Raw genomic sequence first — 144,179 nt, forward strand, 5'->3', positions numbered from 1 at the left:
GCCATTAAATCGGATACAACGTATATGCTATTTCGATGAGCAAACTGGGATGGAAAACGTTATCTTTTAGATCAAACTTTAAACCAGTTTAAAACGAAAAGTTACCTAAATTGTGGGGCCTCGCACTATAATTAGGTCGAAACAAGAATTATCTTTTCCAAAATGTCCGAGTTTCGTAGTAACATTTACAGATTACCTAGCAACCCTGTAAAATGCTCCTTTTTAACGTGATGTTTATTTAATTACTTGCCTCAGTTGTCTCTGTAAATAATCGTGCTAGACTCACCAGTAAAAAGAGGCTTTAAGACAAAGTTTTTACGTGGTTTGGAACTGGCCCTGCAAATTGGCTTATGAAACTTTATGTAAGATAGCAGCTGTTAAGCAGAGCTACTTGCAGGTATCTTGATGACAGTTTCCTGACCATCGTGAATGTAACGTTTCGGATTTAATGACTTGCCAATTACATTTATTGCCCGACGCGATCATTATGGCTTTACCAAAAGCACTTTGATGTTTGCCAGCATCGACTTGTGGGATGTAATATCCTTTTACAACTAGTCTAAAGGAATGGCAGAAAACAGCAACGATTGGCTAGCGTCAAAATTCTTTACTTTTTGTAATTCTTACGGTTTAAAAAAAAACAGTAATTTCTCGAACTTTTGGTATGTTGTACAACCATTCTGGATTAAAATGAAGTTGACTAGTTCGCAGTACAGCAACAGAGGGCACTACCTGACTCGAAAAAATAGTTTTCCAATATATTTTAAACACGACACTCTTGCACTGTTATGAGATGTTGTGTTGGTTAGAGGAAGTATCTTCGCTAATTCTCATCCTGCTTCTCTTGTTTTGGTCAGAAAAAAGCATATGCTAGATTAATTGTAGAACCCAATCCATTACAATATTTATACAAAAAACTCTACCATGACAAAAAAGACCCTTTTAATTTCTTTCTATAGGTCACATTCTTAGTGGCGAGTGTATTACAAAGCTCGAACGTCGCAACGTGAAGAAAAAGTATTGAAACTAAAAGAAACAAGATCAAGAGAGGGGCGAAGGTTGCGCGCGAAAACAGGGGGAACAGCGCGCTCCAAGGCCAGTGAAAATAGCGATAACCTTACACGAAAACGGCAATAGTTGGTCTATATAAGCAATAAGCTTTGCAAAAAACGAGATAAATACTATATAACGTTAAATTGATCAGTTATAATTTTGCTTACGACTTAATTGTCAGAACTGCAAGAGTTAATGCGGCCAATATTATATATGCGAATGTCGTACACCTTCGGTAAATACATTTTTATTAAATTTGTTTATTCAGTGAATTTCGGTTCTAATTTTAAAAATACGATGGAATTTTAACAGATGGAAATTGGTAACGTCGATGTAGCACAGTTGTGGGTTGGTTAGAACAGGACGCCAGCGTTAGTGAGATATTAAAATAAACCAGCAGTCTTACCGAAACATTTGTAAAAGTATACTTGCGAAAGTTCGTATCCCGCAAACTGTAACAAAAGAATATAAAATACCTAAAGTATAGGAGTACATATCTGCCGTGAGATGTTAGAGGTAGAATTTAGTGGAATTTGTTCACATTTGCTAGATTTTATTCCCACAAAGAATCCCAACTTCTAGACGGCGACCAACCGATGCCGCTACGTCACTATTACGTCATCAGACGAACGTACTGTCACCACTACGACAAAGCTATCGCTACGGAACGCAAAATAGCAACAAAAAGAAATAAAACCGCCCAAAGAGCGGCACGCGTTGTAAACCGCCTTAAGGAGTGTTTTTTTCAACGTCAGCGCAAAAAGACAACGTCATCAAACGAAGATGACGTCATCAGTTGAGCGTGCCGCGACAGTTGACGGCGCCACAGAAGCAAGGGATCTTGACGTCCTCGAGGGGGAACTTGTAGTCGTAGGTGATCTCGTCCTGGGGTTTGATGACGTCCTTGGAATAGATGACGATCTTCTTCGCTCCATCCACAGTGATCACCTTCGCGTAGCAGCTCGGCTGGAAAAGGAAATAAAAGGGCGTGATACCTTAACTTAGCGATTTTGCTGGTTAGAGCTCGAAAATTTGAAGAAGCACCAGGAAATTCCGGTAAACTAAATACACGAGAAAAAACTGGGTCACCTATACCATGAATATTAAACACTTTTGTTTCTATTTTTTTACATTGCCAGAAAACAATATGAAGAAATTCACGCGGCACTAATAGGCATTTTTTGTCAGGTGAGGTACCGCTTATCAAAAGAATTTCTTAACATTAGATTATGGAATCGATTTTCTTTATAACCTATAAGGTTTGCTAATTCTTCACATTATTTGAACATAAAATGCAAAAAGTTACAGTTTACCAACCAATTTTGTCTAACAACTCTTATTTTGCATATCATAATGCAAAAACCCTGAAACCAGCATATGTTAAATCAATACTTTAAAATAAATTAGCCAGTCATAAAAATAAAAATTAATCAGTCAGTCATGAAAACGGAGAGGACAAATTTGCAATTCAAAAATTTTGAAATTTGTTTGTTTTTAACATTTTCTTAGTAAAATTGCTACAAAAATATCGGCTTAAATATACTGATAGCGATAAATTAGGAGAGGAATATCTGCCGATACTATTTGGAAACCGACATGTCGGTCTATCTCATAAAAAAAAGATCCCAACCAAAACAGCGTCATGGCTTCAGCGGCACCAGGAACGACCAGATAACAAACAAAACTAAACCAAGCAACAGGGGAGGGCGTGGACTCACGTTGCACGAGTGGTTCATGAAGCGCGCATAGTTGCCGCACTTGGTGGCGTCGATGATGTGGTCGGAGTCGATGCGGAAGAGGTAGGAGCTGCCGATGCCGCGCTTCGTGTAGACGACCTCGCGTCGGTCAGCAACGCTGGAACGCACCAGTTCGCCCACATACTCTATCACCATCTCGTCGGCGGCGACCGTCTCCTGGGCGAAGAGGCCCCAGCCGTGGATGCTGCTGCGCGCGAACTTCACGCTCTTTTTGCGGAACTGCGAGGTTAGAAGGTTGAGGGGGTTAGTCAATTGTGTCGCATAGAGCCGCTAGTCGCACACTTAGGGTGCTCCTATACCAATTTTGTAATGACTTTAGTCAGTGACTTGACTTAAGTCACTATTTTCAAATAACTTGACTTGAAGTCCCATGGATCCAATTTTAATTATCACGAGAAAAATATTTGACCACCACCCATCACATATTTTACCACCCAGGTTGGAAGGTTGAGGCTGTTAGTCAATTGTGCCGCAAAGAGTAACTAGTCCAGTTGTTCTTAAACTTTTATTACCGCGGACCTCTACACATTTTTTTGCTTTGCATGGACCGGGGTAGGCAAGAAATTTTATAGCTTACTTCCTAAATCGACGTCACGTTACAAATAGACGTCAGAACTCTGCTGTTTCCAGTCCAAAAAATGTGAAAGTGAAACAGAGGAGAAAAACATTCAGTGCAAAAACGTTTAATTTTTAAAATAAACTATTTACTTTGAATTGACTACTTTCCAAATATACACTAGTATTTCAACTAAGCCTTCATAAATTACCACCAACTAGTTTATGAAACCCCAATGGAACCCCTGTACTAGTCGCACACTTAGGGTTCTATACCTTGTATTTTATCCCGATAGCGATGTACCCGAGGCTGTGGGTCAAATGTACAGAGGTTTGAGTGCTATAGGTAATCGGTAAATTTTAAAAATTGTACAAGTACAAAGGCTACCTTTTCCAGGCTACGAAAAAAAAGTTTGACATTAGGGAGCTTAAATGTTAATTTACAATTTTCTAATAGTTCATCTTTCGAGGTGGAACACGCCGCTTTTGATCGCATACCACGTAATAAATATTAAAAATGTTTTTATGGGACCAGCACCTATAGAATCCTGCTGTCAGTATGACGATTACCGCCTCTACAACTTGGCATTGGCTACAGCTTTGATACGATAATAGCTGCTGTCGCTAGTTAGATCAAGTTTGCTTCTAATTGGTCAGGATATTCTAACAGAAGAAACGATGATGGCGAAAAGCACTCAGTCGCCGATCAATTCTTTACAAGTAATATGTTCGTGTTTAACGTTAAAACATGTTTTACGTTACAATTTAACTGTGATAAAATACCGCCAGTTTTAGCATACCATTGGGAAGTGAGGTGGATGGGTTTGTTTGCACCCAAGGGCCAAGGCGTATATAATTCAGTATTAATTTCGGTACAAAACGTAACAGCAAAAGGCGCATGCAATTGTAGCCAAGACGTATATAAATTCATTATTAGTTTCGGCACAAAACATAACAACAAACATAAAAATACTCACCATTAGCTGGTTGTACTTGAGTAGGTCGCTGACGTCAGAACCGAACTCTGACGCGATCCTGCGCATCATGTGACGTGCCTCACGTGACTTCTCGGTGGCAGCGAGGCCAGGAGTGGTGGACGACTCGATTCCCCTTCTGCTGCCCGGCTTTATCGCGTTGTCGGCCTGCCGGTACATCAAGCGCCGCTGGATCAGCTTGGACTTGTCGGTCAGCTTGTAGTAGCCTGGAAATCGAAAGGTTACTTTAATAGTATGTTTGTTTATTACACTGTTAGCCGGGCTGTGAAGCTAGCCTCTCTGAAAACGTCCTATACAGCTTTTCGCTTAGGGTTGATAAATAACATGCACAATAAAAGGTACAGTGAGTGAGCGACAAAACTTATTAGAAAGAGGTAATAGGTGGAAATTTGATTACCAGCGGGCGATTTCTAGGTCTTAATTTGCTAAATTGGCCATTTGTAAAAAAGCCTTTATTGACAACCCTTCTCTGTTTAAGCACAAAAATCAACATTCGATTGAAAGCCAATGTTCAAAGTAAAAGCTTAGATTCAAACAAAACCCTAATGCTCCGCTTTATGCTGGTTTGTGTAACGAACTATTGTTAATGCAACTGCCATGGTCATTTCGCGGCACAACTATCTATGAATATAATGGCTTAAGCTATTTATTTGCCAGAAAAACAGTTGTAGAAATGAATGTGGCAATATAGTTTAAACGTTAATTGTAAGTTGTAATCCAAAACGTGTTGTGCGATCCCCCTTGTAGGGATTTTCTGGTTAAGGCAGCCGAGGAGGCCATTAAGAATTTCCCATATTTTGTCATAACAGACTCTCGGTCAGTCGCTTAACGTCCAAAGATGCCGAAAACCTAAGTGTCACAAACAGCCTTCGCACCTTCCGATCTGGAGCAGCCGGTCTTGTGTTGCTTGGAAACAGCAGCATCCGACTTCTTCTTCCTCCTGTTCCTCGCCTTCTTCTCCCAGAACCAAGTGGGTTCGTCGGGGTCGGTGTCGGGGACCTGGGTGACGGGGTGGGGAACCCAGTGGGTCTCGTTCACCCACTGCGGGGCGCTCGTCTGGGTCAGCATGTCCTCGTACTCGGCACGCAGCAGCTTGAAATAGTATATAGGTACGTTACATTTTTAGTACTTGTACAAAGTTTTACAGCTATTCCGAAAGACCTACTTTAAGTTTCCACAAGAATTTTACTAAATAAGCAGTTATTTATTGAACAATTCAACGCTGGTAAAACGTGGTACTTTTTTTTAGTTGCCATTATAAGTCTAAACAGACGTGTTTTGATTCTTCTGATATCACCGAAAAAGGTTATCACGAAATAGAGCGGGTGGAAACACGAGTTGTTAAAAATCGCGAAGTACGCAGATCGTAACAACACACGATATGACTACAACTATTTAAGCGCGCTTAGAGATAATTGCGTTAATTGTTAAAATTTCGGCAACTACGACAGTACAACGTAATTTGTCCTCGATAAAAATACCAGTCTACAGGTTCGTTTCACCAGCAAACTCATTTGGCGAAAAACTGCCAAAAAGTCGGCGCCGCGTTGCTCACAATTCTATTTCACGCCATTTCGTTCATACACACACACTAACATGCGAGCCATATGAGAAAAAAAAATCGTCCACCCACCTTCATGTCCTCGAGGTCGAGTCCGGTGGCCCACATGAGGTAGAGGATCGACATCTCCTGGTGGTCGCTGCGACGACGGAAGCGAACCGCAGAAGCTTTGCGCTCTTCCGACCGCGCCGTTGGTTCGAGGCGTGCGCGCGACTTGGAGCGAGGTTTCTTGGTGTCCTTCGATTCGCGCCGCAGCTTGACGCGTTCCGCAGCGGACGCCTTTGTAGGAACGAAGAAAGAGGAAGTTTTATTATGTGATTTGGTAATTGGTTTTTATCAACGAGAAATTGTGCAAAGCAGCTTGTAATCTGGATGAGATGACGTGCGTATTTGACGACAGATTTTGTACAATAAGAAAGCAATTTAAAAAAGTTTACCGAAGACTGTGTTAGGCGTACGAGCTAGAAAACAGGATAAGTCGTAAGTTAGCCTAGAAGTCGTAAAAGCTTATTCAAATATTTTGTTATTATACTTTTAACTAAATTTTGTTTGTGGTAGAAGTGCATTCCAAATCAAATATAGGTGACACGTTATTTTAGAGTTTGTAAACTAAATGCCAAAAAAAGAAACACCAAAGTATCGCAACGAAGTTCAAAAACTGCCCAAAATTTAATTTTATGTGTTATCTATAACTAAAAATTAAACGATAGTTTTGCTATACAGGGTTCTGTTTAAATTTTTCGTTCCCTAAAACTCCTATCACAAAAAGGTGCAGTGTACTGACAAAATGAAGCCCAAAAAGAGCTTAGGACTGGTCGCCATACAGAAATTCCTGAAACTTAAAGGTAGCTTGGTGGTACATAACAAGAATAATTTTTAAGCATAAGGTAACTTTTCCAGGTGATTGCGCTAAAAGTAGCTTTGGTGTCAGAAATAATTTAGTTCCCTCAAGTATTTAACCTATTTTTTTTTATTAAATTCACGTTTCAAGATAAAAATTTCTGCGTTTAATCACAAATCATTGCTGAAATTCCGATAACAATTCGGTATCGAAGCGGCACTGATATCGGACGAACACTGACACTTCCACTTAGCATTGGGTATCCGCTCCGCTCCGATATTATGGGGCATCGCTACTACCAACGAAAATGTTCGACTTAAAAACCATGTCCTTAAACAAGTTTTCGCCAATCTGGTCCATTGTTATTGCTTTTATACTTACGGAGGAAATGTCGGCATTTGAGAAGTCCGACCAAGGTGTGACGTCGGTGTCAAACATCGAAGTCAAATGTGGATCTTTAGAAAAAAAAATCTTTTAAAACAGCCACTAAGAACAGTTTAGTTTTTGTTTGTGTTTTAAAGAAACGAACATATCAGGCGATATGTTATATAATTAAAAAAAAAAGATTATAAACAAATAATACTAGAATCAATAAAATTGGTAGAAATGAGTCTTACCTGGTGGCACCTGCGCTATCAGCGAAGAAGGTGGATAGCTGAAAATAAACAAAAGTTTTAGCTTCAAAGCACGCTTAAAATAAAAAAACGTGCAAGTTAAAAATGTTTAATAATGAAAGTAACATAAAACAAAACACATTTTTTAAGGTCAGTATTTTTTTAGAAGAAAACAAATAAAAGAAAAAAAATGTTTGTTTGGTGGCAATATAACAGAACCTTATGTCACTGTTCATAAAGCGACGTATAGATTTTTTTAACTGAAAGAAAGTAAATGTAAAAGAAGTGTAAAGGTGTAGTGGCGTATTCTTCCCATTGACCAAAAAGCAGGTTGGGAATGCCTGAAGTATATTGTTCTGTATTGTTCGAGCCCAGTCCTCAGGACAACCATTCTCCCAAAGGGAAACGGTGTCGCTACTTGGAGGTAGGGCTAGAGTTGAACTGCGCATCGGCAGAAGGTTAACATTTTTATCTTTTTGGACAAGTGTTAGTATTAGTATTTATACTGGCCAAAAAAACCCGGTTTTACCCGGGAAAAAATGCCAGGACACAAATCCCACAGTGATCCGGTTAAAGACCCCCGTCAGGTAAGTAGTTAAGCGACGTATAGACTTGTTCTCACCAATACGAATGCTCATCGGCGATACACTCAGCGTCGGACATTTGGACTTGCTTCCGGTCGTCGCTAGGCAACAGCCGGAAGTAGCAGTGTTCCTCGGCAATGTCCAACACGCGTTGGCGCTCTTGAGCAGTGAAGCGAGGTCGCAGCGGAATGGCAGGCTGAAATAAGAGAGATAAGCGATAACTGACAAGCAATCAGTCGGGCCCAAGTATAGGACTATACCTACATATAAGATTAGGTAACTTTTAGGTTATATACATAATGAGCAAATGGTTGATACCGGCCAGCACTGTTATTTTACTGCTTTAAACTATAAACCAGTGTCTATGAACCTAGGTTCGCCGGTTAGTTTAGTTGGGTCGCTGACTGCGGTAGTTTACACGGTTTAATTTATAGAGATCTGTTCTGAGCAAGATTTCTTTAAAATTTAAGAAGAAATCGCTTGTATATAAAATTCGAAATTATTTACGCTGTTTGGTTTAAATTTTGTTCGCTTGTTTAGAGTTCAGCGAAAAGAATTGGGCACCAAGGCTTCGTTGTTATGTTAATTTTTAACACATAAAGTAGTATACAGCTAGCTGCGGAAAAAAGTTTAAGAAACAACGGTTTATAAAAAGTTTTATTTATTCGTTGGCAATAAAATGCAATTTAGCTTAACAAATATTGAAAAAAATCAATGAATACCTCTTGCAAGTGCACGGACTTCACATCGTTCTTCCTCTGCTTCTTGTCCGTCTTGCGCGGCGAAGGCGACAAGGGCGGGAGCGGAGGTTGGGACTGCTTGATGGAGAGGAGTGCCTCCACCGCTTCCAGCTCTTCGCTACCGGACTTCCGGGAGTCCTCCGCCGATCCGGGAAGCCTCAAGCTTCCGGGAGTGGCGGGAACCGGCTGGCCGCTGTTGTTGAGAAGCTGGACGGCTTCCGACGCCGAGCTGGCCCGCCGGGGCACTAGGGGCGTGACGGGGGGAGAAAACACCCGGTCGCCACTGGCACCAAGATGGCCGCCGGGGGTCGGGGGGTGCGTCGGCTGCTCGCTGGACTCAGAACTTTCCGATAACCTGAGGCGAGAGGGAAAATGAAAGAAGATCTAGGCATCGTCAAAATCGCCAAAGAAGGAGATCTAGGCCAGTGTTTCTTAAACAGGTGAATGGTTCACCCCAGGTTGAATAAATTTTTTACAGGGGTGAACCAACCAAAAGGGGTTGATAAGGGTGAACCGTCAAAAATGAATGATGGATCTGCAGTAAATCGACCACTGAACTGTTGATTTTTTGGTGTTTTGGTTTTGCTAATTGTAATAGTGAAGTTGGTGTTCGCAGTGTATAACTACGAAAATATGGTGACTGTGTTTTATGCTTTTGCAGCTTTACATTTCTGGACTCCAGAAATTGTAGATTTGCAATGGTAAAACTTAGCTTAGTCTTAACAAAAATCGAGTCATTTTGTTCTGTTATATATAGACGAGTTTCAAGGGTGAATGAAATCTGGAGATAGATGCTAGGGGTGAACGAAACTAAAACAGTTTAAGAAGCACTGATCTAGGCTATCGTCAAAGTGTGGCAGTGAGCTTTTACGCGTGCAGTATCTTTTGATTTGTTAAGGACAATTTATAAAGAAGTCACGGCTAAGGGTCAGCGCACTAAGTAGCCTGCGTTTGAAGCATTTATTCAAGTAGTTATAACTGCCTATCTTTGAACCCTCGTACCTTGTTTACCGTGCGCAGCCAACCAGCGTGCTAAAGTTAAGTTTTCCATTAAAAGTATACAGAGTACAAATTTAAATTTTGTCAAAACCTGAAAATTATGCCATGCCTATACCAACAAGTAAAAAAAAGGTTAATCGACTATTCGATGTGCAAATGCATGGTATTTCTCATTCGGCTATCTAAATCAACTACGCGTATTAATTATATCTCGTGCGGGTAGATCTCGCAAAAAACGTGATAAAAATATAAAAAAAACGTTGCTATTTATACAGAATCAAGCTATTGAATAAAGCTGCGGTGTCAAATCCAACAGCTTACAACAGGGCCAATTAAGCCGTACCTCGTAGCTGACGAATGTCTCCTTTCTGGTGTCGACTTCATGTCGGTGAGCACCTCCAAGGCTGCTTTTTCCTTGTCGCTCATGGCAGAAATTTCGTCGTCCGACCTCAGACGACCAGAGACCTGCGTAAAACGTATGCTTCCAAATTAGCTCCGAGAAACTCATGAAATCCAAAATGGTTGACAAAAATAAGATATAACCCCAAGATAATCATGGTTAGTGTAAACTATTTAGTGTAAACCAAAACCTCATGACTTGGCTAACCAAAATTTTAAATAAAATTGCAATCACTATACTAAACGTATAAAAACGTTTGGTCAATCGTGTGGGAAAATATTCTTTTTTACGTTAACTATCAATTCTGTTCAGATAACTTGTAAAAGTGCAAAACAAACAACACAAGTAGCAAGTTGTAGTAAGAATATCAAAGCCGATACAAATAGTGACTATAAAATAAATAAAGATATACGAAACGTTCAAAATGAACTATAGGGTTCGATATTTTTACTACGTATTTACGACGAACCTTTATACTCAAAAACTTAGCAAGTTGTCTCATTTTAAAGACAAGGGCTTATCGCAATAAAAAATAGTAAATTAAATATCGAGTTGTCGACCCGCGTGACAACTGTATACCGGCGTTCTACTGCAAACATACCTCGGCAATTAAAGACAGGTTCCTCGTTTCCTCCTTTGACAAAGCCCTGTATCTCTTCTTTGGGTGGACGTGCTTTAAATTTTGTGGGGTTAGGTCGGCCCCAACAGGAGCAGACGGGGGTAGCAGCGGTGAGGTTAACTTGGGGGATAGCATGTCTGCCTTTGTAACACTGTCATAACAAAATAAATAGCGAATAAAATCGTTGCATTAGGTGCTAAAACATAATAACATAGTTTTTAAAAGATACATTTTTTTGTTGACAACGTATAATGTAATTAACTCACTTTTCATCACTCTTTGCTTCGCCCAGCAACAAGTTTTTATCCCCTTCCGATTTAATTCTTTTCTTTAGAGGTTGAACCAACTCGTCACTGTCTTTTTCCGATGGTCGTTTTACGGCACGCGATTGTTCGTCCGGTTTTTCAGACTTCGCCTGATCCTTCGTTGGTACGGCATCCTCCTGTAAAATTGAATGAAAAATCAAAAGAGGGGCCCCCAAATATTTTTAACGCACTGAAGACGGAATAAGCACTTGACGAAACGTATGCAAATAAAAAAATGAATCTTTTATCATTTATTTGGGACGCTCTTTTTCTACTGAAGATTATGAACAGATCCGTGTTTAGTGTTTCCAAAAATAAAAACATAAAAAATATCACTATCAAATAGTAATCTCGCATTGCTTACCCTATCTGTTTCTTCCAGATCTGAGTCTCGTTGAGCGTCGCTTTCATCATCTTCATCTTCAGATGCTTCCTCATCTTCATCCTCAGAGCTGGAAGAAGCCGATGAGCTGAACACGTCATCCACATCGAGCGGAACTGAAAATATTTCCATCATTTATACAAGATAACAAGGTATATAAACCTATTAAAATGGCACTAACTGAGTTGAATCAAACCCAGTATTAGGTCAGTGGTTTTCAACCGGGCTGCCATTTCTTATGTCCAAGTTTGCTGAGAGATATTTGAGAATATTTAAGAATCTGATTTGTGCTCACTCTTACAATTTTGGATACGATTAGAGTGGAATAAATCCATTTATAACTTCCTACGTTGTGTAGAGTTGGTGTGTTGCTCAAGTTCCGTTTTTCGTGACATTTAGTGATTTAGGTACGGAAAAATCTTGTAGGGGTGCCTCAATCTATTTATTATTTCTGAGGGGTGCGGCAAGACATAAAAAAGTTTGAGAACCACTGCACTAGGGCCTTACTGCTTATTTCCTGGTGGTTAACTGTTCACTAATCACTCACCTCTTGATTTCTTGTCTTCTTCATCTTCCGAAGAATCCACTTCACTTTCCTCATCATCCTCTCCTTCACTATCCAGGACTCTTCTCTTGCGTCCCCGCTGCTCAAACTCACCCTTCTTCTTCTTCAGTTTGCTCTCTGTAAAACGGATACAAGTCAATGTTAGAAAAAAGTTTACCAAATGTACTAGTTACACTATTCAACAGGATGGTTGGACTGTAAACTAATGCATCTAAGAAACACTTTCTTTCGGTATTACAGAACAGCATCATAGCAATCACATAAACGTCTCCTTAAACAAACCTAACAAAATAGAATATGTACATTTAAATGTTAGCTGTTGCAGTTAAATACCTTCAATCTTAGCTTTGTTCTTCTGCTCTATTTTCATCTTTTTATTTGCAAATGGAGGCGGAGACGGCGAACGCTTCTTAACACGGAATGACGGCATCTTGGAGATTGCTGAACGAAGGCCCAGGCCAATACGGAACCCGTCCATCTCAAGCGAACCTTTAGCCCAGTTTAGTGGATCAAAGGTGTTAAGCAGTGCTGGGAGTTTGCTGGAAGGCTTCTGCGACGGAGCTGTGGGCTTGGCTAGGTTCTCCTTATCTGCCTCGTCTTTCACTTCGGTCTTGACAGTTGGCTTTACAACAGCTGCAGCAGCAATTGTAGCCTTAGCCGTCTTTGCTTGACTTTGCGAGTCCCACCAAGATTCGTACACCTTGAATGCCATTGTTTCGATCACTTTCCGGTCCAGGTCGCGCTTAATTATATCCTTTAGCTCAGCTGAGATTCGGTTTAGCACACAATTGCTGATGAAGTTGTTCTGGTTATCTTCATTGTCAATGGAGGATTCTGAGGGTGGCATGAACCCAGCACCTGGCACTCCAGGATGCATGGACTGGCCTGCTTCAACCCATGGCCTGTTCCAGCCAGGGGGTGGGGGTGGCAGCAGTTTGGGATCAAATTGGTGGTTTGGTCCAGGAGGCCCACCTAAAAACACAAAATAGATTTTAACGTTGTAGTAGTGCAAAAATCCATCTAATTGTCTAAAAGCTTATTAAAGTTACGGTTCTAATTTAATAAGCTGATTATACCTGAACATCAGGCAGAAGTTACATTTCTTGTCTTCGAATGTAAAACTACTGATATATTAATTATGTTCGCGTCATGAGGTGTTATCTTATCACAGGCTAATGTTCTTTGGCCAAATCCAACACCTTGCTTACAAAGTTACAAGCAAATGCTTGTTACTCAGAATTTTTGCTTTGTTTATGTTTTTACCTTTTAACAACCATAAAATCTTTTGAACATGTTGTTAATAGCAAGGTACCTGCAGGAAGAAAGTTCGGATGATGGGGAAAGCCGTTGGAAACATGTGGTCTTTGATCAGGGTGAAAGCCAGGTCGGCCGTGACCCCACATCATCTGTTGGCCTGGCATTTGCATTCTATAAAATACAAACCAGACATAATTTATCCGGTTTTAGTCTGTTAGCAAAATCCTACAATATGAGCACCATAATCTGTATTTATATCTTTGGAAATAATGCACAGAGATGTTAATGCCCTTACAATGAGCACAACTAGTTATAAAATTACATTATTTGGTTTGAAGTTTAAACACCCACGAAATGTTTATTACCAACAATCAAATTAATTCACTTTTATACAATATATCAGGGGTCGGGAACCGATGGCTTTTTGTTAACGCCATATGGCTCTATTGATGGAAGAATTTTGCTTGTAAATAAATCTAAGCTATCATTTCTTAGCATGATCTGAATAAAACTGCATGAGGCCATGGTCGCTTTCCTAACTTTACATTTCATTTTTTATTACACATAGTAGCAAATTTTTGGCGCTTTACACGAATCTCTTATATATCCAAAACGCCCTATTCTTTTAACGGAACTCCGTAATCAAAGTTGTGCAAACTTAGCTAATTAGTTTTTGGTGCATATTATGTTACTGTCCTTTAAATGAGAACAAAATAAACTGCCTTCTCAATTTACTAGTTTTTGCCAACCTATAACTAAATGTTAAAAAGTATTATATGGAAAATACAACCAAGAATATTTGACTTTTATTTATGGCTCCCATAGCTAAAAAGATTCCTGGTCCCTGCTATATATAATGTTCAAAGACTTCTACCTGTGGTCAAATCCATTCCAGCCAACCTGCCCGAAATTCCAGCCTCGCTGATGAGGAGGGGGTGCAGGAAATCGAGGGGGAAAAGAGTCGGCCCTGAAAGGCTGGTGCATGCCGGCAGGGTTAATGCCGTTGGGGTCGCCAGGCATCATTCGCGGCGAACCAGCACCACTGTGACCTGACGAAATTTCCATGTCAAGGGACCCACTGGGAGACTTCTGCAGCAAAAATACACTTTTACCACTATTTTCCTTACATACAGCATAATGAGGAACATGATATCGCATACCATATGTGCTGTCAAATCAAGAGAATAAAAACATATCTGCTACATTCTGATGTTTTCCTTATATTTTCAAACATTTGCCTTTATTACTGTCAAATCAAAAACTATTATTGTCAGTGTACTTTGTACTGTATGGTGTTTATAAAAATGTTATCTATGCTTTTACACTGATATTGTCATAAGTTATTGCACAAACATTGGGAGAGGTAAATTATTTTTAATTATTTTTGTTATGAGATTCTATTTTTCCTTGCCACTCCTTGTCTGTATTAGTAAATAAACCTATATTGCGCTTTAACTAAATTGCATTGATTTAAAAACAATCCACAAATAAAAAGCAAGTTGACTAAATATGATGCTTGAAGTTACACATCGACTTTAAAAAAGAAAAATATTCACATCATCTTCCACGTCTTCTTGGTCTGATGGGACTGCTTCTGGCTCGGGTGGGGGTTCCCCTGTTATTTCCCTCAGCCTTTCATCTAGTGATAACTGAGGTGGATCTTGGTCAGATGACTGACGCTGGATTCGTTGGACAGGTTTCACAGGCACTGGAGCAGTATCTATTAAAGAAAGTATACAGAATCTTCAGTATGCCAATGAAGTTTATTTTCCATGGACATGCATTGGCACACTAAAAGTTGTTATAATACATAAAGATGTTTTATTGTATATATTGATATATATATCATAAAACATACATATTTATTGGCTGTAGGCAAATTTAATTTTAAATAGTTTGTAATAAAAAATTTTTCTAACCACCACATGATGGAAGTACTCACTAATTTTACTGAATTCAACAATACTTTACCAATTGCACTTCATTTTTTAAATCGTTCTAAAAAAATAAGAAAATTCATCTATGCACACATACATGATACAAAGCATTAAACCTATACATACATTATACAAGTATTAAACCAATGGTTCTCAAAGTGAGGTTTAGCTGACTCCTGGGGGTATATGTGAAGATGTTTCGAAGGGTTAGCGCAATATCTTCAAATCATTTACTGATCAATATACATGTGCTTTATCTTGATTGTTAGTGATAGTAAGTAAATTGACACAACCCTAGTAAGTATTGATTTGAATTTGAATGTATTTTTAATAATAATAGTTTTTTTTCTAGTTTTAAAATTTAAAGTTTGCCATAAAATGCACAAAACAAAAGGTATCTGACAGGTGATGGAGTTGTTACAAAAGTACCTGATTCTACATAATCAGTTGGAGCTGAGCTAGTTATAAGGTCAGGCCCATCAGTTTGTGAAGAATCTTCCAAGGTAAGGTCTCCAGGAGAATAAGGCTTTTCATCATGTGAAATACGGGAGGGTGACATCATCCTTCTCGGAGACATTGGACGGCCATGTGGAGATGGGTATCTTGGCCGGAGCAAGTCCTTGTCCATGTAATGTCTTTCCCCTCTGCGAACCGAAAAATTAAAGGTGAGACGAATCAGTGAATGTTATCAAAAAATCAGAACATCAAAAGCAGCAACTGATTAATTCCAACTTCCAAGGAATAGATTAAGGTTTGTTATGTTTTTAAAAAAAATCTTTGGAAAAGTTTACAGATATGGCATTATAGAACAAGTAGAATTTTAATCTACATTCATTTAGAATTTGAATCTAAATTGGAATGGAGAAGGAAAGAAATATAGAAATGCAAACTAATACAATTAATGTTCCTGCCACTGTTTACTGAACATACCTTGCATGGGGATGGGGATGAGTTCCCCTAGAAGAGGCAGGGCTTGGTGATCTGTTGCGGGACCACCTCTCCAATATTTCAGGTGGCAAATCGCTGTCTCTCTGTCTTCTTATTTCGGGGCTAATATGTCTAAACCCTTCCCTGTGGTAAATGGGGCTGTGTCTGTCCCTCCGCTGGGCGTCTAACAAGGGTGGTGGACTCGGGCCTCTCCTGTGTTTCTCCAACCGAGGGGGTGAATGACGACGATGAATAAAATGCTCCCGGCGGGAGTCAAACAATCTGTGCATTTCTGGGCTGCCGTGTCTACGAAGTGGTGGAGACATGCTCCTTCGTTGATGATTCGGGGCCCGGCGATGGAAGTCAGGGTGGTCTGGAGGAATTTCTTGGCGTCTTAAAAAGGCTGGACTTGGTGGTCTGCCTCTGAAGGGGCTATGATTTCGATGATGCCTGTGGTCAAAACCAGGACTGCGCCCTCTGCGGTGAGCTTCAAATGATGGGCTTCTTCTTCTATGGTGTTCAAAGTGTCTGTGGTCAAAGCGGTCAGGATGAAAGGGGTGATGTTCCCGGTAAATGGGACTGCGGCGAGGTGGACTTCCCTGGTGGTGGAATCGCCCAAATCTCAAAGCATCTGGATGTCTGTCAGGGCTTCGTACTCTGTGCATCTCAGGATGGCGTTCAAAATTGTGTTGTGGGGGAACTCTTTCGAAAGGGGGAGGAGGAAATTGTGCTCGCGGGGAAGGACTCCTGGAAAACCTTGTTGTCCGTGCATCAATGTCAGGTAACCCTGGAGGGGAAATTTCGCCCTGCTCCGATTCAGTGTTTGGATGTGTTACCGGTTTTGAAGAAAGGGTGTCAGTGGGTGCAGTTGAGTGATCACTTCCCTGCTCTTCACCAGAACACTCACCATCCTCGCGATCAACCAAAATTAATCTCTCAACATTGTGCTTGTCAGATGAATGTTTTCGCTGAAGGTCACTTGGGGGATGCCGATCATCTTTATCAGAAACAAACGATGCTTCACTGTATCGCCTTCTATGCCTGCTTTTGTCCTTACGTCGAGTGTCCTTTAGATTAAATTTTTGGTTTTGTTCAGATAACATGGTGTCGATTCTATTTTCTAAATCTTTTGACCACATGGGTTTGCCCACAACTTCAGGCTCTGAATTGTTGTCTGAATGATCATGGCGGTGCCCGTCACGCTTTTTTCTTTTCTTGTGCTTCTTTTTGTGTTTTTTGTGGTTATCAACAACTTCTTCTTTTGTCTTAAAGTCATTGGAATCTGCACTGTTTTTACTGCCCTCAAATAAAGTTGAACCGGGGAGTTCACCATCCGAAACATTAACAAGGACAGGTGAACCCTGTTCAGGAATCAAGTTGGCACTGCCTGGATGACTTCCATAGCCAGATTCTAATGATTGTGCATTGACTTGATTTCTTGCTGCAAACAAAGGTTGAGGTGGGATGCGTAGAGGAGGAACTTTCTGCAGTGGTTTTTGAAAACTGTCTAAATGATGTTCAGGATCCCTCGGCAAGAAGGCAGGATCTGGTTCCATAGAATCATGCGACACAAATTCCTTTTCCTAAACAAAATTTAGAAAATCATGTTTAATTTATACATTAAATATATACATATATACCATATGTTGAGAATCTTTTACAACATCATTAAGTTATCATTGTACTTCCAAGTTAAGTTACAAGTGTATGTTTAATGTATATTATACGGTTAAACTCCACAGAGTTACATCATTCACTAGGCTACTCAATAGAAACCTTATCTGGGTCATCTTCTGTGATACTGTTGGAATGGTGAAAATGACCAGGGTCGGGTTGTGGCATGGGAGGTTCATGTGGTGGCTGGAGGTCGGCTTTGGGGGTTTGAGGTCCAGAAGTTAAGGACTGTGAGTGGTCAATAGCCAGGTGATCAGTAATGCTATCTGTAGATTGACGTCTCCTGCACAAATTGATACTTACAGTTTAAAACATGCATATTTTAGCGTTTTAAGCAAAATATATTTTGTTCTTTTCAGATCTAATGGATTTATCTTAAATACCCAAAGGCTGAATCTCAACAATTTTGTTTATGATTACACACTTGTGGTAAAATACTACCAGCAAACACGAACAGAACAAGTGCATTACATTCGGTAAAAAATCCTACACATTTAATAGTCCATAAAACAATCATGGCTTGCCATACAAGAACAATGTAAACGTACCAACATGGAAAATAGATAGAAAACAAATGACTTCAATAGTATAATGGAGTTTAGCAGACAACATGCTAATTTGATAACTATAAAATACAAATTAAAAGCTAACTGTAATTTTTAATTATGATCATACCTTGGGTCATCCTGGGAAGATTTTCTTCTCTCGCTTCTCTCTGAAAGCCGTGGCACAGGTTTTTCCTGTGTGTGTCTTATAACATCGGGCATGGTTTCTGCTATTAGCTCTCCTTTCATAATTTTGTGATGTAAACGCTTTAGCAGATCACCTTGATAAATTAGGCAAATTATATATATATATATATATATAAGATATATATATTGCCTTTGGTTAGTTTATTACGGTTTAACTAGCAGAAGATTTGTATTTTCCAAATTGTGTAGCCATAACAACTTGTGTATGCAATGGTGTACAAAAGCAAGGTATAGTACAAAACAATAAATATTTTCCCCTAATTAAAATTTATCTATAATGAATTAAATAAAAATTATTTTTCCAAAATAAAATAACAATTTAGACCCAACAACTGTTTTGGACAATTGGTCCAAGACCACTACTAAGCAAATAACCTTTTGAATCTATTACTGCACTGATTTTGTTTCCCATAATTGATGTTTCATGTATACTTTCAATGCACTTGGTTGCAGATTTAATGGAGGAAAACACAACCTAAAAAAAAAGAATAAAAATACTTTTCAGTGGAATTATAAATACTTTACATGAATGCACAACAATCGCAAAAATGCATAACCAGTAGCAAAATCATATCCACTGCTATCTAAAGACAAGTTGCAAATAAATAAATCAATACCTTGGCCAGCCCCATGTGCTTGTTCGTTTTGGGGTGGTAGTAAACTCGCACCCGTTCTAATTTTCCAAACTTGCTACAAAGTTGCTCCATGAACTGTTTTGTCACATTGTCATTTAGTTTGGAAAAAGTTATCTCTCTCGGTGGAATAGCTCCAATATACCATTCATCGATCTATAAAAAATCTGTATTTTAAAAGCAACAAGACACAAAGCAAATAAATAGTATGTGTTTAGTATGTAGTAAAAATATGTTCAATTTAAAAAAAAAATTTATAAGTGAATATTTTTTTTGGTGAAAATAGTTAACATTACCAAAAGCATTTTTGATTTAAATGATGAACCGTGCAATAAATTTTGTTTCTATACAAAACAACTCTAAACGAACAAACGTGTATGTCTCACAGACTTTTTATATATATATTCAACATATCACACCAACCTTATATCTTGGAACAGGTAAATCTACTCGCTCTCTTCTTGACCACAGCCTGGAGGTTCGGGGCCGGGGATCCCTGACAACCAAAGGAGCTTGACCATGGTTCTAATAGACGTTAAAAGAGTTAGGAATGCAAGATGAAAATTTAACCATGGGTTTTATATCAGGGTCGTACAAACCTCGCTACTGTAGCTATCTCCATTGAAGCGTACCAACTTTTGCTGCCCCTTTTTTAGCTGTGGGTCTACCAGCAACTTAAAGTTACCCCTGTTAATTGGTTGACCATGATGGACAGGATGCTGGGGAACTTTTTGAATTCGGGGAGGGTGTTTCTCCATATTGTGTATGTTACAATAAGACAATTCGCCCTATTCTGCATATCATGTCAATGTCGTTGCAAAGAGAGATTATATTTACAATTATACAAAAACATCCCAAAGTGTTTAATTCTCAGTTGTTTCTAAACAATAATTTAATACTTTTTACTAAAACTTTTAAAACATTGTTAAACCAAATCCTACCACAGGTATCAAATCAACGGACAATATTTGGGTTAGGGGCGAGTTAGCGTATGCTGGATGGGTTAAGTGTTACTATATTCATTATTTAATTGCATAACCCACCCACCACCCAGACCCAAGCGCTAACCCGCACTCTAACCCGAAAAATGTGCATTGTGGTAGGATTCTAGACAAGCGCCTAAAACATATAGGAATTCAAATTGCCATCCCATACAGTTTTGCAGAAACTTGTACCCAAGCAAACCATCGTAGTAGAACAAGAACTTTGAGAAAATCTTTGTTATAAGTCAAATAATTTAGGCAACACGTCTAATTCTCCTGTAAACTCAATAAATTTTATATTTAAACGCGTAACTATATCTACAAAGCTTGCCTTTTTGCTGTGTGTACAATTATTACAGCGCCAGGCTACTACTGCTTTCCCATAATGCACCGCGGCAAAAGAAAAACGCAAATTTTACTCGTATGAAAATTTGTTTGTAAAAGTTAGCTAAGCGCGTTAAAAGTGTAACTTGAACAGTAATAATTGCACAAATGACTTTTAACAAGGTTGTATTTCTGATTTACGATAACTAAAATCGTGATCTGGTTTTCCTCTTAAAATCAAACTTACATCAGTTATTATATCGCAAAATATCACGCATCGCGGAAATTCACGCAAAGCGAAGGTTGGCTCAGAAATTTTTCTTTTTTCTCAAATATCGGAATCGTAAAAACAGTGTCTGACGAGCATAAGTCGCAGTAGTAGGAGGTTTAGGACTTGTTTGCGTTTATAACATGTTTCACGTGGTTAGCGGTGCCGTTAAAAACTATACCAGTATTTCCTGGAGTATGCGTTTACCCAAGAAAATGTCAACATTTTGGGAATTTTGCATTCACAAGTAGTTTAAAATACGATATTTCTTAAACCAGTGGTCTCCAACCTATGGGTCGCGACCCCAAGTGGGGTCGCCATAACTCTCTAACTCTCACCAAATTCCTGCTGTTTTAGTACGATTTATGTATTTCGTTTTCTTTACAATGAAGTCACACTTAAAACTTGACTGAGTGCACCTTCTACATAAAATTGATGTTTTAATCTCTTAAGAGCTGGTAAATCAGATAATGTAACATTTAATAAAAGTTAAGTTTCTTTGATTTAGCTGAGCGAATGTTGCACTTTTGCAATAAGGTTCATTGTGAGTTCATACTTTCAATAAGTTATAAAGGTTATAACAACATACTTTCAATAAGTTATAAAGGGCTGGTTTGTCAAAAAGTCCAATTTTGTTATAAACTCAGGCAACATGATTTGCAGATATAAAGAATAAGGCTTTTTATTCCTATTATAACTGTGAATGCAGCAAAACGCATTTCGTATTACTCATTTAAAATAAAAAACTCAAGAGGACTTTGATGCAATCTACGTACCCAACTCTGTCTAATTTTATTATCAAACAACTCATTCCGTTTCCAACCACGGCTTTGTGAAGCTGGATTCATTGCAATGAGAATATAATTAAAAAGGAAACATTGTACTTGCTTGGAAGTAGAGTAAGCAATGTGGTTATGCAAAGTGGAGCTGCATTTGCAGAAACCAGTGGATACTATACGCAGGCGCAACCATCGCACTAAATGTAATTCACTGTTGAACCAAACTGAAATTTTTGTGTTCGTTTGTTTGCTAAATTCAAATTCATATTTTAACTAAAATTCCCTAAAGGCAATCATTTTGGTGCACATGTGAGCCACAGTTCACTTGAATTGTATATAATTTACAAATATTTGCGTGTGTTACTTTGTTCCAATATTATTAAAAATATGTTTATTCATATCTCACACAAAATGGAGTCGCAATATAAATTCTCATTTTATTTTAATTGGGGTCGCTAATTACAAAAGGTTGGAGACCACTTTTTTAAACAAAGGAGTAACAAACCCTAGAATGAACTTGCAATCAAAGTAGCAGCCCTGCTAAAAAATTTTGGATCACATATTTAAAAAAAAAAATTGTATTACATATTTTAAACAAAATATAGAGTTGACCTTTCCGCTAAAAAAATACCATGTTAACCAGACTGTTTTCTCTATAGTATTTTTACTCACTTATGCAGAATTTTTTTATTTTTGCAAATCGTTAAATAACTTTCAAACATACTCAATTGCAACAATCTCGATGGATTTTAAAGTGCAAAGATTTTTGTCTAAAATTGCTAAACGATTTTGTGGTAAGTATTGCTTTAGATGGTTTGTGTTAATTTCATTAAATTGTTTATAAATTTTTCATCATAAATGTTTATTCCAATAGATTTGTATTGCAGGTAAAAATTATGATGTGCAGGAATTAAAAGCTATTTTCAATAAAGCTGTTGAAACAATTCCTGAAAAACAAAAGAAACTCAAGTTGAATTTAGAAAAGCACAGAGAAACACATTTTGATTTTTTTCATAAGTATGAATATATTTCTATATTTTAATATGTTCTTAGCAATAATTACTGTGTTATAGCAATAATTACTGTGTTATAGAAATGGTTACTCTTAAAATTTTGTTTATATATTCTAACAGATGTTTTCAGGAGCACAATGTCACTGCCACACTATCTTCTTCACCAAGTTCTACAATCCTGCACCGTACAAATTCATTTATTGGGGATGTGTTTGTACACCAATCATCTAGTGAAGTAGTGGTGTGTTTAATTAGTTGCACATTTTGTTTACTTGTTTATAATCCTAATATTTATACTTTTCAAGAGTGATTTGAAGAGCTATTTTGATGGTGAGCTTAACAATCTCAGTGTCACCGAAACTACAAGAAAGCTTTGCCAAATAGCAAACGCCAGTGATAAGGCAGCAATTGTTCATGCCGTGGCCAACGTATTGTACAGGTAGCACCATAAAAAATATGGAATTTGCCTATGTATGTAGGTTTAAGTCAGGGTTTCCCAAACTTTTTTTGACCACGGACCACTATTTGTAAATCTGTTTTTTCGCAGACCACAATACAAAGCAAGCATAAATAAAACCGAGTTTTATTTATTTACAAAACTAACAACGTCAATGAGACGTGTGCGATTGCTTCTTTATGCATAAATCATTGATTCTCGAAGTTATTTGTGAGAGGCAAACTCATAAGTAGGGCGATTATTTTTTGACCAAAAAAATGAAAAATTTTGACCTGAAAAATTGTCTGGACCTGTATTTTAGTCTGGACCCTGTATTTTGTCTTCATGTTGGTAAGAGCTGAAAATGCTCTTCTACACAAGAATATATTATTACGTCATAAACGAGAAATATGAGAATTTTTTTTAGTAAACAACTTTTTAACTATGTACAATGAAGGTGCAAGAAGTAAGATTTACGATACTGGATGGCAAAAGCTTTCGAAATCATTATGTTGTGTAGTTTATCTTTGAAAGGGTACTTAGTGCACAATGTATATGTGTGAAAATTTCTTGTCGTATCACCACGGACCACCTGTGCATTCGTCACGGACTACTGGTGGTCCGCGGCCCACAGTTTGGGAAACCCTGGTTTAAGTGACTTTTTAAAACATAGATCATTTTGTTTTAAACCTTTATTGTACTCACATTTACTTAAAATAAGGTGATATTTATTTCCACAGCTTCTTCTCTCGTCAAGTAGACTCAATTTTGGTAGGAAGCCTAAATTGTTGTGCTATACAAGAAGTCCATAATAGTATTTTCAAGGCTGGCTTAATCCTAAGAAGTCTGTTTGATCATTTTTCTTTATTCAATAAAAAGATTGAAGAACAATTGGTAAGTACAATTGATAATATTAAATATAATTCATTATAAATTAATGTAGGATAGGTATTGGTAAATTTTTAATGAAATATTATTTGACAACTATTTTGCCTTTAGGATACAAGCCTGCCAAAACCTTGTCACCTCATGTCAGCTTTATTTTCATGCTATATTGATTTGGGTCTTGTACTTGCAAAGCTGGACAACACGTTTGTGAATAAGCTTGTGGAGGTTGAAAGCATGTTTTTTGGTAAGTGTTTAACATTAAAATTTTATATGTTATAAACAAATATTTTCTACAGTGACCCTGGTTAGCGCCAGTCAAATAAAAAAAACAAATTTCTCATTTTTGATGAAATGCAAATTAAAGTAATAATACATTTTTATTTACGCTATTCAAAAATTATCTGATTGTTAAAACATTACCACTGGAAAAATATATTTAATTAGTTCTATAGGAAGTATAGTAGATTTGGAAGCAAGTTTTTTTTAAAAGTGCTCAAAAATATCACTGATGTGTTGTATATTTTTTATACATTTTATTTGGGAGACAAATGTTTTAAATAAGAGGTACTGTTTTTACTATACATACTTAATTATATGCAGGTTTAAACTCAATTTTTCGGAATGTATGTCCATTTTTTAATTACCAGGTGATTACCATGAATTGGTGCTGGACACATTGCTTCAGATTCAAGGCTTTAAAGCTGAGGGTGCATTTGAATTTTTAAAACCCCTTCTTGATAAGGTTTTGCTTCAGCAGAACTGGAACCAGCTTGAACTATCACCGTTAGTGTATCTCCAGTTATTGTTGGTAATTCGTTTGGTAAGTTGACCATTAACAGTTGCAGTTTGCAACATAACATTTTTTATACAATTAAAAGCTTGGTTTTTTTTGTGTTTTTTTTTCTAAAATTATTAAAAGTTAAAAAAAATTGAAATCATTATTATTAAGATTCAATCTTATATAACTTTACATTTCTATTTTTTATTAGATTAAAACTTGGTGGAATAAGCCAGGTACCGATTATCTGAAGCAATATGAAAGGGTTGCCCTGTTAATTCCAGCTCCTATTACATTTTATAAGTGGACAATGAGTCGGGCAGGTGGTGAAGACATTCTGGACACAACCCCTATTACCTGTAATTCAACTTCACAGTTTATCACAGATTTCTTAATTAAAGAATCTGATATTGAAACATTAGAGGACCTCACCGAAGTAGGTTTTAATTCTTATTAATGGCAAGTAGCCATTTAGAATTATATGGTAACTAGTTTTCTTTAATAATAGCTTTGCCATGCAAACAATGCAGAAGAGGGAGTAAATAAAAATTTCCATATGGATCATGATGTACTGCCAGAAAAATCGACAGGTTCTTGTCATAGTTAATATTTAATATAATATAAATTTGGTAAATTTTTCTGTGTGGATTATAAGCAGTATAATATTAAAGATTAAGCCTCACTGTAAGCTTCCCTATCAAATCAATTAACATAAAACGATAAATTCATAAGTTTGTATATATTTAACTAGGCTTGGTAACTTTATGTGTCACACTTGCAAACAACAACAAATTATAATCCTTGCAAATTGACTCCAGAACACCCTTTAATTTTTTTTTAAATATTTACATGTGTGGATATGGTTGAAGTCATAATGATATAGTTTGTCAAACCAATGAAACAGTTTTGTCCAACATTTAATCTGCACAACGTTCTATCCAAACTGGCAGATAACAAATAATTGGGTATTAGCTGTCTATTATCTGCTAAAAGAAAATTAACAGAAAAAATGTTAACTGAAAACTCGCAGTAGATGAGCTGAAAATTTGGCAGTAGCAGAAGAGTAGAAAACCAAGCAGTGGTCCACAACATCTTATTTTGTGTCACTTGACTGCTGTTAAATTTAATTACTGTCAAATGTTATTCTGTTTGTGTCCTATTACACTGGTTAATCAAATATAAGTGATAATCTAGGAACAGCAAACTTAAATAAATTATTAAGTTATTCTTTAAAACATTTCTTGTTAAACTATTAAATAAACTCAAAATCACAAATTTACACAAAACATGTTCACATTGTCTATAATTATTTTTTTTATTTAGATTCCTTATTTTTTGTTGACACAAATCCATCCAAGTTATTTGATGAAATAAGCGATGGAAACGAGAGTGATGAAAAAGAACATGTTCAAGAAGTAACTTCTGAATGTGATGAGCTAATCAATGGCAAGTTTCATTTGTAGGGTGTAAGATCATTTAACAAGACAACTGGATTAGTGTTACTGTAAAGCTGCAAAACTTATTTATTTTACCTCAGTATATGCAGCCTAATACCCAATATTTAAAAGGTTATTGCAACCTTTGAACTATGGTTGGTGGACTGGTAGATAGTATGTATGTCGCCATTGAAGTACACTAAACTATTTGAGTCCTGAATGTTGTGTTATATTATAAAATTCAACATACTTCGCAAGGCGTGTAAAATATTTTACCTTATCTTGTAAACCAATTCTTGTGTTTTGAAGATTATATAAAAGTTGGAGCATTTAACAAAATTAAGATTATTTTATCCTTATAAAGTTTTATTCACAGCTGCATAAAGATAAAAAAAACTTTGTACTTTTTACCATTGTTTGTTAGCTGATTTATAAAGTCTTACTAACCAATTGTTTTTAGAATATTCGGATGAGGAGATTTCCAATAACCAGCTGACAATACCTCAATCAACAAACTTCAGAAAGAGGGCAAGGTTTGAAAAAACAAATTTAAATTTATGTCCAGTTTTGGATGACATTATGGATTCACCTAAAGGTGAAAAGAAGAAAGCAAAACTGAACAAAAAACCTCACGCAAACTCTGAATCCTCCACAGGAGGTCACAGTAAGTTATAATACAATATTATGGTATGGATTTACTTTTTTGATATTTTTATCAATTGTTTTGTTTTACAGGTTATGAAACTCGTTCCAGACCCAACAAATTAAAACTAGAAAAATAAAATATTAATATGTCTGCTTTGTCTTCAAAATTATGAGTTTGTCAGCTATGCAGTGTAAATCTTCTTGAAAGAGTGTGTTTAGATTTAAGTAATACTTCTGGTTACTAATCCAGTGTTTCTCAACCTTTTTACATCAAAACAGCAGAATATTCTACTAATTCAGGTCGGACACAATTAAAAGGACTTAAAACATATACATATATATATTTCGCCAACAAAGGGAATGTCCGTATATCTGAATAACAAATGCAACAGTATAAGAGTTTGTTACATAAGTGGACACTTTAGGCCTGCCGAAATTGTGATGGTTCTTAAAACTAGCCTGATTTTAAGGATGTTGGGGCATTTTTATTTTGCCTTTTATTACATTGGATTACGTCAGCTGGCAGAGAAAACAATTGTTTTGTATTGCTGCAGCACACTGGTTTAAAAAAAACTAACAATTGTAATTTGCCATACAAATAAATGCAATCTAGCTCTAATTTGGCAGATATAATTAGTACTTGTCAAGAGTCCTGGAATAACTATCCTACTGTGGACTGTAGCAGGAAGATTATATAAATCAACTGAGCTGCATTTTGGGCATATTTCTAACTAACGTAACATTCTAACAGAAACAAGTTTTCAATCCTGCAGATTTTAGTAAGCCCCTCTTGTATAACCTGGTGTACTAAATTTCATTTTTTCTAAATAATTGGAACAACCTGATCATTTATACGCTCAGGTAGGTGTTATTCACCTATAGGTTAAAATAAGTCATAGTCAATTTTTATAAAACAATCTTGTGATTATAACAGTTTATTTATTAAGTAAAGCAATGGTATTATCCAAATTTCGAAGTAGTGGTTTTGGGTTAAAAGGAAACAGACCAGCAGAAAATAGTTTGGACACAGAAATTTTTAGTTCAATAAACAGTGACAAAATTGCAGCAACAGGATTTGTTTCCTTGTGCTTCTTTTCACATAATTCAAATAGCTTTTCCGTTGTTGTGTGCAGGTATTTGATATATCTTAAAAGATAAAACATGAATTGTGTTTCATCTGAGGTGAGCCAGTCCAGTATCACAGAACTGTCATATGCAAGTCTGACAAGTAGTTCAATAAAAACTTCATGGGGTGAGAAGAGATAACAGGTGTCCAGTTGAGGCCTAAACATTAAAATTAGTTTTGTATGAAACTTTTTTATCAAAATATGGAAATTTATTAGCATAGATCATATTTGCTTAAATACAGTTTATCAGACTTAAATCAAGAGCTGTTCTCTTACCTCGTAGACTGTTGGCAAATCGTTAGATGCAAGATCAGCATTTCAAACATGGCATCATCCTGCGCAAAATAAATGTCCAACAGTTGCTCACACAAGGCTTCCCTTTGTTTAGAAAACAAATGACGTATCAAAGTTTCCACCTTATTGATGACACAACAGCCTGCGTCTGAGCTAAAAACACATTGAAGCAAAACATTTATTAGCAGCATTGAATCTGGTTCACTCCAAGCATTTGACCCAATGCTCTTACTTCCAAAAGTATCCCCATATGGTACAGTGACATTTTCTTTAAGAAGCGCTTCACAAATTGCAGATGAAAGCTTTTTGCAGAAGTTAGATGTAGTTGTTGGGTGACAAGCTCTATGAACTTCTGGGAATGGTAGCAATGCTTTCAGCAATCGGAGATACTGACGTCTTGTTACTGTTCTAGAGCAATGTGTGCCAAAGCTACCAAGGACAGAGTGATTTGTTTCAAGAACAAGGTATTTCATAGTTGAATCTATTTTGTTGACTACCATCAAAAAATCAATGTATGACGCAAAACTTAATTCATTGTTCATTACTTCATCATGGAATTTGGCAAGCTCAAATAACAGCGTACTAATTGGGAAAACACTTTTATCAATAGGAAGTTCATTTTCTCCATTAAAAATCTCTTTCAGTAAAGTAGTAATAGTATCTACTTTAAAAAAATACTTTTCATTGATTAAGTAATCAACAAAGAGATAAACAATCTTTCTTTCCACAAATTCATCACTATTTAATTTTTTAAGTTTTAGTACCAAATTGGTAATTGTATAGTTAGCAGTTGTTCTTATGATGGTTGATTCACATGAAGCAAAGTACAGAAGACTGTTCCACAATGCAGATGATTGCAACATAGGTATCAGTTTATTGTTTGCAATACTTTCACAGACAGTTTGAATGACAGTCAAATGTGCCAGGCAAACAGAAGTAACATCCCACAAACCGGAGCTATTTTCTAAACTAGTAGCAGCAGCACAAAGTTTATCAGGAATTTTCTTTATTAAATCTTCTATGTCCAATAAAGTAGTAGACTTTCGTTTTGCAAGGCAGAACTGTTGTATTTGTTGTAAATCAATAAGTGAAAACATAGCAAAAGGCAGATAAGTGATTATTTATAACACAATAAAAGAGTTTTTAATTGTTGAATATACTACATAGGCTTCTGTGGTTGTTGGGTAAGAAGTAGTCCAAATCTCCTCTTGCACAAAATCCTTTGCCGTGAATATTTGTCGTCAGGCGAAAATCTTGCGGGGTGTGCGGATTGCGTTGGTGTTTTACCGTTAATCGGGTTTATCTTTTTCAAGGTGTAAATTCGCTTGCCGCTATCGTCGATATAATACTGCAGAAACATCTTACAAGCAAGAGTAAGGTACACTACTTGTGACCACAGCTATAATCTGTTAATGTAAAACAAGGTTAATAATTTATGTAATCCAATACGATTTGCAAACACAACGCCTTTAAACGTTAAACACGCTTTTCTGTTCTTAACTTCCAAATTCCAGTAGAAAAACACATGGTTACATAAAAATCATACATCAATTTATTCATTGGCTCCACCTTACGGAAATAAACCATTTATAACAAGGCTCTAAACCAGGGGTCCGCAAATAAGGGGTCGCGACCCCAGTTTGGGTCGCGAAAGCTGCCTATATGTAAGTTTTTTAATTGTTTCCAATAGTACACTGAACTATATACAAGAGAGTGGTCTTACTTTGAGCGCGACTACAATTGTCACGCGAAATATATATATTAGGCCCCGTAAAATGTCGTGAGACCTTCGTTCGATCCAGGTAATGGGAAAGAGCGCTTGCAATCCAATACTTTTTTGGCCATTACCACATCAAACTGACCTGCTTACCGCAATCTGGGTTTACTTCCTAGTATGTGTTTTTGAAAAAACTTTCTTTCACAACTTTTTTTGGGGTTTCTGTAACCGAAGCGTCGTGACCACGTTGTTCTCTTAAAATTTTAATATGCAAATTTAAATCCTATAAATACATTTTGCTTAACGCGATATGTAATGAGCATTATTGTCTCTATTAATATTAACATTTTTGCTTACATTAATGCTTAACCAGGTTATGCATTTTTACACGAACTTTAACGATATAAACAAGCTATTATAAGACGCTTTACGCGAATCTTTATGTTTGCGGAAATATATTTTTTTTTGTCGTCAAGCGTCGTCCATCCTCTTAAATGAAAAGTTTTGCCAATCTAGTTGCGTTTGGGGCATTGAGTTAGGCTGGATAAAGCGGGGTATTTAACCTTCTTGTGGCAAAATATCGCGTTTTGGTTTAAATTTGTTACATCATGTCCTAAAACAGAGGTCGGCAATATACCGCCCGCAGGCTGGATTCGAGTGAAAATCATCTGGCCCGCAAATCTTTTACAAACTGTACACAAGGCCATGCTCAATATTTTTAACTGTTTTAACTATACGGCCCGCGCGTATCTTATTTGACTTGGAATTATATTTGCGTTTTGATGGAGTCTTCTTAAATCAAAGGTGACGTGCACATGACACCTATAAGTAGAACATTTTTCGTAGCATGAAACCCTCTAAAATCCATTTTTATCCAAATTAATTCGCTGATGTTTATTTTTTTATGATAAACATAAACAAAAAGTGTCGTAACTTATAGGTAACAGCGTGCGTAAAAAACTCCCGACATGTTGCGCTTTAAAAGAATATTTCCAGCCTAAATGCGCCGTGCGTTTCCTGCAACTATCAGCAATAGAAGTTTCGCTATTTTAGTGTATTTGAATGCATTTATTTAGCTTCATGCAAGTCTACTGCGTCTTTTTACCAGAAATTATAACATGGAGAGTTTATCGGTCCTATTTAAATTACACCAGGCAAAAACTGAAAAAAGTGTTTTTACTACACCTTTTCATTGTGATGACTAATGATAGATATCTCCATATAGACTGAAATTTTAAACCAAACAAACACTCTACCGTACTAACTTTAATAAAATCCTGTGATTCGTTATAAATGCAAGTTCTGTGAAATTATCTATTCTATACGTTCACTACTCTACCGTGAGTTTAAGCAAGATTCGTTACTGTACATGTTTTGTGCTCAATCAGCCAAGTCTCTTTCTATAAGGTAAAAGTTTTTTTAACTTCACGCGAATTTACCTTAAGCTACATAATTACTCGTAAATTTCGTCGTCAATTAATCACGCAGTAGTAGGCTGTATGTGAAACGTTTTTTTAGTTATTTATGAGCTTTATGAGTAGGGAATTGACCTCACACTAACACGGTGGTTCTCAACAGCGAGGGAATTCACTCCTAGGGGAGAATTTCAAATTTCGCCAAAACACACCTAGTTCAGGCGAAACATAATGATACAAGTTATGAGCAGTGTCCACTTCACAATCTGAGCAGTGCAGGCCCCTCTCTCAAGCGAGACAATATTATTACGTCACAATATGCTGTGTGTCCCGTTTTTTACGACTCTTCCATATTTTTTCTTCATTAAAATATCATTCAATCAAGACGATTACTAATAATTTGGTACTACTGTAATATAGCGGCAGAAAAGCTGTAGATTTTAAGAGGTAGTTTTCTTACGAGAAGATTGAGTTGAATAGCGGTTCAAGGGTCCACGGAGGTAAAAAGGTTGAACCACTGCACTACCATTTAGCCACAGGTCTATCAAAACGTTAATCCGCCCTGCCTATAGCCGCAAATGATAATATGTTCAGCCCAGAACACAATGACGAACTGTTTAGTGTGCTTTGCAAAATGTTCTACGTTGTTTCTGTGAAGTTATATAGCACTTTCCTCGATGACCCTCCCCATTCCCCAATTATAAGTTGTTTTTCCGGATTTGGGCGATTGATTAGAGACGCCATCCTTAAATGCGTCTGTACATTATCTTAGTTGCACATAGACCTGGTACAGGAGGTTTATAAAATTAAAAAAAACTACTTGTTTTTTTGACTTCACGTATTTACATTATTTTATGCAGTAAAAATTTGACTACTAAGTACGAAATTTAATAGCTTGAGAAGCGCACAAACCACGAGAATAAATTATGTTGTGATAAATATACAAAATATGGAAGATGAACGATATCATAATAAAATGTGAACACGAATCAAAGTAATTTCTAGTCAATTGCATTGGTAATTTATATCATTGGAAAATGAATTAATAAAAAGCAACTAATCAATAAGTAGGCCTATAGTGTTATGCAACGATGACACAATCGTTCAGCGATTTTAAATAAATAATTATAAATTATAAATTCATGGCATCAAATTTATTTAGAAAACATATTAAATGTTTACATATTTGTTTTAAAGTACGAAAAACGTGCTACATTCATTTGAACTTTGAATAGTAACAGTGATGGATTTGAAAAATTGACAACAGCATAAATGATCAAAAAAGAAAACAAATTGGTATCTCATTATTTTTAGGTGTCTTGTTCTGTAGGCCTGATCATAATTTCATTTACAGCCATGTGCGGAGGAGTTTGAAGGGCAAATATAACAGCATCCGCAATGTCATCACCCTGTAAACAATTCATACTGGAGTAGGCCTTTTTTGAGCGCTCATCATCATTGTTCAGTCTATAAAATAAATAGTTTAGTTTTAATCAGAAGATTAGGTACTAAACAAAATTTATTATTAAATTTTTGCGTATTTTTCTTCCGCACTATATTAAATCAGCTAATAGCATTGCAGACCACAGTTATAGTTTGTCCATAGTCCGTTTGACCACACGGCGAAAAATAAAAAAAATTGCAACTTTTCAGGTAACTCCAGAACTTATTCACACATAACTAGAAACTAAACACTTTGGATAACTTTGTTACTTGGCTTGGAGTTACAAAGTCTAGGGCAACATTACGCAATTACCTACATAAGACCGTCCATCAGCCGGCTGATATGGGTAAATGTAACAAAATTTCAGTAACTTTAAAAAAACAAATGAGTGATAATAACCGAGAATTATGCATATTAAAAACTTGAAGCCAAATAATTCTGAGTAACCAGGTTCAAAGTATTTAGAATGATCAAAATATCACTAAATAGGTGGTTGGAATATTAGAAAAAGAGCCAAAAGGAGTGACATCCACGCATTATAAGTGCAGTAATAAACACCATTTTAATTTTAATAAGCATTTTACTGTTATCCAACAAGTCTCTTAAAATAGCTATTTCAATAGTTGCAAACACTTCCCAGGGTTGGCCTTAAGCACTCGCCCGCTCGCCAATGCGAGTCAAATCGCTCCTGGCGAGTGGCTTTGGCAAGAAATGTAATTAGTTGGTTTAGGACAACTTGTGTTAAGCACCACTGATAAGCGAAATATTACTTAGCGCCAGTTATTTTCTTATTATTTCCTAAACGCTAAGGCGCAAATACATTCAATACTACACAATTAGTAAGGTTAATGGAGGTCATGTTCGAATCCCGTAATAAAGACCCTTTGTTCAGTTTAAAAAAATCGTTTACCGGCAAACAATCAAAGACGTCATTGCAGCAGTGATAAATAGTTATGAGATTTATTGTTTAGCTTAAACGTTGTTAATTTTTAAATGTTTAACCCAGCCGTTGACGTCTTTGGAAAAGTTTATTGGACTTGCGATGTACCCAACGATAAGAATTTTGCTTTTCTGTATTTATTTAATTGTTTGTATAAGAACATTATAGGCAATTTCTGCAGTTTTTGGACACAGTAAATTCGAATACAAATGTCTTATAAAAATATTTGTAAGCAGTGTTTTTAAGATATTTTAAGTGAGCGAAATGGCCCACTGAACACTACGGTATTTTAAAGTATGACCTAATGTGTAACTACAGCTTATTAGTCTACGTAATTATGTTGTTACGATTTCTAAAAGCTCATAGCGGTCAACCAAGACAAAATTATTTGCTGTTCAACCAGTAACTATATAGTGCTAGGCGAAATGTGGCGTTTTGTTTGCAGCGCGAAGCAACCTGTGGTGAAATTCCTTCCAAGCACAGAAAGAACAGAATACGAAAAAAGAGAGCGCGAGGCTTTTTAAAAAATGAAAAACAGGCAGGCCGTGGCTACTAAATTGTCAGTGTTATATTTTCACTTAAAGATTGTAAAAATATATTTCAGCTAAAAAACATTGTTTTAAGCGTAAATTTCTTTATGGGTCAATAATTTGGTCATTCATGCATGGAAATAAACGACAAGACTTTTATAAAAACTAATGTTTACGTATAGAAACTGTAAGACAGAATAACATTAACCAAAGTAATGACCGCGCTAGGACGGAAATTTGCAGACGGCGTGCCAACAAATTTGGTGAGCGTTATTTCGTCCGGGCGAGTGCTTATTGATAGCCGCTCGCCAGGCTGGCAAGTGTCAATCTTTGCTTAGGAACAACCCTGCTTCCTGAGGCAAACCTTAAAAACTCTGGGTATAATTGGGTAATTCCATGTCAAGGTAACCAACTTATTTAACCCATATTTTTTTAACCTGATTACAATAAACTTTGTTTCACCAAAATTGTTTAAAAAGGGTTAAAAAGTTATACTGTTTTAAAATTTTGGGTATTTTGTGCTTGGTGAACCATGAGATCCATTGATTTTTAGTTATGCAAACTTTAATCTAGCATAACTTTTTATTATGTAGGATTTTAAAGATAATTATAATTTAATGTTTCAGTTGTTTCAGACATAAGGTCAAAGGTCAAGTAGAGTTTAAACTCTTTTGTATTTTAAAAATCAGGGAAGTGGAACCCAATTTTGATGCAAAATATCTCAACAACAATGACTTTAATGTTTTTGCAGAAGTTGTCTACGGAGAGCTTATTCCAAGTACTTTCATTTAAACCAGGTTTCATTGGTCTCAACACAAGGTCTGAATTACATAATTTTTTCAAAATACAAACTGTGTTTGGTTTTCTAAATGTACTTTTAAATATATATTATGACAATTTTCTGATCTCTAAAAAAATTGTACTGGGGGCCGTGAGATAAATAAAGACTGCCAATGCGGCCGTCAACAGCTAAGGTTGGGCACCCCTGGTGTAAGGTATACAACTTGGTAGCTAAAGTAGGCCTATTAGTCTTTATTTGCCTCTCGGTATTTTGTACTAATCCTGTTTGACTTTTTGCTGGCATGTTTCAGTGCGTTTAGTTTATTAAATGTGTTTCATAGTGTTTTTGCCTAAAAGTTAAAATGCTTGTCTATTTACACTAGTTCTTCTTCTATACGTGAAATTTGTTACACCCTGTCACAAATTCGCTGAATGTAGTTAAACTTCATTCAAGTCACTTATTTTATGGCATGATTTTTCAACATCATATTTTATAGTGATAATTCCTCCTCCCAATCAAGCATCTTAAATCCATTCCAGGTTTGTTGTAACATAAGGGCGTTTAAAAAACCGGTCAAGCCAAAGGAGGCGCAACTACAAAAATGTTTGGGAAACACCGATTTAAAGTTATATGGAAAGTTTATTCCAAACACTTTTTTTACACATGGGTAAATGAAGTGTATTATTTCATGTTTTTTTAAATATTTCAGATTTATTACCAAAAGTTCAAAGCTTCTGTAGTTTTGTAAAAGTCATAAATTAACTATCATAAAAGAATGTAGGCATATTCTATTTGCTGAACTAACTAAAATAGATAAATTGTTGCTATTGATAACGCTTTTTATTTAATGAAGTATGCATCAAAAAAAGCTGCTATCATTTAAATCACATAAAAGAAATATTATGGCTAAATTACAAACTATACAACTTGATTTAAAAAAAAAAAATAAAAAAAATAATTTTCAGCTCATCCCTGGATAGAATATTTGTAGTCATTGCAAAGCAAAGCTAAATTTAAATTGTAAGGAAAATAAAACATTTTCATCAGAATCATTTGTACATTGTAGTATCAAAAAGTTGGAATAACTTTTCTTGTAATGTTTTCTAGTAGCTTATCATTTACTCACTTGTTCACAAGTCTATCATCGCATTTCAACAACATCAGACACTTGTGCAACCATTATTATTAAGCAAAATATGTGTTTTGTTGACCGTTTTATGGAAATATAACAGCCCGAAGGTGTCGTACTATAGCATGATACAACTTGTAAACTTTTTTTTATAAAATATTTTATGTAAAAAAAATTTTGTTCGCACGCCAAAAAGCCAATATATTAACTTGCATGTTTGGCCACAAGTTCACTTTGAAAGAGCGGGTGTTTATAAGTTAAGTTGTTTCCCTTTAATTTAATGGGTTTTGCGCCCATCAAAAGTTTTATAGTGGCAATGCGGCCCATTATGCTAAAGCTTGGTCATCCCTGCTTTAAAGTTTAAACCAGTAACTACTACACAATTAAATTTATATATATTATTATATGTAAATACAGTATAGACACACATTAAGCAAACAAAATCATAAAAACCTGAATGCAAACTGAGTTTCAACCAGTCCTGGAGAAATGGAAGTCGTTCGAATGTGGCTTTTTTCCTCGTGCAGTTCCCTTCTTAAACCTTCAGTTAGTGCGGTCACAGCAAATTTTGTGCCACAATAAAGTGAAAGACTGCTTGATCTATGACCTGACATGCTATTTATATTGATTACATGGCCATCATTTACTCCAGATTCTTTCATTAACTTGACAGATTCTCGAATGCCAATGCAAAGGGCTATCACATTTATGTCAAACATGTTCCTCCAATCCTACATAAAGCAAATAACAGAAGTTTAGTGATTTAATTTTAGGTTTCACATGATATCAATGTTGGTGCAAATTTACTTCATTCACATTTTTTATGTTACAATTTGGTTGCCTTAACTTTCAATTCCTGGCCTTGTCCAATACCCAGTAGTTTAAGTTAACTACTTTGTCCACGAGGCCTGGAAGTTAATATTTGTTTAAATTTGAAATATATTGCCAAAATTTGTATTAATCCTCATGATTGGAAACTTTTGATATTGCATGGGGGTGGGGGAGATGCTTAAGCAGCTTAAAACTGCATGTTTGTAACCGTTACTGCTAAAATTTGTAAAGCTAAATGAAGTTCATTGAAAATTTTCAAAAACAATGTGCAGCTGGACCACACCTAAAAATACAAATGCCCAGGGAATTTATCAGGCCAAACTTAACAATCTGATTAATCTGACATACTAAAAGTTTCATTAGTCTTGTGACTACACACTTGAAAATATTTTTACCAGGTTAGAAACCATGTATGTAGATGTGGATGACATTTACATCATTTAGTTATAAAACTAGTTTCATACCTCAGTTTTTCCGGATAGCAATGATGCACGGTGTGCTAATCCTGCATTATTCACACAAACATGAAGGGTTCCAAATTTTTCTCTGATAAATGCAAACATTGCAATTATCTCTTCCTCATGTTTCAAATCGCACTGATAAGCAAACATTTTTCCTGGACCATTTTTATTGCACTGAAGAGCATTCTCTTTTAATTTCTCTAAATCCCTTGCGCATCCAACCACCTGCATTCCATGTTGAACAAGCTTTTGCACAATAGACTTGCCAATTCCAACTGATGCACCAGTGACGAGAGCTACTTTACCAGACCACCTATTCATTTTAAAGCTAAAATACACATAGCACAATGTTACAAGCAATATTGAATTGAAGAGAAGATTTTCAAACCAGGTATTCAAGTGTGGAATCATTGAAAGGTATGATTAATGTCTACATAATTTTTTTTGTCATGGCATGGTAGTTTGTCTATGTTGTATTTTACAGCCAATTTTATTAGTTTTTACTATTTATGAAATGTTGACCAGGCTTAGTATAGTAGCAAAATATGTTATGTTTTTTTGAAAAGTGAACATAAACATGCTTGTTTTGTCATTCCATAAGTTGTTAGTGCGCTAGCTTGTGGTCTATTACACTTTGTCCAAGAACAAAAAGTAAAAATTGAGTCCATGAAAACATGCAAATGCCGCTTGCAACCAATAAGAGCTTTGTGGATCTGCATAAAAGTTATATTCTTTTTGGATTAGTGGAAAATAATGATATTACAATGATAATAATGGAAATAGGTTGTATGTGATATTTCACAATCTCTGTAGACGCTGGGTAAAAAAATTGATCCCAATGCAAATTAAGAGATTTAATAAAGATAGGAGATAACTGGATGTATGCATTTTTACCCAGTGACAAACTTTGCTCAAATGTCTTATCCCAATTTAAGTTTCTAGCGGGTACAACATAAAGAAGACTTTTCAAACTTTCTCTGCTCTCAACTCCAAAGTTTTATCGGTTGCCATTCAAAAAAGCAATGGAAAAGTAATTTTCAGGACTCAAAAGTGATCGCACAATTTGCACTTGCGTTGCATGCATGGATTAGTGAACATTCAATAGTGCCCATTGGTCATATAATGTTCATAATGCACCACACATTGCACATTGTGCAGTAAGAACAAATAGTAACCCAATGGTCAAATACCTTTCTAAGATGTTTTTAGGTGAAAATTATGGCCATTGTATTTTATAAAGTGGGAATTTAATAGTTATTTACAAGGATCTCAGCCTGTAAGAAAAGGTTCTTCCTGGGTGCAGTGTCCCTGTTAACTTTTTGATAGGAAAGTAAACTGCCAACCAGCCTGAAAACATGGCCATGTGTAACATGGACTTCAATACAGAACAAATATAAACCCTTTGAAAGAGAAGTGCGCATCATTATAAACCTAAAACAATGGGAGGTTTTTGAATGCTTTGTCAGCCATGTGTCCTTACTGGAGCATAAACACAGCACTTTAACAGCTTAGGTTTGACGCTAATTATAGGAATGGTCCCTAAAGGTACGAACCTATACCAACTAATAAGAGGTATTTCTGTCATGATTTGCAATCTAATCCAGCATTTTCTTCCTCAAAGGTTAAATTCATTAAAAATAGAGGGCTAACAACCCAAGGTAATTAAACTTCTAAATGCTAAAAGCAGGGCTGCGGAGTTGGAGTCGGGACTCAACGCAGTCAGTTAATTTGCTAGAGACGGACTCAGGACTTGAGCAAGACTTATCCCACCAAATTTTAAAACTGATAAGATATTTCAAAACAGATAAAAATCGAATTTATAAAAAAGATAAAAGACCAAATTTCAAAACGGATAAAATTGTAAATGCGGAAGCGGATTACCATATTGGGGAACATTTTTCCAGTGTATTGTGGGACGATAAATTATATGACGGCCCTATATGAGTTCATTGCTGAACATACAGTTTAATAAAACTGTTTTAAATACAGGCTGAGTCAGCCAATTCAGGACTCGAATCGCACATGCCGAATTGAGAAATATTTACATGATTAAATTAGCAGCTGTGCTACTGTTAAAATTTAATTTGGCGCTGGTCTAGAATCCTACCACAACGAAACACCATTTGGGTTAGGGTACAGGTTAGCGTTTGGGTTAAGGTTGGTCAAGTATTATTATTAAATTAGGAATATAATATTACTTGACCCACCCACACCCAAACGCTAACCCGCATCCTAACTCAAATTTTGTGCGTTGATTTTAGAACTGTGGTAGGATTCTAGACCAGCGCCTTTAATTTCTACTAAATACGCTTTTTAAAACTAAAGACAACTAATTAAACAAGATAAAAGGGAATAAGTAGATAAAAACTGGCTTGTTTGAAATAGATCATTAGACTATGTTTAAGTAGGGTATTTACCAGTGGTAACACCATATCGTCATTTCAGAGAAATATATTTTAATTTTTTGTAGGTGTTTTAATGCCGTTACCATAACATTACTAATAACGGTGTAAAAACTAAATCGAAATACATTCTTCACATAGTTTCAATATCACAGAAAAACATTACTGGGAACTTAAATAGTAATTTATTAAATTATCTCTGGTTTCTAGCAAATTATTTTTTTATTGACCGATTATACACAAATTTCTTTTAAATATATTTTTAAAATCGGACTTTACAAATTCTAACATCACTGAAGAATATGTTAATTGTTAACATTCGCAAAATCAGCCGTTTTATAGCGAAAAACTTTCCAAAAGGTAATGTAGGGTGAAAACTTAGTTAAACTTAATCGCTTCAGCGAAAATGTAAGACACAAACAAAAATTTAAAGATGACGTCACAAAGTTACATCATAAAAGTTTGTTCTTGGTCCACACTAGACGCGTTTTGCTTCTGGCGTTAGCGTTTGGGACTAGCGTCTGCACCGTCCAATTAACGGCAAATTTCTTACCTTCTAACCAAAAGCGCCAAAGTTGAAATATTTCAACTTTCCGCATCCAAAAGCGTCTTTTAAAAATCGTTTTAGGTTAACGCCAGACGCATCTAGTGTGAACCAACCTCAACTAAAACAATTACGCTAGTAGTGCAAAAATGTGCAATTGACTTCTTAGTTAAATATAATATACAAGGAGATGGAGGGATGGCCTGCTAAAAATATATGTTTTAGCAAAAAGGGAACACTTTTTATTCGTACGGCGTACCTACAAATTTATCTTACGCGAATGCCGTTACGGCAGAAATTCTTTTGCGAGAGCGCTGTTCTGGACCGTTTCGTATTTTACCACTACTTTTCTCACCAATAATTAATTTCAATTCGCTATATTACGTATTTAAACTGCCCTGAACAATACAATAAGGCTGGGGGGGCACCGTAAAGGGCTGGGGAGCCACCGTAAAATAGCATTAGCTCCGGCTCCAGCTCCGGAACCATCGGGCAATTATTAAATGGCTCCGGCTCCAGCTCTGGAGTCGTAAAACTCAATCCTTTGGCTCCGGCTCCAGCTCCGGAGTAGTAAAACTCATATCCTTTGGCTCCGGCTCCAGCTCCGGAGCCATCAAACACACACCCAATGACTCCGGCTCCAGCTCGGGTGCCACCAGTCACTTATTCAATGGCAAGTTTTAAAAATTGCTCTTGGCTAACTAACGTTGGAGATGGAACAAAATATAATTTCTTAGCTTTAGCACCACAAATTGAAAAATGGCTCCAGCTCCACAAAAATAATAAAAAGGGCTCCGGCTCCGGCTCCGGCTCCACAAAAACATTATAAATGGCTCCGGCTCCGGCTCCAGCTCCACAAAAATAAGAAAAATGGCTCCGGCTCCAGCTCCACAAAAATAATAACAATGACTCCGGTTCCGGCTCTGGCTCCAGAGAAAATGCTTAGCTCCGGGCTCCGGGCTCCAGCTCCGGCTCCGGCTCCCCAGCCCTGACCGCAACCCCGTTAAGTTATTAGTTGCGTTAAATCGTTTGTATTAGGTCTACATTAGGTTTATTTGCAGTTTTCAATATGCGTCCCGGATTTACGTTCTAAAAAAATGACAAGCCTATAAATATGTAATGTAGCAATTTAATAAGGAGAAACCATTATAAATCGATTTTGCTTTTATTTGTAAAAAAAATTATAAAGTCACCTATGGACTACTATTATATTGTAAGGTAACCGTTTATTTGGGGATCGAGGATTTTTACCTTTTACAATTGTTATCAATAAAGTTATGGTAAGCAGAATTAAAATATTTGAAAAAAAATCAAAATCAAATACTAAATATCGTATTTTTTAAATGTCTACTTCAAAGTTCAAAGTTTGATCTTTGAACGCCGTAGTCCACCAAAGTTAGGCTTGCCATGCGTCCCGGTTTAGCCGGGACAGTCCCGGTTTTAAGGCCTTGTCCCGGTGTCCCGCCCGGTTAACCAATTTGTCCCGGATTTTTCAATTTGAGATTTGCAACAAAAAATTAGAAAATGTATAGCCATTTAGCAATTCTTTTTTTAAACTAAGTAATACTTTTTACTTTTCATTTTTGGTTGGTAAGGCTGTCAAGCAAATTTTTTTTTTCAGTGGGTGTTAAGAAACACTTTTCTGGGGGTGAGGTTGCTGGGGCTAGTTTCTTTTTTGTGTGTGGTGAGTAAAAAAATTTAAAAGGATATTATCCGGCGGGTGCTGGGAGATATCTTTTTGAGGAAGGTGAAAGAGCGCCGTCGCAACCCGGTCACCGTTAAGCAATTTTTATTTTCAAGCATTTTTTTTCTGACGCAGTTTGGTGCCGGGATTATTTGCTTGAATATTACGTAAACAATTGCTGTTACAACTTAAAGTTTAACGTGTGTGTTAGTAATTCTGGATTGATAAATGTCGCGGGTTGTCAGCATTACAAATCAAATTAAGGTCATAACATACTGATTGCCTTAATAGAAATAAGTTTTAATGTTTCCACCTTAAGACTTATATGTTCAAAAACGGCGCTAGTCTAGAATCCTACCACAACGAAACACCATTTGGGTTAGGGTGCGGGTTAGTGTTTGGGTTAAGGTGGGTCAAGTATTACTATTAAACAAAGAATATAATAATACTTGACCCACCCACACCCAAACGCTAACCCGCACCCTAACTCAAATTTTGTGCGTTGATTTTAGAACTGTGGTTGGATTCTAGACCAGCGCCTTAAAAACTTCTTGATGAGTGTTACCGCGCAAAATTTTGCATTTAATGCGGCGGTTTCAATTTTATCTGATTTTCAGTTTTAAACGAGATTTTACTTACATTCGATGCAATATGATCCAGGGATTTAGTATCTGCTTTAAGGTTTTATGTTTGTTAGTGGTTCCAAAATTGCTTTTGGTTACATACTTTGTTGCATTGTATAAAAAACTTTAATAGCAATTACCTGAGTGAAAATAAAAATTAAATTACGCATTTTGCCTCATTAAAATTAAATACTTCTAGGTTTAAGACTACTTGAAGTATGTTACCTCGCAAAATTAAGGTAGAGTTCGCAAAATTTTGCATTTAATGCGGCGGTATTAATCGTAGCCAATTTTTAATTTCAAACGAGATTTTACTTTCGTTGGACGCAGTATCGTACCAGGATTACGTATTTGCTGAATATTACGTAATGCGAACCATGGCTGCTATACAAATTAAGGTTTTACGTTAGTGAGTGCTTCCCTATTGATAGGAATCAGGTGGCACTGTATAAAGACTTTATTGTATTGGATTCTCGTCAAGCTTTCGTACATTATTTGCAATTTTGTTTCAATAAAATGTAAAATGTTAGTTTGCGAAGACCAACAATTAGATGTTTCACAGTCACGCAGATAAATGCGCAAATTTATAACACGCCATCCGATTAAATGCTGCTTCCACACAGGCTAAAGAATGTGACTCCATTTGTGTGAAAGCATTTAGTTAACCCTTTTCAGGCACAATAAGCAAAAAAAATAGTCAAGGGACGACCAACATATATGCTAACAATTAACGATTAGAGAAAAACGTTTTATTTAGAAAAAAATGAAATGTTTACCACTTTACACACTATTTAGAACTCAAGCCAGGATATTGCGCTTTCCGTAACATGTTACCTTTTTGAATCATATCCTTGTAAATGAAAATATTTTCAAATTTTAACCAAATGACAAGCATTATTTTTGTTATTTCATTACAATTTGACCCAATTTAAATACCATCAAACATTTAGGTACGCACCCGATGAAGAGTAACAAAATGCTTGAAAGCCACGCGTTTTTATTTTAAAATTGTTAGTGGAAATTTATTACGGCCCGCCGAGAACTTCCTGGGTTTGGTTTGGCCCACGACAAGAAAAAGGTAGCCGACCCCTAACTTAGACAAACCACCCTTAAAAATAGTGCCCTGAATAATACCCCCTGACAAAATATCAAACGACCGCAACCCCGTTAATTTAATTAGTTGCATTAAATTCTTTTGTATTAGGTCTAAGTTTATTTGCAGTGTTCAACATGCGTCCCGGATTGACGTTTCTAAAAAATGGCAAGCCTAACCAAAGGGAATGTAGAATAAAACTAAAATAACCTTCTGCTTAATGAAAACTGTATTAAGTCTTTATAATATTTTGATAAAAGTCTAATTGCTGGATAAGATATTCCGCATTAAGTAATTTTTAAAAAATTTGACTAAAAATCTTGATTACTTCTTTGAGTTATGGAACTGCTTTTTAGTCCAATTTGACATTTTTGACGTTAATAAATTTTTGAATTAATATTAATAAGCTTGCCCCGAATAACTGGCGGTCGAGTCCTGACTTTTTTTCACCCTATTTGAGTCACTTTGGGCACGTTGACATTTTAAGGCTGCCAATTATGACTGAATATTAATAAATATAAATATTAATATATATAAATATATATATATATATATTTTTTTTTTATAAAAGTTAGGAACTTGCTCTAAATTCTGATTGATATCTTGTTAACTTCCAGAGATATTACACAATGAAATTTTGAGCTGCATGCTTTCCTTCTGGTGTCCAGTCCAGTGCACCTTGGCGAACTTGGTGCGCTGGTTTATCTGTAGTGCAATATTACCAAAGTAGTGCATCTAAACAGCGCAAAATTTTATACATTTCCTTGTATTTTGTTTCAGCAATATTCAATCAAGTTTAAAACTGCTCAAGCTTAACATATTGTTTTTTTATTTTAAATACTCCTAACAGCATCTACCACGTTAAAGATTTTCAATTTTTACACATACCTTGCTTCAGCAATGTAGCAAACATACTTTTAGCAATAAAACACAATATTTGCTTTAGGATGCGGGTTAGCATTTGCATGTGAGTGAGTCAATTATTACATATTTATTATTTAATAATAATACTTTATCTACCTAAACACTAACCCTAGCCCAGATAATAATGTGGGTTCTGGTAGGATTCTGGATCAGTGCGAAAAACGAGTTGTCAAAATTGATATTGCAAGCCAGTCTGCATTTTATGGCACTTCATGCCAAGATCTTAGGTGTGCAACACCAAATTTTGATGTGTGCAAATCATGTTTTTTGTACACCTTAGTTTGTAAGTCCTACAACAATTTGCCTTTTTTTGTTGTAAGTGCTTTTTAGGTTTAAGTGCGCAGTATAACAATTCAGGTGTGCACACAAATTGCTTAAGAAAAAATATGGGGTCTGCACCTTCCACAGAATGCAAACTGGTTTGCAAGAAAGGTTGCACAAATATGTGAGACTAAATATAATAATAATACCCACTTAAACTCTTAACTCGCACCCTAATCCACGTAATTTAAGCAATTTAAAAGGTGTGAGCAATATAAAGGCAAAAAGGTGGTAGTAAAACCAGCGAAAAAAATGCTATATGAAAAAATAATAATTTTCATGTTTATTAATATTGATATTCAGCCATATTACTAACTTGTATTTGCGTCAGCAATCCAGCAAACACACTTTAAACATAGAATAAATGTTATTTGTTAATATGCCCCTGGATCTCTATAAACGAGCTGGCACACCTTGCAAGCAAGGCAAAATATTTTGAGTATACACGTATTTATCCTAATTTGCTTAAAAGTTATGACCACATAGTTTTCGCTTTTTAAGTAAAGTACTTTAGGCTCGTTGACATAAGTCTAAATGGACAAGGAAAAGGAACAAAAATATATGTTGAATAACTTTTTCTTTTAATTGTGAACATAACATTGAGAGTTTAACAGCCAAATACATCATAAACTAAGTTATGATCACAAGGGTTGCCATTCCTTGGCTCCCTGCTATAGTCCAGTCAGGTGAAAAGGTTTCCCACCCCTGGCATACTCAAACTCTTTTAGCTTGTGGCACACTTATAAATTAAAATTTATGGCACACCTTTCAAAACAACACTACCATAACTTGACAATCACCCTCAATACACAGAAAAGCAATAGATAATTAAATATTGTCAGTTAAAGATAAATGTGCGCTATATGACAATACTTTAGCTGTTCCTATGTATTTATATATTACTAATGATTAATTTATCCAGTTCGGATACATTGCTGTAGGAACTGGTTAAAACCAACTTATATTGAACCCTAACCAATACTAAACAGGTTTTGAAACAACAAAAATGCGCACTTGTTTGCAATGTCATATAAATTTATTAAATTAACCTTGCTGAAATTTGACTCTGAATAGATAAACGTTTAGGTTTATTATATCCTTAGTTTTTATTATTATATAAAATTTTCTCCATCATAAAAATTACCAAGTAAGACTTGTATATTTAGATGTAATTTGAAGGAGACTTGTTAAGATTAATTATAATTTTATGGTAACAAACATTTTGTTACTTTAAACACAGTTTTTTAATAACTAAGAATAAATGTTAATTGTTTGCTTTTTACAGTATTCAATATATATTATAGAAAAGTTGTTATTGGAAAATGGATAGATTCAGGGGCAAAGTCGCTGTTGTCACCGGAACATCGGCTGGTATCGGCAAAGCCATCGTTGAAAAACTGGTTCAACATGGCATGAAAGTTGTTGCCTGTGCAAGAAATGATAGAAAGATTGCAGAAATTGCTGCAGAGGTAAACAAGAAAGGACCTGGAGAAATGTTCCCCTTTAAATGTGATGTTTCAGTGGAAACTGAAGTCTTGCAAATGTTCAAGTTTATTCAGCAGAAGTTTAATACCCTTCACGTTTGTGTCAACAATGCTGGGCTGGCTCATGAAAGTTCTGTTTTGGAAGGAAGTACAGAGGTATCTTATTATTTTCATTTTATGATTTGCAAACTAAAAAAAGTCAATATAGATAACTTTTATTACACATAAACATATTACATGTAGGGTACATTGACTAAATAAATGTAATATAGTAGACACATTGTATATGTCAACCAGTGCCTTTTGTTGGATTGTTGTATGTTGATATGTTATTTGCTGTCTGCACTTAACAATAACAAATGTTGATTTATAGATTAGCTCAGTTTTTGTTCAACAGCTTTAATTCGCGAAAGCTGTACATTTTGTATGTCTTTTTTCAGGAGTGGAAAAGCATGTTCGATGTCAATGTGATTGGCATGTGTATATGTACCAGGGAAGCTGTCAAACTGATGAGGGCATCCAATGTAGATGATGGTCATATAATTAACATGAACAGTGTTGTTGGCCACAAAGTGGGAGATAAACCACTGTATGCTGCAACCAAACATGCCGTTACAGCTCTAACAGAAGGCACCAGAAAAGAATTGCATTATGCCAAGTCTCACATTCGCACCACCTCAATTTCGCCTGGATTTGTAGCAACAGAATTTGCCTACAGGTAAAACACATTAAGTAAAACTTTATATACAAACAATATAAATAAAAAAGCCTACATAATGTGGTTTAAAGTGCCAAAAATTTTACCTAAATCATTGAATCATGTCACAAATTTAATGTTTTAGTAAAAAAAAACTTTGGCATACTAATTGTTAAAAAATTGTGATCAAGAAGTTTGTGTTGTTTGATTAAAAGCTATTATGTCTAATCCACAGATTTAATTAACCTAAATTTCTGTAAACTACTATTTAACTGCAACTTGTCCCGTTTTATTAAAACAGGTTGTATAAGGGTGAGCCAGAAAGAGCTGACAAACTGTATTCAAGCATAGAATGTCTCAAAGCAGAGGATGTCGCTGATGCTGTGATTTATGCACTTGGTGCACCTGCACATGTTACCATAAACGAAATTACTTTGCGACCAACTGAACAACTTGCTTAAACTCAAACAATGTTAAGCTTGGCCACTGTGCCAAAACACATTTTTGTACTTCTGATAATTAAATATTAACTTGTCCTGTTATATATGCACTTTCGAAAAAATGTCTCAACCATTTAAGAAACTTGTGTGATTTAAATCAAAAAGTATTTTCTACTTTAAAAATTATTTTAACTGGACCATAATAATTATGCTCTTATTCCGTCATATAACATCTTTATTATGTCACATGTTTGTTTTTTATCATGATTTGTACCTTATTCCTGAAGTGTTTTTTTTTTAAACGCAATTCACTAGTAAATTTTTCTGTGTTGTGTCAAACACGTAATAAAAAACTAATTTGCTGTAAAGCTAATTAAACAAGTTAAATGCTTGAAGATGAAGGACCTTTTTTTTTAGACAAAAATATATTTTTAAAGATATTTTGCTGTTGCCTTTCTCTGCTCTGAGTTTACAAAATGAAAAAAAAAACAAGTACAAACTCTTGGTTGGGTTCCATTGCCTAGTGTTTGAAGTGTTTTATAATAAACCGTTTTTAAGAGTTAACAAGAACGTTTTTCAATCATAATAAGATCATAATTTAAACACGTTTGCTGTTTTTTAAATCTAATCTTTTTCATAGAAATTTTTACGCAAAACGGGAAAGTTAAAGAATCACTTTCTCCGCTCGGCCACAAATAATCGCGTCATGGGTATTTAGACCACCTTAATTTTACAGCCCTCGCCAAGGTTTTCCCTCATTTTATCTCTTTTCCCTAGGGACGATATCGCCCCATTTAAGAAAGGCTTACCTATAGGCTACCGTTGCTTCGCAACAATTTTTCACCACCGTCACATCTATCGGGGCTTATAAATTTGCCGGCATACCTTTAACTAAAGTTATACCAAAGGAAGGCCAATTTGCAGTGCCTATTAAACGAAAATTTGTACCATGTATTTTTTGTTACGTTGGTGCTTGTTTTAATGCACAACGGTCGTACATTTGGTTCAATAATTGAAAGAGAAAGTCGTAGATCGCTGTCCACACCTTTCAGACACGATATTTTATCGTTTACGAAGCACTGGCCTCTTCCGGTGTTCGATCAAGGATTGCTCTATTTAATTGCCCAAATGCAATATCCATACTGCCGCAGTCGGTTAAAAATAACCTGAGTCCGACTCCGGCCAAAGAAATAAACCCAAGTCCGACTCCCGAGTACCGATTCCAACTCCGGTCAAATGCGCGATTTCATCGAGTCCCGAGTCCGGCCCTGACCCTACAGCCTGTAATCCGTCAATTTTCGTAACTAAAATAAAGTGGATATTTAGCAGTCCACTTGTAGGGGTGTCGTATAATTCATCCACTTGCAATACATATAGTTGGAAAATATTCCACCATATGCTATTCCACCTTTATAATTTCCAGTTGGCGGCCATATCAGTTTTAAAATTTGGTACTGTGCATGCGCATGTCGGACTCGGGACTCGGGTAGTTTTACGTGGTCTTACTCGAGTCCCGAGTCCGACTCCAGCAAAACAAAGCGAGTCCCGAGTCCGACTTCGCAGCCCTGCTGTAGCGCAACATTCAGGTTAACGCAACAAAGCACCATATTAGGTTGGTTATTCGTTATGCAACTCAACCTTCAACAATATGTTACGAATCATCCATACAGCTGTTTAAAGTCGCCATATAAAATAGCTTTGTGACCCATTGGTTGAAAAGCGCTAACCTAAGCTCAAGCTCATTACGCAGGCATTCATCAGTTAAAAGTTGCGCGTAAAGCGCGCTTAACTGTCTAACTAGACTTTTTGCTGTATGAATAGAGTTTGCAGGATGGTTTGTTTAAATCAGGGGTCGACAAACTTTTTTTTTAGTCGCGGGTCAAAACACAACTCAGAGAGGTATCTGCGGGCCGCATAACATCTTAACAAGGAATTGTGCCTTTAAAATGTTAGAACCACTGTGAATCAGGCGTGCCTCGGATATTTTTTTGCACTTAAAGACGTGTTTGATTACATTTAAAGAGGAAGTAAATTTTTTTGACAAAGCGCGAAAAAGGGCGTTTGTTTGATTTACTATTCGAGTCCAGACGTCGTCATCCATATTCTAATAAAAAGAAACGTGATGATTTTAATGGTTAATCTAGTTCAGTGTTTGGTTACCTTTTTAAGTAGAAGCGCACCTGGCGAGCGAAGCGAGCGCGATTTTTTTTTTGTTTTGGCATACCGACATTTTTTTTTTTTTTTTTTTTTTTTTTATTACATTGCTGAAAAAAATAAAAGTTAACAAATAAATGTCCAATGTTTTTTTATGTTTTCCTTTTATCCGCGACGCACTTCGCAGCCTTCAACGCCGCAACGTAAAGAAGCGCTGATCTATAATTCAAAATACAGCATCAAAACGTAAACAAGCTTTATGGATAAAGATCATTCGCGTGAAGCGCTAAAAATTTTTCGCACACACATAGTTAAAATATTCAAAAAGTGTGTGAAATGGGCTCGTGTCTAGTTTGTCAAATAGGCGGCGGGCCGAATGAATGGCATTGGCGGGCCGTAGGTTGCCGACCCGTGGACTTTAAATCCTCGCGCCAACAAAATTGTATTTGAATAGTATGACAAAATACTAACATGATACTAACGCGCTCTCTTAAAATGTCGAACCCAGTGGCATCACTCTACTAGAGTGTGCTAGTTCTTAGGCGATATTTTGCTGGATAGAGGGTATTGTAGGCGAATACATGCTTATTGCTTATGTGCAGCTATTCTTGATTTATGATGAAGGTTGCGATTAATAAAAAGTTGAGGACAATCCATATTTAACTGGTAATGTCGTTATTTATTAAAAATGTATTAGGTAAACAGCAAACAGGTGTGAGGGCCAGTGATCCCTCTTAAGAAAATTTTCTACTGCGCAAATATTTTTTGTAGTGCGCAAGAATATTTTTTTGGCCCGCGCCAGACCAATGTTTTTTGTATTGAGGCGAGGCGTGAAAAGTTTAGAGATGACGTCACAAAAAAGCGTGACGTCATGAAACAAATATTTTTAACAAACTTGTATGTGCAGCTGAAATCGAGTTAAATATGTTCAAGTATATGGCATCAAAGCGGTCGCGCGAAAAAATATCCGAATATTTGGGTTAAATTGACAAAATGTCTAATTTTTGAAAAATCGGATGCGTGATGCCTTTAGCGCGCAAGTCAAGAATCAAGTCCTAAAAAATTCATTTCGGTTTCATGTACCCGAATTATTGTCAAACACTCCACTGCTGTGTTCGGCACCGTTCTAAAGTCAGTTTTTTCTTTAATCTAGATTTTCCTGAGTAAACATTTAATTCCACGTTATAAAAAAGACATTTAATTCTACGTGAGATAAATAAAACATACACAGCATGGATGTTGAAAACCGTTTAGACCAGCGGTTCTCAACCAGTGGACCATGGCTCACTGGTGGGCCACAGCTAGATTTAGTTTCATTTGTGTCACTATGTTTAATTTTACAAGAATAATGGCTTTGGGAGGAATTAAAAAAGAATGTAAATTTATTGTTCAGCCGCAATTATCTCTCTAATGCACGGTTGATTAAATAATCTGTTTTGAAATATGTTCTGCTGTGTTTTGTTCTAAACCTATTTTACAGTTTTTTCTTTCATAAAAATTTATTGTGCCACAGAATTTTTTTGCAGCGTAAATGGGCCACGAAAGAAAAAAGGTTGAGAACCACTGGTTTAGACGAAGTAATTTACAGCAAAACATTTGTTACGTCACAATCGTCAATGCGGATTTGATTTGTTTACTTGCGTTTAGGTACAAAAATCAACAAAATAATGGCCAATGCGAAATGCTCAAACTATTGTGGCAAAAAAGTGAAGATATTTTAGTTTTAATTGGAGAATTATGTAAGTGCGCAAAAGCAAATTTGACTTCGCAATTGGTCTGGTGTGGCTGCGCAATTGCGCAGTTGCGCACCTTAGGTTAGAGGGAACACTGGTGAGGGCTATCTAGAGGCGGGCAGACATGACGCACTAAGTAGATGAAATACACACACATCACACATTAACTGATATTGGCATTTATAGTGGGAACCAACACATGTAAGGCTGCATAGAAACACGTGAAAAGTTCGCTATAAGCACAAAAAACTGACAATGCGTTTAAACTGATCGAGGTTTCAAATTGCAAATGTGTTTCCACACAAACACACATGCATTGCAAAGACGGTATAAATCGAGCGAAACACGATATAGCGGTATTTATCCAATTAAGTTAAAGAAATGTAAATTTAGAGGGTTGCAATGCTAATGTTTTGTTTATCTTTCCAAGACAAAATGCTTTCGACCGAAGTGCAAAAAACGCATCTATAAAATTTAAGTTTGCAAAACTTTTGCCTAAAAGATTGACATATTACACATGGCTTATATTGTGTGTAAAGATGTCCCAAAACGACGTGAAACATACTACAGAGAGATATTTTCGCGGGAATCGCGAAAGCAATTTCCATTCAACGCGCGAATCGCGAAAAGCAATTTCCATTCAAGCATTTCAAACAGGCAAAAAATGATTTGGGGCGGCATGAAATTAGCTCAGTGTTCCGCAACATGTTTTACACTTGCGGCACACCAACAGAGCTATAACAAATCGGCGACACACCTACAAAATATATGACAACAATCGACAACATCGGCAAATTTCCAAGGCATCCCATAGAGAACAAGGAGCGATTAACAGAAACGCGCCAAGGCCGCCAAAAAATTATGTAATAAATCCTTTATATTCTGATTTCGCAATTTTGCGGACTTTCTAAAATTTCTTAAGCCGGATTAAGTCTTGAAAATTCTAACCATAAGGACAAAATACCTTGATGAGATAAACGTTTTGCGCGTTAAACTGATTGATAAAAAGTACCCCTAAAGCACAAGTCACACGCCTCCGGGCATTTTGCGGCACACCTGACATGGTCTCGCTAAATTAGCGCGTAAACACCGAAAAACGGGTTTCAAGATTAATAAACCGCGTGACGGATTGATTTGCTTGGCTGGCCAGAACCGGCTGGCTGGCCGTGTTTTGCTTACAGATCTGGCCCGTAGTCTCATAGAAAACAAGGGAAAAGTTTTTTTTGGAAGCGGGTTAGTTGAGCTAAAGTGGACAAAATTGTAAGCTAAAAAATGCATTGATATCGTTTAAATTGGTTTATACGGCGAAGCCTTTAAGCTAAAAATAATTTCTCAAAGTGGTCGAAGAAAGACCGGAAAGTAATTGAAGATTTGTGCGACCACTTTCGTAATAACACTAATACTTACTAGGAGGACTAGCAAAGCTTTTTTTTGATAAAAATTGTTATATTTTTATTACTATTTGCAGACTAAATAGCTTAACAATGAATAGATTTAAAGGTAAGATTGCTATCGTCACCGGGGCGTCAGCTGGCATTGGTAAAGCAATCGTTGTGAAACTGATTCAACATGGCATGAAAGTTGTTGCGTGTGCAAGAAACGAAACAAGGATCATCGAAATGTCGAAAAAGTTGAACAAAAAAGGTCAAGGAGAAGTGTTTCCATTTAAATGTGACGTTTCGGTGGAATCTGAGGTCTTGGCAATGTTCAAGTTCATCCAGCAGAAGTTCCAATTACTTCATGTGTGTGTAAATAATGCAGGACTTGGCCATGACAGTCCAATTTTGGAAGGAACCACAGAGGTTTGATTTTTAACAGATAGTACAAGGTTTTTAATTAAAAAAAATAATATTTATTAATTGTTATAGGCGTGTGTATAAATTAGTGCCACAACCTAGTCGTAACGCAGCAATTACGTCTCCTCGAGTTTTTGTCAACCATTAATATTTGTGTCCTATATCAGATATATAGTCGAACCCGAACAGAAGTTTTATGACACAGTTTTGGGCTTATTTTACTCATATGTAATGGAACCTGGACCTTTAAAAAAAAAGTTATCAAACCGGGAAAAGAACCGAAATATTAGGTGTTCACTCAAATCAAACCGGTCAAAAATTCGGTCCACTCAAGTATGACATCGTAAAAATACTGTGGCGCAGTAAAATATTTTAAGCAATTTTTTCGTTTTTATGTTTTTTTTAATTTCTTCGGCCCCCAGTCTATCAGTGTATAGCGTAGGGTGAACAAGGTATAACAGCTAACTTTTTTGTTATCGTGCTTTCATTTGAAAGGGAAAAAAATAAGAAGATAAAGGCTCCCAGGAGAGATAAACTTAACTGTATACGCTATAAATTCAACAATATAACGGTTAATTAACTGATAAAAAAGCTTCCAAATGCAAAACAAACAACATTACTATCCGCACGAAAATTTCGATAATGTCGGACTTTTATTAGTTTACATTAATTTAAATCAAAAAATGTATGTGAGAAAAATATTTTTTTTAATTATTAGAATTGTGTTTCAGGATTGGAAAAGCATGTTCGACATCAATGTGATTGGCATGTGTATATGTACCAGAGAAGCTGTCAAGCTGATGAGGGCATCTAACGTAGATGATGGTCATATAATTAACATGAACAGCATTGTTGGACGAAAGGTTGGGGAAAAATCTTTGTATGCAGCCACCAAGCATGCTGTCACAGCTCTAACAGAAGGCACCAGGAAAGAATTGCATTATGCCAAGTCTCACATTCGCACTACCTCAATTTCGCCCGGATATGTGAAAACGGAATTTATTCACAAGTAAAGTATTTCATGTAGCGTTTAAATCAGTAAATAACTGAATATTTTTGGATTGCGGTTTTGAAAAGCTTTAATGTTGTAAAAGAACTATTATAATAAATGTAGATTGTGCTCTGAAATCTTAAATACAAGATTTAATATATGTTATCTAAATTTTATATAGTATTTATTATCTTATAACGGCAATAAACAGATGTAGGTATGATATTTTTATTTGTTCTGCCTTACCATAAATTTGTAAAAAGTATTTTCGCTTATACAAGTTGTGTTTCAAGGTTGTACAAAAATGAGCCAGAGAGAGCCGACAAGTTATTATCAGACTTGGAGTGTCTTAAATCTGAGGATATCGCTGATGCTGTGATTTATGCACTTGGCGCACCTGCACATGTTACCATAAACGAAATTACTTTGCGACCAACTGAGCAACTATTATGAAGCCGCTGTTGGATAAAATAAATCACAGCATTATTTCAATTTGAATAACTCTCAGAAAGTGATTTTTTCGAAGATTTAAAAGTCTTTTGTTGAACGTGTTGCTAATTGCTTTTGAAGCGAACAAAAAAATACATTGTCATAAAAAATTTAAATTTAAGTATGAGCCATTTTCTTTGTATTGCAGTTTTCCCTAACGAGTCAAATATCATGATTAGAACCATTCTTAATGAATCTAAACGCGAACCAACCATATCCAACAGGTTGGCGACCCATGGGGCGAGAAACAACTGCTCTAGTATACGCCATCCAGGCGGTGTTGGAATAGTTATTCTTAGTTCAACAAACAAACAACGAAAATTTACGACCCAACGGCAAAACATTATAAGAGTCTATGTGTAATTAGTTGATTAACGTGAAGAAACAAGACTTGTTACAAGACGTAATGGAACACTAAGGAATATTCTTAATGCCAAGAACGTCTCTGTTAAGACCTTGCCTTCAATAGATGTTGGAGTATGACTTGATCGCCACACAAACACGTCTCCTGGTTCGTTGTTGACTTGCAGAGAATGCACAGCCACAATTCCAAGATTGTCTATATCGTTGATATGCCGAAATTCGCTGATGCTAGGAATAGCAAAATGGTCAAAAGCCGTCCTCTTTATAATGGCCTCAAAAGATCCGTTTTGAAGTCTGATTTGTTGAGTAGTTACTGCACGAGCTTTGAAATAAGAATCGACAAAGGGGCAAGATTCCTGATTTTCAAGTAGCCGATCGGAAGCAATTTGCTCTCTTGATGTGCCTGCACTAAACGGGACGTGGATTCGCCACGAAGGTCTTGGAGCTTGCGGGAGATACAGTTCGTAAGAATCTTCGGATACCGGAGAACGTTCGTGGCTATTTGTTCTCTAATTGCTTCTTCTTTCCGATAGATATCTTCTTCTTGGTGGTGATCTTCTGCTTGATGGTGATCTAGATCTTATGGGCGATCTTGATCCTGAAATTCGTCTAATCAAAGGTGGAGTTCTTGGACCTCGAGATGGCTTCCTCAATTGTCTTTTCTCTGTATGATTAGCAGCTGCTGAAGTAGATGCTTGAAGTCTATCAAGATTAACGAAGGGTTTACGTATCTTCTTGACAGGAGAATTTCTGCTTGAATCTGAGCTTGCAAAGCTGATTGGCGAGAACTCTGATACTCGGCGTACAAACCCTGTTCTGTCCGCTTGCTGCGGTTCGGGTGAGTAGCCCCTATCTGGTTCAGTCACAAAAGCACTCGAGTTTGCTGTCTGAGTAAAAGCCGTAAAAACCATTTTATATTGATTGAACGCGCTATTTATAGACGAAAATCAGTTAACAAAATTTCTGCGAATAAAGAAAGATTTACGTCATTAATTCTTATAATACTTAACAAAATATCACGTGACAAAAAGGGCGTAACTCAAGCCTTTTTCACACTTATTTCTGACGCGAAACATACAATTTTACGTCAAAACGCGATTGCGAAACAGCTTCTGACTTCAGTTAAATGACAACAGTTTGAAATCACACGACCGGGGAAACCGATTTATGTTTAGGCCGCGGCGTTTTGAAAACATATGCTAAAACGGATGTAAATGCCTTGGCGCATAAAAATTGGTGTCAGAAATTTGAATTTTTGCAAATTCGCTGCAAGGATATCGCAAACATTAGAATGTGGTTGCAAGAAATCTATAGGTAACGGAATTTTACCGAAAACTTTCCGTTTATCGTTTGCACATTGGCTGCAAGAAGAACGCAAACATTGAAAAGGGTTGCAAAAAATTTAGGCCATAGATTTTTACTGAAAATTTTCCGTTACGACACATCGATTAAAACAAAAATTCTCTGTGTAAACACAATATGACGAAGTGGCTACTATAAACGCAAAACACGCTAAATTCTTCGACATCACAAAAAGTTGGTCTAATCTAAAGTTCCCAGTGACCACAATGAGCAAGATCATAATTTGTACGTTATAAAATTAGACCACTTTTTGACGCGTGAAACCGTGTTATTTGTGTTTGTTGTGGTCCATGAATGGCATAATTGGACGCACAAAACAGACGAAAAAGTTATATTCCCACCTACAACAGGCTTATCAGAATTGCTTCAGGTTGGCACGCTGGAAAATTATGTATCCTTCACACTAGGAGCGAAAGGGACGAGGCTATGATCCCTAAAATACATATAGGCTAGTCGTATTTGGTCCTAATTTTACCTATCTAAATGCAATAAGTCATATAGGTAGGCTACCCAAATTGTCCTATATAGTAAAAGTTGCTAAATTTAAACCTTAAAACGCAACTTTCACGCCTTGCGCGATTACTTTAAATGCATATTAGAACACCAGCTTCTTAAGATTTGTTGAATTGTAACGTCACGTTACGACGTACCATGGGATTTCTCTTTACAAAAAAATTCATGCTATACCCCAAACTAAAATCTCGGTCCGCCCCTGCTCAACGCCCTTTTTGTATTCTGCCTGTGTAGCTAGCAATGACTACACGACCCCGTTCATGTAAACTGTAAAAAAAACTTTCCTAAAAAGACAGTTTTCATCACCTGGGCTATTTCAAAAAGCTGTGTCGCACTTGTTTATGTACGCTATACCTCTTTCAAAGCAACGCGTTTGTATATAAAAAAAGTAAATACTTTATTTAGTCAGTTTAATACCTGGTATATTGTTTAATTTTATGATAAAGAAGTTTAAATGTGTTCTGTTACTTTCGCTGAGGATATTTTTACATTTTAGATTAGTGTTATTACGGAATACGTGGCCAGTTTAGCAGTTGTTATTCGCTTATATAGTTTTGCATCGATTTCACAGCAAATGCGTGTTAGTATTGCAAAGATATGTAGAGTTAAAATTTATACGTTTATGAATTTTATGATAATTTGCACACTCTCGATATGCGTTCGTACTGGCTTCATATTTGGCGGCTACAACCATAGAATAGTATTCTATGCTATAACTATACAACGAACGCCTCTTGCACTACTAGCATTTCATGTTAATTTTACAGCTTCACATGTGTCTTAACTAAATTCATTATGAATACAGAACAGAACAGAACAGAACAGAACAGCAGATGTTTTGTTGATGGGACACATGCACATCTATTGTTAATTTGTTTAATTACTTTGTTTATTAGCACTGGCAAACCTCATTATTTATCCGTGTGTTTGAATATATGTTATAGGTATAGTAGAATTGAAACCTGAATCATGAGTGTTCCAGCATTTATTGATTTGTCTGAGGCTGATCAGGTATGAATGTACTAAAATTGTAAAATAAAGAATTGGATCTTATGTATAGGCTGGCAATGTTTACCATTAACAAGTAAAACACATTTAAGAAAATGTTAGTAGACCGTTATAATACATCCGTACTGTTATATTTTAGTTGGAAGAGGATATTTGCCTCGCAACCCTTACCGAAATTTAAAGTAATGTAACTGTTCTATTTTCCATATATGGAAGAATTAGCTGGTCCCCGAAGGGGCTATGAAATTAGCCACAGCTATAAAAAAATTAACTGGGAAGTACCTTCCCTCCGGTCTGCATTCTGTACTGACTTCACTCATTTATGGTACATTAATACAAAACCAGGAGAATCAATATTAATACCCAACAAGCGTTAACCCACACCCTAACCGGCACTGATCTAGAATCCTACCACATTTATAAAATCATTGCCTAAAATTTGCGTTAGGTTGAGAGTTTGGGTGTGGGTGGGTAAAGTATTATTATATTCATAATTTAATACTATTACATAACCCACCCTAACCAAAACGCTAACCCACACCCCAACCCAAATAATGTGCATTGTGGTAGGATTCTAGACCAGTTCCCTTTAAGCGGAATTGTATTTAGTATCAAACAACATAATGCAGCGATATATAAGCATTATATTTACAACTTCAAAAGCCTGAAAATTGTCAAAATAAGACCTAACCTGTCAGAATAAATCCCAAAACTTGATAGTTATAAGCATGAAAATATGTCCAGAAAACAAATCCATTTCATATTTAAATGTTAATTTTTTAAATCATTTTTTCTAGGTTGATGAGTTGAAGCAATACTTCAAAGGTAGAGAAATAGAAGTGGCGGAGACCAAGCAAGAAAACATGTTTGGAGCAGTCAAAGCAATCATTGATGCAACTGTTGAGATCTGGGAAGACACTGACCCAAAAGGTTTATTTTATTTTAAATGTTCCAAATGAATGTGACCTTAATTCTCAGAAGTTAAATAACCTGGAACCGGTAAATTGTTTAGCAAGCAATTAAAGCAGTGAAACTATGATGTGTAAGGTATTAGTATTCTTGCATTATTATCTTTTAACATGTCTTCAGACCTCTTTGAAATATTTTATAGATTCTCTACCTGAAAATATTTTTATCAACTATATCTTATGGGTGTCTTAATGCTATTAGTGTGAGTTGATTTTTAAAATAATATTATTTTTAATACATCTATCCTAAAAAAACAATGCAGGTTTTGTTATTTTTTCCAGACCTGGAGGGAATTGTAAACAGCATACTGTCGTTGCTTTTTATCATCCCACAGGATAAGGGAAGTGAGCTAGTTGATCTTCTTTGTGACCAGCTTTACAAGGGAGCCACTGGAAAAGCTATTTTAAGCATGAAACTGTATGTTGACTAAGTGTTTTGATTTTAGGTATCCTAAGCATTATTTTTTTAAATCATGTTTACTCTTTTTTAGGTTTGGTTTGAGGTACATATTTGATCAGCAAGCATACATTTAATCAATTTATGTTTCTGTCATTTAGGTTACACAACCTTTTTCACGGTTATCCAGTAAAAACTCCGTTTCTGCACAAAGTCTTCTGCACTTGGCTGAAGGTTGCTGGAAAAAGTGCAAATGTTCACCATGTACCTACTGATCTCAATCAGGTGATTTCCATATATCCTTATTCATCCGTTTGAAGGTTGCTCCTACTTTCCTAGATAAATTTGATTCAGAACTTTGTAAAGGACATAAATGGGTTTGCATTGGCTTAATCTAATTAAATTTGAAAGTTTTTGTTTTGATCTTATTTGACCAACTCATTTTTAAGATCACATCGTGGCTTGAGGCTTGGGATGTTGGTGAAGAAGGAAGGCAAAACGTACTGAGACTTTTGTATGAGGCCCAGCACAACTGTAATAAGTCTGAAGATGCGGCACAAACAATGGTAAAGCTCCTGGAGGGATTTACTGATGATAATGCAGCCCAAGCCCGGGAAGATGCAATTAAGTAATAAACTTTTATATACTACATAAATTAAAAAACAAAAGGTTGATGTTGTTACATAATAATTAATATATCAAGACAGTGTTCCTCTAATTTTTTAACATGCAGCTGCTTATTATTTTAAGCAACTGCCAAAAACCAGTGCGCAAAGTGCCTAAATTATCAAACAGAAAGGGGCCCAAATAGGCTGGATTTGGAAAAATAATTTTCGCAAAACATTTTTTTTTTCTTTGTTGGACACAGTTTGGTACCGGGATTACCTGTTTTCTTAATTCTGCGCATAGCAGTTAATTTACATCACTGGGACCATGCCAATATTCAGCCTGGGCAACGCCTGAAATTTCTTTTAACACAAGAATGCTCGTATAATAGTAAAAAAAACACAAGAATGCTCGTATAATAGTAATTTTGGCACATATTTTGTTTTCCATGCTCGAATAAAATTTGTCTCCAATACCCATGTACCTCCAACCTCCCTCGCTTTTAATTACCATTTTTCTGTGTTAGAAATGTTTTTTTTGCATTGTACGAGTGTTAAAGTAAGTTTTGCATTATGTTTCTTTGTTTTCTTAGATGCATCACAAGAGCACTGAACGACCCAAATACATATTTGTTTGATCAACTTTTAACACTAAAGCCTGTAAAATTTTTGGAAGGGGAGGTTTTGTACGATGTAAGTTTATTTAATTATCAGCTTTGTCCTAATGTTTTGAATATGTTAAGTTCTATGTATGAAGTAGTTGACAATCTTTTTACTTGTATAATTTATTGTTTAAAGAGGCAGAAAAAACTTGCAATTTTACATACTATCCACCAAGTTATTTATTTTGGATTCGGATTATGTACTTAAAAATTACCATTTATTTTCAGTTACTCAACATCTTTGTCAGTGGAAATGTTAATGACTACAAGGAGTTTTACAACAGTAATACAAGCTTTGTAGAGGATATGAGTGAGTGAATGTAAAACAATGCCAACTTTTTTGTGTTCACGTGTATTTTAGATCTTAAATGTTAAAATGTATACTAAAATAGGTATATTTTGTTTGATGTTAATGAATAGATGATGATGATGTATATACATTTTTCATTCGCGTAAAATCTTGTGAACACATTATTTGTTGGGTTTGGTAAACTAAAGTAAAATCTAAACCAAAAATAAAACAAAATCAATGCAAAAACTATATAAAAAAGGGTAACATGTATATTACTTTTAATCATCCAACCACCAACCAAACAATCATCTATGATTTTGTCTTCTAGATCTATCGCATGAGAGCAACCTGCGCAAAATTCAGCTTTTAACCTTGGTGGACATCGTTGGAGGGTCTAGGGAAATTTTCTTTCAAGAAATAAGCTCTAAACTTGGTTTGTCTGAAAATGAAGTTGAGGAATTTGTTATTGATGGTAAGCTTTTAACTTTTGCAATATCATCATTTTTAATCATATTTATTTACTTTTTTTAATGGCAAATGCAGCTTATTACATTATTTATTAATTTTAATTTTAGCGATTCAAACGAAACTGATTCGTGCCAGAATTGATCACGTGAACAGAAAAATTTTAGTCAGGTAAGATGAAAGTTTTTTTTTTCTTTTGTGATAAACTTTAACAAATGAATTCCACAAGCATAAATTAGGGAGCTTAAAAGAAAATACCTTCAGCTTTTTTTTGTAGTAAAGTTCAGGCATCAAGTTTATTCGGAAAATTAATTGCTGTAAAGTATATTATTTTAAACCGAGATGTTTGCCATGTATATAAAGCGATCCCGAGATAAACATAACAATTTTTGCCAAACAATAGCCCTCCTAACTGGAATAATGTTGCAAGATCACAAATCCTGGAAAACAACTAAATTTACATTTTCGTCTAGTGAGAGGATTTTACGCAAATAGGTGTATGTGTTTGAACAAATTTGCTTTCTTAACTTTTAGAATACTAAAGCATTAAAAATAAACAAAATGAGTGTCATATTTTTAAGCGAAGTATTCTTTCTTACTGCGATTTTCGGCGATCAAATGCAAAAAAGTTCTTTCTGTGATAACCAGCGCTTGCACAACGATGTGCAAGTCTATATGCATTTTGCATTAGAATTATTCGAAAAGCTGACTATTTTTGGAAACCCATAAATACCCTATTACCCGCACCGCACTGCCATTTAAAGCAATTTTTCGACTCTTGTAACAGTTGTAACAAGTTTCTCTAGAATTCTTAACGTCAAAACGATCACTGTACTGTTTTCGTGCAGCCAAGCCTGCCAGCGCACTTTCAGCCGACACCATTGGCAAACGCTGGCGGTCCGGCTCCAACAATGGAAGGACAACCTTAAAAGGGTCGACGACAAATTGACATCCGTAACTTCAACTGTTCACGCGTGAGGACCCATGGCGTTTAGCAAATTTTCCATTTTATTGCGTTTTGTTAAGAATGTCAGGAATCGGGTGTTTCCGGACAATGATTTGCAAGATTTTTTATTGAGAAAGTAAAGCGCAATATTCCAGCTAATTTGTGTGGTTTGGGGGTTTGTAAACTCTTATGTATTTTTATCAATCAGTCACCTTCATATGCTCAATCTGAACTTAAGCTGTTTACTTCTGTTCTGTTGGTAAAGTTTTTACATTTTTCTGCTGGTTTAACTACATGGCTGTTTAAAATATATATCGCAAAGCGCTTGCCTTTATGCCGCGTTTTTTGCAGTAAGGTAAAGAAAATTAAAATAAATTCCGTAAAAGTATTTTCTGATATTGCATCACGGTTAGGTTTATTTATAAAAAAGTAAGTGCAACAACCACAACACGGTCAGTAAACAATACATAAAGCGCACAGTCTAGAAAAATGAAAACATTTTTTTGATTTAAAATGTTTCACTGTTGTCGATAAAAATCAAATCCTTTTCCTTATTAGTAGTGGCGAACTCTTCGAATCAGTTCCGGTAATAGTGGCAAAACACTAGCCTCTTTTAAGGCGCAGCTTAACAGTTGCATCGCTTGGATTCCAGACGGCGACTCGAGCTCCAACAGGCGTATTAGATTTCACGTGGCGTTGTACAACAAGCCGTTCGGTATTAAATACGGGTTTCTGCAGTTGACGTCTTGCAGGTTGGAAAATTTAGGAAAGTATCTGGTGGTCTTAACTTTCGGCACCCACGGCTGACTGGTGGCGTAGCGCGACAATATCTCCGATCGCCAGTCGTGATCCAAGTACGGCGGGCGATAGACCTCGAGTTTCACCTTTGCCGTCTCTTCGTTTGACGCCAGGGTAGCCGGCGCCGACGTTGAACAAGTTTTCGACGCCCGACGAGCGGAGAATTTCGGACGAAACTCGGTGAACGACGAACCTCCAATTGACAAGCGACGCACTGCTGGTTCGCTCGATCTCCGCTTCGTGGAAGTAGCCCGACTCACTACCGACTCTGTGTCGCTTTCGTTCACACTAAACTGTACACTTGGCCTGCGGTAGGCGGAGGATTGCACGCCGTTGAAGAAGAAGGTATCGGACTGTTGAGGAGCAACTGCCGAAGTGGCTCCCTCCGTGAACCGAACAGCGGAGGGGGGCGCCGATTTGCAACCAGGACGCAATTTCTTATTCAGTTTCAGATCGCTGGCATCAAAGTTTTTGAACTGGGTCGGAAGAATTCGACTCAGCTCCTTTTTAGCTTTCCTTCTGAAAACCTCTCTACCCCGTTGGCCGTTTTGCGCTTCAACGACCACGTTTTCTGTCTCTGTCCATATCGATGTCATGTAGGTGCCAGTGGATGTTCGTGATGGAGTGCGAGCAGAAGTGGCCCTCGGCTTCGCCTTTCTGTGCTCCGCGTTGTTTTTCAGCAGTTTGCAATTTGCCCAAGTAGGCTGGTCTCTCCGTGAAATTTTTTCCCGTTGCGGCGCCTGTTTCTGCTTTAAAAAAGGCGGAATGATATTCGCAGAGCCCTTTGAATTGACTTGCCACGTCACAGTCTTGCTAGCCATTTTTAAAAGTGTTCCTAATTAAATGTGAAACACAAATACCAATTTTAAAATTAAAAAGTATTATCTAGTATCTACCACTAAACACTATTCATTTTATTATTCCGTTTTAAGCTGTTGTTGTACTAACTATCCAAAGTCACCGTTTCAGTTTTTTCTTCATAACGTTTAATTTATCATTAATTATTTTTTGATAATTTGGACTTCTAATTCCAAACATGAATAAATCGAAATACAGTATGCCTTACAGGCCATAGTCGTTTCAGTATACCGTACAGGCGTGCACGGCTTAAAAAATGGTTCTCAACCTTTTTTTTTCACTGCGTACCACCTCGAGCTTCTATGATCTTGTTGCGTACCAACAAATTGTCGAAAAACTCAACTTTACTCAAAATGTATATAGGATTGTTAACAGGGGTCCATTAGCTAATTAGTTAGCCCGGAAATTTCAAAACAAATGCGGCCCATTCTCAAAAAAGTTTCCCTTTTTTAGCTTGCAAGATACTGGTAGTCAAGTTTTGTGATTCTTTGTTGTTTTGCTATGATGTCATAAAATAAATTTGCATAGATGTTCCCAAAAGTTAAAGAAGCATAAAGTATTAAACTATACAATCATTACGATGAATGTATAGTTTATTACAATAAAAAAGTTCTTATCCTTTTGGTAAAACTGTAATTTTACTAAACATACTGCGTACAGCGTACCACCCAAAATGACTTCGCGTACCACAGTGAGAACCTCTGGCCAAAAGCATTGTTTCTTGACCTTATTCGTGGTGACACAAAAATTGAGCGGAATCTAGGCTAACAGCAAAGCTCTGGCCAACCACATCTCTTCATTGATCTTTGTAAAGCTTACAGCTAACAACACTAATAAAATATTCGCATTTATAAACTCCAGTTTAATTGATATGAGCCATGTCGGCTCATATATTGCTCCCGCATTAATCTCAACTATTAATAAATCTTGCTTGGACGCAATCTCAAAAATCTAACCGTGTAAAATTTCCGCCGTAGTCGACCCAACCAATTCAAACAGTGGCTTGATTTTGGGTCGCGACCCATGGGTTGTGAAAACTGCCGTAAAGATGAAAAACGGTAATCACAGGATGAGTAAGCAAGTTTGTAGCTGCTTGACGCGCGAGAAAGGCGCATTCGAAATGCTTCTCGCAATAGTAGCCTACAGCACCCTATTTATTTTATACCATAGTTAGGCCTGCTGGAATTTAAGAGTCAAAACACTACACGATACGCCAGTAAAACAATCTTTGGCGGTTTTAATTTTAATAGCCTACTTTACTTATTCCTGAGCAACCTGAATAAATCATGCAAGTAACTTATTGTCTTAACAACATGGCAACAAGTTAAAAACACATCCTGTGGCACAATTTGCGCAGAGCGGGCACACTTTTCTGAAACACCATCCGGTAAAGCGTCGAGGAGGTTTTAAATATAACTAGCCGACAAAAAGAAAAACTCCAACCCCGTATTCTATATTAATATGCTACTTAAACGACCTTGGCGTTTAGAAAAAAAAAATTCTACATATGTTTCGCAGTATTATAACAAAAATTCTAGCCCTTAATGTTGATTAAGTTTTTAATTTCGATAGCCTATTTCTTTACCTATTCTCGAAGCAACCTAAATAAATCCCGTAAGTATCTTATTGTTTTAACAACATAGCAACAAGTTAAAAACACATGCTGTGATACAATTTGCGCAGAGCGGGCACACTTTTCTGAAACGCGACCCGGTAAAGCGTCGTGGAGGTTTTAAATATGACTCACTGACAAAAGGAAAAACTCCAACCCCGTATACTACAGTGTATTGGATACGTTAATACGCAAAGCTTTTCAGCTTGGCACGCAGCACTTCAAGCGAAACAAAAGGTAGGCTGCTGGCTCCATGCGATCGCCTTTCAGTCGCCCATTGTCCTATAGCAAAGAGACGTGATTGAAGTGTTGAAATTTGAAGTACGCTTAGCAAGTGTTGCTGCCGGCGCCTACCTATTCGTCCATAGCACTACATGTTATACTAACGCGGTTAACTTATTCACCGTCTGCGGCTGTCTTACTTAAACATTTATTTTTCTGTACGCCTGCGTAGTGCAAATATGACACCTTTATACACATCACACGCCTTTATGCACACCACGTATAATCCTTTGAAATAATAATCATTTCAATCATGAATCAAGGCCGACACAGTAGTAGGCTAGGGACATTTTTATTATAGGCATAACAAAAATTGGACTTCGATTTATAGGTATAGTCCTCCATGGTGACCCGCTAGTTATTTTTCTTGGCGCCAATCCATGGTCAGACCATGGCAATACAATCTAGCTAGGATCACCGCTTTCAGTTTATTCGATGCTTCTCTGATACCTGACTCTTCGGTGAATCTAAAATAATCGCTGGAGTTAAAACATCGTGGCTTTTCGAAAGCGATTCAACATCAATAGTAATTATTCTATCATCTCAGGCAGAGATGTAGGCGTATGGGAAAATTACAGTAATACCATCATAGCTTTAAGGAGTAGATTGTTTAGGGGCCATTAATGGATGTATGTTCTATTTTTTTGTCTTGGTAAGAGCAATTATGTTAGCACTGCAAAGTTATTTATAATGTCACAATCACGAATTGCATTAAGCTGAGTTAATGTTGATTGCTCGGTATATTAACATTCATGCCATTCTAGAGTAGAGCTCCGCATCCTTTTTTCACTTGCGAAACACCAACAGGGTTAAAAATTGGCGGCACAACCACAAAAAATATCCAAAAACGACAATAGGCACAAGGACAATTATAGGCAGCCAAAAGTTTTATGGTTAAGTGCGCCGAAGGTTTATGTTTAAAGCAAAAATAAAAAATATATGTTTACGACCCTCCTAAAAGTTTTTCAAAGTGGTGTACCTGGCCTCAAATCCCAAAGAACATTGAGAAATTTTGCGAAGGACCTTGAAGAACTTTCATGTGCATTCGATAAATAACAATAGGGGCGATTGAACGTAAAGTATAATCTTTTAGGATTCTAATTCTGTTCAAAGTTCATAAATTTACACAATTTTTTTGCAGTGGTTACCAACATTTTTGTTGTTCGCGACCATCTTTCAAGTTTGCGAAAACCTACGCGAGTCCCTAAAAACTAGATTACACTCATATAGAATTTTACAAAATGTTCAAATTTCTAAAAAAAATTGTTTCAAAATTTGACAAGAATGCCCGGATTTTCACCATAAGCATTATCATGCACAAGTAACAGAAGTTGCTGCTTAAGGGTTATTTGCGTCATAACGATTTGTTTATCCCGAAGCAAATAATATATTGTGTGCCTATGACGTAACAATCAAACATTGATTAAACTCGTCAAGTTGAAATATTTTAACTTTGGCGCTTTCGGTTAGAAGCGTGGAAATTTACCGTTAACGCTGGCAACGCGTTACGTGTGAACTGGACGACGCTAGCGTTGAACGCCAGCAGCTAACGCTAGACGTTAAACGCGTCTAGCGTGAACCAGCCTTTGTTTAGGTTTAGGTGGTCGAATCGCCACCATTCCAATTCATATTAGACAAGGCCCATAGACCTGAGCTTTGGGATTCATTGAACACTGCGTAATTTTGACGTCATAAACACAACTAGCTTACTAAGAAAAATGTCATTACAACAATTTTTAAAACTTGCCTCGGTTACCCCTTATAATGGCGGATCAGACAATTTCAAAGGCTTCTAAATGGCATTCCTATATAACGAAACAGCAACATTGTAATTTGTAGTTGAACGAATATACTGTTGCTGCCAGGCATTTTTATCATTTATAAAGGGTTTCTTCTGACAAATATGTATTCAGCGCCGACGTTTCGAACTTTTGATTACCTTTACGGGTAACCTTCTTCAACGAGTTTATTTGTCTGAAGAAGATTACCCGTATATAGGTAATCGAAACGTCGGCGGTTTTCTAGCGCATTAAATACCGGTACATTAAAGTTTTTTTAAAGTGAATTCCTTTGACAACCCTTCATGTTCCCAGTGTAAAAAAAAACCTGGATTAAACGAACATAAGCAAAACGTACGGCACACTAGAGTCATGAGTCCATTACGTCAAGAATTTTACGAAGAATCTGTTTTAGCCTGCCAGACAGAAAACGGACACATATATGGAAACGATTCGTCCAGGGTTTATTATGTTAAAAATCTTATTTATTAATAATAATGATTATCTCGCTTACAGCGCAAAGCGCAAGTAAATATTATTTCAGATTATTGACAGATTCGATATTATAAAATACGACGGGCTTTAGGACTTGTATGGCGTTTTCCAACTTCACAAGACGTAAGATGCCATCTAAAGTGTCTCTACGTATACAATGCCTGTCTTTGTGTACATTTGTCAAGTTAGTTACACTGACACTAATTTCCCGTTGTTGAGCAAACGGAGCAACGTTGACCACACCATGGCCGCAATGAGCCCCTTGGCGACACTTAAAGGATTTTTTTACATAATTTAAACTTCGAGATGTCTTGGCATATCTTTCCAAAATAATAAAGTCTACAATTTTCTTAAAACGCTTTCGATATTACAATTGTATTTTTAGCCTACAATATTATGGTCAAAAAGGTGGGCCAAAACTTCAATGTGATTTTTACAAATCGATGTTCAATGTTCATTTAGAATACTAATGAAAATTAAAAGGTCGCGTAAGTTCCTTTAAACTATAAGTTGGGTCTTTAATCAAAGTTTTCTTTCGAATAACAAAATCTGCCTGAAAGTTGGGTCTTTGGTAGAAAATATTGCAAACAATCTTTAAGTCTTACTAGCGTATACAGGCTGCCTAATGCCTTTTGCAGGGGTCGGCGACCTTTCGCATGCAGTGTGTCAGTTTATGAGTAATTTCAAAATATCAACACTCGCGTGCCAAACATTTTTCTATGATTGATTTTGCACTGGCAACCAGGACTCCGGAGTCGGTTAAAAACAACCCAAGCCCGACTCCGGGCAAATGTGCAATTTCATCTAGTCCCGAGTCCGGCTCAGACTATACAGCAGTGGTCGGCAAACTTTTTTGTCGCGGCTCAAAAGACTCATTTCAAAACTATTGAAAGCTCACTACGTAAAAGCAGTACGAAAACAGTGGCGAATTCAGCATATTTGTTTTTAAGGTGAAGTATTACACGGCGCCTTGATGGCCAAAACACTGCAACGCAATAATTTAAAACATTCTATAAAACTAAGAATATAGGCGAGAAGCGCAAAAAATTTCGCGTTTACATATAGTTAAAGTTGGCAAAAAATATAGTTCGACAGGTACTCAGGACTACATTTGACAGGTAGGTCAGAACCACGCTGAGACATCATAAAAATTCTAAGGCACATGTATTTTTAAAACAATATGCAATGAATGTTCTATCACGCGGCCCACAACTTCATGATAACACTAAGCTATTCGAAAGTAACTCACGGCCCAGTAAAAATGGCCCACAGTTTGCCGACCACTGCTCTAAAGCCTGTAATTCGCCTATTTAGGTAACTAAAATAAGATGAATATTTAGCAATCCGCTCATAAAGGGGTCATTGAATATATTCCACCATATGTTATTCCACTTAAGCAATTTACAGATTGCTGTTTTATCAGTTTCGAATTTTGGTACTGCGCATGCGCACATGTCGAACTCGGGTAGTTTTCAATAGTCTTACTCGAGTCTCGAGTCCGAGTCCGCAGCCTGTTGTGATCTGACATCTGTTTACGAATGATCTGACATCTAATTTACGCATCTTGGGAGACGCCATTAAACCTAATTTCATAAGTTTAATTCTGTAAAGATGCCTTAAGGGCCTAACCCTGCTGAAAAAAACTGTCAAGAACACAATACTGTGTCCGCTATTTCGGAATATACTTCGACGCTTTTCAATCGACACCTAGAAGACAGAAGTGTTAATCACTTTTTGCTAGGGCACTGTGACGTAAAATCAGTTTTTTTTAAGGCACTGTGACGTAATACGTACGGTTAGTCGTAAGCAACAAGTTTGACGCCCACAAAAATAATGTTAAAATACAACAGTTAAGACACTAATTTGTGACACGAAATGGAAATGCTTGCACCCGTTTAGTTAGCGCTAGTGTTGTGATTTAATGGTTGCACTTTTTTAAGGTTGTTAAGTTTCAAGGCGTCCAATTATTTGGCATGCCCTGAAATATTAACTACCGTTCAACTTGTGGCACGCGTGCCAGATGTTGCCAAACCCTGGCCTATTGTATGCACGAAATTTGGACATGTTTAAATAATACAACGGAAAAAATAGTAATGCATTCCGCTTTTTAACAATTGGCATATTACACAACCAAACCCCTGGTCTGTTTTGAACTATAGGCTAGGCCGCTAGGGGGTAACAAACCAAATAGTCGCGCAAGAAGTCTTAGGGGTTTACCAGTACGCCTACATCAATTTCACACAAAATCTTACATTCACATAATATATACATTTTTATAACTTTCGATATGCACATGTTCAAACTAGCAAAACATAATACTCAAGTAAGTTGCAGATTACTTCGAAAAAAAAGCGGACAACGAGAAATGTTCTGTAGCAGTAATTGGTGTTTACCAAGCAGTTTAAACTAAATTTTGCAACGCAAACTATTACTTGCATTTTGATTGATTGAAGAATGTGCTGCCCGATACAATTCAAACACGGCATTGCAGAACAAGTCACAATTAACAAGAATAAAACGTTGTACAATTTGTTTTTCTAGTTGTGAAAAACTGTAAAACTGCTTTCCTTTTTTAAACGAATTTAATATAAGATAGACTAAACATTTACATGAAATAATTTATGCCAGGGCCAATAATGCAGTCAAAGCTTTGACGTATCTTATCAAAAAGCTACTTTTACCACCATTCCTAGCATTAGTTATTACGTGATACTTATATCTCGAATGCTTGTGGAGATCTTGCCATTTCGCATTTTACTGTTAGACCTATGTACTGAATACAAAATAATAATGCGTGTATTCTCGAGATTGTTGATTATGGCCATGTGTGTCACCCGAAATAGTCCCTAAAGCGACTACACGTAGGACTAGGTCGATAACTTCTGCTAAGGATCGTCAAGGTTTGCGCAAAGCTAAGTTTGATGCTTTGCTTTAACAAAAAGGGTATAAACGTCGAGAGGTTGCCCCGATCTTGTTGCGTGTATCCAAATATCATAAGAAATTAAAAGTGTGCCTTTTAACGGCGTTTATCAGAGTTCACATTAGATCTTGTACGGTCAAATGTGTAAGTATACGGTTATTATACAGCAGCAGCAATGTTTAATATGCGCAAAATGTACAAGATATTCTTTAATAGTCTCGAGTTCTTATTGTTGGTCCTCGCGAATACGAAAAAAACAACAATACTCTGGCGCTATATCCTTCACGATGCGAGCAAGCAAACGGATTTGATCTGCTATACCGGAAACTCTACTGCCGATTACCCCATTCAATTTGTAGACAGGGTTTTGTTTACCAGGTGTATTGTACAGCACTGTTATAAATATGTCCTCTGTACTACTGATATAACGCTTACCTTCCTGCGTTATCCTCTTGATAATTTTCTTCAGTTAGGGTGGATTGAGCCGAAAGATCGATATTATTGTTTATCTATGGTTTGAGTAAGTTCGGGCAGGGCACTTAAAAAAGTTGTTAACAGAGAACTTGAGCGTTACGTCATTTTTGAAAAGAGTTTTGTGTTTGTTGTTGGAAGTTGAGAACTTTTAAAGTATTTATAATACCTTTGTCCTGATTACAATAAAAATAAGGTTAACTTAATTTCCTGGAAGCTTACCCATGATTATTGTTTAAAAGCTAATTTTTTCGTTCACTTACCCTTGGTAAACGTTGCTGAAAATAGTCTAACAAAAGCTTAAACCTAACAATTTTTCTATTGGATTGAACTATTAAAATATGGTGAGATGTTCAATTTCACCCTTTTTGAGGTGATAAAGTTATTTTGAAACATTAATTCATTAATTTATAATTCAAAGAAACATTTTGCAACTCCCTTTCATGTTAATACTTCTTAAGTTTATAACTTAAACATATAACTATTTTTTTTGTGTACTGTAACGTGGCTACCCGAATTTAACACGATATCGTTTTTCCCTGTTCTGCCTAGTGATTTTTTTTGTCATGCGCTCCTGGTAATTGTCGCGAGTAAGTTTTCAATTGATTGCATCATGTACCTTTTCCAAATGTGCCAAATAATAAATTAATCTAAAGACCTGGAATTTGGCTACAATTAATCACACAAAAAAATGTTTTACCAAACTGTTCACGGTTTTGACAAACAGTAGACCGGTAGAAAGAAACTCGAAAAACATCAAAGGATATATATATGTAGCTTTTGTTGCGGGTGAATTTACATCAGTCAGAAAATTGCTAAATAACATTTTTATAAATGCTGTTGTCCTGTAATGGCACATACCGCACACATTTTATATTTTTAGCACCGCAACCTGAGTTAACGTTAGGGTTTTCGCAATGAGGGCTAGTATTACTTTAGTATAATTTCTTTTTTAATCCCCAATTTTCGCAGCCATAGTTGAAAACGCAAATTGTACCGCCGATCTTCGCGCAATTGCACAAACTTAATGCTGACCGCGTAATAATAATCGGCTGCCGGATTGAACCCGAGAAGTAATACCTTGTTTCGGTATTGTAGTCGTCGGCAGTGATGACGTTACAGGCTGTGGGGCGTGATGATCCAGCTAAATTATTTTAAAACAACCTTGAGCATCGGCACATTAACTTCAGCGAGGATCGTATAGTGGCAGTTGAGGTTTTGGGAGTTATCAGTAAGCGGTCTAAGCCGTTTGGATAGATCACGCCTGAACAGTTCGGCCCAGAGTGTGTTTTTTGTAGCTCAAGAGTAGGCTACTTAATAAGTTTGCTGTTCGGTATTTGTCAAGTCGATGCCAACTCCTAGAGATCGTCGGCGAACACAGTTTAAAAAATTGGGACTAATTGTGTATGCTTACCCCTATTAAACAGATGATTTTATTGCCGCTATAGGTTTGGAATTTATTTTTGGTCGCTATACGCATTTAGCCTATTAATTTGAGTTATAACTCCCGACTCAGTGCATGTCAACAACACTGTCGCATGTTTCCAAGCAAAAAAAATGTTTCCAAGCTGCAATATTGTAAATTTAATTTTTTTAGTAAATATAGTGCCGACAGTTCCGACGTTAGGAAATTGTTTAATGTAGAAAATGGACACAAAAAAATTATGTTTGCGAAAACAGCCCGTGAATATTTTGGCGCGTTTTAAGCTTTAAATTTGCGTCTGTAAATAGCTTTTTTGTGATTAAGCACTTGTTTTATCAGAGTGTATAAGTGCACATTGTATTGTCTATAAAAATAATGCCATAAAAAAGTTTGACATATATCGACTTTCCAAAGTCTCGCTGTGAAACTAATAAAAACAGTACACCGCAGCTCTATATCATTGCTCACTATATAAAAGAAAAATTGATGTACATTTGTCTTTCTCTTTTGGAAAAGATTTATATTTCTATGATTTGGTATAAAAGTTAAAGTATAAAAAGGTTCCGACAAGAAACTTGTAACCACTCAGTTGGCGAAAGTTTGTGTCGCCAAGAAAAAATGAGGCCGATTCTGACGGCAATTTTATTGGTCGTACTGTGGCGGTCAGTTGGTAAGCCTTTCTTGATGCAATTTTGTTTATAATTGTAAGGACTGTCTTTTTGTTAAGTAGCCTCAAAGCAAAACGTTTAAGTCGCCAAATGCCGTTAGACTTGTATCTTATATATAAATGTGTCAGTATAGCCTAGTGCCTATAGTAGCTAGCGGAAATAATTCGCTTGTCATCCAGCGGAAAACTGGTGCAATAAAGCATCGTACAATACCAGTAATGTTTTTTACTCTAGTCCCACCTAGCGGATAGTTGTAAACTACATATTTATCGAAATATTAATCAAAAAAGCTTCTCTGGTAATTATAATTGTTAACCAATAATTATCTAAAGTTTGAACATTTAGGTTTGGTATTTTGCAACTAAATCCATAGTACGGTATTCTTTAACCTAGCCAAAGTTGTGTATTTCCTTATACTTACATATTAGAGTTTTCAGATTGTGCTACGGAATGCTTCAATGGAGGTACTCTGATGGATTCGGTTTGTATGTGCCTGACCAACTTCACCGGTTCATCTTGCGAGTTTGGTAAGTGTGTGTAACAATATTTCACTTTTTGGCAAAACGAAATGGGAATAGATTGAATTGTTCTGGGTAAGTGAACTTGTTTGATCCACAATCATAATATTTAAAATTTGTTATTGGGTGACCTGTAAGACGTAATGTCCATCTGCAATACACATTTTGGGTAACTTATCACATATTAACAAAACACCCGATACCATAAAGTCAGACTGTTTACCATGTCAGTAATTAGGCAAACCCAACATTTCGGTCAACTTTTAAGTGTTTTGGTAAGATATTCAATCGCTAGAAAATGCAGCAAATAATATTTTCACTTTAAAACAAGGGTAATTTGCCGTTGAATATACGCCAGCAGAGTACAACGTCGGGCAGAGCCATATAGCCAATGGCATCTGTATTAAGTTTAACGTTGGCTTAAACTTAAATCTTATAAGCTTAAAATGACGCATAGTAATCGATCTAAAATATTTCATTAACGCTTGTTCTTTTTTCCACTATTTATTCACCCTAATAAATTGGTGGTGTTAGGCCAATAATTCTAAGTAAAAAAGGAATTAACCTCAAACTAATTGCAACAGTTAAAACACTTTCGGAAGTAAGGGATCTTCCGCAGACAATAGAATGTAAAAGAAAAATTTATCAGATAAACTTATTTTATATTTTATACCTGTTTTTATAAACAGCCTTAAAATCATTAATTACAAGAGTAGTTTTTCGTTGATTCATTAAGAAATAAGTGCCAGAAACCTCTCAAAAATGCCCCAAAATATTTTATGTATAAGACTTAATTATGCCTATTTTTTTTCTATAATTATGCCTATTTTTTTTGTGAGCTACAAAATTAAAAATGCTTATACTATATATCATTTTAAAGAATATACTTACTTACTTAGTGTAACAGAAATGTCTATAAGACCAAATCGATTAGTCCAAGTTATTCCGTTATTAAAGCGCCATGTGGCCTACAATAAATTTCTATAAATTGTGTAAATGTGCAATTTTGGGGAGGCGCATAGGAGTGGTCACATATGGAAGCTAAGCCCGTAAGTGTAAAACTTTATAATTTGATGAATCGGTGAATAGAGGCAACATATCTTTATGCCATCACACATTTTAATACTTTTGAAAATGCAAATTAAAGCAAATAAATTAGGCTTGACAATTTTTGTTAAATTGTAATTAATTATTGACATTATTATTTGGAATTGGTATTCCAATAGGCTAGTTTTGTTGTATTTTCTAGTTTTTAAAGCGGCATATATATTGCGCAGAAAAATATGCATTGACTGGGATTATACAATTGCACAACTTTCATATAAAGAAGTGCCGCCGTATCGTATCATTACGATCTTCAAAATACAGGTCATGTCAAATGTCGAAAAGGAGCACAGTTGTTTTGAAAAGCCGTGTACAACGCTGTGGTACAGTGGGCGTTAAATATGTCAAATAAATGCTCTTGTTTTGAAAAAATAAAATCTAAAAAGGTCCAAAAAAAGCCTAAATTTTAAAATTCGGCTTAAAGAAAATCCTAACTGGCAACCCTGTTTGCAAGTAATCAAACCAACTACTCCACCAAGTATATACGCTATAGTGACGTCACAATTACATTCATATATAATGCAAGAAAAAAAACGCACACAGGTAACACTCTCGATTAAGTTGGCCAAACTGACCAATCACAGCAAACCTCTATCCGCGTAATGTATGGGCTATGTTGGCTGACCAAAGAGCGGGACGTTTTGTTGACCAATCGGTGCGCCGGGACAAAGCCCTAAAATCAAGGAGTCGAACCATTTGACTTTTCCGGATCAGGTTCAGTTAGGGTTCAAGGATTTTTTCGGAATGCGGTTCAGTTCCGGTTTCGGTTGGAAACAAATCAAAAGTTCCGGTTTAGTTCCGCTTCGACCAATGTTATTTCAAAACCGGTTTACAAAGTTCCGGTTCGGATACAAAATAAGTTGCATTAAATCTAAAAATGGGAGTCAATAAATGTGAAGACTATAATCTTTGAATTGCAAGTCATTTAAACTAAGTTATACGTGACTTGTTAAAAAATCAGCAATCTATAATCGAATTAACTAAAAACTAAAAAAAACTAAATGTTTTTTTAATCAATATTCAAGTTTTTTTCATAAAATTTAAAAAATAGCATAACTTGACTCTGTAAACACAAGTTGTGACGTCATGCTGGAGTAAACCGTTATTGTTTACAGCAGGGGTTCCCAACCTTTTTACTATATCGTACCACTTGGACGCTCTGTACTGCCACGCGGACCACTTCTTGCAGAACAACTAATTTAAGCAAATCATACTTTATTCAGAAAAATAATATTGGCCTATGAAAATAACACTAAAGCACTACAACTTAATTTAATGAGATTTTTTTTTGATTTACTGTCCACCAATTGATCGATGTGCGGTGTAAATTAGCTAATCTAACTGACGCACAGTATCATACTTTCGCTTGAGCTAATACAAAATAGCCAAACTTACAAATTTTGTTTCCCGCATTATCTCCTTACTACTAGTATCGGTACTTTCATACAACTATGGCCAGGGTTACTATCTGCTAAGACCCAAAAAACAAGCACGCTACTACGAAAAATAAGCACGCTACTGATAACTCGGGCGGATCCGGGATTTTTTTAAGGGTAGGGTATAGGGGCAGCATCAAAATACAAAAAATCCTAAAAACACGTGTTGTTCTCTGCGCTAAATGCAGCTTTATCGCACAAGGCGGATTACAAAAACTTTTAATTTTAAAAGGAGACGTGACGTCTTGGGCCTGGGCTCATCATACTCTTTTCATAAAGGGCCAGACAATTGTAAGGCCTGACCATCCGGGGCTGGAGACTGTCAGGATTCACGTTTGCGGACCAAGTATATATTGTTGTCGAGCCTTATTAACTTGAATATATCGTGACACAAAGTTAATATAAGAAACCATGCAATAAAATCAATGGTGAGGCTTAATAAATGCTAAAATAAAACAAACTAATACCGTACACAACTTAAAAGTAAGCGCGTTTCTTAGAAACAAGCACATTAGTATTTTCTAAAACACTGCAACAAAAACTAAGCACAAATCTTAGAAATAAGCCTGACTATAGCCTACTATTAAGCATAAACCACCTTTTCAAGTGTAACTGCTGTTAAACATTTTATTCCGATCTATTTTTAGCTTAAAAGTTACAACTAACATTAATTAACGCTATTTTGTAGTTTAAGCTATAAAACACTAGATGATGAGATCTATCAAGAGCATTTATTTGACATATTTAACGCCCACTGTACCACAGCGTTGTACACGGCTTTTCAAAACAACTGTGCTCCTTTTCGACATTTGACATGACCTGTATTTTGAAGATCGTAATGATACGATACAACATAAATAGTTATGTAACAATAAAAATTGCACAATATAAAGTTGTGAATCCAGATTTTTGTGAAAAATACGGAAGCTACTCGCGTACCAACTAAGAAATCAGCGCGTACCACAGGTTGGAAAAGCTTCATGTAATTTCAAATTATTCGGTTCAGTTGCAGTTCGGCTCCTTAAAATCTTACAAAAAACGGTTCAGGTTCGGTTACGGTTCGGAAAAAATTGGCCGACAATCGGTTCATAAAATTCCGATGCGGTTCCAGTTCGACTCCTTGCCTAAAATTCGGGCTGTCCCGCTTAAACCAGGACGTAAGGCCTGTCTCGCGTACAACGTATATTTCTCTAATAAAGATATAATACAGTTGAACTGTTTAAGGAAGTAATTCAAAACTAAATTTTAATAAAAATTCAAACTAAACGACTATTTCAAATATCTCACTACAATTTTTTTTCATTTTTGTAACGATTTTGTGCGTTGTAAACGAATACTACTTCTAATAATTTTGACAAAACTGGACCTAATGTGTAAATTTTGAGAAGCTTTTAATTTTTTTTTCCAAGTGAAAAATAATGAAAAGAAGTGCGCCAGTGTCTTTTAAGCACTTTCATTGAAAAAAAGTGTGTCGGTGTCTTTCAAGCACTTTCCGTGAAAAAAAGTGCGCCAAATTTTGAGCAAAAAATGCCCCTAGCGGAACCTTTTTAAGAAAGGTCTCTAGGTGCCGTGGTATATTTTCAATGACAATTTTATATAACAACGTGCAGTTTTTAAACGTTATATTAACAACTGCTAATGTGGCACAGACTTAGGACGTTTTTTGTATTTATAAGTTGGTTGAATTACATGATGAAAAGGAAAGTTATGTGTCTAAGGCAAGCTAATTAAATTATTTTTGCGCTTTGCGCGGATTAATAACATCTTTATAATGTAGTTGTAATATTACCTCTTCAACAAAACCCTCTTTAAAAAAATTGTTTTGGTTATTTTTACTACTTTATTACATTTTTAATCTTCGTGGATTTTTTAGTATGCTTTTGCCCAATTTGTTTATTGTTGTCATTATTCTGCTTCTCAAAAAGTAAAAATTATAGCGTTTTTTCAGTAGTAATATTACACAGTTGTCTATGTTGCTTATAGGCATTATATTGATTAACGTCGTATGAATCACCACCCTAGATAATTTGTAGGCAACATTAGACTCCGCAGCCGCATGCTGCTCTGTTGACTATCTGCTATAACTCCCGTGGCTCAGAGACTGTAACAGGGTTACTTAGAAAAAATAAATCGAATAAATAATGGTGTTTTAGTGACACACGTTTAATATACTTTACTTAAATCGTTGATTTTGGCGTAAGTATACGCTTGACAGTTTTTGTGGAGATTGCATGTTTTGTACAGTATATTGATCTTTGTTTAGTCAAAATGCGTGTTGGTCTCGTTCTTACAAGAATTTACCAGGGGTAAGGTTTTGCATGTACCTACAATACATTTGTTGAATTATACAAGACAAAAAACAGGCGATGCCTTGGTTAAACTTGACATTTACCGGTTTAACACTCTCTGTCGCCTTAAAATTAAAAAAAATTAAACTTCGCCGACTGGCGATGTAAAATGAAAATCCCTAAAATAAAAACGCAAAATTCAATAAAAGCTATACCGCAAATTGTTTTGGTAAGAAGAATGTAAAACACCATAACGTTTCGGCCTCCCAAGAACTATTATGTTATATTATGCTGTACACCCCTGTGGAAGTTGCATAAATCGACAAGCGTCAGATTTAATCGCTGAAGAGATATTGCGCTTATACGTTAATTAAGAGGTGGTTAACTATATCGCAATCAAAACCCTATGAGATAACGGAATAAAATATGGTTTAATATCTAAGTTACATGTAGGCTATATCATTGAGAATAAAATGTTTACTAATTTTTAAAGCAACAATATATACAGGGGAAGTATCTCCAATACAATTGTATTTGCACCAACGACATCATTAAAGCATTGGTTGGTAAGCGTAACATTAACAACGATTGTAGGCGAGTCGTGATCGACGATATCTTGTTTATTTGGGGATATTACCAGTGACGTGCGGTGAGGCTGCTAGATGGTGAGGCACAAAATTTTTCGAGTCACGTTTTTTTAACAAACACAAAAACGGTATCGTACTAATAAAAACAAAAAATAAACTCAAAAACCATTCAGCGAGCAAAAAAAAGGAATAAAAAATAGTAAAACTACATTAATATAGCAAACGTAATAACGACTACATCGTTTGTGACGTAACAGCGAATGACAATTGTAGTCGTGGCATGCCTGTGATCGACAAAAAGTGCCCTTTTCATGAAAAATGATATATTGCTTTCACAACGTTAAATATTATGCGACGGAAATCATAAAGGGGGTAGGGTTTGAGCTACGGAAAAATGCAAAAAAATTGTAAAATAACATGCTTGACATTTTACATTTGTTAAAACATTTTTGGTACCATTTTAAGCCAATCTCGAGGGCGTGGCCGCAAAAAATTTTCCGGGGGATTACGCCCCAATATTTCGGCTCGCTACGCTCGCTTGCGGTTACCAAAAAAGGCGCCCCCCTTGCCCTGCAATCGCTCCGGCGTCCCTGCCTGACTGCACGTCCCTGGATATTACACGGTGAAATTTCGAGCTGCATGCTTCCCCGTTTGGTGTCGCCGTGGCATCTGTAACACAGCACTCAGTACAAATTTAGCTAAGAACAATTTTTTCGGCGACAATAGTTTTTTTAGCAGCCATACGAAGACCGTTTGGGTGGATCTGTTTTTGGTAAGTTTTGCAACTATGAAAGTGGTTTTTCAAAACGGCAAACCTGGTTTCTATTTTTTTTTGTGTGGCGCTAACTTTTGTCAGTAATACTTTTTTGACTTGTATGTGGCATTGGCAGGTCGCTCGTTTGCGATTCCTTCGCCTTCTCTTTTGCAACGAACAGAACGACTAAGCCCCATCTTCTGATCCAAATTACGAATATTAATTAAATATATAACTTTAATTAGTGTGGCTCAGAGTATATTTTATACTTCAAGTAAACGTAACCGAATAGGGAATAGCTCTTTCAATGAAAAAAAATACAGACCAAATACTTGTGGGAAATCACCTATTTAGCTACTGCTATTTTCCCGCCAAAATTTCTATGAGAGTGAAGGCATCCTTTTTGTTGTCAGGAAATTGAACCGTACGAAGATTATCTGGACAATAAAATAATATAAATCGATATATAATCACTGATAGGTGTATAAGTATCCGAGCGAGCCGGTTAAATAGCCAACAGCCACTTCCTAAAGCTATTTACTAGGCTAACAAAGATAAGCTAAATGTATAAGGGTATAAGTCATAGAAATAATAATGCACCATTTGGCAGTTCAAATTTAATAACATCACTACCCCAACCAAAATGCTAACCCAAATCAAAGTATAATCACTAAAAGGTGTATGTCTACCGAGCAAGCAATCCGGGCAAATAGCCACTTCCTAAAACATTCAGTAATCTCGTCGGCTTTACAGTAGTTAATGAGGACAGAAAAACAGAAATAGATTATATAGTTTTACACGATTGCCATCATGTAGTTCACGAATTGACAGGACTACTGTCCAAAAGTAATAAAGTTGTTTTGTTCCAGTCGCGAGTACATACTTTACGTTGACTACTTTGATTTTACACTTGAATGATAGATCAATCAAACTTTGATTAAATCCACCAGTTTTACAGTTTGGGTACCTCTTTCTATTATTTGTGTGTTTCTTGGGAGAATTTTACAACATTAGCTGAACAAGGCAGACCTTCCACTACTAGACAAGTCACCGCCTTCTGCTGTATTTTGATTTTATTGTCATGTTACTAAACAGGATCCTTGTTTTATAACCAATCAATTTTCTAAAGTGACTGATTCCATTTGAAAACATTCATATGTGTATGTAAGGTTTAAGTTCAATTTAACTAGTTCATATTTTATAAAAATTGTGGGAGTAACAAAACAGTATTAGGACTCCCAACATTTTACAAACAAAGAAACCCATCAAGCTTTTTGCTTATTTTGTATTGTGCTCATAATTAGAACAGGCTTTAGAGGTTTAAATTTTTTAAATATAAATTATTCCCTAGAAATTTGTGGTGCAACATGCAACACCAATGCAAGCTGTGTAAAAAACACCACAACCAACAACGATTTTTGTCTTTGCAACACTGGATACACTGGAAACACAACAGTTTGTGAAGGTTATTTAGTTTACAATATTAAAGATGTGTTTTTATAGGACAAGTATTCATTCACTTTTTGAGAAGTGTATTGATTTTTTATAGAAGGGAACAATATTGGTCTAAAAATAGCCTTTTGAATACTGGGTTTGTAGCAGTTTCCATTAACAATATGAAAGTAAAATATAGAACTTCTAATAATCCCATTACCTTACGAAATGTTGCTTTCTCCAGTTGAAACAATCTTGTGCATTTAAAAATTTAATTTGGCCCAAGATATTCAACACAGTACTACTCAATTTTTAAACCAGCGTAACTTAAGTACGTTTTTTGCAATGTTTAATGTGAACATGTATCATCAAGGAAATGGGAAGACCTATTTTTGTTAAAACGTATAATATACCTAATACAATGTTTGTTTTATTTAGGTCATAAGGGAACTGTTAGCTTAATACAAATATGAACATCATTGATTATTATAGTTGCATATTTTTTATTATAAAAAAATATATGATGGAGTTGCCATGTTGTTAAATGTGAGATTAAATTACAAGTGTTTCCCTATTGGAGGTAATGCCATGTCAAGGACAATAAAATTAAGCTTCATAAAATTAAAATAAATATGATTTTGTAAAAGTTGTATCGGTGTAACATACAACACCACATACCAGAAAACTTATTTTGGGTGAAAATCTGTTCAATACCATATTTCCGATCTAGATATAAATGAGTGCAACCTGAGCGGATCATGTCATGCAAACGCTACTTGCAACAACACTGAAGGATCATTTACCTGTGAATGTAACGTTGGTTATACCGGCGATGGACAATCTTGTTCTGGTAAGTATAAGGCTTTTTTTATTGATTTTAAAGCTGTTGTTGATTTATACCAAAAGCATTTTAATTACCAAATTTCCTAATTAGATATCAATGAATGCATGATCAGTGGATCATGTCATGCAAACGCTACTTGCAACAACACTGAAGGATCATTTACCTGTGAATGTAACACTGGTTATACCGGCGATGGACAATCGTGTTCTGGTAAGGATTAGGCTTTTTTTATTGATTTTAAAACTGTTGTTGTTGATTTATATCAAAAGCATTTTAATTAACAAATTTCTTAATTAGATATCAATGAATGCATGATCAGTGGATCATGTCATGCAAACGCTACTTGCAACAACACTGAAGGATCATTTACCTGTGAATGTAATACTGGTTATACCGGCGATGGACAATCGTGTTCTGGTAAGGATTACTTATTTTTATTGATTTCAAAGCCATTGCCGTAGACTTGTGCAAAAGCATATTTTAAACAAATTTCTTAATTAGATATCAATGAATGTAGTCTGAGTGGATCATGTCATGCAAACGCTACTTGCAACAACACTGAAGGATCATTTACCTGTGAATGTAACGTTGGTTATACCGGCGATGGACAATCGTGTTCTGGTAAGGATAACTTATTTTTATTGATTTCAAAGCCATTGCCGTAGACTTGTGCAAAAGCATATTTTAAACAAACTTCTTAATTAGATATCAATGAATGTAGTCTGAGTGGATCATGTCATGCAAACGCTACTTGCAACAACACTGAAGGATCATTTACCTGTGAATGTAACGTTGGTTATACCGGCGATGGACAATCGTGTTCTGGTAAGGATAACTTATTTTTATTGATTTCAAAGCCATTGCCGTAGACTTGTGCAAAAGCATATTTTAAACAAATTTCTTAATTAGATATCAATGAATGTAGTCTGAGTGGATCATGTCATGCAAACGCTACTTGCAACAACACTGAAGGATCATTTACCTGTGAATGTAACACTGGTTATACCGGCGATGGACAATCGTGTTCTGGTAAGGATTACTTATTTTTATTGATTTCAAAGCCATTGCCGTAGACTTGTGCAAAAGCATATTTTAAACAAATTTCTTAATTAGATATCAATGAATGTAGTCTGAGTGGATCATGTCATGCAAACGCTACTTGCAACAACACTAAAGGATCATTTACCTGTGAATGTAACGTTGGTTATACCGGCGATGGACAATCGTGTTCTGGTAAGGATAACTTATTTTTATTGATTTCAAAGCCATTGCCGTAGACTTGTGCAAAAGCATATTTTAAACAAATTTCTTAATTAGATATCAATGAATGTAGTCTGAGTGGATCATGTCATGCAAACGCTACTTGCAACAACACTGAAGGATCATTTACCTGTGAATGTAACGTTGGTTATACCGGCGATGGACAATCGTGTTCTGGTAAGGATAACTTATTTTTATTGATTTCAAAGCCATTGCCGTAGACTTGTGCAAAAGCATATTTTAAACAAATTTCTTAATTAGATATCAATGAATGTAGTCTGAGTGGATCATGTCATGCAAACGCTACTTGCAACAACACTGAAGGATCATTTACCTGTGAATGTAACGTTGGTTATACCGGCGATGGACAATCGTGTTCTGGTAAGGATAACTTATTTTTATTGATTTCAAAGCCATTGCCGTAGACTTGTGCAAAAGCATATTTTAAACAAATTTCTTAATTAGATATCAATGAATGTAGTCTGAGTGGATCATGTCATGCAAACGCTACTTGCAACAACACTGAAGGATCATTTACCTGTGAATGTAACGTTGGTTATACCGGCGATGGACAATCGTGTTCTGGTAAGGATTACTTATTTTTATTGATTTCAAAGCCATTGCCGTAGACTTGTGCAAAGCATATTTTAAACAAGTTTCTTAATTAGATATCAATGAATGCATGATCAGTGGATCATGTCATGCAAACGCTACTTGCAACAACACTGAAGGATCATTTTCCTGTGAATGTAACACTGGTTATACCGGCGATGGACAATCGTGTTCTGGTAAGGATTAGGCTTTTTTTATTGTTTTTAAAACTGTTGTTGTTGATTTGTACCAAAAGCATTTTAATTACCAAATTTCTTAATTAGATATCAATGAATGTAGCCTGAGTGGATCTTGTCATGCAAACGCTACTTGCAACAACACTGAAGGATCATTTACCTGTGAATGTAACGTTGGTTATACCGGCGATGGACAATCGTGTTCTGGTAAGGATTAGACTTTTTTATTATTTTTAAAATGTTGTTGTTGATTTTTACCAAAAGCATTTTAATTACCAAATTTTTTAATTAGATATCAATGAATGCATGATCAGTGGATCATGTCATGCAAACGCTACTTGCAACAACACTGAAGGATCATTTTCCTGTGAATGTAACACTGGTTATACCGGCGATGGACAATCGTGTTCTGGTAAGGATTACTTATTTTTATTGATTTCAAAGCCATTGCCGTAGACTTGTGCAAAGCATATTTTAAACAAATTTCTTAATTAGATATCAATGAATGCATGATCAGTGGATCATGTCATGCAAACGCTACTTGCAACAACACTGAAGGATCATTTACCTGTGAATGTAACACTGGTTATACCGGCGATGGACAATCGTGTTCTGGTAAGGATTAGACTTTTTTATTGTTTTTAAAACTGTTGTTGTTGATTTGTACCAAAAGCATTTTAATTACCAAATTTCTTAATTAGATATCAATGAATGCATGATCAGTGGATCATGTCATGCAAACGCTACTTGCAACAACACTGAAGGATCATTTACCTGTGAATGTAACGTTGGTTATACCGGCGATGGACAATCGTGTTCTGGTAAGGATTAGACTTTTTTTATTGATTTCAAAGCCATTGCCGTAGACTTGTGCAAAAGCATATTTTAAACAAATTTCTTAATTAGATATCAATGAATGCATGATCAGTGGATCTTGTCATGCAAACGCTACTTGCAACAACACTGAAGGATCATTTACCTGTGAATGTAACACTGGTTATACCGGCGATGGACAATCGTGTTCTGGTAAGGATTAGACTTTTTTATTATTTTTAAAATGTTGTTGTTGATTTTTACCAAAAGCATTTTAATTACCAATTTTTTTAATTAGATATCAATGAATGCATGATCAGTGGATCATGTCATGCAAACGCTACTTGCAACAACACTGAAGGATCATTTTCCTGTGAATGTAACACTGGTTATACCGGCGATGGACAATCGTGTTCTGGTAAGGATTAGACTTTTTTATTGTTTTTAAAACTGTTGTTGTTGATTTGTACCAAAAGCATTTTAATTGCCAAATTTCTTAATTAGATATCAATGAATGTAGCCTGAGTGGATCTTGTCATGCAAACGCTACTTGCAACAACACTGAAGGATCATTTACCTGTGAATGTAACGTTGGTTATACCGGCGATGGACAATCGTGTTCTGGTAAGGATTAGACTTTTTTATTATTTTTAAAATGTTGTTGTTGATTTTTACCAAAAGCATTTTAATTACCAAATTTTTTAATTAGATATCAATGAATGCATGATCAGTGGATCATGTCATGCAAACGCTACTTGCAACAACACTGAAGGATCATTTACCTGTGAATGTAACACTGGTTATACCGGCGATGGACAATCGTGTTCTGGTAAGGATTAGACTTTTTTATTGTTTTTAAAACTGTTGTTGTTGATTTTTACCAAAAGCATTTTAATTACCAAATTTTTTAATTAGATATCAATGAATGCATGATCAGTGGATCATGTCATGCAAACGCTACTTGCAACAACACTGAAGGATCATTTTCCTGTGAATGTAACACTGGTTATACCGGCGATGGACAATCGTGTTCTGGTAAGGATTAGGCTTTTTTTATTGTTTTTAAAACTGTTGTTGTTGATTTGTACCAAAAGCATTTTAATTACCAAATTTCTTAATTAGATATCAATGAATGTAGCCTGAGTGGATCTTGTCATGCAAACGCTACTTGCAACAACACTAAAGGATCATTTACCTGTGAATGTAACGTTGGTTATACCGGCGATGGACAATCGTGTTCTGGTAAGGATTAGACTTTTTTATTATTTTTAAAATGTTGTTGTTGATTTTTACCAAAAGCATTTTAATTACCAAATTTTTTAATTAGATATCAATGAATGCATGATCAGTGGATCATGTCATGCAAACGCTACTTGCAACAACACTGAAGGATCATTTTCCTGTGAATGTAACACTGGTTATACCGGCGATGGACAATCGTGTTCTGGTAAGGATTAGACTTTTTTATTGTTTTTAAAACTGTTGTTGTTGATTTTTACCAAAAGCATTTTAATTACCAAATTTTTTAATTAGATATCAATGAATGCATGATCAGTGGATCATGTCATGCAAACGCTACTTGCAACAACACTGAAGGATCATTTACCTGTGAATGTAACGTTGGTTATACCGGCGATGGACAATCGTGTTCTGGTAAGGATTAGACTTTTTTATTGTTTTTAAAACTGTTGTTGTTGATTTTTACCAAAAGCATTTTAATTACCAAATTTTTTAATTAGATATCAATGAATGCATGATCAGTGGATCATGTCATGCAAACGCTACTTGCAACAACACTGAAGGATCATTTACCTGTGAATGTAACACTGGTTATACCGGCGATGGACAATCGTGTTCTGGTAAGGATTACTTATTTTTATTGATTTCAAAGCCATTGCCGTAGACTTGCGCAAAGCATATTTTAAACAAATTTCTTAATTAGATATCAATGAATGCATGATCAGTGGATCATGTCATGCAAACGCTACTTGCAACAACACTGAAGGATCATTTACTTGTGAATGTAACGTTGGTTATACCGGCGATGGACAATCGTGTTCTGGTAAGGATTAGACGTTTTTATTGTTTTTAAAACTGTTGTTGTTGATTTTTGCCAAAAGCATTTTAATTACCAAATTTCTTAATTAGATATTAATGAATGCATGATCAGTGGATCATGTCATGCAAACGCTACTTGCAACAACACTAAAGGATCATTTACCTGTGAATGTAACGTTGGTTATACCGGCGATGGACAATCGTGTTCTGGTAAGGATTAGACTTTTTTATTGTTTTTAAAACTGTTGTTGTTGATTTTTGCCAAAAGCATTTTAATTACCAAATTTCTTAATTAGATATCAATGAATGCATGATCAGTGGATCATGTCATGCAAACGCTACTTGCAACAACACTGAAGGATCACTTACTTGTGAATGTAACGTTGGTTATACCGGCGATGGACAATCGTGTTCTGGTAAGGATTAGACTTTTTTATTGTTTTTAAAACTGTTGTTGTGTATTTTTACCAAAAGCATTTTAATTACCAAATTTTCTTAATTAGATATCAATGAATGTAGCCTGAGTGGATCTTGTCATGCAAACGCTACTTGCAACAACACTGAAGGATCATTTACCTGTGAATGTAACACTGGTTATACCGGCGATGGACAATCGTGTTCTGGTAAGGATTAGGCTTTTTTTATTGATTTTAAAGCTGTTGTTGATTTTTACCAAAAGCATTTTAATTACCAAATTTCTTAATTAGATATCAATGAATGTAGCCTGAGTGGATCTTGTCATGCAAACGCTACTTGCAACAACACTGAAGGATCATTTACCTGTGAATGTAACGTTGGTTATACCGGCGATGGACAATCGTGTTCTGGTAAGGATTAGACTTTTTTTATTGATTTCAAAGCCATTGCCGTAGACTTGTGCAAAAGCATATTTTAAACAAATTTCTTAATTAGATATCAATGAATGCATGATCAGTGGATCTTGTCATGCAAACGCTACTTGCAACAACACTGAAGGATCATTTACCTGTGAATGTAACGTTGGTTATACCGGCGATGGACAATCGTGTTCTGGTAAGGATTAGACTTTTTTATTATTTTTAAAATGTTGTTGTTGATTTTTACCAAAAGCATTTTAATTACCAAATTTTTTAATTAGATATCAATGAATGCATGATCAGTGGATCATGTCATGCAAACGCTACTTGCAACAACACTGAAGGATCATTTTCCTGTGAATGTAACACTGGTTATACCGGCGATGGACAATCGTGTTCTGGTAAGGATTAGACTTTTTTATTGTTTTTAAAACTGTTGTTGTTGATTTGTACCAAAAGCATTTTAATTGCCAAATTTCTTAATTAGATATCAATGAATGTAGCCTGAGTGGATCTTGTCATGCAAACGCTACTTGCAACAACACTGAAGGATCATTTACCTGTGAATGTAACGTTGGTTATACCGGCGATGGACAATCGTGTTCTGGTAAGGATTAGACTTTTTTATTATTTTTAAAATGTTGTTGTTGATTTTTACCAAAAGCATTTTAATTACCAAATTTTTTAATTAGATATCAATGAATGCATGATCAGTGGATCATGTCATGCAAACGCTACTTGCAACAACACTGAAGGATCATTTACCTGTGAATGTAACACTGGTTATACCGGCGATGGACAATCGTGTTCTGGTAAGGATTAGACTTTTTTATTGTTTTTAAAACTGTTGTTGTTGATTTTTACCAAAAGCATTTTAATTACCAAATTTTTTAATTAGATATCAATGAATGCATGATCAGTGGATCATGTCATGCAAACGCTACTTGCAACAACACTGAAGGATCATTTTCCTGTGAATGTAACACTGGTTATACCGGCGATGGACAATCGTGTTCTGGTAAGGATTAGGCTTTTTTTATTGTTTTTAAAACTGTTGTTGTTGATTTGTACCAAAAGCATTTTAATTACCAAATTTCTTAATTAGATATCAATGAATGTAGCCTGAGTGGATCTTGTCATGCAAACGCTACTTGCAACAACACTAAAGGATCATTTACCTGTGAATGTAACACTGGTTATACCGGCGATGGACAATCGTGTTCTGGTAAGGATTAGACTTTTTTATTATTTTTAAAATGTTGTTGTTGATTTTTACCAAAAGCATTTTAATTACCAAATTTTTTAATTAGATATCAATGAATGCATGATCAGTGGATCATGTCATGCAAACGCTAGTTGCAACAACACTGAAGGATCATTTTCCTGTGAATGTAACACTGGTTATACCGGCGATGGACAATCGTGTTCTGGTAAGGATTAGACTTTTTTATTGTTTTTAAAACTGTTGTTGTTGATTTTTACCAAAAGCATTTTAATTACCAAATTTTTTAATTAGATATCAATGAATGCATGATCAGTGGATCATGTCATGCAAACGCTACTTGCAACAACACTGAAGGATCATTTACCTGTGAATGTAACGTTGGTTATACCGGCGATGGACAATCGTGTTCTGGTAAAGATTAGACTTTTTTATTGTTTTTAAAACTGTTGTTGTTGATTTTTACCAAAAGCATTTTAATTACCAAATTTTTTAATTAGATATCAATGAATGCATGATCAGTGGATCATGTCATGCAAACGCTACTTGCAACAACACTGAAGGATCATTTACCTGTGAATGTAACACTGGTTATACCGGCGATGGACAATCGTGTTCTGGTAAGGATTACTTATTTTTATTGATTTCAAAGCCATTGCCGTAGACTTGTGCAAAGCATATTTTAAACAAATTTCTTAATTAGATATCAATGAATGCATGATCAGTGGATCATGTCATGCAAACGCTACTTGCAACAACACTGAAGGATCATTTACTTGTGAATGTAACGTTGGTTATACCGGCGATGGACAATCGTGTTCTGGTAAGGATTAGACGTTTTTATTGTTTTTAAAACTGTTGTTGTTGATTTTTGCCAAAAGCATTTTAATTACCAAATTTCTTAATTAGATATCAATGAATGCATGATCAGTGGATCATGTCATGCAAACGCTACTTGCAACAACACTAAAGGATCATTTACCTGTGAATGTAACGTTGGTTATACCGGCGATGGACAATCGTGTTCTGGTAAGGATTAGACTTTTTTATTGTTTTTAAAACTGTTGTTGTTGATTTTTGCCAAAAGCATTTTAATTACCAAATTTCTTAATTAGATATCAATGAATGCATGATCAGTGGATCATGTCATGCAAACGCTACTTGCAACAACACTGAAGGATCATTTACTTGTGAATGTAACGTTGGTTATACCGGCGATGGACAATCGTGTTCTGGTAAGGATTAGACTTTTTTATTGTTTTTAAAACTGTTGTTGTGTATTTTTACCAAAAGCATTTTAATTACCAAATTTTCTTAATTAGATATCAATGAATGTAGCCTGAGTGGATCTTGTCATGCAAACGCTACTTGCAACAACACTGAAGGATCATTTACCTGTGAATGTAACACTGGTTATACCGGCGATGGACAATCGTGTTCTGGTAAGGATTAGGCTTTTTTTATTGATTTTAAAGCTGTTGTTGATTTTTACCAAAAGCATTTTAATTACCAAATTTCTTAATTAGATATCAATGAATGTAGCCTGAGTGGATCTTGTCATGCAAACGCTACTTGCAACAACACTGAAGGATCATTTACCTGTGAATGTAACGTTGGTTATACCGGTGATGGACAATCGTGTTCTGGTAAGGATTAGACGTTTTTATTGTTTTTAAAACTGTTGTTGTTGATTTTTGCCAAAAGCATTTTAATTACCAAATTTCTTAATTAGATATCAATGAATGCATAATCAGTGGATCATGTCATACAAACGCTACTTGCAACAACACTGAAGGATCATTTACCTGTGAATGTAACGTTGGTTATACCGGCGATGGACAATCGTGTTCTGGTAAGGATTAGACTTTTTTATTATTTTTAAAATGTTGTTGTTGATTTTTACCAAAAGCATTTTAATTACCAAATTTTTTAATTAGATATCAATGAATGCATGATCAGTGGATCATGTCATGCAAACGCTACTTGCAACAACACTGAAGGATCATTTTCCTGTGAATGTAACACTGGTTATACCGGCGATGGACAATCGTGTTCTGGTAAGGTTAACTTATTTTTATTGATTTCAAAGCCATTGCCGTAGACTTGTGCAAAGCATATTTTAAACAAGTTTCTTAATTAGATATCAATGAATGCATGATCAGTGGATCATGTCATGCAAACGCTACTTGCAACAACACTGAAGGATCATTTTCCTGTGAATGTAACACTGGTTATACCGGCGATGGACAATCGTGTTCTGGTAAGGATTAGGCTTTTTTTATTGTTTTTAAAACTGTTGTTGTTGATTTGTACCAAAAGCATTTTAATTACCAAATTTCTTAATTAGATATCAATGAATGCATGATCAGTGGATCATGTCATGCAAACGCTACTTGCAACAACACTGAAGGATCATTTACCTGTGAATGTAACGTTGGTTATACCGGCGATGGACAATCGTGTTCTGGTAAGGATTAGACTTTTTTATTATTTTTAAAACTGTTGTTGTTGAGTTTTACCAAAAGCATTTTAATTACCAAATTTTTTAATTAGATATCAATGAATGCATGATCAGTGGATCATGTCATGCAAACGCTACTTGCAACAACACTGAAGGATCATTTTCCTGTGAATGTAACACTGGTTATACCGGCGATGGACAATCGTGTTCTGGTAAGGATTAGGCTTTTTTTATTGTTTTTAAAACTGTTGTTGTTGATTTGTACCAAAAGCATTTTAATTACCAAATTTCTTAATTAGATATCAATGAATGTAGCCTGAGTGGATCTTGTCATGCAAACGCTACTTGCAACAACACTAAAGGATCATTTACCTGTGAATGTAACGTTGGTTATACCGGCGATGGACAATCGTGTTCTGGTAAGGATTAGACTTTTTTATTATTTTTAAAATGTTGTTGTTGATTTTTACCAAAAGCATTTTAATTACCAAATTTTTTAATTAGATATCAATGAATGCATGATCAGTGGATCATGTCATGCAAACGCTAGTTGCAACAACACTGAAGGATCATTTTCCTGTGAATGTAACACTGGTTATACCGGCGATGGACAATCGTGTTCTGGTAAGGATTAGACTTTTTTATTGTTTTTAAAACTGTTGTTGTTGATTTTTACCAAAAGCATTTTAATTACCAAATTTTTTAATTAGATATCAATGAATGCATGATCAGTGGATCATGTCATGCAAACGCTACTTGCAACAACACTGAAGGATCATTTACCTGTGAATGTAACGTTGGTTATACCGGCGATGGACAATCGTGTTCTGGTAAAGATTAGACTTTTTTATTGTTTTTAAAACTGTTGTTGTTGATTTTTACCAAAAGCATTTTAATTACCAAATTTTTTAATTAGATATCAATGAATGCATGATCAGTGGATCATGTCATGCAAACGCTACTTGCAACAACACTGAAGGATCATTTACCTGTGAATGTAACACTGGTTATACCGGCGATGGACAATCGTGTTCTGGTAAGGATTACTTATTTTTATTGATTTCAAAGCCATTGCCGTAGACTTGTGCAAAGCATATTTTAAACAAATTTCTTAATTAGATATCAATGAATGCATGATCAGTGGATCATGTCATGCAAACGCTACTTGCAACAACACTGAAGGATCATTTACTTGTGAATGTAACGTTGGTTATACCGGCGATGGACAATCGTGTTCTGGTAAGGATTAGACGTTTTTATTGTTTTTAAAACTGTTGTTGTTGATTTTTGCCAAAAGCATTTTAATTACCAAATTTCTTAATTAGATATCAATGAATGCATGATCAGTGGATCATGTCATGCAAACGCTACTTGCAACAACACTAAAGGATCATTTACCTGTGAATGTAACGTTGGTTATACCGGCGATGGACAATCGTGTTCTGGTAAGGATTAGACTTTTTTATTGTTTTTAAAACTGTTGTTGTTGATTTTTGCCAAAAGCATTTTAATTACCAAATTTCTTAATTAGATATCAATGAATGCATGATCAGTGGATCATGTCATGCAAACGCTACTTGCAACAACACTGAAGGATCATTTACTTGTGAATGTAACGTTGGTTATACCGGCGATGGACAATCGTGTTCTGGTAAGGATTAGACTTTTTTATTGTTTTTAAAACTGTTGTTGTGTATTTTTACCAAAAGCATTTTAATTACCAAATTTTCTTAATTAGATATCAATGAATGTAGCCTGAGTGGATCTTGTCATGCAAACGCTACTTGCAACAACACTGAAGGATCATTTACCTGTGAATGTAACACTGGTTATACCGGCGATGGACAATCGTGTTCTGGTAAGGATTAGGCTTTTTTTATTGATTTTAAAGCTGTTGTTGATTTTTACCAAAAGCATTTTAATTACCAAATTTCTTAATTAGATATCAATGAATGTAGCCTGAGTGGATCTTGTCATGCAAACGCTACTTGCAACAACACTGAAGGATCATTTACCTGTGAATGTAACGTTGGTTATACCGGTGATGGACAATCGTGTTCTGGTAAGGATTAGACGTTTTTATTGTTTTTAAAACTGTTGTTGTTGATTTTTGCCAAAAGCATTTTAATTACCAAATTTCTTAATTAGATATCAATGAATGCATAATCAGTGGATCATGTCATACAAACGCTACTTGCAACAACACTGAAGGATCATTTACCTGTGAATGTAACGTTGGTTATACCGGCGATGGACAATCGTGTTCTGGTAAGGATTAGACTTTTTTATTATTTTTAAAATGTTGTTGTTGATTTTTACCAAAAGCATTTTAATTACCAAATTTTTTAATTAGATATCAATGAATGCATGATCAGTGGATCATGTCATGCAAACGCTACTTGCAACAACACTGAAGGATCATTTTCCTGTGAATGTAACACTGGTTATACCGGCGATGGACAATCGTGTTCTGGTAAGGTTAACTTATTTTTATTGATTTCAAAGCCATTGCCGTAGACTTGTGCAAAGCATATTTTAAACAAGTTTCTTAATTAGATATCAATGAATGCATGATCAGTGGATCATGTCATGCAAACGCTACTTGCAACAACACTGAAGGATCATTTTCCTGTGAATGTAACACTGGTTATACCGGCGATGGACAATCGTGTTCTGGTAAGGATTAGGCTTTTTTTATTGTTTTTAAAACTGTTGTTGTTGATTTGTACCAAAAGCATTTTAATTACCAAATTTCTTAATTAGATATCAATGAATGCATGATCAGTGGATCATGTCATGCAAACGCTACTTGCAACAACACTGAAGGATCATTTACCTGTGAATGTAACGTTGGTTATACCGGCGATGGACAATCGTGTTCTGGTAAGGATTAGACTTTTTTATTATTTTTAAAACTGTTGTTGTTGAGTTTTACCAAAAGCATTTTAATTACCAAATTTTTTAATTAGATATCAATGAATGCATGATCAGTGGATCATGTCATGCAAACGCTACTTGCAACAACACTGAAGGATCATTTTCCTGTGAATGTAACACTGGTTATACCGGCGATGGACAATCGTGTTCTGGTAAGGATTAGGCTTTTTTTATTGTTTTTAAAACTGTTGTTGTTGATTTGTACCAAAAGCATTTTAATTACCAAATTTCTTAATTAGATATCAATGAATGTAGCCTGAGTGGATCTTGTCATGCAAACGCTACTTGCAACAACACTAAAGGATCATTTACCTGTGAATGTAACGTTGGTTATACCGGCGATGGACAATCGTGTTCTGGTAAGGATTAGACTTTTTTATTATTTTTAAAATGTTGTTGTTGATTTTTACCAAAATCATTTTAATTACCAAATTTTTTAATTAGATATCAATGAATGCATGATCAGTGGATCATGTCATGCAAACGCTACTTGCAACAACACTGAAGGATCATTTTCCTGTGAATGTAACACTGGTTATACCGGCGATGGACAATCGTGTTCTGGTAAGGATTAGACTTTTTTATTGTTTTTAAAACTGTTGTTGTTGATTTTTACCAAAAGCATTTTAATTACCAAATTTTTTAATTAGATATCAATGAATGCATGATCAGTGGATCATGTCATGCAAACGCTACTTGCAACAACACTGAAGGATCATTTACCTGTGAATGTAACGTTGGTTATACCGGCGATGGACAATCGTGTTCTGGTAAGGATTAGACTTTTTTATTGTTTTTAAAACTGTTGTTGTTGATTTTTACCAAAAGCATTTTAATTACCAAATTTTTTAATTAGATATCAATGAATGCATTATCAGTGGATCATGTCATGCAAACGCTACTTGCAACAACACTGAAGGATCATTTACCTGTGAATGTAACACTGGTTATACCGGCGATGGACAATCGTGTTCTGGTAAGGATTACTTATTGTTATTGATTTCAAAGCCATTGCCGTAGACTTGTGCAAAGCATATTTTAAACAAATTTCTTAATTAGATATCAATGAATGCATGATCAGTGGATCATGTCATGCAAACGCTACTTGCAACAACACTGAAGGATCATTTACTTGTGAATGTAACGTTGGTTATACCGGCGATGGACAATCGTGTTCTGGTAAGGATTAGACGTTTTTATTGTTTTTAAAACTGTTGTTGTTGATTTTTGCCAAAAGCATTTTAATTACCAAATTTCTTAATTAGATATCAATGAATGCATGATCAGTGGATCATGTCATGCAAACGCTACTTGCAACAACACTAAAGGATCATTTACCTGTGAATGTAACGTTGGTTATACCGGCGATGGACAATCGTGTTCTGGTAAGGATTAGACTTTTTTATTGTTTTTAAAACTGTTGTTGTTGATTTTTGCCAAAAGCATTTTAATTACCAAATTTCTTAATTAGATATCAATGAATGCATGATCAGTGGATCATGTCATGCAAACGCTACTTGCAACAACACTGAAGGATCATTTACTTGTGAATGTAACGTTGGTTATACCGGTGATGGACAATCGTGTTCTGGTAAGGATTAGACTTTTTTATTGTTTTTAAAACTGTTGTTGTGTATTTTTACCAAAAGCATTTTAATTACCAAATTTTCTTAATTAGATATCAATGAATGTAGCCTGAGTGGATCTTGTCATGCAAACGCTACTTGCAACAACACTGAAGGATCATTTACCTGTGAATGTAACACTGGTTATACCGGCGATGGACAATCGTGTTCTGGTAAGGATTAGGCTTTTTTTATTGATTTTAAAGCTGTTGTTGATTTTTACCAAAAGCATTTTAATTACCAAATTTCTTAATTAGATATCAATGAATGTAGCCTGAGTGGATCTTGTCATGCAAACGCTACTTGCAACAACACTGAAGGATCATTTACCTGTGAATGTAACGTTGGTTATACCGGTGATGGACAATCGTGTTCTGGTAAGGATTAGACGTTTTTATTGTTTTTAAAACTGTTGTTGTTGATTTTTGCCAAAAGCATTTTAATTACCAAATTTCTTAATTAGATATCAATGAATGCATGATCAGTGGATCATGTCATACAAACGCTACTTGCAACAACACTGAAGGATCATTTACCTGTGAATGTAACGTTGGTTATACCGGCGATGGACAATCGTGTTCTGGTAAGGATTAGACTTTTTTATTATTTTTAAAATGTTGTTGTTGATTTTTACCAAAAGCATTTTAATTACCAAATTTTTTAATTAGATATCAATGAATGCATGATCAGTGGATCATGTCATGCAAACGCTACTTGCAACAACACTGAAGGATCATTTTCCTGTGAATGTAACACTGGTTATACCGGCGATGGACAATCGTGTTCTGGTAAGGTTAACTTATTTTTATTGATTTCAAAGCCATTGCCGTAGACTTGTGCAAAGCATATTTTAAACAAGTTTCTTAATTAGATATCAATGAATGCATGATCAGTGGATCATGTCATGCAAACGCTACTTGCAACAACACTGAAGGATCATTTTCCTGTGAATGTAACACTGGTTATACCGGCGATGGACAATCGTGTTCTGGTAAGGATTAGGCTTTTTTTATTGTTTTTAAAACTGTTGTTGTTGATTTTTGCCAAAAGCATTTTAATTACCAAATTTCTTAATTAGATATCAATGAATGCATGATCAGTGGATCATGTCATGCAAACGCTACTTGCAACAACACTGAAGGATCATTTACCTGTGAATGTAACGTTGGTTATACCGGCGATGGACAATCGTGTTCTGGTAAGGATTAGACTTTTTTATTATTTTTAAAATGTTGTTGTTGATTTTTACCAAAAGCATTTTAATTACCAAATTTCTTAATTAGATATCAATGAATGTAGTCTGAGTGGATCTTGTCATGCAAACGCTACTTGCAACAACACTGAAGGATCATTTACCTGTGAATGTAACGTTGGTTATACCGGCGATGGACAATCGTGTTCTGGTAAGGTTAACTTATTTTTATTGATTTCAAAGCCATTGCCGTAGACTTGTGCAAAGCATATTTTAAACAAGTTTCTTAATTAGATATCAATGAATGCATGATCAGTGGATCATGTCATGCAAACGCTACTTGCAACAACACTGAAGGATCATTTACCTGTGAATGTAACACTGGTTATACCGGCGATGGACAATCGTGTTCTGGTAAGGATTAGGCTTTTTTTATTGTTTTTAAAACTGTTGTTGTTGATTTGTACCAAAAGCATTTTAATTACCAAATTTCTTAATTAGATATCAATGAATGCATGATCAGTGGATCATGTCATGCAAACGCTACTTGCAACAACACTGAAGGATCATTTACCTGTGAATGTAACGTTGGTTATACCGGCGATGGACAATCGTGTTCTGGTAAGGATTACTTATTTTTATTGATTTCAAAGCCATTGCCGTAGACTTGTGCAAAGCATATTTTAAACAAATTTCTTAATTAGATATCAATGAATGCATGATCAGTGGATCATGTCATGCAAACGCTACTTGCAACAACACTGAAGGATCATTTACCTGTGAATGTAACGTTGGTTATACCGGCGATGGACAATCGTGTTCTGGTAAGGATTAGACTTTTTTATTATTTTTAAAATGTTGTTGTTGATTTTTACCAAAAGCCTTTTAATTACCAAATTTTTTAATTAGATATCAATGAATGCATGATCAGTGGATCTTGTCATGCAAACGCTACTTGCAACAACACTGAAGGATCATTTACCTGTGAATGTAACGTTGGTTATACCGGCGATGGACAATCGTGTTCTGGTAAGGATTAGGCTTTTTTTTATTGATTTTAAAGCTGTTGTTGATTTTTACCAAAAGCATTTTTATTACCAAATTTTTTAATTAGATATCAATGAATGCATGATCAGTGGATCATGTCATGCAAACGCTACTTGCAACAACACTGAAGGATCATTTACCTGTGAATGTAACGTTGGTTATACCGGCGATGGACAATCGTGTTCTGGTAAGGATTAGGCTTTTTTTATTGATTTTAAAGCTGTTGTTGATTTTTACCAAAAGCATTTTAATTACCAAATTTCTTAATTAGATATCAATGAATGTAGCCTGAGTGGATCTTGTCATGCAAACGCTACTTGCAACAACACTGAAGGATCATTTACCTGTGAATGTAACACTGGTTATACCGGTGATGGACAATCGTGTTCTGGTAAGGATTAGGCTTTTTTTATTGATTTTAAAACTGTTGTTGTTGATTTATATCAAAAGCATTTTAATTACCGAATTTCTTAATTAGATATCAATGAATGCATGATCAGTGGATCATGTCATGCAAACGCTACTTGCAACAACACTGAAGGATCATTTACCTGTGAATGTAACACTGGTTATACCGGCGATGGACAATCGTGTTCTGGTAAGGATTAGACGTTTTTATTGTTTTTAAAACTGTTGTTGTTGATTTTTGCCAAAAGCATTTTAATTACCAAATTTCTTAATTAGATATCAATGAATGCATGATCAGTGGATCATGTCATGCAAACGCTACTTGCAACAACACTGAAGGATCATTTACCTGTGAATGTAACGTTGGTTATACCGGCGATGGACAATCGTGTTCTGGTAAGGATTAGACGTTTTTATTGTTTTTAAAACTGTTGTTGTTGATTTTTGCCAAAAGCATTTTAATTACCAAATTTCTTAATTAGATATCAATGAATGCATGATCAGTGGATCATGTCATGCAAACGCTACTTGCAACAACACTGAAGGATCATTTACCTGTGAATGTAACGTTGGTTATACCGGCGATGGACAATCGTGTTCTGGTAAGGATTAGACTTTTTTATTGTTTTTAAAACTGTTGTTATTGATTTGTACCAAAAGCATTTTAATTACCAAATTTCTTAATTAGATATCAATGAATGCATGATCAGTGGATCTTGTCATGCAAACGCTACTTGCAACAACACTGAAGGATCATTTACCTGTGAATGTAACGTTGGTTATACCGGCGATGGACAATCATGTTCTGGTAAGGATTAGGCTTTTTTTATTGATTTTAAAGCTGTTGTTGGTGATTTGTACCAAAAGCATTTTAATTACCAAATTTCTTAATTAGATATCAATGAATGCATGATCAGTGGATCATGTCATGCAAACGCTACTTGCAACAACACTGAAGGATCATTTACCTGTGAATGTAACGTTGGTTATACCGGCGATGGACAATCGTGTTCTGGTAAGAATTAGACTTTTTTTATTGATTTCAAAGCCATTGCCGTAGACTTGTGCAAAAGCATATTTTAAACAAATTTCTTAATTAGATATCAATGAATGCATGATCAGTGGATCTTGTCATGCAAACGCTACTTGCAACAACACTGAAGGATCATTTACCTGTGAATGTAACGTTGGTTATACCGGCGATGGACAATCGTGTTCTGGTAAGGATTAGACTTTTTTATTATTTTTAAAATGTTGTTGTTGATTTTTACCAAAAGCATTTTAATTACCAAATTTTTTAATTAGATATCAATGAATGCATGATCAGTGGATCATGTCATGCAAACGCTACTTGCAACAACACTGAAGGATCATTTTCCTGTGAATGTAACACTGGTTATACCGGCGATGGACAATCGTGTTCTGGTAAGGATTAGACTTTTTTATTGTTTTTAAAACTGTTGTTGTTGATTTGTACCAAAAGCATTTTAATTGCCAAATTTCTTAATTAGATATCAATGAATGTAGCCTGAGTGGATCTTGTCATGCAAACGCTACTTGCAACAACACTAAAGGATCATTTACCTGTGAATGTAACGTTGGTTATACCGGCGATGGACAATCGTGTTCTGGTAAGGATTAGACTTTTTTATTATTTTTAAAACTGTTGTTGTTGATTTTTACCAAAAGCATTTTAATTACCAAATTTTTTAATTAGATATCAATGAATGCATGATCAGTGGATCATGTCATGCAAACGCTACTTGCAACAACACTGAAGGATCATTTTCCTGTGAATGTAACACTGGTTATACCGGCGATGGACAATCGTGTTCTGGTAAGGATTAGGCTTTTTTTATTGTTTTTAAAACTGTTGTTGTTGATTTGTACCAAAAGCATTTTAATTGCCAAATTTCTTAATTAGATATCAATGAATGTAGCCTGAGTGGATCTTGTCATGCAAACGCTACTTGCAACAACACTAAAGGATCATTTACCTGTGAATGTAACGTTGGTTATACCGGCGATGGACAATCGTGTTCTGGTAAGGATTAGACTTTTTTATTATTTTTAAAACTGTTGTTGTTGATTTTTACCAAAAGCATTTTAATTACCAAATTTTTTAATTAGATATCAATGAATGCATGATCAGTGGATCATGTCATGCAAACGCTACTTGCAACAACACTGAAGGATCATTTTCCTGTGAATGTAACACTGGTTATACCGGCGATGGACAATCGTGTTCTGGTAAGGATTAGGCTTTTTTTATTGTTTTTAAAACTGTTGTTGTTGATTTGTACCAAAAGCATTTTAATTACCAAATTTCTTAATTAGATATCAATGAATGTAGCCTGAGTGGATCTTGTCATGCAAACGCTACTTGCAACAACACTAAAGGATCATTTACCTGTGAATGTAACGTTGGTTATACCGGCGATGGACAATCGTGTTCTGGTAAGGATTAGACTTTTTTATTATTTTTAAAATGTTGTTGTTGATTTTTACCAAAAGCATTTTAATTACCAAATTTTTTAATTAGATATCAATGAATGCATGATCAGTGGATCATGTCATGCAAACGCTACTTGCAACAACACTGAAGGATCATTTTCCTGTGAATGTAACACTGGTTATACCGGCGATGGACAATCGTGTTCTGGTAAGGATTAGACTTTTTTATTGTTTTTAAAACTGTTGTTGTTGATTTTTACCAAAAGCATTTTAATTACCAAATTTTTTAATTAGATATCAATGAATGCATGATCAGTGGATCATGTCATGCAAACGCTACTTGCAACAACACTGAAGGATCATTTACCTGTGAATGTAACGTTGGTTATACCGGCGATGGACAATCGTGTTCTGGTAAGGATTAGACTTTTTTATTGTTTTTAAAACTGTTGTTGTTGATTTTTACCAAAAGCATTTTAATTACCAAATTTTTTAATTAGATATCAATGAATGCATGATCAGTGGATCATGTCATGCAAACGCTACTTGCAACAACACTGAAGGATCATTTACCTGTGAATGTAACACTGGTTATACCGGCGATGGACAATCGTGTTCTGGTAAGGATTACTTATTTTTATTGATTTCAAAGCCATTGCCGTAGACTTGTGCAAAGCATATTTTAAACAAATTTCTTATTAGATATCAATGAATGCATGATCAGTGGATCATGTCATGCAAACGCTACTTGCAACAACACTGAAGGATCATTTACTTGTGAATGTAACGTTGGTTATACCGGCGATGGACAATCGTGTTCTGGTAAGGATTAGACGTTTTTATTGTTTTTAAAACTGTTGTTGTTGATTTTTGCCAAAAGCATTTTAATTACCAAATTTCTTAATTAGATATCAATGAATGCATGATCAGTGGATCATGTCATGCAAACGCTACTTGCAACAACACTGAAGGATCATTTACCTGTGAATGTAACGTTGGTTATACCGGCGATGGACAATCGTGTTCTGGTAAGGATTAGACTTTTTTATTGTTTTTAAAACTGATGTTGTTGATTTTTGCCAAAAGCATTTTAATTACCAAATTTCTTAATTAGATATCAATGAATGCATGATCAGTGGATCATGTCATGCAAACGCTACTTGCAACAACACTGAAGGATCATTTACTTGTGAATGTAACGTTGGTTATACCGGTGATGGACAATCGTGTTCTGGTAAGGATTAGACTTTTTTATTGTTTTTAAAACTGTTGTTATGTATTTTTACCAAAAGCATTTTAATTACCAAATTTTCTTAATTAGATATCATTGAATGTAGCCTGAGTGGATCTTGTCATGCAAACGCTACTTGCAACAACACTGAAGGATCATTTACCTGTGAATGTAACACTGGTTATACCGGCGATGGACAATCGTGTTCTGGTAAGGATTAGGCTTTTTTTAGTGATTTTAAAGCTGTTGTTGATTTTTACCAAAAGCATTTTAATTACCAAATTTCTTAATTAGATATCAATGAATGTAGCCTGAGTGGATCTTGTCATGCAAACGCTACTTGCAACAACACTGAAGGATCATTTACCTGTGAATGTAACGTTGGTTATACCGGTGATGGACAATCGTGTTCTGGTAAGGATTAGGCCTTTTTTATATTTTAAAACTGTTGTTGTTGATTTATATCAAAAGCATTTTAATTACCGAATTTCTTAATTAGATATCAATGAATGCATGATCAGTGGATCATGTCATACAAACGCTACTTGCAACAACACTGAAGGATCATTTACCTGTGAATGTAACGTTGGTTATACCGGCGATGGACAATCGTGTTCTGGTAAGGATTAGACTTTTTTATTGTTTTTAAAACTGTTGTTGTTGATTTTTGCCAAAAGCATTTTAATTACCAAATTTCTTAATTAGATATCAATGAATGCATGATCAGTGGATCATGTCATGCAAACGCTACTTGCAACAACACTGAAGGATCATTTACTTGTGAATGTAACGTTGGTTATACCGGCGATGGACAATCGTGTTCTGGTAAGGATTAGACTTTTTTATTGTTTTTAAAACTGTTGTTGTGTATTTTTACCAAAAGCATTTTAATTACCAAATTTTCTTAATTAGATATCAATGAATGTAGCCTGAGTGGATCTTGTCATGCAAACGCTACTTGCAACAACACTGAAGGATCATTTACCTGTGAATGTAACACTGGTTATACCGGCGATGGACAATCGTGTTCTGGTAAGGATTAGGCTTTTTTTATTGATTTTAAAGCTGTTGTTGATTTTTACCAAAAGCATTTTAATTACCAAATTTCTTAATTAGATATCAATGAATGTAGCCTGAGTGGATCTTGTCATGCAAACGCTACTTGCAACAACACTGAAGGATCATTTACCTGTGAATGTAACGTTGGTTATACCGGTGATGGACAATCGTGTTCTGGTAAGGATTAGACGTTTTTATTGTTTTTAAAACTGTTGTTGTTGATTTTTGCCAAAAGCATTTTAATTACCAAATTTCTTAATTAGATATCAATGAATGCATGATCAGTGGATCATGTCATACAAACGCTACTTGCAACAACACTGAAGGATCATTTACCTGTGAATGTAACGTTGGTTATACCGGCGATGGACAATCGTGTTCTGGTAAGGATTAGACTTTTTTATTATTTTTAAAATGTTGTTGTTGATTTTTACCAAAAGCATTTTAATTACCAAATTTTTTAATTAGATATCAATGAATGCATGATCAGTGGATCTTGTCATGCAAACGCTACTTGCAACAACACTGAAGGATCATTTACCTGTGAATGTAACGTTGGTTATACCGGCGATGGACAATCGTGTTCTGGTAAGGATTAGGCTTTTTTTTATTGATTTTAAAGCTGTTGTTGATTTTTACCAAAAGCATTTTTATTACCAAATTTTTTAATTAGATATCAATGAATGCATGATCAGTGGATCATGTCATGCAAACGCTACTTGCAACAACACTGAAGGATCATTTACCTGTGAATGTAACACTGGTTATACCGGCGATGGACAATCGTGTTCTGGTAAGGATTAGGCTTTTTTTATTGATTTTAAAGCTGTTGTTGATTTTTACCAAAAGCATTTTAATTACCAAATTTCTTAATTAGATATCAATGAATGTAGCCTGAGTGGATCTTGTCATGCAAACGCTACTTGCAACAACACTGAAGGATCATTTACCTGTGAATGTAACACTGGTTATACCGGCGATGGACAATCGTGTTCTGGTAAGGATTAGACGTTTTTATTGTTTTTAAATCTGTTGTTGTTGATTTTTGCCAAAAGCATTTTAATTACCAAATTTCTTAATTAGATATCAATGAATGCATGATCAGTGGATCATGTCATGCAAACGCTACTTGCAACAACACTGAAGGATCATTTACCTGTGAATGTAACACTGGTTATACCGGCGATGGACAATCGTGTTCTGGTAAGGATTAGACGTTTTTATTGTTTTTAAAACTGTTGTTGTTGATTTTTGCCAAAAGCATTTTAATTACCAAATTTCTTAATTAGATATCAATGAATGCATGATCAGTGGATCATGTCATGCAAACGCTACTTGCAACAACACTGAAGGATCATTTACCTGTGAATGTAACGTTGGTTATACCGGCGATGGACAATCGTGTTCTGGTAAGGATTAGACGTTTTTATTGTTTTTAAAACTGTTGTTGTTGATTTTTGCCAAAAGCATTTTAATTACCAAATTTCTTGATTAGATATCAATGAATGCATGATCAGTGGATCATGTCATGCAAACGCTACTTGCAACAACACTGAAGGATCATTTACCTGTGAATGTAACGTTGGTTATACCGGCGATGGACAATCGTGTTCTGGTAAGGATTACTTATTTTTATTGATTTCAAAGCCATTGCCGTAGACTTGTGCAAAGCATACTTTAAACAAATTTCTTAATTAGATATCAATGAATGCATGATCAGTGGATCATGTCATGCAAACGCTACTTGCAACAACACTGAAGGATCATTTACCTGTGAATGTAACACTGGTTATACCGGCGATGGACAATCGTGTTCTGGTAAGGATTACACTTTTTTATTATTTAAAAAAATGTTGTTGTTGATTTGTACCAAAAGCATTTTAATTGCAAAATTTCTTAATTAGATATCAATGAATGTAGCCTGAGTGGATCTTGTCATGAAAACGCTACTTGCAACAACACTGAAGGATCATTTACCTGTGAATGTAACGTTGGTTATACCGGCGATGGACAATCGTGTTCTGGTAAGGATTAGACTTTTTTATTGATTTCAAAGCCATTGCCGTAGACTTGTGCAAAGCATATTTTAAACAAATTTTTTAATTAGATATCAATGAATGTAGCCTGAGTGGATCTTGTCATGAAAACGCTACTTGCAACAACACTGAAGGATCATTTACCTGTGAATGTAATGTTGGTTATACCGGCGATGGACACTCGTGTTCTGGTAAGGATAACTTATTTTTATTGATTTCAAAGCCATTTCTGTAGACTTGTGCAAAAGCATATTTTAAACAAATTTCTTAATTAGATATCAATGAATGTAGCCTGAGTGGATCTTGTCATGCAAACGCTACTTGCAACAACACTGAAGGATCATTTTCCTGTGAATGTAACACTGGTTATACCGGCGATGGACAATCGTGTTCTGGTAAGGATTACTTATTTTTATTGATTTCAAAGCCATTCCCGTAGACTTGTGCAAAAGCATATTTTAAACAAATTTCTTAATTAGATATCAATGAATGTAGCCTGAGTGGATCTTGTCATGCAAACGCTACTTGCAACAACACTGAAGGATCATTTTCCTGTGAATGTAACACTGGTTATACCGGCGATGGACAATCGTGTTCTGGTAAGGATTACTTATTTTTATTAATTTCAAAGTCATTGTCGTAGACTTGTGCAAAGCATATTTTAAACAAATTTCTTAATTAGATATCAATGAATGCATGATCAGTGGATCATGTCATGCAAACGCTACTTGCAACAACACTGAAGGATCATTTACCTGTGAATGTAACGTTGGTTATACCGGCGATGGACAATCGTGTTCTGGTAAGGATTAGACTTTTTTATTATTTAAAAAAATGTTGTTGTTGATTTGTACCAAAAGCATTTTAATTGCCAAATTTCTTAATTAGATATCAATGAATGTAGCCTGAGTGGATCTTGTCATGCAAACGCTACTTGCAACAACACTGAAGGATCATTTTCCTGTGAATGTAACGTTGGTTATACCGGCGATGGACAATCGTGTTCTGGTAAGGATTAGACTTTTTTATTATTTAAAAAAATGTTGTTGTTGATTTGTACCAAAAGCATTTTAATTGCCAAATTTCTTAATTAGATATCAATGAATGTAGCCTGAGTGGATCTTGTCATGCAAACGCTACTTGCAACAACACTGAAGGATCATTTACCTGTGAATGTAACGTTGGTTATACCGGCGATGGACAATCGTGTTCTGGTAAGGATTAGACTTTTTTATTATTTTTAAATTGTTGTTGTTGATTTTTACCAAAAGCATTTTAATTACCAAATTTTTTAATTAGATATCAATGAATGCATGATCAGTGGATCATGTCATGCAAACGCTACTTGCAACAACACTGAAGGATCATTTACCTGTGAATGTAACACTGGTTATACCGGCGATGGACAATCGTGTTCTGGTAAGGATTACTTATTTTTATTGATTTCAAAGCCATTGCCGTAGACTTGTGCAAAGCATACTTTAAACAAATTTCTTAATTAGATATCAATGAATGCATGATCAGTGGATCATGTCATGCAAACGCTACTTGCAACAACACTGAAGGATCATTTACCTGTGAATGTAACACTGGTTATACCGGCGATGGACAATCGTGTTCTGGTAAGGATTACACTTTTTTATTATTTAAAAAAATGTTGTTGTTGATTTGTACCAAAAGCATTTTAATTGCAAAATTTCTTAATTAGATATCAATGAATGTAGCCTGAGTGGATCTTGTCATGAAAACGCTACTTGCAACAACACTGAAGGATCATTTACCTGTGAATGTAACGTTGGTTATACCGGCGATGGACAATCGTGTTCTGGTAAGGATTAGACGTTTTTATTGATTTCAAAGCCATTGCCGTAGACTTGTGCAAAGCATAGTTTAAACAAATTTCTTAATTAGATATCAATGAATGTAGCCTGAGTGGATCTTGTCATGCAAACGCTACTTGCAACAACACTGAAGGATCATTTTCCTGTGAATGTAACACTGGTTATACCGGCGATGGACAATCGTGTTCTGGTAAGGATTACTTATTTTTATTGATTTCAAAGCCATTCCCGTAGACTTGTGCAAAAGCATATTTTAAACAAATTTCTTAATTAGATATCAATGAATGTAGCCTGAGTGGATCTTGTCATGCAAACGCTACTTGCAACAACACTGAAGGATCATTTTCCTGTGAATGTAACACTGGTTATACCGGCGATGGACAATCGTGTTCTGGTAAGGATTACTTATTTTTATTGATTTCAAAGCCATTCCCGTAGACTTGTGCAAAAGCATATTTTAAACAAATTTCTTAATTAGATATCAATGAATGCATGATCAGTGGATCATGTCATGTAAACGCTACTTGCAACAACACTGAAGGATCATTTTCCTGTGAATGTAACACTGGTTATACCGGCGATGGACAATCGTGTTCTGGTAAGGATTAGACTTTTTTATTGTTTTTGAAACTGTTGTTGTTGATTTGTACCAAAAGCATTTTAATTACCAAATTTCTTAATTAGATATCAATGAATGTAGCCTGAGTGGATCTTGTCATGCAAACGCTACTTGCAACAACACTGAAGGATCATTTACCTGTGAATGTAACGTTGGTTATACCGGCGATGGACAATCGTGTTCTGGTAAGGATTAGGCTTTTTTTATTGATTTTAAAGCTGTTGTTGTTGATTTATATCAAAAGCATTTTAATTACCAAATTTTTTAATTAGATATCAATGAATGCATGATCAGTGGTTCATGTCATGCAAACGCTACTTGCAACAACACTGAAGGATCATTTACCTGTGAATGTAACACTGGTTATACCGGCGATGGACAATCGTGTTCTGGTAAGGATTATACTTTTTTATTGTTTTTAAAACTGTTGTTGTTGATTTGTACCAAAAGCATTTTAATTGCCAAATTTCTTAATTAGATATCAATGAATGTAGCCTGAGTGGATCTTGTCATGCAAACGCTACTTGCAACAACACTGAAGGATCATTTTCCTGTGAATGTAACACTGGTTATACCGGCGATGGACAATCGTGTTCTGGTAAGGATTAGGCTTTTTTTATTGTTTTTAAAACTGTTGTTGTTGATTTGTACCAAAAGCATTTTAATTACCAAATTTCTTAATTAGATATCAATGAATGTAGCCTGAGTGGATCTTGTCATGCAAACGCTACTTGCAACAACACTAAAGGATCATTTACATGTGAATGTAACGTTGGTTATACCGGCGATGGACAATCGTGTTCTGGTAAGGATTAGACTTTTTTATTGTTTTTAAAACTGTTGTTGTTGATTTTTACCAAAAGCATTTTAATTACCAAATTTTTTAATTAGATATCAATGAATGCATGATCAGTGGATCATGTCATGCAAACGCTACTTGCAACAACACTGAAGGATCATTTTCCTGTGAATGTAACACTGGTTATACCGGCGATGGACAATCGTGTTCTGGTAAGGATTAGGCTTTTTTTATTGTTTTTAAAACTGTTGTTGTTGATTTGTACCAAAAGCATTTTAATTACCAAATTTCTTAATTAGATATCAATGAATGTAGCCTGAGTGGATCTTGTCATGCAAACGCTACTTGCAACAACACTAAAGGATCATTTACCTGTGAATGTAACGTTGGTTATACCGGCGATGGACAATCGTGTTCTGGTAAGGATTAGACTTTTTTATTATTTTTAAAATGTTGTTGTTGATTTTTACCAAAAGCATTTTAATTACCAAATTTTTTAATTAGATATCAATGAATGCATGATCAGTGGATCATGTCATGCAAACGCTACTTGCAACAACACTGAAGGATCATTTTCCTGTGAATGTAACACTGGTTATACCGGCGATGGACAATCGTGTTCTGGTAAGGATTAGACTTTTTTATTGTTTTTAAAACTGTTGTTGTTGATTTTTACCAAAAGCATTTTAATTACCAAATTTTTTAATTAGATATCAATGAATGCATGATCAGTGGATCATGTCATGCAAACGCTACTTGCAACAACACTGAAGGATCATTTATCTGTGAATGTAACGTTGGTTATACCGGCGATGGACAATCGTGTTCTGGTAAGGATTAGACTTTTTTATTGTTTTTAAAACTGTTGTTGTTGATTTTTACCAAAAGCATTTTAATTACCAAATTTTTTAATTAGATATCAATGAATGCATGATCAGTGGATCATGTCATGCAAACGCTACTTGCAACAACACTGAAGGATCATTTACCTGTGAATGTAACACTGGTTATACCGGCGATGGACAATCGTGTTCTGGTAAGGATTACTTATTTTTATTGATTTCAAAGTCATTGTCGTAGACTTGTGCAAAGCATATTTTAAACAAATTTCTTAATTAGATATCAATGAATGCATGATCAGTGGATCATGTCATGCAAACGCTACTTGCAACAACACTGAAGGATCATTTACCTGTGAATGTAACGTTGGTTATACCGGCGATGGACAATCGTGTTCTGGTAAGGATTAGACTTTTTTATTATTTAAAAAAATGTTGTTGTTGATTTGTACCAAAAGCATTTTAATTGCCAAATTTCTTAATTAGATATCAATGAATGTAGCCTGAGTGGATCTTGTCATGCAAACGCTACTTGCAACAACACTGAAGGATCATTTTCCTGTGAATGTAACGTTGGTTATACCGGCGATGGACAATCGTGTTCTGGTAAGGATTAGACTTTTTTATTATTTAAAAAAATGTTGTTGTTGATTTGTACCAAAAGCATTTTAATTGCCAAATTTCTTAATTAGATATCAATGAATGTAGCCTGAGTGGATCTTGTCATGCAAACGCTACTTGCAACAACACTGAAGGATCATTTACCTGTGAATGTAACGTTGGTTATACCGGCGATGGACAATCGTGTTCTGGTAAGGATTAGACTTTTTTATTATTTTTAAATTGTTGTTGTTGATTTTTACCAAAAGCATTTTAATTACCAAATTTTTTAATTAGATATCAATGAATGCATGATCAGTGGATCATGTCATGCAAACGCTACTTGCAACAACACTGAAGGATCATTTACCTGTGAATGTAACACTGGTTATACCGGCGATGGACAATCGTGTTCTGGTAAGGATTACTTATTTTTATTGATTTCAAAGCCATTGCCGTAGACTTGTGCAAAGCATACTTTAAACAAATTTCTTAATTAGATATCAATGAATGCATGATCAGTGGATCATGTCATGCAAACGCTACTTGCAACAACACTGAAGGATCATTTACCTGTGAATGTAACACTGGTTATACCGGCGATGGACAATCGTGTTCTGGTAAGGATTACACTTTTTTATTATTTAAAAAAATGTTGTTGTTGATTTGTACCAAAAGGATTTTAATTGCAAAATTTCTTAATTAGATATCAATGAATGTAGCCTGAGTGGATCTTGTCATGAAAACGCTACTTGCAACAACACTGAAGGATCATTTACCTGTGAATGTAACGTTGGTTATACCGGCGATGGACAATCGTGTTCTGGTAAGGATTAGACTTTTTTATTGATTTCAAAGCCATTGCCGTAGACTTGTGCAAAGCATAGTTTAAACAAATTTCTTAATTAGATATCAATGAATGTAGCCTGAGTGGATCTTGTCATGCAAACGCTACTTGCAACAACACTGAAGGATCATTTTCCTGTGAATGTAACACTGGTTATACCGGCGATGGACAATCGTGTTCTGGTAAGGATTACTTATTTTTATTGATTTCAAAGCCATTCCCGTAGACTTGTGCAAAAGCATATTTTAAACAAATTTCTTAATTAGATATCAATGAATGTAGCCTGAGTGGATCTTGTCATGCAAACGCTACTTGCAACAACACTGAAGGATCATTTTCCTGTGAATGTAACACTGGTTATACCGGCGATGGACAATCGTGTTCTGGTAAGGATTACTTATTTTTATTGATTTCAAAGCCATTCCCGTAGACTTGTGCAAAAGCATATTTTAAACAAATTTCTTAATTAGATATCAATGAATGCATGATCAGTGGATCATGTCATGTAAACGCTACTTGCAACAACACTGAAGGATCATTTACCTGTGAATGTAACACTGGTTATACCGGCGATGGACAATCGTGTTCTGGTAAGGATTAGACTTTTTTATTGTTTTTAAAACTGTTGTTGTTGATTTGTACCAAAAGCATTTTAATTACCAAATTTCTTAATTAGATATCAATGAATGTAGCCTGAGTGGATCTTGTCATGCAAACGCTACTTGCAACAACACTGAAGGATCATTTACCTGTGAATGTAACACTGGTTATACCGGCGATGGACAATCGTGTTCTGGTAAGGATTAGACTTTTTTATTGTTTTTAAAACTGTTGTTGTTGATTTGTACCAAAAGCATTTTAATTGCCAAATTTCTTAATTAGATATCAATGAATGTAGCCTGAGTGGATCTTGTCATGCAAACGCTACTTGCAACAACACTGAAGGATCATTTTCCTGTGAATGTAACACTGGTTATACCGGCGATGGACAATCGTGTTCTGGTAAGGATTAGGCTTTTTTTATTGTTTTTAAAACTGTTGTTGTTGATTTGTACCAAAAGCATTTTAATTACCAAATTTCTTAATTAGATATCAATGAATGTAGCCTGAGTGGATCTTGTCATGCAAACGCTACTTGCAACAACACTAAAGGATCATTTACATGTGAATGTAACGTTGGTTATACCGGCGATGGACAATCGTGTTCTGGTAAGGATTAGACTTTTTTATTGTTTTTAAAACTGTTGTTGTTGATTTTTACCAAAAGCATTTTAATTACCAAATTTTTTAATTAGATATCAATGAATGCATGATCAGTGGATCATGTCATGCAAACGCTACTTGCAACAACACTGAAGGATCATTTTCCTGTGAATGTAACACTGGTTATACCGGCGATGGACAATCGTGTTCTGGTAAGGATTAGGCTTTTTTTATTGTTTTTAAAACTGTTGTTGTTGATTTGTACCAAAAGCATTTTAATTACCAAATTTCTTAATTAGATATCAATGAATGTAGCCTGAGTGGATCTTGTCATGCAAACGCTACTTGCAACAACACTAAAGGATCATTTACCTGTGAATGTAACGTTGGTTATACCGGCGATGGACAATCGTGTTCTGGTAAGGATTAGACTTTTTTATTATTTTTAAAATGTTGTTGTTGATTTTTACCAAAAGCATTTTAATTACCAAATTTTTTAATTAGATATCAATGAATGCATGATCAGTGGATCATGTCATGCAAACGCTACTTGCAACAACACTGAAGGATCATTTTCCTGTGAATGTAACACTGGTTATACCGGCGATGGACAATCGTGTTCTGGTAAGGATTAGACTTTTTTATTGTTTTTAAAACTGTTGTTGTTGATTTTTACCAAAAGCATTTTAATTACCAAATTTTTTAATTAGATATCAATGAATGCATGATCAGTGGATCATGTCATGCAAACGCTACTTGCAACAACACTGAAGGATCATTTATCTGTGAATGTAACGTTGGTTATACCGGCGATGGACAATCGTGTTCTGGTAAGGATTAGACTTTTTTATTGTTTTTAAAACTGTTGTTGTTGATTTTTACCAAAAGCATTTTAATTACCAAATTTTTTAATTAGATATCAATGAATGCATGATCAGTGGATCATGTCATGCAAACGCTACTTGCAACAACACTGAAGGATCATTTACCTGTGAATGTAACACTGGTTATACCGGCGATGGACAATCGTGTTCTGGTAAGGATTACTTATTTTTATTGATTTCAAAGCCATTCCCGTAGACTTGTGCAAAAGCATATTTTAAACAAATTTCTTAATTAGATATCAATGAATGCATGATCAGTGGATCATGTCATGTAAACGCTACTTGCAACAACACTGAAGGATCATTTACCTGTGAATGTAACACTGGTTATACCGGCGATGGACAATCGTGTTCTGGTAAGGATTAGACTTTTTTATTGTTTTTAAAACTGTTGTTGTTGATTTGTACCAAAAGCATTTTAATTACCAAATTTCTTAATTAGATATCAATGAATGCATGATCAGTGGTTCATGTCATGCAAACGCTACTTGCAACAACACTGAAGGATCATTTACCTGTGAATGTAACACTGGTTATACCGGCGATGGACAATCGTGTTCTGGTAAGGATTAGACTTTTTTATTGTTTTTAAAACTGTTGTTGTTGATTTGTACCAAAAGCATTTTAATTGCCAAATTTCTTAATTAGATATCAATGAATGTAGCCTGAGTGGATCTTGTCATGCAAACGCTACTTGCAACAACACTGAAGGATCATTTTCCTGTGAATGTAACACTGGTTATACCGGCGATGGACAATCGTGTTCTGGTAAGGATTAGGCTTTTTTTATTGTTTTTAAAACTGTTGTTGTTGATTTGTACCAAAAGCATTTTAATTACCAAATTTCTTAATTAGATATCAATGAATGTAGCCTGAGTGGATCTTGTCATGCAAACGCTACTTGCAACAACACTAAAGGATCATTTACATGTGAATGTAACGTTGGTTATACCGGCGATGGACAATCGTGTTCTGGTAAGGATTAGACTTTTTTATTGTTTTTAAAACTGTTGTTGTTGATTTTTACCAAAAGCATTTTAATTACCAAATTTTTTAATTAGATATCAATGAATGCATGATCAGTGGATCATGTCATGCAAACGCTACTTGCAACAACACTGAAGGATCATTTTCCTGTGAATGTAACACTGGTTATACCGGCGATGGACAATCGTGTTCTGGTAAGGATTAGGCTTTTTTTATTGTTTTTAAAACTGTTGTTGTTGATTTGTACCAAAAGCATTTTAATTACCAAATTTCTTAATTAGATATCAATGAATGTAGCCTGAGTGGATCTTGTCATGCAAACGCTACTTGCAACAACACTAAAGGATCATTTACCTGTGAATGTAACGTTGGTTATACCGGCGATGGACAATCGTGTTCTGGTAAGGATTAGACTTTTTTATTATTTTTAAAATGTTGTTGTTGATTTTTACCAAAAGCATTTTAATTACCAAATTTTTTAATTAGATATCAATGAATGCATGATCAGTGGATCATGTCATGCAAACGCTACTTGCAACAACACTGAAGGATCATTTTCCTGTGAATGTAACACTGGTTATACCGGCGATGGACAATCGTGTTCTGGTAAGGATTAGACTTTTTTATTGTTTTTAAAACTGTTGTTGTTGATTTTTACCAAAAGCATTTTAATTACCAAATTTTTTAATTAGATATCAATGAATGCATGATCAGTGGATCATGTCATGCAAACGCTACTTGCAACAACACTGAAGGATCATTTATCTGTGAATGTAACGTTGGTTATACCGGCGATGGACAATCGTGTTCTGGTAAGGATTAGACTTTTTTATTGTTTTTAAAACTGTTGTTGTTGATTTTTACCAAAAGCATTTTAATTACCAAATTTTTTAATTAGATATCAATGAATGCATGATCAGTGGATCATGTCATGCAAACGCTACTTGCAACAACACTGAAGGATCATTTACCTGTGAATGTAACACTGGTTATACCGGCGATGGACAATCGTGTTCTGGTAAGGATTACTTATTTTTATTGATTTCAAAGCCATTGCCGTAGACTTGTGCAAAGCATATTTTAAACAAATTTCTTAATTAGATATCAATGAATGCATGATCAGTGGATCATGTCATGCAAACGCTACTTGCAACAACACTGAAGGATCATTTACTTGTGAATGTAACGTTGGTTATACCGGCGATGGACAATCGTGTTCTGGTAAGGATTAGACGTTTTTATTGTTTTTAAAACTGTTGTTGTTGATTTTTGCCAAAAGCATTTTAATTACCAAATTTCTTAATTAGATATCAATGAATGCATGATCAGTGGATCATGTCATGCAAACGCTACTTGCAACAACACTAAAGGATCATTTACCTGTGAATGTAACGTTGGTTATACCGGCGATGGACAATCGTGTTCTGGTAAGGATTAGACTTTTTTATTGTTTTTAAAACTGTTGTTGTTGATTTTTGCCAAAAGCATTTTAATTACCAAATTTCTTAATTAGATATCAATGAATGCATGATCAGTGGATCATGTCATGCAAACGCTACTTGCAACAACACTGAAGGATCATTTACTTGTGAATGTAACGTTGGTTATACCGGCGATGGACAATCGTGTTCTGGTAAGGATTAGACTTTTTTATTGTTTTTAAAACTGTTGTTATGTATTTTTACCAAAAGCATTTTAATTACCAAATTTTCTTAATTAGATATCAATGAATGTAGCCTGAGTGGATCTTGTCATGCAAACGCTACTTGCAACAACACTGAAGGATCATTTACCTGTGAATGTAACGTTGGTTATACCGGTGATGGACAATCGTGTTCTGGTATGGATTAGGCCTTTTTTATATTTTAAAACTGTTGTTGTTGATTTATATCAAAAGCATTTTAATTACCGAATTTCTTAATTAGATATCAATGAATGCATTATCAGTGGATCATGTCATACAAACGCTACTTGCAACAACACTGAAGGATCATTTACCTGTGAATGTAACGTTGGTTATACCGGCGATGGACAATCGTGTTCTGGTAAGGATTAGACTTTTTTATTGTTTTTAAAACTGTTGTTGTTGATTTTTGCCAAAAGCATTTTTATTCCCAAATTTCTTAATTAGATATCAATGAATGCATGATCAGTGGATCATGTCATGCAAACGCTACTTGCAACAACACTGAAGGATCATTTACTTGTGAATGTAACGTTGGTTATACCGGCGATGGACAATCGTGTTCTGGTAAGGATTAGACTTTTTTATTGTTTTTAAAACTGTTGTTGTGTATTTTTACCAAAAGCATTTTAATTACCAAATTTCTTAATTAGATATCAATGAATGTAGCCTGAGTGGATCTTGTCATGCAAACGCTACTTGCAACAACACTGAAGGATCATTTACCTGTGAATGTAACGTTGGTTATACCGGCGATGGACAATCGTGTTCTGGTAAGGATTAGGCTTTTTTTATTGATTTTAAAGCTGTTGTTGTTGATTTATATCAAAAGCATTTTAATTAGCAAATTTCTTAATTAGATATCAATGAATGCATGATCAGTGGTTCATGTCATGCAAACGCTACTTGCAACAACACTGAAGGATCATTTACCTGTGAATGTAACACTGGTTATACCGGCGATGGACAATCGTGTTCTGGTAAGGATTACACTTTTTTATTGTTTTTAAAACTGTTGTTGTTGATTTGTACCAAAAGCATTTTAATTGCCAAATTTCTTAATTAGATATCAATGAATGTAGCCTGAGTGGATCTTGTCATGCAAACGCTACTTGCAACAACACTGAAGGATCATTTTCCTGTGAATGTAACACTGGTTATACCGGCGATGGACAATCGTGTTCTGGTAAGGATTAGGCTTTTTTTATTGTTTTTAAAACTGTTGTTGTTGATTTGTACCAAAAGCATTTTAATTACCAAATTTCTTAATTAGATATCAATGAATGTAGCCTGAGTGGATCTTGTCATGCAAACGCTACTTGCAACAACACTAAAGGATCATTTACCTGTGAATGTAACGTTGGTTATACCGGCGATGGACAATCGTGTTCTGGTAAGGATTAGACTTTTTTATTGTTTTTAAAACTGTTGTTGTTGATTTTTACCAAAAGCATTTTAATTACCAAATTTTTTAATTAGATATCAATGAATGCATGATCAGTGGATCATGTCATGCAAACGCTACTTGCAACAACACTGAAGGATCATTTTCCTGTGAATGTAACACTGGTTATACCGGCGATGGACAATCGTGTTCTGGTAAGGATTAGGCTTTTTTTATTGTTTTTAAAACTGTTGTTGTTGATTTGTACCAAAAGCATTTTAATTACCAAATTTCTTAATTAGATATCAATGAATGTAGCCTGAGTGGATCTTGTCATGCAAACGCTACTTGCAACAACACTAAAGGATCATTTACCTGTGAATGTAACGTTGGTTATACCGGCGATGGACAATCGTGTTCTGGTAAGGATTAGACTTTTTTATTATTTTTAAAATGTTGTTGTTGATTTTTACCAAAAGCATTTTAATTACCAAATTTTTTAATTAGATATCAATGAATGCATGATCAGTGGATCATGTCATGCAAACGCTACTTGCAACAACACTGAAGGATCATTTTCCTGTGAATGTAACACTGGTTATACCGGCGATGGACAATCGTGTTCTGGTAAGGATTAGACTTTTTTATTGTTTTTAAAACTGTTGTTGTTGATTTTTACCAAAAGCATTTTAATTACCAAATTTTTTAATTAGATATCAATGAATGCATGATCAGTGGATCATGTCATGCAAACGCTACTTGCAACAACACTGAAGGATCATTTACCTGTGAATGTAACGTTGGTTATACCGGCGATGGACAATCGTGTTCTGGTAAGGATTAGACTTTTTTATTGTTTTTAAAACTGTTGTTGTTGATTTTTACCAAAAGCATTTTAATTACCAAATTTTTTAATTAGATATCAATGAATGCATGATCAGTGGATCATGTCATGCAAACGCTACTTGCAACAACACTGAAGGATCATTTACCTGTGAATGTAACACTGGTTATACCGGCGATGGACAATCGTGTTCTGGTAAGGATTACTTATTTTTATTGATTTCAAAGCCATTGCCGTAGACTTGTGCAAAGCATATTTTAAACAAATTTCTTAATTAGATATCAATGAATGCATGATCAGTGGATCATGTCATGCAAACGCTACTTGCAACAACACTGAAGGATCATTTACCTGTGAATGTAACGTTGGTTATACCGGCGATGGACAATCGTGTTCTGGTAAGGATTAGACTTTTTTATTGTTTTTAAAACTGTTGTTGTTGATTTTTACCAAAAGCATTTTAATTACCAAATTTTTTAATTAGATATCAATGAATGCATGATCAGTGGATCATGTCATGCAAACGCTACTTGCAACAACACTGAAGGATCATTTACTTGTGAATGTAACCTAGGTTATACCGGCGATGGACAATCGTGTTCTGGTAAGGATTAGACGTTTTTATTGTTTTTAAAACTGTTGTTGTTGATTTTTGCCAAAAGCATTTTAATTACCAAATTTCTTAATTAGATATCAATGAATGCATGATCAGTGGATCATGTCATGCAAACGCTACTTGCAACAACACTAAAGGATCATTTACCTGTGAATGTAACGTTGGTTATACCGGCGATGGACAATCGTGTTCTGGTAAGGATTAGACTTTTTTATTGTTTTTAAAACTGTTGTTGTTGATTTTTGCCAAAAGCATTTTAATTACCAAATTTCTTAATTAGATATCAATGAATGCATGATCAGTGGATCATGTCATGCAAACGCTACTTGCAACAACACTGAAGGATCATTTACTTGTGAATGTAACGTTGGTTATACCGGCGATGGACAATCGTGTTCTGGTAAGGATTAGACTTTTTTATTGTTTTTAAAACTGTTGTTATGTATTTTTACCAAAAGCATTTTAATTACCAAATTTTCTTAATTAGATATCAATGAATGTAGCCTGAGTGGATCTTGTCATGCAAACGCTACTTGCAACAACACTGAAGGATCATTTACCTGTGAATGTAACGTTGGTTATACCGGTGATGGACAATCGTGTTCTGGTATGGATTAGGCCTTTTTTATATTTTAAAACTGTTGTTGTTGATTTATATCAAAAGCATTTTAATTACCGAATTTCTTAATTAGATATCAATGAATGCATGATCAGTGGATCTTGTCATGCAAACGCTACTTGCAACAACACTGAAGGATCATTTACCTGTGAATGTAACGTTGGTTATACCGGCGATGGACAATCGTGTTCTGGTAAGGATTAGACTTTTTTATTGTTTTTAAAACTGTTGTTGTTGATTTTTGCCAAAAGCATTTTTATTCCCAAATTTCTTAATTAGATATCAATGAATGCATGATCAGTGGATCATGTCATGCAAACGCTACTTGCAACAACACTGAAGGATCATTTACTTGTGAATGTAACGTTGGTTATACCGGCGATGGACAATCGTGTTCTGGTAAGGATTAGACTTTTTTATTGTTTTTAAAACTGTTGTTGTGTATTTTTACCAAAAGCATTTTAATTACCAAATTTTCTTAATTAGATATCAATGAATGTAGCCTGAGTGGATCTTGTCATGCAAACGCTACTTGCAACAACACTGAAGGATCATTTACCTGTGAATGTAACACTGGTTATACCGGCGATGGACAATCGTGTTCTGGTAAGGATTAGGCTTTTTTTATTGATTTTAAAGCTGTTGTTGATTTTTACCAAAAGCATTTTAATTACCAAATTTCTTAATTAGATATCAATGAATGTAGCCTGAGTGGATCTTGTCATGCAAACGCTTCTTGCAACAACACTGAAGGATCATTTACCTGTGAATGTAACGTTGGTTATACCGGTGATGGACAATCGTGTTCTGGTAAGGATTAGACGTTTTTATTGTTTTTAAAACTGTTGTTGTTGATTTTTGCCAAAAGCATTTTAATTACCAAATTTCTTAATTAGATATCAATGAATGCATGATCAGTGGATCATGTCATACAAACGCTACTTGCAACAACACTGAAGGATCATTTACCTGTGAATGTAACGTTGGTTATACCGGCGATGGACAATCGTGTTCTGGTAAGGATTAGACTTTTTTATTATTTTTAAAATGTTGTTGTTGATTTTTACCAAAAGCATTTTAATTACCAAATTTTTTAATTAGATATCAATGAATGCATGATCAGTGGATCATGTCATGCAAACGCTACTTGCAACAACACTGAAGGATCATTTTCCTGTGAATGTAACACTGGTTATACCGGCGATGGACAATCGTGTTCTGGTAAGGATTAGGCTTTTTTTATTGATTTTAAAACTGTTGTTGTTGATTTATATCAAAAGCATTTTAATTACCAAATTTCTTAATTAGATATCAATGAATGTAGCCTGAGTGGATCTTGTCATGCAAACGCTACTTGCAACAACACTGAAGGATCATTTACCTGTGAATGTAACACTGGTTATACCGGCGATGGACAATCGTGTTCTGGTAAGGATTAGACTTTTTTATTGTTTAAAAAAATTTTGTTGTTGATTTTTACCAAAAGCATTTTAATTACCAAATTTCTTAATTAGATATCAATGAATGTAGTCTGAGTGGATCTTGTCATGCAAACGCTACTTGCAACAACACTGAAGGATCATTTACTTGTGAATGTAACGTTGGTTATACCGGCGATGGACAATCGTGTTCTGGTAAGGATAACTTATTTTTATTGATTTCAAAGCCATTGCCGTAGACTTGTGCAAAGCATATTTTAAACAAGTTTCTTAATTAGATATCAATGAATGCATGATCAGTGGATCATGTCATGCAAACGCTACTTGCAACAACACTGAAGGATCATTTTCCTGTGAATGTAACACTGGTTATACCGGCGATGGACAATCGTGTTCTGGTAAGGATTAGGCTTTTTTTATTGTTTTTAAAACTGTTGTTGTTGATTTGTACCAAAAGCATTTTAATTACCAAATTTCTTAATTAGATATCAATGAATGTAGCCTAAGTGGATCTTGTCATGCAAACGCTACTTGCAACAACACTGAAGGATCATTTACCTGTGAATGTAACGTTGGTTATACCGGCGATGGACAATCGTGTTCTGGTAAGGATTACTTATTTTTATTGATTTCAAAGCCATTGCCGTAGACTTGTGCAAAGCATTTTTTTTATACAAATTTCTTAATTAGATATCAATGAATGCATGATCAGTGGATCATGTCATGCAAACGCTACTTGCAACAACACTGAAGGATCATTTACCTGTGAATGTAACGTTGGTAATACCGGCGATGGACAATTGTGTTCTGGTAAGGATTAGACTTTTTTATTGTTTTTAAAACTGTTGTTGTTGATTTGTACCAAAAGCATTTTAAATGCCAAATTTCTTAATTAGATATCAATGAATGTAGCCTGAGTGGATCATGTCATGCAAACGCTACTTGCAACAACACTGAAGGATCATTTACCTGTGAATGTAACACTGGTTATACCGGCGATGGACAATCGTGTTCTGGTAAGGATTACTTATTTTTATTGATTTCAAAGCCATTGCCGTAGACTTGTGCAAAAGCATATTTTAAACAAATTTCTTAATTAGATATCAATGAATGCATGATCAGTGGATCATGTCATGCAAACGCTACTTGCAACAACACTGAAGGATCATTTACCTGTGAATGTAACGTTGGTTATACCGGCGATGGACAATCGTGTTCTGGTAAGGATTAGACTTTTTTATTATTTTTAAAATGTTGTTGTTGATTTTTACCAAAAGCATTTTAATTACCAATTTTTTAATTAGATATCAATGAATGCATGATCAGTGGATCTTGTCATGCAAACGCTACTTGTAACAACACTGAAGGATCATTTACCTGTGAATGTAACGTTGGTTATACCGGCGATGGACAATCGTGTTCTGGTAAGGATTAGGCTTTTTTTTATTGATTTTAAAGCTGTTGTTGATTTTTACCAAAAGCATTTTTATTACCAAATTTTTTAATTAGATATCAATGAATGCATGATCAGTGGATCATGTCATGCAAACGCTACTTGCAACAACACTGAAGGATCATTTACCTGTGAATGTAACGTTGGTTATACCGGCGATGGACAATCGTGTTCTGGTAAGGATTAGGCTTTTTTTTATTGATTTTAAAGCTGTTGTTGATTTTTACCAAAAGCATTTTTATTACCAAATTTTTTAATTAGATATCAATGAATGCATGATCAGTGGATCTTGTCATGCAAACGCTACTTGCAACAACACTGAAGGATCATTTACCTGTGAATGTAACGTTGGTTATACCGGCGATGGACAATCGTGTTCTGGTAAGGATTAGGCTTTTTTTATTGATTTTAAAACTGTTGTTGTTGATTTTTGCCAAAAGCATTTTAATTACCAAATTTCTTAATTAGATATCAATGAATGCATGATCAGTGGATCTTGTCATGCAAACGCTACTTGCAACAACACTGAAGGATCATTTACCTGTGAATGTAACGTTGGTTATACCGGCGATGGACAATCGTGTTCTGGTAAGGATTAGGCTTTTTTTATTGATTTTAAAACTGTTGTTGTTGATTTTTACCAAAAGCATTTTAATTACCAAATTTCTTAATTAGATATCAATGAATGTAGCCTGAGTGGATCTTGTCATGCAAACGCTACTTGCAACAACACTGAAGGATCATTTACCTGTGAATGTAACACTGGTTATACCGGCGATGGACAATCGTGTTCTGGTAAGGATTAGGCTTTTTTTATTGATTTTAAAACTGTTGTTGTTGATTTTTGCCAAAAGCATTTTAATTACCAAATTTCTTAATTAGATATCAATGAATGCATGATCAGTGGATCATGTCATGCAAACGCTACTTGCAACAACACTGAAGAATCATTTACCTGTGAATGTAACACTGGTTATACCGGCGATGGACAATCGTGTTCTGGTAAGGATTAGACGTTTTTATTGTTTTTAAAACTGTTGTTGTTGATTTTTGCCAAAAGCATTTTAATTACCAAATTTCTTAATTAGATATCAATGAATGCATGATCAGTGGATCATGTCATGCAAACGCTACTTGCAACAACACTGAAGGATCATTTACCTGTGAATGTAACGTTGGTTATACCGGCGATGGACAATCGTGTTCTGGTAAGGATTAGACGTTTTTATTGTTTTTAAAACTGTTGTTGTTGATTTTTGCCAAAAGCATTTTAATTACCAAATTTCTTAATTAGATATCAATGAATGCATGATCAGTGGATCATGTCATGCAAACGCTACTTGCAACAACACTGAAGGATCATTTACCTGTGAATGTAACGTTGGTTATACCGGCGATGGACAATCGTGTTCTGGTAAGGATTACTTATTTTTATTGATTTCAAAGCCATTGCCGTAGACTTGTGCAAAGCATACTTTAAACAAATTTCTTAATTAGATATCAATGAATGCATGATCAGTGGATCATGTCATGCAAACGCTACTTGCAACAACACTGAAGGATCATTTACCTGTGAATGTAACACTGGTTATACCGGCGATGGACAATCGTGTTCTGGTAAGGATTACACTTTTTTATTATTTAAAAAAATGTTGTTGTTGATTTGTACCAAAAGCATTTTAATTGCAAAATTTCTTAATTAGATATCAATGAATGTAGCCTGAGTGGATCTTGTCATGAAAACGCTACTTGCAACAACACTGAAGGATCATTTACCTGTGAATGTAATGTTGGTTATACCGGCGATGGACAATCGTGTTCTGGTAAGGATAACTTATTTTTATTGATTTCAAAGCCATTTCCGTAGACTTGTGCAAAAGCATATTTTAAACAAATTTCTTAAATAGATATCAATGAATGTAGCCTGAGTGGATCTTGTCATGCAAACGCTACTTGCAACAACACTGAAGGATCATTTTCCTGTGAATGTAACACTGGTTATACCGGCGATGGACAATCGTGTTCTGGTAAGGATTACTTATTTTTATTGATTTCAAAGCCATTCCCGTAGACTTGTGCAAAAGCATATTTTAAACAAATTTCTTAATTAGATATCAATGAATGTAGCCTGAGTGGATCTTGTCATGCAAACGCTACTTGCAACAACACTGAAGGATCATTTTCCTGTGAATGTAACACTGGTTATACCGGCGATGGACAATCGTGTTCTGGTAAGGATTACTTATTTTTATTAATTTCAAAGTCATTGTCGTAGACTTGTGCAAAGCATATTTTAAACAAATTTCTTAATTAGATATCAATGAATGCATGATCAGTGGATCATGTCATGCAAACGCTACTTGCAACAACACTGAAGGATCATTTACCTGTGAATGTAACGTTGGTTATACCGGCGATGGACAATCGTGTTCTGGTAAGGATTAGACTTTTTTATTATTTAAAAAAATGTTGTTGTTGATTTTTACCAAAAGCATTTTAATTGCCAAATTTCTTAATTAGATATCAATGAATGTAGCCTGAGTGGATCTTGTCGTGCAAACGCTACTTGCAACAACACTGAAGGATCATTTTCCTGTGAATGTAACGTTGGTTATACCGGCGATGGACAATCGTGTTCTGGTAAGGATTAGATTTTTTATTATTTAAAAAAATGTTGTTGTTGATTTGTACCAAAAGCATTTTAATTGCCAAATTTCTTAATTAGATATCAATGAATGTAGCCTGAGTGGATCTTGTCATGCAAACGCTACTTGCAACAACACTGAAGGATCATTTACCTGTGAATGTAACGTTGGTTATACCGGCGATGGACAATCGTGTTCTGGTAAGGATTAGACTTTTTTATTATTTTTAAATTGTTGTTGTTGATTTTTACCAAAGGCATTTTAATTACCAAATTTTTTAATTAGATATCAATGAATGCATGATCAGTATATCTTGTCATGCAAACGCTACTTGCAACAACACTGAAGGATCATTTACCTGTGAATGTAACGTTGGTTATACCGGCGATGGACAATCGTGTTCTGGTAAGGATTAGACTTTTTTATTGTTTTTAAAACTGTTGTTGTTGATTTGTACCAAAAGCATTTTAATTGCCAAATTTCTTAATTAGATATCAATGAATGTATGATCAGTGGATCATGTCATGCAAACGCTACTTGCAACAACACTGAAGGATCATTTACCTGTGAATGTAACACTGGGTATACCGGCGATGGACAATCGTGTTCTGGTAAGGATTAGACTTTTTTATTATTTAAAAAAATGTTGTTGTTGATTTGTACCAAAAGCATTTTAATTGCCAAATTTCTTAATTAGATATCAATGAATGTAGCCTGAGTGGATCTTGTCATGCAAACGCTACTTGCAACAACACTGAAGGATCATTTACCTGTGAATGTAACGTTGGTTATACCGGCGATGGACAATCGTGTTCTGGTAAGGATTAGACTTTTTTATTGTTTTTAAAACTGTTGTTGTTGATTTGTACCAAAAGCATTTTAATTGCCAAATTTCTTAATTAGATATCAATGAATGTAGCCTGAGTGGATCTTGTCATGCAAACGCTACTTGCAACAACACTGAAGGATCATTTACCTGTGATTGTAACGTTGGTTATAGCGGCGATGGAGAATCGTGTTCTGGTAAGGATTAGGCTTTTTTTATTGATTTTAAAGCTGTTGTTGTTGATTTATATCAAAAGCATTTTAATTACCAAATTTCTTAATTAGATATCAATGAATGCATGATAAGTGGTTCATGTCATGCAAACGCTACTTGCAACAACACTGAAGGATCATTTACCTGTGAATGTAACGTTGGTTATACCGGCGATGGACAATCGTGTTCTGGTAAGGATTAGGCTTTTTTTATTGATTTTAAAACTGTTGTTGTTGATTTATATCAAAAGCATTTTAATTACCAAATTTCTTAATTAGATATCAATGAATGCATGATCAGTGGATCATGTCATGCAAACGCTACTTGCAACAACACTGAAGGATCATTTACCTGTGAATGTAACGTTGGTTATACCGGCGATGGACAATCGTGTTCTGGTAAGGATTAGACTTTTTTATTGTTTAAAAAAATTTTGTTGTTGATTTTTACCAAAAGCATTTTAATTACCAAATTTCTTAATTAGATATCAATGAATGTAGTCTGAGTGGATCTTGTCATGCAAACGCTACTTGCAACAACACTGAAGGATCATTTACCTGTGAATGTAACGTTGGTTATACCGGCGATGGACAATCGTGTTCTGGTAAGGATTAGACTTTTTTATTGTTTAAAAAAATTTTGTTGTTGATTTTTACCAAAAGCATTTTAATTACCAAATTTCTTAATTAGATATCAATGAATGCATGATCAGTGGATCATGTCATGCAAACGCTACTTGCAACAACACTGAAGGATCATTTACCTGTGAATGTAACGTTGGTTATACCGGTGATGGACAATCGTGTTCTGGTAAGGATTAGGCTTTTTTTATTGATTTTAAAACTGTTGTTGTTGATTTGTATCAAAAGCATTTTAATTACCAAATTTCTTAATTAGATATCAATGAATGCATGATCAGTGGATCATGTCATGCAAACGCTACTTGCAACAACACTGAAGGATCATTTACCTGTGAATGTAACGTTGGTTATACCGGCGATGGACAATCGTGTTCTGGTAAGAATTAGACTTTTTTATTGTTTAAAAAAATTTTGTTGTTGATTTTTACCAAAAGCATTTTAATTACCAAATTTCTTAATTAGATATCAATGAATGTAGTCTGAGTGGATCTTGTCATGCAAACGCTACTTGCAACAACACTGAAGGATCATTTACCTGTGAATGTAACGTTGGTTATACCGGCGATGGACAATCGTGTTCTGGTGAGGATTAGACTTTTTTATTGTTTAAAAAAATTTTGTTGTTGATTTTTACCAAAAGCATTTTAATTACCAAATTTCTTAATTAGATATCAATGAATGCATGATCAGTGGATCATGTCATGCAAACGCTACTTGCAACAACACTGAAGGATCATTTACCTGTGAATGTAACGTTGGTTATACCGGTGATGGACAATCGTGTTCTGGTAAGGATTAGGCTTTTTTTATTGATTTTAAAACTGTTGTTGTTGATTTGTATCAAAAGCATTTTAATTACCAAATTTCTTAATTAGATATCAATGAATGCATGATCAGTGGATCATGTCATGCAAACGCTACTTGCAACAACACTGAAGGATCATTTACCTGTGAATGTAACACTGGTTATACCGGCGATGGACAATCGTGTTCTGGTAAGGATTAGACGTTTTTATTGTTTTTAAAACTGTTGTTGTTGATTTTTGCCAAAAGCATTTTAATTACCAAATTTCTTAATTAGATATCAATGAATGCATGATCAGTGGATCTTGTCATGCAAACGCTACTTGCAACAACACTGAAGGATCATTTACCTGTGAATGTAACGTTGGTTATACCGGCGATGGACAATCGTGTTCTGGTAAGGATTAGGCTTTTTTTTATTGATTTTAAAGCTGTTGTTGATTTTTACCAAAAGCATTTTTATTACCAAATTTTTTAATTAGATATCAATGAATGCATGATCAGTGGATCATGTCATGCAAACGCTACTTGCAACAACACTGAAGGATCATTTACCTGTGAATGTAACACTGGTTATACCGGCGATGGACAATCGTGTTCTGGTAAGGATTAGGCTTTTTTTATTGATTTTAAAGCTGTTGTTGATTTTTACCAAAAGCATTTTAATTACCAAATTTCTCAATTAGATATCAATGAATGTAGCCTGAGTGGATCTTGTCATGCAAACGCTACTTGCAACAACACTGAAGGATCATTTACCTGTGAATGTAACACTGGTTATACCGGTGATGGACAATCGTGTTCTGGTAAGGATTAGGCTTTTTTTATTGATTTTAAAGCTGTTGTTGATTTATATCAAAAGCATTTAAATTACCGAATTTCTTAATTAGATATCAATGAATGCATGATCAGTGGATCATGTCATGCAAACGCTACTTGCAACAACACTGAAGGATCATTTACCTGTGAATGTAACGTTGGTTATACCGGCGATGGACAATCGTGTTCTGGTAAGGATTAGACTTTTTTATTATTTTTAAAATGTTGTTGTTGATTTTTACCAAAAGCATTTTAATTACCAAATTTTTTAATTAGATATCAATGAATGCATGATCAGTGGATCTTGTCATGCAAACGCTACTTGCAACAACACTGAAGGATCATTTACCTGTGAATGTAACACTGGTTATACCGGTGATGGACAATCGTGTTCTGGTAAGGATTAGGCTTTTTTATTGATTTTGAAACTGTTGTTGTTGATTTATATCAAAAGCATTTTAATTACTGAATTTCTTAATTAGATATCAATGAATGCATGATCAGTGTATCATGTCATGCAAACGCTACTTGCAACAACACTGAAGGATCATTTACCTGTGAATGTAACACTGGTTATACCGGCGATGGACAATCGTGTTCTGGTAAGGATTAGACTTTTTTATTGTTTTTAAAACTGTTGTTGTTGATTTTTGCCAAAAGCATTTTAATTACCAAATTTCTTAATTAGATATCAATGAATGCATGATCAGTGGATCATGTCATGCAAACGCTACTTGCAACAACACTGAAGGATCATTTACCTGTGAATGTAACGTTGGTTATACCGGCGATGGACAATCGTGTTCTGGTAAGGATTAGACGTTTTTATTGTTTTTAAAACTGTTGTTGTTGATTTTTGCCAAAAGCATTTTAATTACCAAATTTCTTAATTAGATATCAATGAATGCATGATCAGTGGATCATGTCATGCAAACGCTACTTGCAACAACACTGAAGGATCATTTACCTGTGAATGTAACGTTGGTTATACCGGCGATGGACAATCGTGTTCTGGTAAGGATTACTTATTTTTATTGATTTCAAAGCCATTTCCGTAGACTTGTGCAAAAGCATATTTTAAACAAATTTCTTAATTAGATATCAATGAATGTAGCCTGAGTGGATCTTGTCATGCAAACGCTACTTGCAACAACACTGAAGGATCATTTTCCTGTGAATGTAACACTGGTTATACCGGCGATGGACAATCGTGTTCTGGTAAGGATTACTTATTTTTATTGATTTCAAAGCCATTCCCGTAGACTTGTGCAAAAGCATATTTTAAACAAATTTCTTAATTAGATATAAATGAATGTAGCCTGAGTGGATCTTGTCATGCAAACGCTACTTGCAACAACACTGAAGGATCATTTTCCTGTGAATGTAACACTGGTTATACCGGCGATGGACAATCGTGTTCTGGTAAGGATTACTTATTTTTATTAATTTCAAAGTCATTGTCGTAGACTTGTGCAAAGCATATTTTAAACAAATTTCTTAATTAGATATCAATGAATGCATGATCAGTGGATCATGTCATGTAAACGCTACTTGCAACAACACTGAAGGATCATTTACCTGTGAATGTAACGTTGGTTATACCGGCGATGGACAATCGTGTTCTGGTAAGGATTAGACTTTTTTATTATTTAAAAAAATGTTGTTGTTGATTTGTACCAAAAGCATTTTAATTGCCAAATTTCTTAATTAGATATCAATGAATGTAGCCTGAGTGGATCTTGTCATGCAAACGCTACTTGCAACAACACTGAAGGATCATTTACCTGTGAATGTAACGTTGGTTATACCGGCGATGGACAATCGTGTTCTGGTAAGGATTAGACTTTTTTATTATTTAAAAAAATGTTGTTGTTGATTTGTACCAAAAGCATTTTAATTGCCAAATTTCTTAATTAGATATCAATGAATGTAGCCTGAGTGGATCTTGTCATGCAAACGCTACTTGCAACAACACTGAAGGATCATTTACCTGTGAATGTAACGTTGGTTATACCGGCGATGGACAATCGTGTTCTGGTAAGGATTAGACTTTTTTATTATTTTTAAATTGTTGTTGTTGATTTTTACCAAAAGCATTTTAATTACCAAATTTTTTAATTAGATATCAATGAATGCATGATCAGTGGATCTTGTCATGCAAACGCTACTTGCAACAACACTGAAGGATCATTTACCTGTGAATGTAACACTGGGTATACCGGCGATGGACAATCGTGTTCTGGTAAGGATTAGACTTTTTTATTATTTAAAAAAATGTTGTTGTTGATTTGTACCAAAAGCATTTTAATTGCCAAATTTCTTAATTAGATATCAATGAATGTAGCCTGAGTGGATCTTGTCATGCAAACGCTACTTGCAACAACACTGAAGGATCATTTACCTGTGAATGTAACGTTGGTTATACCGGCGATGGACAATCGTGTTCTGGTAAGGATTACTTATTTTTATTAATTTCAAAGCCATTGCCGTAGACTTGTGCAAAAGCATATTTTAAACAAATTTCTTAATTAGATATCAATGAATGCATGATCAGTGGATCATGTCATGTAAACGCTACTTGCAACAACACTGAAGGATCATTTTCCTGTGAATGTAACACTGGTTATACCGGCGATGGACAATCGTGTTCTGGTAAGGATTAGACTTTTTTATTGTTTTTGAAACTGTTGTTGTTGATTTGTACCAAAAGCATTTTAATTACCAAATGTCTTAATTAGATATCAATGAATGTAGCCTGAGTGGATCTTGTCATGCAAACGCTACTTGCAACAACACTGAAGGATCATTTACCTGTGAATGTAACGTTGGTTATACCGGCGATGGACAATCGTGTTCTGGTAAGGATTAGGCTTTTTTTATTGATTTTAAAGCTGTTGTTGTTGATTTATATCAAAAGCATTTTAATTACCAAATTTCTTAATTAGATATCAATGAATGCATGATCAGTGGTTCATGTCATGCAAACGCTACTTGCAACAACACTGAAGGATCATTTACCTGTGAATGTAACACTGGTTATACCGGCGATGGACAATCGTGTTCTGGTAAGGATTAGACTTTTTTATTGTTTTTAAAACTGTTGTTGTTGATTTGTACCAAAAGCATTTTAATTGCCAAATTTCTTAATTAGATATCAATGAATGTAGCCTGAGTGGATCTTGTCATGCAAACGCTACTTGCAACAACACTGAAGGATCATTTACCTGTGATTGTAACGTTGGTTATACCGGCGATGGAGAATCGTGTTCTGGTAAGGATTAGGCTTTTTTTATTGATTTTAAAGCTGTTGTTGTTGATTTATATCAAAAGCATTTTAATTACCAAATTTCTTAATTAGATATCAATGAATGCATGATAAGTGGTTCATGTCATGCAAACGCTACTTGCAACAACACTGAAGGATCATTTACCTGTGAATGTAACGTTGGTTATACCGGCGATGGACAATCGTGTTCTGGTATGGATTAGGCTTTTTTTATTGATTTTAAAACTGTTGTTGTTGATTTATATCAAAAGCATTTTAATTACCAAATTTCTTAATCAGATATCAATGAATGCATGATCAGTGGATCATGTCATGCAAACGCTACTTGCAACAACACTGAAGGATCATTTACCTGTGAATGTAACGTTGGTTATACCGGCGATGGACAATCGTGTTCTGGTAAGGATTAGACTTTTTTATTGTTTAAAAAAATTTTGTTGTTGATTTTTACCAAAAGCATTTTAATTACCAAATTTCTTAATTAGATATCAATGAATGTAGTCTGAGTGGATCTTGTCATTCAAACGCTACTTGCAACAACACTGAAGGATCATTTACCTGTGAATGTAACGTTGGTTATACCGGCGATGGACAATCGTGTTCTGGTAAGGATTAGACTTTTTTATTGTTTAAAAAAATTTTGTTGTTGTTTTTTACCAAAAGCATTTTAATTACCAAATTTCTTAATTAGATATCAATGAATGCATGATCAGTGGATCATGTCATGCAAACGCTACTTGCAACAACACTGAAGGATCATTTACCTGTGAATGTAACGTTGGTTATACCGGTGATGGACAATCGTGTTCTGGTATGGATTAGGCTTTTTTTATTGATTTTAAAACTGTTGTTGTTGATTTGTATCAAAAGCATTTTAATTACCAAATTTCTTAATTAGATATCAATGAATGCATGATCAGTGGATCATGTCATGCAAACGCTACTTGCAACAACACTGAAGGATCATTTACCTGTGAATGTAACACTGGTTATACCGGCGATGGACAATCGTGTTCTGGTAAGGATTAGACGTTTTTATTGTTTTTAAAACTGTTGTTGTTGATTTTTGCCAAAAGCATTTTAATTACCAAATTTCTTAATTAGATATCAATGAATGCATGATCAGTGGATCTTGTCATGCAAACGCTACTTGCAACAACACTGAAGGATCATTTACCTGTGAATGTAACGTTGGTTATACCGGCGATGGACAATCGTGTTCTGGTAAGGATTAGGCTTTTTTTTATTGATTTTAAAGCTGTTGTTGATTTTTACCAAAAGCATTTTTATTACCAAATTTTTTAATTAGATATCAATGAATGCATGATCAGTGGATCATGTCATGCAAACGCTACTTGCAACAACACTGAAGGATCATTTACCTGTGAATGTAACACTGGTTATACCGGCGATGGACAATCGTGTTCTGGTAAGGATTAGGCTTTTTTTATTGATTTTAAAGCTGTTGTTGATTTTTACCAAAAGCATTTTAATTACCAAATTTCTCAATTAGATATCAATGAATGTAGCCTGAGTGGATCTTGTCATGCAAACGCTACTTGCAACAACACTGAAGGATCATTTACCTGTGAATGTAACACTGGTTATACCGGTGATGGACAATCGTGTTCTGGTATGGATTAGGCTTTTTTTATTGATTTTAAAACTGTTGTTGTTGATTTGTATCAAAAGCATTTTAATTACCAAATTTCTTAATTAGATATCAATGAATGCATGATCAGTGGATCATGTCATGCAAACGCTACTTGCAACAACACTGAAGGATCATTTACCTGTGAATGTAACACTGGTTATACCGGCGATGGACAATCGTGTTCTGGTAAGGATTAGACGTTTTTATTGTTTTTAAAACTGTTGTTGTTGATTTTTGCCAAAAGCATTTTAATTACCAAATTTCTTAATTAGATATCAATGAATGCATGATCAGTGGATCTTGTCATGCAAACGCTACTTGCAACAACACTGAAGGATCATTTACCTGTGAATGTAACGTTGGTTATACCGGCGATGGACAATCGTGTTCTGGTAAGGATTAGGCTTTTTTTTATTGATTTTAAAGCTGTTGTTGATTTTTACCAAAAGCATTTTTATTACCAAATTTTTTAATTAGATATCAATGAATGCATGATCAGTGGATCATGTCATGCAAACGCTACTTGCAACAACACTGAAGGATCATTTACCTGTGAATGTAACACTGGTTATACCGGCGATGGACAATCGTGTTCTGGTAAGGATTAGGCTTTTTTTATTGATTTTAAAGCTGTTGTTGATTTTTACCAAAAGCATTTTAATTACCAAATTTCTCAATTAGATATCAATGAATGTAGCCTGAGTGGATCTTGTCATGCAAACGCTACTTGCAACAACACTGAAGGATCATTTACCTGTGAATGTAACACTGGTTATACCGGTGATGGACAATCGTGTTCTGGTAAGGATTAGGCTTTTTTTATTGATTTTAAAGCTGTTGTTGATTTATATCAAAAGCATTTAAATTACCGAATTTCTTAATTAGATATCAATGAATGCATGATCAGTGGATCATGTCATGCAAACGCTACTTGCAACAACACTGAAGGATCATTTACCTGTGAATGTAACGTTGGTTATACCGGCGATGGACAATCGTGTTCTGGTAAGGATTAGACTTTTTTATTATTTTTAAAATGTTGTTGTTGATTTTTACCAAAAGCATTTTAATTACCAAATTTTTTAATTAGATATCAATGAATGCATGATCAGTGGATCTTGTCATGCAAACGCTACTTGCAACAACACTGAAGGATCATTTACCTGTGAATGTAACATTGGTTATACCGGCGATGGACAATCGTGTTCTGGTAAGGATTAGACTTTTTTATTATTTTTAAAATGTTGTTGTTGATTTTTACCAAAAGCATTTTAATTACCAAATTTTTTAATTAGATATCAATGAATGCATGATCAGTGGATCTTGTCATGCAAACGCTACTTGCAACAACACTGAAGGATCATTTACCTGTGAATGTAACGTTGGTTATACCGGCGATGGACAATCGTGTTCTGGTAAGGATTACACTTTTTTATTATTTAAAAAAATGTTGTTGTTGATTTGTACCAAAAGCATTTTAATTGCAAAATTTCTTAATTAGATATCAATGAATGTAGCCTGAGTGGATCTTGTCATGCAAACGCTACTTGCAACAACACTGAAGGATCATTTACCTGTGAATGTAACACTGGTTATACCGGCGATGGACACTCGTGTTCTGGTAAGGATAACTTATTTTTATTGATTTCAAAGCCATTTCCGTAGACTTGTGCAAAAGCATATTTTAAACAAATTTCTTAATTAGATATCAATGAATGTAGCCTGAGTGGATCTTGTCATGCAAACGCTACTTGCAACAACACTGAAGGATCATTTACCTGTGAATGTAACGTTGGTTATACCGGCGATGGACAATCGTGTTCTGGTAAGGATTAGACTTTTTTATTATTTAAAAAAATGTTGTTGTTGATTTGTACCAAAAGCATTTTAATTGCCAAATTTCTTAATTAGATATCAATGAATGTAGCCTGAGTGGATCTTGTCATTCAAACGCTACTTGCAACAACACTGAAGGATCATTTACCTGTGAATGTAACGTTGGTTATACCGGCGATGGACAATCGTGTTCTGGTAAGGATTAGGATTTTTTATTGATTTTAAAGCTGTTGTTGGTGATTTTTACCAAAAGCATTTTAATTACCAAATTTCTTAATTAGATATCAATGAATGCATGATCAGTGGATCATGTCATGCAAACGCTACTTGCAACAACACTGAAGGATCATTTTCCTGTGAATGTAACACTGGTTATACCGGCGATGGACAATCGTGTTCTGGTAAGGATTAGACTTTTTTATTGATTTTAAAGCTGTTGTTGGTGATTTTTACCAAAAGCATTTTAATTACCAAATTTCTTAATTAGATATCAATGAATGCATGATCAGTGGATCATGTCATGCAAACGCTACTTGCAACAACACTGAAGGATCATTTTCCTGTGAATGTAACACTGGTTATACCGGCGATGGACAATCGTGTTCTGGTAAGGATTAGACTTTTTTATTGTTTTTGAAACTGTTGTTGTTGATTTGTACCAAAAGCATTTTAATTACCAAATTTCTTAATTAGATATCAATGAATGCATGATCAGTGGATCATGTCATGCAAACGCTACTTGCAACAACACTGAAGGATCCTTTACCTGTGAATGTAACGTTGGTTATACCGGCGATGGACAATCGTGTTCTGGTAAGGATTAGGCTTTTTTTATTGATTTTAAAACTGTTGTTGTTGATTTATATCAAAAGCATTTTAATTACCAAATTTCTTAATTAGATATCAATGAATGCATGATCAGTGGATCATGTCATGCAAACGCTACTTGCAACAACACTGAAGGATCATTTACCTGTGAATGTAACGTTGGTTATACCGGCGATGGACAATCGTGTTCTGGTAAGGATTAGGCTTTTTTTATTGATTTTAAAGCTGTTGTTGGTGATTTTTACCAAAAGCATTTTAATTACCAAATTTCTTAATTAGATATCAATGAATGCATGATCAGTGGATCATGTCATGCAAACGCTACTTGCAACAACACTGAAGGATCATTTACCTGTGAATGTAACGTTGGTTATACCGGCGATGGACAATCGTGTTCTGGTAAGGATTACACTTTTTTATTATTTAAAAAAATGTTGTTGTTGATTTGTACCAAAAGCATTTTAATTGCAAAATTTCTTAATTAGATATCAATGAATGTAGCCTGAGTGGATCTTGTCATGCAAACGCTACTTGCAACAACACTGAAGGATCATTTACCTGTGAATGTAACACTGGTTATACCGGCGATGGACACTCGTGTTCTGGTAAGGATAACTTATTTTTATTGATTTCAAAGCCATTTCCGTAGACTTGTGCAAAAGCATATTTTAAACAAATTTCTTAATTAGATATCAATGAATGTAGCCTGAGTGGATCTTGTCATGCAAACGCTACTTGCAACAACACTGAAGGATCATTTACCTGTGAATGTAACGTTGGTTATACCGGCGATGGACAATCGTGTTCTGGTAAGGATTAGACTTTTTTATTATTTAAAAAAATGTTGTTGTTGATTTGTACCAAAAGCATTTTAATTGCCAAATTTCTTAATTAGATATCAATGAATGTAGCCTGAGTGGATCTTGTCATGCAAACGCTACTTGCAACAACACTGAAGGATCATTTACCTGTGAATGTAACGTTGGTTATACCGGCGATGGACAATCGTGTTCTGGTAAGGATTAGGATTTTTTATTGATTTTAAAGCTGTTGTTGGTGATTTTTACCAAAAGCATTTTAATTACCAAATTTCTTAATTAGATATCAATGAATGCATGATCAGTGGATCATGTCATGCAAACGCTACTTGCAACAACACTGAAGGATCATTTTCCTGTGAATGTAACACTGGTTATACCGGCGATGGACAATCGTGTTCTGGTAAGGATTAGACTTTTTTATTGATTTTAAAGCTGTTGTTGGTGATTTTTACCAAAAGCATTTTAATTACCAAATTTCTTAATTAGATATCAATGAATGCATGATCAGTGGATCATGTCATGCAAACGCTACTTGCAACAACACTGAAGGATCATTTTCCTGTGAATGTAACACTGGTTATACCGGCGATGGACAATCGTGTTCTGGTAAGGATTAGACTTTTTTATTGTTTTTGAAACTGTTGTTGTTGATTTGTACCAAAAGCATTTTAATTACCAAATTTCTTAATTAGATATCAATGAATGCATGATCAGTGGATCATGTCATGCAAACGCTACTTGCAACAACACTGAAGGATCCTTTACCTGTGAATGTAACGTTGGTTATACCGGCGATGGACAATCGTGTTCTGGTAAGGATTAGGCTTTTTTTATTGATTTTAAAACTGTTGTTGTTGATTTATATCAAAAGCATTTTAATTACCAAATTTCTTAATTAGATATCAATGAATGCATGATCAGTGGATCATGTCATGCAAACGCTACTTGCAACAACACTGAAGGATCATTTACCTGTGAATGTAACGTTGGTTATACCGGCGATGGACAATCGTGTTCTGGTAAGGATTAGGCTTTTTTTATTGATTTTAAAGCTGTTGTTGGTGATTTTTACCAAAAGCATTTTAATTACCAAATTTCTTAATTAGATATCAATGAATGCATGATCAGTGGATCATGTCATGCAAACGCTACTTGCAACAACACTGAAGGATCATTTACCTGTGAATGTAACGTGGGTTATACCGGCGATGGACAATCGTGTTCTGGTAAGGATTAGGCTTTTTTTATTGATTTTAAAGCTGTTGTTGGTGATTTTTACCAAAAGCATTTCAATTACCAAATTTCTTAATTAGATATCAATGAATGCATGATCAGTGGATCATGTCATGCAAACGCTACTTGCAACAACACTGAAGGATCATTTACCTGTGAATGTAACACTGGGTATACCGGCGATGGACAATCGTGTTCTGGTAAGGATTAGACTTTTTTATTATTTTTAAAACTGTTGTTGTTGATTTGTACCAAAAGCATTTCAATTGCCAAATTTCTTAATTAGATATCAATGAATGTAGCCTGAGTGGATCTTGTCATGCAAACGCTACTTGCAACAACACTGAAGGATCATTTACCTGTGAATGTAACGTTGGTTATACCGGTGATGGACAATCGTGTTCTGGTAAGGATTTGACTTTTTTATTATTTTTAAAACTGTTGTTGTTGATTTGTACCAAAAGCATTTCAATTGCCAAATTTCTTAATTAGATATCAATGAATGCATCCTCAGTGGATCATGTCATGCAAACGCTACTTGCAACAACACTGAAGGATCATTTACCTGTGAATGTAACACTGGTTATACCGGCGATGGACAATCGTGTTCTGGTAAGGATTACTTATTTTTATTGATTTCAAAGCCATTGCCGTAAACTTGTGCAAAAGCGTATTTTAAACAAATTTCTTAATTAGATATCAATGAATGCATCCTCAGTGGATCATGTCATGCAAACGCTACTTGCAACAACACTGAAGGATCATTTACGTGTGAATGTAACGTTGGTTATACCGGCGATGGACAATCGTGTTCTGGTAAGGTTTAGGCCTTTTTATTGATTTTAAAGATGTTGTTGGTGATTTCTACCAAAAGCATTTTAATTACCAAATTTCTTAAATAGATATCAATGAATGCATGATCAGTGGATCATGTCATGCAAACGCTACTTGCAACAACACTGAAGGATCATTTACCTGTGAATGTAACGTTGGTTATACCGGCGATGGACAATCATGTTCTGGTGAGGTTTAGGCTTTTTTATTGATTTTAAAGCTGTTGTTGGTGATTTCTACCAAAAGCATTTTAATTACCAAATTTCTTAAATAGATATCAATGAATGCATGATCAGTGGATCATGTCATGCAAACGCTACTTGCAACAACACTGAAGGATCATTTACCTGTGAATGTAACACTGGTTATACCGGCGATGGACAATCGTGTTCTGGTAAGGATTAGACTTTTTTATTATTTTTAAAATGTAGTTGTTGATTTTTACCAAAAGCATTTTAATTACCAAATTTTTTAATTAGATATCAATGAATGCATGATCAGTGGATCATGTCATGCAAACGCTACTTGCAACAACACTGAAGGATCATTTTCCTGTGAATGTAACACTGGTTATACCGGCGATGGACAATCGTGTTCTGGTAAGGATTATACTTTTTTATTGATTTTAAAGCTGTTGTTGTTGATTTTTACCAAAAGCATTTTAATTACCAAATTTTTTAATTAGATATCAATGAATGCATGATCAGTGGATCATGTCATGCAAATGCTACTTGCAACAACACTGAAGGATCATTTACCTGTGAATGTAACACTGGTTATACCGGCGATGGACAATCGTGTTCTGGTAAGGATTATACTTTTTTATTGATTTTAAAGCTGTTGTTGTTGATTTGTACCAAAGGCATTTTAATTGCCAAATTTCTTAATTAGATATCAATGAATGTAGCCTGAGTGGATCTTGTCATGCAAACGCTACTTGCAACAACACTGAAGGATCATTTACCTGTGAATGTAACGTTGGTTATACCGGCGATGGACAATCGTGTTCTGGTAAGGATTAGGTTTTTTTTATTGATTTTAAAGCTGTTGTTGTTGATTTTTACCAAAAGCATTTTAATTACCAAATTTCTTAATTAGATATCAATGAATGTAGCCTGAGTGGATCTTGTCATGCAAACGCTACTTGCAACAACACTGAAGGATCATTTACCTGTGAATGTAACGTTGGTTATACCGGTGATGGACAATCGTGTTCTGGTAAGGATTTGACTTTTTTATCATTTTTAAAACTGTTGTTGTTGATTTGTACCAAAAGCATTTCAATTGCCAAATTTCTTAATTAGATATCAATGAATGCATCCTCAGTGGATCATGTCATGCAAACGCTACTTGCAACAACACTGAAGGATCATTTACCTGTGAATGTAACACTGGTTATACCGGCGATGGACAATCGTGTTCTGGTAAGGATTACTTATTTTTATTGATTTCAAAGCCATTGCCGTAAACTTGTGCAAAAGCGTATTTTAAACAAATTTCTTAATTAGATATCAATGAATGCATCCTCAGTGGATCATGTCATGCAAACGCTACTTGCAACAACACTGAAGGATCATTTACGTGTGAATGTAACGTTGGTTATACCGGCGATGGACAATCGTGTTCTGGTAAGGTTTAGGCTTTTTTATTGATTTTAAAGCTGTTGTTGGTGATTTCTACCAAAAGCATTTTAATTACCAAATTTCTTAAATAGATATCAATGAATGCATGATCAGTGGATCATGTCATGCAAACGCTACTTGCAACAACACTGAAGGATCATTTACCTGTGAATGTAACGTTGGTTATACCGGCGATGGACAATCATGTTCTGGTAAGGTTTAGGCTTTTTTATTGATTTTAAAGCTGTTGTTGGTGATTTCTACCAAAAGCATTTTAATTACCAAATTTCTTAAATAGATATCAATGAATGCATGATCAGTGGATCATGTCATGCAAACGCTACTTGCAACAACACTGAAGGATCATTTACCTGTGAATGTAACGTTGGTTATACCGGCAATGGACAATCGTGTTCTGGTAAGGATTAGACTTTTTTATTGTTTTTAAAACTGTTGTTGTTGATTTGTGCCAAAAGCATTTTAATTGCCAAATTTCTTAATTAGATATCAATGAATGCATGATCAGTGGATCATGTCATGCAAACGCTACTTGCAACAACACTGAAGGATCATTTACCTGTGAATGTAACGTTGGTTATACCGGCGATGGACAATCGTGTTCTGGTAAGGATTGGGCTTTTTTATTGATTTTAAAGCGGTTGTTGTTGATTTTTACCAAAAGCATTTTAATTACCAAATTTCTTAATTAGATATCAATGAATGCATGATCAGTGGATCATGTCATGCAAACGCTGCTTGCAACAACACTGAAGGATCATTTACCTGTGAATGTAACGTTGGTTATACCGGCGATGGACAATCGTGTTCTGGTAAGGTTTAGGCTTTTTTATTGATTTTAAAGCTGTTGTTGTTGATTTCTACCAAAAGCATTTTAATTACCAAATTTCTTAAATAGATATCAATGAATGCATGATCAGTGGATCATGTCATGCAAACGCTACTTGCAACAACACTGAAGGATCATTTACCTGTGAATGTAACACTGGTTATACCGGCGATGGACAATCGTGTTCTGGTAACGATTAGACTTTTTTATTGTTTTTGAAACTGTTGTTGTTGATTTGTACCAAAAGCATTTTAATTGCCAAATTTCTTAATCAGATATCAATGAATGTAGCCTGAGTGGATCTTGTCATGCAAACGCTACTTGCAACAACACTGAAGGATCATTTACCTGTGAATGTACCGTTGGTTATACCGGCGATGGACAATCGTGTTCTGGTAAGGATTAGGCTTTTTTATTGGTTTTAAAACTGTTGTTGTTGATTTTTACCAAAAGCCTTTTAATTACCAAATTTCTTAATTAGATATCAATGAATGCATGATCAGTGGATCATGTCATGCAAACGCTACTTGCAACAACACTGAAGGATCATTTACCTGTGAATGTAACACTGGTTATACCGGCGATGGACAATCGTGTTCTGGTAAGGATTAGACTTTTTATTGTTTTTAAAACTGTTGTTGTTGATTTGTACCAAAAGCATTTTAATTACCAAATTTCTTAAATAGATATCAATGAATGTAACCTGAGTGGATCTTGTCATGCAAACGCTACTTGCAACAACACTGAAGGATCATTTGCCTGTGAATGTAACGTTGGTTATACCGGCGATGGACAATCGTGTTCTGGTAAGGATTAGGCTTTTTTATTGGTTTTAAAACTGTTGTTGTTGATTTTTACCAAAAGCATTTTAATTACCAAATTTCTTAAATAGATATCAATGAATGCATGATCAGTGGATCATGTCATGCAAACGCTACTTGCAACAACACTGAAGGATCATTTACCTGTGAATGTAACGCTGGTTATAGAGGCGATGGACATTCTTGTTCTGGTAACATTTTTCTTTTGAATTTCGTTTGTTTTCATTACAAATGAATTTTTTTAAATACATTTTATTTTCCACGCTTAGTTTTGTGGTTTAGTCGTTCTTTTTTTGGTTGTATTTAATATTGTTTTCAAATAGATGTTGACGAATGTAGTTTTGAACTGAGTGTATGCAATCTTTCCATATCTTTTTGTGTTAATCACATCGGAAGTTACAGCTGCCTTTGCTTATCAACTGCTTCGTCTTCAAACTGTTCAAGTTAGTTTTTCAACTTTGTTAATTACTTTTGCTTGCCTTTTTAATTTCCATGTTTCCTTATTCTATTTTGTATTTAACTTCTTTGTTTCTAGCTGTTCATGGCTGAAAAGAAGTCTGTAACTGCTAATTTTTAAAAAGTGTGTTTGCGAATTGTCAACCGTTGTTTTTGTGTAAACCTAGTTGGAACGCGTTTCGCCGTTACTCTCGCGAACCGCAGCTACACCGAGCAATTCGCCAATCTCTCCAATCCTCAGGCTTTCCAACTTGCCAGTACCTTGCAACCAGTGTTAAGTCGTGCCTTTAGAAGCGACGTGCGGATGATCGGCTTTCAAAACGGTAGTCTCGTTGCAATGTAAGTGTTTTTGTCCGTTTTTACGGGTTGATAGCTACTCCCTAGTCTTTATCAAGACCCATAGGGCATAGATACGATTTCGTGGTGTTTTCAGGGTTGTTTAAAGCTATGTTCTAACTATTTAAGATAATTGGTTTCTCGTTTCAACCCTTGATAAAAAAAACAGGCTACTGTATCATGTTTCCGTCATGTACAAATATTAGATTCAAGGGCCAGTGATTTTTAGGAAGGCGCATGCTGTATTCCTTGGAAATTTGCAACAAAGATTGGCAGCAACTTATCACTGTAGACATTTATGTATTGTAGCAGCAATCTGCACAAAAAGAACCCTGCACAGCAGCAGCAGCAGCTTGCTAACTCAAACATTCACTTTTTGTGCAGATTCGTTGTGATTCATAACGGCAGCACAACATCGCAATTCCTGATTCAGTCCTTTACTACGTGGAAGTCCGAGAATCCAGCTTTGGCGACGATATTCGATGGAAAGCCGGTAGAATGTAAGTTTAGCGCAATGTCAATGTACAACGTGCTTTTATTTGTTGTTGCTCCTATTTATGAAATGAGATAACTTTAAAGTATTATGCCAACCAACGCTACATGAAAATATTTACGGTAAGGTGTTCAAGCAATCGTTTGACGCCACACTGAAAAAAAACAGGAACATAAGTCAACGAATCCATACTTAAAAGTCTTAGATTGTAAGCTCATTGATGTTACCTATACAAGCTTACTTCGTGAAACTGAAAGCAAATACTGGCTACGTCTGACCTTCGCCGGTCGTGTTGTAATTGCCACCGCTTTTCTTCTACAGTTTTCCCTAACCCCTGTGCATCCTCACCCTGTGGCAGCGGCGGAACTTGCAGCAAGTTTGGCTTAACGTTTAAGTGCTCGTGTCGGGACGGATTCTCAGGAGACCGTTGTCAGCTTGGTAAGAAACCGGGACGGATGGGCTGGCGCTTTCGAGTAATTTCACCC

At 35.3% G+C, this 144,179-nt stretch overlaps 8 protein-coding genes across 8 annotated transcripts; 4 read left to right on the forward strand and 4 right to left on the reverse strand.

The window, feature by feature from the left end:
- Window positions 1–984: 984 nt before the first annotated feature.
- On the reverse strand, window positions 985–20,024 carry LOC146169189 (uncharacterized). The gene is made up of 26 exons (XM_083386316.1): window positions 19,749–20,024; window positions 19,573–19,674; window positions 19,135–19,305; window positions 18,893–18,992; window positions 18,441–18,591; window positions 17,868–18,048; window positions 16,095–17,674; window positions 15,594–15,808; window positions 14,784–14,947; window positions 14,102–14,316; window positions 13,283–13,398; window positions 12,304–12,942; window positions 11,953–12,087; window positions 11,388–11,521; window positions 10,985–11,160; window positions 10,701–10,869; window positions 10,043–10,164; window positions 8,683–9,055; window positions 7,999–8,156; window positions 7,380–7,417; window positions 7,144–7,217; window positions 5,994–6,200; window positions 5,236–5,452; window positions 4,343–4,566; window positions 2,772–3,029; window positions 985–2,019 (listed from the first exon to the last, which is right to left on the reverse strand). The coding sequence occupies exons 1-26, from the start codon at window positions 19,905–19,907 to the stop codon at window positions 1,846–1,848; spliced, it is 6,252 nt and encodes a 2,083-aa protein (XP_083242442.1). The 5' UTR covers window positions 19,908–20,024; the 3' UTR covers window positions 985–1,845.
- A 2,117-nt stretch (window positions 20,025–22,141) lies between these two features.
- On the forward strand, window positions 22,142–26,854 carry LOC146169190 (uncharacterized). Its single transcript, XM_083390158.1, has 12 exons — window positions 22,142–22,297; window positions 22,391–22,520; window positions 22,637–22,757; window positions 22,822–22,955; window positions 23,693–23,846; window positions 23,952–24,084; window positions 24,488–24,660; window positions 24,830–25,054; window positions 25,127–25,208; window positions 25,942–26,064; window positions 26,515–26,718; window positions 26,790–26,854. The coding sequence occupies exons 1-12, from the start codon at window positions 22,246–22,248 to the stop codon at window positions 26,834–26,836; spliced, it is 1,578 nt and encodes a 525-aa protein (XP_083246284.1). The 5' UTR covers window positions 22,142–22,245; the 3' UTR covers window positions 26,837–26,854.
- A 771-nt stretch (window positions 26,855–27,625) lies between these two features.
- Window positions 27,626–29,522, reverse strand: LOC146169191 (H/ACA ribonucleoprotein complex subunit 3-like). The gene is made up of 2 exons (XM_083389116.1): window positions 28,103–29,522; window positions 27,626–27,983 (listed from the first exon to the last, which is right to left on the reverse strand). The coding sequence occupies exon 1, from the start codon at window positions 29,478–29,480 to the stop codon at window positions 29,280–29,282; it is 201 nt and encodes a 66-aa protein (XP_083245242.1). The 5' UTR covers window positions 29,481–29,522; the 3' UTR covers window positions 27,626–27,983; window positions 28,103–29,279.
- A 2,602-nt stretch (window positions 29,523–32,124) lies between these two features.
- LOC146169192 (dehydrogenase/reductase SDR family member 11-like) lies at window positions 32,125–37,692 on the reverse strand. The gene is made up of 3 exons (XM_083388763.1): window positions 37,372–37,692; window positions 36,530–36,807; window positions 32,125–32,719 (listed from the first exon to the last, which is right to left on the reverse strand). Exons 1-3 carry the CDS (start codon window positions 37,687–37,689, stop codon window positions 32,563–32,565), a joined length of 753 nt encoding a protein of 250 aa, XP_083244889.1. The 5' UTR covers window positions 37,690–37,692; the 3' UTR covers window positions 32,125–32,562.
- An 8,557-nt stretch (window positions 37,693–46,249) lies between these two features.
- On the forward strand, window positions 46,250–47,977 carry LOC146169193 (dehydrogenase/reductase SDR family member 11-like). Its single transcript, XM_083388908.1, has 3 exons — window positions 46,250–46,599; window positions 46,884–47,161; window positions 47,442–47,977. The coding sequence occupies exons 1-3, from the start codon at window positions 46,282–46,284 to the stop codon at window positions 47,599–47,601; spliced, it is 756 nt and encodes a 251-aa protein (XP_083245034.1). The 5' UTR covers window positions 46,250–46,281; the 3' UTR covers window positions 47,602–47,977.
- A 4,974-nt stretch (window positions 47,978–52,951) lies between these two features.
- LOC146169194 (dehydrogenase/reductase SDR family member 11-like) lies at window positions 52,952–54,707 on the forward strand. The gene is made up of 3 exons (XM_083390114.1): window positions 52,952–53,269; window positions 53,995–54,272; window positions 54,548–54,707. Exons 1-3 carry the CDS (start codon window positions 52,952–52,954, stop codon window positions 54,705–54,707), a joined length of 756 nt encoding a protein of 251 aa, XP_083246240.1.
- Window positions 54,708–57,923: 3,216 nt separating this feature from the next.
- On the forward strand, window positions 57,924–62,699 carry LOC146169195 (eukaryotic translation initiation factor 3 subunit M-like). The gene is made up of 10 exons (XM_083389167.1): window positions 57,924–57,992; window positions 58,787–58,919; window positions 59,240–59,375; window positions 59,516–59,639; window positions 59,804–59,982; window positions 60,553–60,652; window positions 60,850–60,931; window positions 61,242–61,385; window positions 61,489–61,549; window positions 62,227–62,699. Exons 1-10 carry the CDS (start codon window positions 57,951–57,953, stop codon window positions 62,354–62,356), a joined length of 1,131 nt encoding a protein of 376 aa, XP_083245293.1. The 5' UTR covers window positions 57,924–57,950; the 3' UTR covers window positions 62,357–62,699.
- A 106-nt stretch (window positions 62,700–62,805) lies between these two features.
- On the reverse strand, window positions 62,806–63,943 carry LOC146169196 (uncharacterized). The gene has a single exon (XM_083390800.1). It carries the CDS (start codon window positions 63,941–63,943, stop codon window positions 63,011–63,013), a length of 933 nt encoding a protein of 310 aa, XP_083246926.1. The 3' UTR covers window positions 62,806–63,010.
- Between the last annotated feature and the right edge of the window lie 80,236 nt (window positions 63,944–144,179).

This window comes from Ascidiella aspersa, chromosome 1 (genome assembly GCF_963924565.1).
Source record: "Ascidiella aspersa chromosome 1, kaAscAspe10.2, whole genome shotgun sequence".
Classification (NCBI taxonomy): Eukaryota; Metazoa; Chordata; class Ascidiacea; order Phlebobranchia; family Ascidiidae; genus Ascidiella; species Ascidiella aspersa.

What these genes read in the sequence shown, in the direction of transcription:
- LOC146169194 (XM_083390114.1), top strand. Translation starts at nt 52,952, where the DNA reads ATGAATAGATTTAAAGGTAAGATTGCTATCGTCACCGGGGCGTCAGCT. An exon ending in TTTTGGAAGGAACCACAGAG is followed by an intron (nt 53,270 to 53,994) that starts GTTTGATTTTTA and finishes ATTGTGTTTCAG; the next exon opens with GATTGGAAAAGCATGTTCGA. An exon ending in AAAACGGAATTTATTCACAA is followed by an intron (nt 54,273 to 54,547) that starts GTAAAGTATTTC and finishes TTGTGTTTCAAG; the next exon opens with GTTGTACAAAAATGAGCCAG.
- LOC146169192 (XM_083388763.1), bottom strand. Translation starts at nt 37,689, where the DNA reads ATGAATAGGTGGTCTGGTAAAGTAGCTCTCGTCACTGGTGCATCAGTT. An exon ending in TGCTATCCGGAAAAACTGAG is followed by an intron (nt 36,808 to 37,371) that starts GTATGAAACTAG and finishes TGCTTTATGTAG; the next exon opens with GATTGGAGGAACATGTTTGA. An exon ending in GAAACTCAGTTTGCATTCAG is followed by an intron (nt 32,720 to 36,529) that starts GTTTTTATGATT and finishes TTTATTTTATAG; the next exon opens with ACTGAACAATGATGATGAGC.
- LOC146169193 (XM_083388908.1), top strand. Translation starts at nt 46,282, where the DNA reads ATGGATAGATTCAGGGGCAAAGTCGCTGTTGTCACCGGAACATCGGCT. An exon ending in TTTTGGAAGGAAGTACAGAG is followed by an intron (nt 46,600 to 46,883) that starts GTATCTTATTAT and finishes GTCTTTTTTCAG; the next exon opens with GAGTGGAAAAGCATGTTCGA. An exon ending in GCAACAGAATTTGCCTACAG is followed by an intron (nt 47,162 to 47,441) that starts GTAAAACACATT and finishes TTATTAAAACAG; the next exon opens with GTTGTATAAGGGTGAGCCAG.
- LOC146169190 (XM_083390158.1), top strand. Translation starts at nt 22,246, where the DNA reads ATGGATTTTAAAGTGCAAAGATTTTTGTCTAAAATTGCTAAACGATTT. An exon ending in GTGGCCAACGTATTGTACAG is followed by an intron (nt 22,956 to 23,692) that starts GTAGCACCATAA and finishes TTATTTCCACAG; the next exon opens with CTTCTTCTCTCGTCAAGTAG. An exon ending in ATGTGATGAGCTAATCAATG is followed by an intron (nt 26,065 to 26,514) that starts GCAAGTTTCATT and finishes AATTGTTTTTAG; the next exon opens with AATATTCGGATGAGGAGATT.
- LOC146169191 (XM_083389116.1), bottom strand. Translation starts at nt 29,480, where the DNA reads ATGTTTCTGCAGTATTATATCGACGATAGCGGCAAGCGAATTTACACC.
- LOC146169195 (XM_083389167.1), top strand. Translation starts at nt 57,951, where the DNA reads ATGAGTGTTCCAGCATTTATTGATTTGTCTGAGGCTGATCAG. An exon ending in GCCCGGGAAGATGCAATTAA is followed by an intron (nt 59,983 to 60,552) that starts GTAATAAACTTT and finishes TTGTTTTCTTAG; the next exon opens with ATGCATCACAAGAGCACTGA. An exon ending in AAGCTTTGTAGAGGATATGA is followed by an intron (nt 60,932 to 61,241) that starts GTGAGTGAATGT and finishes TTTGTCTTCTAG; the next exon opens with ATCTATCGCATGAGAGCAAC.
- LOC146169196 (XM_083390800.1), bottom strand. Translation starts at nt 63,943, where the DNA reads ATGGCTAGCAAGACTGTGACGTGGCAAGTCAATTCAAAGGGCTCTGCG.
- LOC146169189 (XM_083386316.1), bottom strand. Translation starts at nt 19,907, where the DNA reads ATGGAGAAACACCCTCCCCGAATTCAAAAAGTTCCCCAGCATCCTGTC. An exon ending in CAGAAGATGACCCAGATAAG is followed by an intron (nt 17,675 to 17,867) that starts GTTTCTATTGAG and finishes AATTTTGTTTAG; the next exon opens with GAAAAGGAATTTGTGTCGCA. An exon ending in TGGAATGGATTTGACCACAG is followed by an intron (nt 13,399 to 14,101) that starts GTAGAAGTCTTT and finishes TGTATTTTATAG; the next exon opens with AATGCAAATGCCAGGCCAAC.